This window comes from Schistocerca cancellata, chromosome 2 (genome assembly GCF_023864275.1).
Source record: "Schistocerca cancellata isolate TAMUIC-IGC-003103 chromosome 2, iqSchCanc2.1, whole genome shotgun sequence".
NCBI classification, from domain to species: domain Eukaryota; kingdom Metazoa; phylum Arthropoda; class Insecta; order Orthoptera; family Acrididae; genus Schistocerca; species Schistocerca cancellata.
The window spans coordinates 482,379,457-482,523,635 of record NC_064627.1 but is presented as its reverse complement, the minus strand read 5'-3'; the positions used below and the strand labels follow the sequence as shown (position 1 = coordinate 482,523,635).

Genomic DNA, 144,179 nt, shown 5'->3' with positions numbered 1-144,179 from the left:
CATTCACCGTCCACCCGTTGTTGTAAAGTCGAGCCAATTGCAAACTGGCTGGCGTCAACCACTATCACAGGCTTAATAACAGTATTGTTAAACACATAGCCACTGCAATCTTAATACCACTAACATATCTGACGAATCACATACTTGAAAACGGAGTATTCCCTGAATGTCTGAAAATGACAGTTACGCTCCCAATCTATAAAAAAGGTGAAAGAAAAATGTCAAACAATTTTAGACCTATATCAATAGTTCCCATTATATCAAAAGTAATAGAAAACAGCATACATTTCCAAATTTACAATTATTTTGAAAGTAATAAATTATTGAGTAAGAACCACTTTTGCTTTCGATCTGAACTATCGACAACCAAAGCAGTTGAATGCCTCCTTAGTAATATATATGAAGAATATGAAAACAAGAAATTCGCTTGTGCTACACTGTTAGATTTAACAAAAGCCTTCGACTCAGTCACACATGAAATAATGATTAAAAACTAGAACATTATGGTATTGTAGATAAACCATTACAATTTTTTCAATCATTCTTAAGCAATAGGGTACAATCAGTAAAAACAAACTATCAAAAGTCAACACCCATGAAAGTAAAGAGAGGAATTCCACAAGGCTCAGTGCTTGGCCCTTTCCTGTTCATTGTTTAAATCAATGACTTCTCAAATTATATGGAATGCACCAGTGTACTGCATGCTGATGATATGACACTAATAATAGATGGAGAAAATCTGCATAATGTCATAGAATACAACAAAGTGATAACTGAAATGAGCAGTGACTGGTGCAGAGCCAATCTTTTACCAATAAACAAATTGAAAACTGAAGAAATTTACTTCACCCTGAAACCAATTGAACAGAATACAAAAAATGTCAAGTTACTAGGTTTAAATATACACTCCTGGAAATTGAAATAAGAACACCGTGAATTCATTGTCCCAGGAAGGGGAAACTTTATTGACACATTCCTGGGGTCAGATACATCACATGATCACACTGACAGAACCACAGGCACATAGACACAGGCAAAAGAGCATGCACAATGTCGGCACTAGTACAGTGTATATCCACCTTTCGCAGCAATGCAGGCTGCTATTCTCCCATGGAGACGATCGTAGAGATGCTGGATGTAGTCCTGTGGAATGGCTTGCCATGCCATTTCCACCTGGCGCCTCAGTTGGACCAGCGTTCGTGCTGGACGTGCAGACCGCGTGAGAAGACGCTTCATCCAGTCCCAAACATGCTCAATGGGGGACAGATCCGGAGATCTTGCTGGCCAGGGTAGTTGACTTACACCTTCTAGAGCACGTTGGGTGGCACGGGATACATGCGGACGTGCATTGTCCTGTTGGAACAGCAAGTTCCCTTGCCGGTCTAGGAATGGTAGAACGATGGGTGTTGGCCCTGTGTGCCTCGGTCGTATGCAGTCCTGATTGTGGCGCTCACCTGCACGGCGCCAAACACGCATACGACCATCATTGGCACCAAGGCAGAAGCGACTCTCATCGCTGAAGACGACACGTCTCCATTCGTCCCTCCATTCACGCCTGTCGCGACACCACTGGAGGCGGGCTGCACGATGTTGGGGCGTGAGCGGAAGACGGCCTAACGGTGTGCGGAACCGTAGCCCAGCTTCATGGAGACGGTTGCGAATGGTCCTCGCCGATACCCCAGGAGCAACAGTGTCCCTAATTTGCTGGGAAGTGGCGGTGCGGTCCCCTACGGCACTGCGTAGGATCCTACGGTCTTGGAGTGCATCCGTGCGTCGCTGCGGTCCGGTCCCAGGTCGACGGGCACGTGCACCTTCCGCCGACCACTGGCGACAACATCGATGTACTGTGGAGACCTCACGCCCCACGTGTTGAGCAATTCGGCGGTACGTCCACCCGGCCTCTCGCATGCCCACTATACGCCCTCGCTCAAAGTCCGTCAACTGCACATACGGTTCACGTCCACGCTGTCGTGGCATGCTACCAGTGTTAAAGACTGCGATGGAGCTCCGTATGCCACGGCAAACTGGCTGACACTGACGGCGGCGGTGCACAAATGCTGCGCAGCTAGCGCCATTCGACGGCCAACACCGCGGTTCCTGGTGTGTCCGCTGTGCTGTGCGTGTGATCATTGCTTGTACAGCCCTCTCGCAGTGTCCGGAGCAAGTATGGTGGGTCTGACACACCGGTGTCAATGTGTTATTTTTTCCATTTCCAGGAGTGTAGATCAAAAACTTACATGTGACAGACACACAAATTATCTATGTGGCAAACTTGCTTGAACTCTCTATTACACAAACTGAGACACGTTATAAGTAAAAATTCCTCTAATCTCCAAATATTTTGCTTTTTTCCATTCACAACTGCAATATTGGGTACTTCTTTGGGGTAACTCAGTGGGTTCAAGTACATTCTTCAAGTGGCAGAAGAAAGCAGTTAGGTGCATTTTAGGACTAGCACCAAGACAAAGTGGCAAAAATCATTTTAAAGAACTAAAGATAATGACACTACCTAGTATACACATTTATAATTGTTTAATATATGCTAAAGAGAACGTAAAGAACTTTAATTAAAGATCTGAAGTGCATGTTCATAATACACGAAATAATAGTAACATAGACCTACCATACACAAGGCTGACATATACACAAAAGAGCCATTAACACCTTAGCTTAAAATTTTATAATAAACTCTCAAAGGCTGTGAGCGAAGTACCGATGAATAACTTTAAGCAAACAATAGAAGTGTGGCTCAAATGTACGCCATATTACTCAGTTGATGAGTTTCTAAACAGTGACACAAAAGAGATAAGCTACATGAAAAAAAAACTGCCATATGAATTATACCTATATGTTTGTGACAGTAATGTACCAACATAGACTTTTTACATGGATACATAAGATATACCATAAATATATCTTGATACTATTGTATATTTAACTGTTATGATGTATTATTATTATTATTGTTATTACTATTGTGAATGAATAATTGTTGTATTATTAATATTACTTTAGTATGCGTATCTGCTTGCCCTGCACAGGCACAGTTATGTACATTAATAATTCATCATCATCATCATCATCATTTAAGACTGATTATGCCTTTCAGCGTTCAGTCTGGAGCATTGCCCCCCTTATACAGTTCCTCCATGATCCCCTATTCAGTGCTAACATTGATGCCTCTTCTGCTGTAAACCTATAACTTCAAAATCATTCTTAACTGAATCTAGGTACCTTCTCCTCGGTCTGCCCCGACTCCTCCTACCCTCTACTGCTGAATCCATGAGTCTCTTGGGCAACCTTGCTTCTCCCATGCGTGTAACATGACCCCACCATCTAAGCCTGTTCGCCATGACTGCTACATCTATAAAGTTCATTCCCAGTTTTTCTTTGATTTCCTCATTGTGGACACCCTCCTGCCATTGTTCCCATGTACTAGTACCTGCAATCATCCTAGCTACTTTCATATCCGTAACCTCAACCTTGTTGATAAGGTAACCTGAATCCACCCAGCTTTCGCTCCCATACAACAAAGTTGGTCGAAAGATTGAACGGTGCACAGATAACTTAGTCTTAGTACTGACTTCTTCTTGCAGAAGAGAGTAGATCGTAGCTGAGCGCTCACTACATTAGCTTTGCTACACCTTGCTTCCAGTTCTTTCACTATGTTGCCATCCTGTGAGAATATGCATCCTAAGTACTTGAAACCATCCACCTGTTCTAACTTTGTTCCTCCTATTTGGCACTCAATCCGTGTGGTTCATGGTGTGGGTTCCTGTAGTCATGTCCTAGTTCATGAACCACGGGCAACGTATGAGTGGCCAAGTAAGTGGTCCCGACAGTCGGGATACTAATTACTTTGGAATAAGGCTGGGCATCTCGGACATATTCTGAGTCGTGGTCACTTTTGTGCTCATACGGCAAAGACTACCAAATCCACCGGTTAGTCCCTCAGCCGATAGGGGTAAAACCCAATGGGACTCGGGGCAAGTAAGGCTAGCAACATGCTTCCCTGGTACTTTAAATATGATGCTGGCAACAATCAGAGCAAAATGCCTCGGACCTTTGGAGGTGACGGACCTGTAACTGACAAACCAGGGACTCCTAAGATACGACTTGGCAAACAAATGGTAATGAGATGGGGAGCTATTAATATCAATGGGGGCTACTCTGGGAAGAAGGTAGAGCTGGCAGAGGCTGCAAGTAAGATGGGGCTGGACGTTTTAGCTGTTAGTGACATTCGGGTAAGGGGTGAGAAAGAAGAGGAAGTGGGAGAATACAAGGTCTACCTGTCAGGAGTCAAAGCAGGAATAGCACAATGGGGTGTAGGGCTTTACATCAAGAAAGAAATGGAACCCAGCGTAGTTGCAATAAGGTATGTAAACGAACGACTGATGTGGATAGATTTGACAGTGTCTAGCAAGAAAATTAGGATTGTGTCAGTATACTGCATTGTGAAGGGACAGATCAAGATAAGATGGATAGTTTTTATGAGGCACTCAGTGATGTAGTTGTTAGAGTAAAGGACAAGGACAGTGTTCTGCTCATGGGTGATTTTAACGCCAGGATTGGAAATCGAACAGAAGGGTATGAAAAGGTTATGGGTAAATTTGGAGAGGATATGGAGGCCAACAGGAACGGGAAACAACTCTTGAATTTCTGTGCCAGTATGGGCTTAGTAATCACAAACTCCTTTTTTAAACATAAGAACATTCACCGGTATACTTGGGAAGGCAGGGGAACCAGATCTGTCATTGACTATATAGTAACAGATCAGGAATTCAGGAAGGCTGTGAGGGACATACGTGTATTCAGGGGATTCTTTGATGACACTGGTCATTATTTAATCTGCAGTGAAATTGGGATTGTGAGGCCGAAAGTGCAGGAGGTCAGGTCCATATGTAGGAGGATAAGAGTGGAGAAACTTCAGGATAAGGAAATCAGGCACAAGTACATAACAGCGATCTCAGAAAGGTACCAGTTAGTTGAATGTAGCCAATTACAGTCATTGGAAAAGGAATGGACAAGGTACAGGGACACAGTACTAGAAGTGGCTAAAGAATGTCTTGGAACAGTAGTGTGTAAAAGTAGGAAGAAGCAAACAGCTTGGTGGAATGATACAGTCAAGGCAGCCTGTAAAAGGAAAAAGAAGGCGTATCAAAAATGGCTACATACCAGAACCCAGGTAGACAGAGAAAGTTATGTTGAAGAAAGAAACAAAGCCAAACAGATAATTGCAGCATCCAAGAAGAAATCGTGGGAAGACTTTGGAAACAGGTTGGAGACTATGGGGCAAGCTGCTGGAAAACCATTCTGGAGTGTAATTAGCACTCTTCGAAAGGGAGGTAAGAAGGGAATGACAAGTATTTTGGACAGGTCAGGAAAACTGCTGGTGAATCCTGTGGATGCCTTGGGAAGATGGTGGGAATATTTTGAAGAGTTGCTCAATGTAGGTGAAAATGCGATCAGTAATGTTTCAGATTTCGAGGTAGAATGGGATAGGAATGATGATGGAAATAGGATCACATTTGAGGAAGTGGAAAAAATGGTCAATAGATTGCAGTGCAATAAAGCGGCTGGGGTGGATGAAATTAAGTCGGAACTCATCAAATACAGTGGAATGTCGGGTCTAAATGGCTACACAGGATAATTGAAATGGCCTGGGATTCGGGACAGGTTCCATCAGACTGGACAAAAGCAGTAATCACACCAATCTTTAAACATGGAAACAGAAAAGATTGTAACAACTACAGAGGTATCTCTTTAACCAGCGTTGGGGGTAAAATCTTCTCAGGTATTGTTGAAAGGAAAGTGCGAGTATTAGTTGAGGACCAATTGGATGAAAATCAGTGTGGATTTAGGCCTCTTAGAGGTTGTCAGGACCAGATCTTTAGCTTACGGCAAATAATGGAGAAGTGTTATGAGTGGAACAGGGAATTGTATCTATGCTTTATAGATCTAGAAAAGGCATATGACCGGGTTCCTAGGAGGAAGTTATTGTCTGTTCTACAAGATTATGGAATAGGAGGCAAACTTTTGCAAGCAATTAAAGGTCTTTACATGGATAGTCAGGCAGCAGTTAGAGTTGACGGTAAATTGAGTTCATGGTTCAGAGTAGTTTCAGGGGTAAGACAAGGCTGCAACCTGTCTCCACTGTTGTTCATATTATTCATTAATCATTATTGTAATTTAAAAAAAACTATTGAACACACTGACGATGCCAATCGTATGGAAAACATACTGAAAGGCAAATAAAGGTTCTATTCTATTCTATTCCATTCGAAGGTGAGCAGAGGGTCAAGTTTTGGGTGAGCGAGTAGGGTGGCCTGAGCAAGGGTGTCTTTCGTCCCTTTGAACGCCGCGTCCATACCCTCATTCCATTGCATGAGAGCGTTACCTCATACCTTCGCGACTGATAGTGCTGCATTTAACGGCGCTTGTTGCTCGGCGGTACTTCGTAAATGACGCCGGTAAAAATTCAGCATCCTGAGGTATCTGCGTAGCTCTTATATGGTGATAGGCTTTCACAGTTGTGAGATGGCCTCTACTTTTTCTGGTAGTAGTGCAGAGCCAGAGGACGATATGTGGTGGCCTAGAAATTCAAGTTCAGGTTAGCCAAAAACACATTTCGCATTGTTTAAAACTACGCTGTACTTCTCCAGTCGTTTAAAAACCTCATCTAAGTGACTGTGGTGCTGTTCTCTGGTTTCCGAATAGACCAATACGTTGTTCAAAAAATGGCTCTGAGCACTATGGGACTTAAAATCTGAGGTCATCAGTCCCCTATATCTTAGAACTACTTAAACCTAACTAACCTAAGGACATCACACACATCCACGTCCGAGGCAGGATTCGAACCTGCGACCGTGGCGGTCGCTCAGTTCCAGACTGAAGCACCTAGAACCACTCGGCCGCAACGGCCGGTACCATAAGTAGTCCAGGCATGCAAAGCAGAAATGTAGCCAAAGCAAGATGGAATCTATAACCCGCTGCCATATATGTGCAGTGTTCTCCTACCCGAATGTCATAAACTTCGACTCGAACAATACGAAGGGCGTAATTATAGTCATCTTGGGAATGTCTTCTGGCGCGACCGGGATCTGCGTGTAGGTCTTCGCACAATCAATGACTAAGCATTGTTGAGCCATGAAGAGCATGATTTTAATCATGTAATAATGGTACTGGGTAACGGTCGGGAATAGTCCTGGCATTCAGCGCTCGATAATCGCCGCATGGATGCCAGGTTACACCTCTTTTAGGTACTAGGTGTAATGCTGATGCCCACGGACTGGATGTAGGGCGGGTAATTCCCTCCTTCAAAGTGAGAACAAACTGTGGCTTTGTTACCGTGAGGCAACCGGGTGCTAATCTGCGTGGGCGAGATGACACAGGTGGTCCGTCAGTAGTTTTGATGTGGTGGACAGTGTCGTGCAACACCTGTTGTGGCGCTCCCGGTGGTCTAGTTAAGGCCGGAAAATCTTGCAAAGTTGCGCAGTACTCTTCATCTGCTACTTGCACAAGCTTGATGCTACTGGTTCTAGTATTGCGGTGATATCCGGTGGTTGTCAGTCCAGTAAGGCTGTCCACAAGGCAGGTGTTAGATACATCAGACAAAAGTTTGAAATACGTAAGAAGTCAGCACCTATTATCGTCTCAGCCACATCCGCTACTGTGAAATTCGATGTAAATTGAATACGCGAACCTAGATTCACATCCTCACGCTGTGTACCGTAAGTTGGGATATCTGTATTGTTTGCAGCTGCTAAGTTGACTGTCGTGCATGACCTGCAGCAGCGGAGTGACTTCCTCGGTAAAATATTCAGACCAGGTCCAGTAAAAATAGATATTTCCTTCCTGAGGTCCAGTCCGTTATAAATAGACTCTGAGAGGTGTTGTGGCAGTCGATGGCACCTACTGACGACCGACGTTCCTATTTGGGAATGTGCATGGGCTTGTACACTTTTCCGTCTGCTCGCCGTATCTGTGATGGTACCAGCAAACCGAGGGCCAGACATTGAAGCGGTACGCGAAGTGGAGCAACTCCTTAAAAATCGTCAGCTACATCCACTACGGTGGCTCATATTACTACGAGAAAGCAAAGCTGCCATCTGTGCACTTAAAAGATCCACCTTGGCGGCCAGGGCATGGTAATCGGTACATGACATCGTACGGGTTATGGATGTATCACTGGGATGAACGGTTACTGTAATGGTCTGTAAGCATGACGTGATGGCATCTTGAATGCGGTCAGCAAGTTCAGCGACTGCGTCCAGTGACATGTCCAACTGCGTAACAATGATGGCTTGTACCTGGACCGGCAGACTGGTTGCTCCAAATCGTGTGCAGGAGGTTGTCAGAAACAGTGCCGTTATCCACTTTGTTGCGAAGATGGCGAAGGTACTGTGAGGGCTTCCTGTCGCCCATTTCTTCTTGAGTCAATATCTGACGAATATGATCTTCCTGTGAATCTGCTATACGATGTATAAGCTCTGCTTTTAATCTGTCATAGGCGTTTTCCGTTGGAGGAGCTGTTATTATGCCTTGGACCTCCGTAGCATATCGCTGGTCAAGCTGGCTTATGACGAAAGAAAATTTTGTGTTATCGGTGGTTATTCAGGTGTTGGAAAAGCTTGCCTCCATCTGAGCAGACCACATTACGGGAGGGTCAACTGAGGAACGGGATACAACTCGTCGGCTTTGACCAATGACGTCATAGGTTGCTCATAGATATTAATGTCTTTACTTTCGAGCCATAAATAATTAGTCGGTTGTCTGCTGTGGATAAGCACCGTCATTGTAAATTGAAATAAATGAATGTGTTTTTATAAGGCAGCGCTAGACATTGCGTAATATTTTTTTTTCGTTTGCGTTGATTTAAATGATTGGTTCTTTCCAATTCTTTCGGTATTTAATTTCGGTTTTTAGTGAGTTTGAGATAATTTGGAAGAATAGTTTTTCAATTAGAAGAATGTTTAGTTTTTCATTTTCGTTTTTAGTTACGGATTTATCTATTCCCATGAATATGGAAGACTTAAAGCAAGCTTTGGGAGTAGATATGATGGCAACCATTCGATTTTTGCAAATATCTGGTCTTCTTGCTGATTACATTGTATTCACAGACAAATCACTCAATGGGCTCCTCCTCTCACCATTCTACTAATGTAGTTCCCATGTATATGTTTTCAGCAATTTTCTTCATGTTCAGTAACCTTTTTACTATAGTTAACCATCTTTTCCTTTTACCTTTTACGCTATATGCTCTTTTTCTTCGTTGATTTTTTCTTTACTGAGTACCCTTTTTCCTTAGCTTGATAACTGTTTTTTGTTATAAGGCAACCTTTTTCCTGCATTAGACAATCATTTTCTTTGTTGGGCATCTTTTCTTTCTCTGTTTGGAAATTTTGTTGTTTTTAAGTACCATACTTCTTTTCATTGTTTAGAAGGGTTTCTTTGTTTGGGTATCTTTTCTCAATATTGTGTGTTCATTTTCCATATTAATCAACTACTGTTATTATTTGGCTAGTGTTTTCCAGTTTTTCTCTCCTTTCTGCTATTTCTTCACAATTTTGTCTGCTTTTCAGTAGTCTTTACTATGCTTCTTTCTGTAGATTCTTTCAGCATATCATTTGCCCATATACATAAACTTTTCACCTCGGTTTGAGAGTTTTCTTCTTATTCATATGCATCATTCACAGTCATATCTCATTTCGTCAGTAATCTCATCATGTTTCCTGACGCTATAACTCAATACCTACATTGCATCTGCAAACATAAGCACACTATAGCCAAACAACAATGCCACTTACTTGTACTTTCCCTCCAGCCCTGCTTAACATTTCGTTTTGCTTCCAAAGGCTTTCCATTAGTAGTCCACATCTCTGGCTACAACCCAGCCTTTCACCAGTCCCTCCTTAAATTCCAGACTGACCAAGCCTTAGTCCTTATCTCATTTCTTTTCATTTCATTTTTTATTGATCCTTTTGACCATTTGTTATACAAGATATTACATGAATATTTAAATTGATTTAGGGTTAATATTACCGAAACTGAAAATTCAGTGTTCACACATGATATTTAACACAAATAATTCAATCAGTTTTTTAAATAAAACTTTTGATTAACATTTCAATCATTCTTTTTTTAAATATTTGACAATAAATTTTTATGTATCAAGATATTCATTTCGCAATAAATATTTATGGACAGCAGTTGTAAGTTGTGAAGTGTCTTTTATTTTTAATGCTGCTAGGTAGCTTATTGCATGGTTTGTGTCATGTTTGCAGTGGTCCATTCTGTTTTAGTGTTGTGTATGCATGTTGAAAATGTATATCTTGATTTCTCCTTGTATTATACAGAAGGACACTCTGGTTAGTTAATACTGATTGATGGTTGCCATCTTCTAAGATTTTCCTAAAAACTATTATTACTTGTAAAATAATTAGAGATGGTAGAGATAGGAGTGAAGTTTCTTAATTAAGGGCTTGCATGAGCTTCTTGAGGCAGCATTTTCTACGGCTCTTACAATTCTCTTTTGACACATAAAACGACTTCTGCTAGTGGATGCGTTTCCCCAAAAGATTAAGCCATGTGCAGTAAGGATTCTGGCTGGACAAAGTATACATTTTTTTAGTATCTCTTTCGATATGCACCCATAAAGAATTTTGATAGTATAACAAAAGGTATTCAATTTATTTGTAATCTATTTTGTATGTTGGACCCATCTTCGATCTTCTCGGATCCATATTCCAAGAAATTTTATAGATATTACATTTTCAAGCGTTCAGGTAAACAACTCTGTGTCTGGTGTTGGACATTTATTTGCTCTTTGTGTGCACACATTGTAATTGTTTTTCTGTGTTTATTACTTAATTGTTTTCAGAAAATCTGTCTGTAATGTTGGTGGTAGACCTTTTCATCTCATGCAGTAATTCGTCTCAGGTCTCTACTTCATTATTCAGTTTGTGTCATCTCAGAATTTTATGTAATTATGGCGTAGACTGGTTGGTTCCATGTCATAGGTCCTGGAATGGAGCCTTGTGGTATATGGTACTTAACACTCTGCTCTTCTTAGCAGTAGGACTTCATCTTGTTCCCTTCTTCTTGTTCCCTTCTTGGACAACAAGCACAACGATCTCTGATTTTGTCCATTAATGAGCTGGGTCCCAAAAGCCTACAGATTCAAGTTTCTTAAGAAAGATGTGATTGATGGCATAAAATGCTATGGAGGGGTCTAGAAATATGGCGGACTTTTGCTCTTTGCTGCCTATTGTGTTTAAGGCTTCATTTAGGAATCCAAAAATAGGGAGATTTCATCTCAAATCATAGAGATCAAGAGTGAATGTGTCATGTCACTACTTCAAAGTTCGCTGAAAAAATATATGTAGAAGTTCCACATGATATCTTTAGAAAACTACAATATTTTGAATTTCTAATGATTTATTAGATTGCTATAGACCTCTCTAAATGAGAGTATTTGTGAAAATGTCGTGATGAATGGGAAAACTGAAAAATTGTAATAAAGAAACCAAAAGTGATAGGCATCGGAATTTATTTTCAATAAATACTTTGTTCCCAATACTATGAGACTTCTGAGATTTTTTCATTTTTTCTTTGTTGGAAAAACAAACTATGAAAGTTTGTAACTTATTGTGAATTTCAAATTATGTTTTGAAAATGTAAATAGCCACAGGATGTTAACTGTATTGAGAAATGATATATTGGAAGGACTGATAACTACCAGCTTTGGCATTAATGCATGAAATTCTTGAACTATCAAAACTGTTAATAGGGACAGCAGTTCAGGAAAAAGTTTTATGTGTTACTAACGCAACGAAAAATCGTTTGTCTGTAGTGAGATCTGATGTCTGAATCACCTTATGAGTTTGTTTCTCTAAAATACTTGATTACTATCATCTTCGACTTATTTCAGAAGTTGGCAGCCTTGTTCAAACTCGTCATATCTTTGTGTTGTTTTGGTTTTGGAGCTAAAACTTCAGCTGTACGTGCTACATACTTTTGAGGAATCTTTTCACAAGTTTCCAGGTAAATATTACCGCAATACATAAGATACATGCGCAGAGATTTATGATATAATCATGTTTTTGTAGAAACTGTAATATATTTTCTCTTATGCTGTAACTTTTTTTTAAGTTTCAGGGGTGAATAGGGACAGCATTGTTAGGAAATATCATCGTGATCCTAGAGGTCACATCACAAACATGTTACACAAGAGAACCTGGAAAGGGCTATCGAAGCCATTGGAAAAGCGATGTCACTCCGAAAAGCTTCAGAAAATTTTAAAATTGCGAAATCTGCATTGCAAAGGCACATCAAAATGTCTAAGCACGAAATTGGAAAGAGAAATAAGAAGGGAGGAGAAATAGCTCTTGGTGTGCCAACTGAAGTGAAGGTTGTGGAAAGTATTGTTACTTGTGGAAGATGGGGAATCCACTAAGCATTTTTGATGTACGATGTTTTGTGAAGTACTATTTGGATAGAGAAGGAAGAATAATAAAGCAATTTAAAAACAATCTTCCAGATCCAGATTGGCCACAATCTTTAATCGAGAGACACAAAATTATTTCTCCACTAATATGTCAAACTATATCCTAAAGCAGGGCTAAAGTTACCTCATAGGATATTGTTCGTTATTTTGAAGAGTTGAAAATATCTCTTAATGGTGTTCCCCCAGAGGAAATATTATATTATGATGAGACAAACCTGGCGGACGACCCTGGAAGGAAAAAATTTCTGTACAAAAGAGGCTGCAAATATCCTGACAGGGTTATGAATCAAACAAAATCCAATGTATGCGTGATGTTTGCTGCTACAGGCAATGGCCCATTATTGCAACCTAACGCGATATGTAAAGCTAAACAAACACCTATACGATCTGTGGAGTGAAAGTGGTCCTGATGGGGCAAGGTTTAACAGAAGTAAATGAGGCTGCATGGACGGCAGCTGTTTCTTACATTGGTTTAAGTCTATAGTGTTACCTTATTTTCATTGCTTTGAGGAAAGAAAAGTCATTATTGGTGACAACTTGAGCTCTCATCTGTCTCTAGTTGTCATTGATTTATGCGAAAAACATGACGTTGAGTGTGTTTTCTTACCACCGAACTCAACTCGTCTTACACAACCTCTAGATGTCGCAATGTTTAGGCCATTGAAACAGGCCTGGCGAAAGGTTCTGGAGAATAGGAAAATCAGAACTAACAAAAAGTTTTTAGGAATTCATAAGAAGTACTTTCCTCGACTTTTGAAAGAAATCCTTGACATGTTATCACCAACCATAGAAAGAAACGTTTCAAGAAGACTGGTATTTATCTTTTCAATGAAGACCAAGTTATTGGAATGTTGTCATCTGAAGAAAGTGGAGAAGGCAGCACTGGCACTGTTAATGACAGCCTGGTTGAATTCTTAAACCATCAAAGGTGGCCTGATGATAATTTGCGAAACCCAGGTAGAAAAAGGAAACTGAGCATACCACCTGGCAGAAATGTTCATGCACATGACTTGTCGAATCCAGTGAATGAATCAGAAGAAGGTAGTGATGGTGACAACAGTGATCACAGTTATGAAGAGAGAGAAGACTCCACACCCACTCACAAACCAAAAGAACTGTCTACTGATAGGGCGTTACACGTTGGGGATTGGGTGGAAGTGAAATTTGAGAGCGTAAAGGGGGCTCAAAAATATTTTATTGGTAGAATTACCGAAGTTGTGCTTGAAGGAAAAACATACGTGGCATCATTTTTGAGTCAAAACTCCAAAGACAATAGTGTTTACGTTTTCCCAGTTGTTGAAGAAGTATCTGAATTTGATTCTATTCAAGTGATTGAAGTCATGAAAGAACCGTTAATAAGACATATGTTTGAATGATGTTTTAATATCCTAAAGTATTAAAGGTTAATTTGTATTTTTAAAATCAATTTTTGTCTGCCTTTTGACCCATTTGCCTGTTGAAATAAGGTTTTATGAGTTATATTTAACACTGTCCCTATTGACCCCTACCAAGGGGTAAATAGGGACACTTTATATTTGCTAATTACTACAAATTATATTAAACAATACCAAATATACCTAGTTTCAACGTTGAATGATTATACCATCTCCGTCTTTAATGATTAAAAACTCATGTTCAGATTGTATTTCTGGATTTATTATTTAAAAACCTGAAATTCTGTCCCTAGTCGCCCCAGTCTTTGGTACAAACTTTGCTTTTCGTCAATTAACGATGTATTTGACTTTCATACACAATAAAACTCTCACTTTCAACATAAATATATAACTTCCCTTAAGTCCCTCGTACAGTCGAACTTCAGATATAAATTAAATTACAGTTAAAAGAAAGTTGGCTTCGATACCATAACTTTTCTTAACATAAATCAGAAAATAAGTCTTGCCTATTGCAACGTTATGTGAAGAGTTGTCAAGAGTTCTTTTACAACTGTCTTTGTTTTAATAACAATAGTCAATGGCCCAGTAAGCACAGAGCTGCGTATATACTCCATGGTTCTTCCTTACACACGCACTAAAACATCTATGGATTGCCTGACAGGTACTTATCAGTGCCGTTCGTCTGCCGCGTCTACTTTCTTCCCGTGACTGATTTTAAACCATTGCTGCTGCTCGCTGCTACCCTCGCTCTCCATGCCAACATACCTGGACGCCCAAATGGAAGACGAGGAGAACAAGTTGCCGCAATCGTTAGCCTCCTGGGCCAAGCGCTCGGGCTGGACAGCAAGCAGAAGAGGATGGACAGCAAGCAGAAGAGGAAGAAGCCTGTATAGTGCCTCCGCTGTCAGAAGCTGAGGCACTTCGCCGCGGACGGCACAGGTGTACTCGCATGTTTAAAGTGTGCAAAGTCGCACCTCATACGCGAGTGCACGAAACCTAGGGACACCGCAGCTACATGTTCCAACTGCGGCGGCACACATGCCTCCAACTACCGTGGTCGCATTTATTTCAAGACTGTGGCCGTGGGAAGGGTGGCACACATGCCGACGGCAGATCACCACGCAAGAGGAGTTGGCAATGGATGAAGACGCGGTAAACGGTCTGCCCGCACATCATGCCATTGTCACTTCTGCTGGCGTTGGCGCGAGTGTAGGACTGTGCTGCTGCAGTCCCGAAAGCATTCGCAAGATCGATGATGCTGTCGCTAACGGAGTTTCCGCTCTCAAATCTGCCATGGCAGAGGGTAGGGCTGCACTTCGGGCTGAGATAGTAATACAGGGTGTTGTGGGGGTGCTCACAGAGGTGACGATAGAGATGTCTGTCCCCTCCTCGAAAGGGGAGGGCCTGCAACAAGATTCCGAGCCAGCTCCACTAGCAACATGGGAGGATCTCGCCAAGGACATTGAGCCACCCGCCCACCCTCCCGAGGACAAGGCGGAACAGCCACTGATGGAAGATGAAGACACAACTGCTGTGCCCATCCAAGAACAAGACACAGAAGAGGTAGTCAATATGCCGCCAGCAGGGACGGAAATAACTGACCCAGAACTACTGAAGATGGTCGCAAAATCATTGCGTGACAAGACGTATGCGCATCACAATACCCTGTACCCTTTTACCGACTCCAATGTTCCTAAACCACCTCTACCCCACAAGCCATATGATTTCGGTTGGGCAATTGCAAATCTAACCGCCGTCGTTCCTAAGAGGGACTTGGACCTTATAAACCGCTCCTTATTTTTACCGAGTATGACTGACAATGCATAATCGCTGCTATTCCAAGAGCTAAGCAGAAGAAGAAGAACAAACATTCCTCTTCCTCACACCGCAAGTTTCCTAGCACCCACAATATTTAATCCTGTCAAGCTCAAGTTTTAGCTAACCCTTCTAATCCTAGTCAATTTTATCTTATATTCGTGGAGTAAATGTCAATAGACAAGACTCCAATATTGTAGACCATCTCAGGGGAGGTTGTCCGTACCTGAGAGCAGGTGATTTTAAACCTGCACACACAAACATGTGACGTGCAGTGGGTAGGATTCTAGCATTCCACATTCATATCCAGAACATCGTGTGTTTGAGACAGTAGAAGGCTGAGTGGTTCTAGAATTTACACAGAAATTCTCGAATCTCTACAATGTGTGGCCTTTAGATGCTATATCATCAATTATTATGCTGATTTTACTTCTGCTATGGCCTGTCTCTGAATCCTCCGGATGTGATGGTGAGTTCTTCCTTTCATGACCCAATGCCTAACCTCTGTAACAAACTTCTCTCGCTCTACTCTCTTCTTCACCAACTCTGCTCCCTCCCACAACGCATAGATTATGTCATTGTCAGTGTCCTGAAGGTGTAATGCTTCAACAGTCATCACTTCAGCACCGAGACACATTGCACGCTCCTGCAACCAACATTTATTTTGCAGCTCTTGACATATACACAAAAGCATCAGGTCCATTTCTGTGTACTTCTTTCCTGTGACATTGTTTATGGCTAAAAAAACATGTTTCAAATTAATGCAGTAAAGGCAACCCATTTTGGTCGTAAGGAGTAGAATTTTATGAGACGATTTTTTAAATTTAGGTTCTCCCTTTTCATTAGGAGACATACTTTTCTTATTGATCTTGTCAGATATCTTTTTACCATTTCAACGTTTTCACCATTTTCACTAACAGAGATAACATTACCCTGGTTAGGACTTTGGCTGCTGCAATCTTTGTCATCCCTTAGTTAATATTCCAGAGAAACAGAAAATGTATCATCTTGCAATGGATGTCCACAGTAAGAATATGGGCATGCACAAATACTTTTCACATTCTTTATTTTACAAGTTTTTGAAACCAAATAATGTGAGGAAATGGATATGTAGTATTTCTGTATCTGCTGCTTAGAGTAGCTACCTGGTATCAGCGTCAGTAACTGGGCCTTCTCAGTATAGATGGCTTCTGAGATGGCAGTATTTAGGTTTTGAAACCACACATCATATTCCGTGCATATATCACTATCTTCTGGTTCTGGACCAATAGCATCTGCATTTATACACTTCACAAAGCTTTCAAGACGTTGCTTGTGTAAAACTTTATCAGTTTCTTCCACTTTTCTTTTTACATACTGTTTTCTTCTTGTGCTTCTCACCTTTCCTGGGCATAAAGAGGGATATAGTAGGGGCTACAGCAGAAATGCTTACATTCAATGCACCAACAAATTCGCATCCAGGAATATAAACAACTGCACTGTCTTCTTCAGTTTCACATTCAGGTGATGGCGATTGTTCTGATGGGTTGTCACTAAATTTCTTCTTATAGTGAGGATAGCAATTCCTGCACAATGGATTTTTCACTTTTCCTAAACACCTCTTTCTCGTGTCTTTTTTCATAGTCCACACACTTCACTTTTTCACTACTGTATTTCCTCACTGACATTGTATCTAACAAGAAGTTAAAACCAAACACAATACTCAATGCATAATGGCTTATGTGCAAGTCCTCACTTGTTTGTTATCGATAGAAGAGCACTGGAAACAGTGTTCCCAACATGCATATTTTACACTAGAAATTCAGTGATGCAAAATACGCAGAATGTTGAAAAATTTTTAACACTTGACACAGAAAAATATTTTTCACTGTGTTTGTACTGACTAATAACATATTAACCAAACAATATTTTGTGCAATCTCCAAAAGTTTTCGGATGTGGGTTTTCGAGTAAATAATTCGTAAAAACTCGTAAAAATGTAATTTTTTACATTTTCAGTAATAAATATTTAGAAAATACGGAGAGCTAGAGTAGAGGAGATACTGTTTATAATTACAGCAGTAGTGTCTGGTAATACGACAGAAAAGTAGCGTTTTGTGACTTTCCAATTAGAAAAAAAAGTTAAGTGGAAAAATTAGCTTAAATTTCGTATTTTTGTCTTAAATTTGTAAGTTAAAGGAAGCCCATAAGTGTGTGGCTGTCAATTAAATTTCAACAAACTAAGAGGGAGCTCTAAAACAAAACATCTGCCAGGCCTCTGACACTTTCAGTTTATTAGCTATATTTCTTTTTGTTCTCTAATGTTTTAAGAGTTTAGTATTTACAAAATACGTTTTTCAAAGTGCTGTAACATTTATAAAAATAAAGATGAAACGAAAATACTTCATTTCGTAACACTCACAGTATAGAGGTCTAATATATATTTTTTCCAGAGAAATTCATGACCATGACTTGACATCTGTATGATTTGAGATGGAATCATCGAATTGCAGTCTCAGTAGGTTTAGATTTTCGGAATCCGTGTTGTGTATTTGATAACAGATATTTTTTTTTCAATTCTTTTGGGAAATCCAGATAGTAGTGATAGAGGCCTGCAGTTTTTTACTTCTGTTTTTATCCCTTTCTTGAACGTTTTACTTTTGCTATCTTCATTTTTTCTGGGAACACCCCTTCTGATAGAGAACAATTACCGTTGTTGAAAGTGGTCTGGCTATCAGGGGATCACATTTCTTCAAGATGCAGTCAGGGATATTGTCATGCTAACAGAGAATTGGGGCTTCAGTTCTTTGATTATAGCAAGTATTTCTTTTTCATTCGAGGGGTATAGAAAAATATATTTATTATTTCTAGTACATCTGGATTGATTTCTAGAAGTACACTGTAAATTTTTATTTATATTATGTTCTGCTATCTGCGTAAAGTAGGAATTAAATGTCCTTGCAGTTTTTGTAGGTTCAGTTATCACAGTTGACTTCTCCATTAGGCATTTAATATTATGGAAATCTGTCTGCTCTGCTGCAGTTTGCTTCCTTACAATATTCCACATGGGTTTCATCTTGTTGGTGGAATTTGTTATGTATGTCGTTTCCCATTATTTTTGCTTGTTTGACAGCAATTTTGAAGTCTTTTGATAGGTTTTATAATAAGTATCAAATTCTGGTGAAGTGAATTGTTTGGACAATCTGTGTAGTAATCTTTTTTTGTTTGAGGATATCTGACTCCCAGAAGTGATCAATTTATGTTTTGTTTTCCTTGTGTATATTCAAGCACAATTCAAAACAGTAGGAAAAATTGCTGATAAGATTATTAAATTCACCATCTGTATGTTTGCAGTTAAAAATCTTTTTCCAGTTTTCTTTGCTCAAGTAATGGAGAAAGTGATTTATATTTTCATTACTGTAGTTTCTACTGGTGGTTGTTAGGCAGTGTTTAAATTTTAGCTCAGTTTTGATACTCAGGTACAGTTTTTGAGTTGTGTGATCCTTAAAGCCTATGTTTAGTGTTTTTGTTTTACAGTAATTTCTACATTTACAAATATCTGATCAATGGTGGTAGATGAAATCTTTGCATATGAGTTGTTGTTTCTATGGTAGCTTCCATGTTAAATGTTTGCAAAAGATTCAGTAATTCATTCCTTTCTTTGGTGTCCTGTTAAAATCAATATTAAAATCACCATGTAGAATAACTCTTCTGTTTCTTTGTGTTACTCTGTTAATTGAATATTCCAAACTTATTAGGAAAGTATTTGTGGCAGCAACTGAAACTTTGTATAAACAAGTAACGACTAGTTTAGTGTCCACTATTTCATCTTCTGATAGCTCTACATCTTTTTCCTTCATTATTTCAAGAGGAAATTTTATATGTATTAAGTTTATATTATTTCTTATGAATATGCAACTACCACCATGTTTAAGAATTTTTCTACAGAATAATCACCTACCATAAAGTTGGGTAGAGACACAGTATGTTACTTGTCTTCATCAAGCCAGTGTTCTGTGAGACACAATAATGATGTAGCTTTCAATTCGTTTTCTAAGAGTTTTGACCAATAGATTGTTTCTACCAATCACCAAATCCAGTAGCTGCTATCTCTCTTTTTAAAATTTCCCACCATCAACCTCCTGGGTGTGCTAGCACATTCAGTGCAATTCTCCTGGAAGCCAAATGTAAACCAGAACAAAGTGTCTTGCACCACACAAAGAATGTGTCCACACTTTTTGTCAAATTCTGCAGAGTGGTGTCCCATTACCAAGTCCTCATCCCAGAGCCTCAACTGCCATCCTCAGCCCTACCACTAATAGCTCTCCTCACTTTCTAACCAAAAGCACAAGCTACCCTCCTTGTTTAATGTCTCAATCCCAGCACATATCCCACTAAAACACAACCATAGACCTTGACAAACCCTAACACCTAACAACCCAGGCTCACATTCTATCCTTAACTTCTCATCCAGGTCCCTCTCTGATCCTGGTACGTCAATTATTTCCAAAAGCCTAATATTCAACCCCATACTCAAATTTAACCAGACTGCCGTAGTGAAAAATATCCTGTTATTCATTTGTAACCTCAAATGTAAATATCACTGTTTCCCAACACATAACAAGCACAGGGAACATTTAACCCTATAAAGAACAATTCCAAACTGTATCATAGTGGGATCCTCTTTCTCAAAGCTATCTTTTCCTGGCATTCTAAGGATTCCTCAATTCTTGCATTATCTCTCACTAAAGTTTCAACTCTACTTGAGCTGAGTCCTTAACTATCTGTGACCTGAAGGCATCCCTTTCTGTGATCATTCTCCCTGTGGACAGGGGGCAGCTATTGTGTACTTCACTGTAAGGAGAGGCAGAGGGCCACCACAAGCTCTTGGATGCCTCAACCTACAAAATTGTCCCTAATGACAACATTCATTCTATCTAGACTGAGCTGTAGAAAATTCTGAAAACTCTAGGCCCCTCATAAAGGCTCCCAATTGATGCCATAGAACTTCTAAATCTCCCTAACCCATACACCATCAGTGTCTACCAACTCCACAAAACACAAAAGTACCAATGTCCTGGTTGTACCACAGTAGTTGGCTTGAAATCCATTTTAAAATCCATTTTAAATCCATCCAAGCATTTCAGCCTGGGTTGAAAAACACCTCCAGCCCATCATGCAGAACCTTCCATCCTACATTAAAGACACTAACCACTTTCTGAGATGTTTCAACTCCATTCTCACCTCTCTCCTGTCTGGAAGGCTTGTTGTAATTGATGCATCCTCACCTTATATGAATATCTTACATACAGCCACACTCCTCACCCTGGGATACTACCTCTCTCAATGCCCATCTAAAATCTTCCTAAAATCTCATTTATTATTACACTAGCCTGTTTCATCCTTCCCCCTAACAGCTTCACTTTTAAAGGTCAAAACTACAAACAAACCAAATGGACTGCTATGGGAACCTTGATTGTCCCATCATATGCCAACCATTAAATGGGCCATGTGGAAGAGACACTCCCTAAGACCCAGAAGTTTTTTGCTCAAGTCAGGTGCAGATTTATCAATGACATTGGAACTCATGGTGAAGAAGAATTCCACTTCTTCCTGCAACAGATTTACATATAATTCTATCACTTACTTTCATTTCTATATATAACAAAGTATCCAAATGTTCATTCTTATGCTGTATGAATTATCTCATATTTTATACAATGTTTATACTATACAGGGTGGTCCATTGATCGTGACCATGCCAAATATCTCACGAAATAAGTGTCAAACATAAAACTACAAAGAACAAAACCTGTCTAGCTTGAAGGGGGAAACCAGATGGCGCCATGGTTGGCCCACTAGATGGCACTGCCATAGGTCAAATGAATATCAACTGTGTTTTTTAAAAATAGGAACCCCCATTTTTTATAACATATTCGTGTAGTATGTAAAGAAATATGAATGTTTTAGTTGGATCGCTTCTTTCACTTTGTGACAGATAGCACTGTAATAGCCACAAACATATGGCTGACAAATTTAGATGAACAGCTGGTAACAGGTAGGTTTTTTAAATTAAAATACAGCATGTAGGTACGTTTGAACATTTTATTTTGGTTGTTCCAATGCGATACATGTACCTTTGTGAAATTATCATTTCTGAGAATGCATTTTGTTACAGTGTGATTACCTGTAAATACCACATTAATGCAATAAATGCTCAAAATGATGTCTGTCAACCTCAATGCATTTGACAATACGTGTAACGACATTCCTCTCAACAGCGAGAAGTTCGCCTTACGTAATGTTCGCACTTGCATTGACAATGCGCTGACGCATGTTGTCAGGCATTGTCAGTGGATCACGATAGCAAACATCCTTCAACTTTCCCCACAGAAAGAAATCCGGGGACGTCAGATCCGGTGAACATGTGGGCCATGGTGTGGTGCTTTGGCAACCAATCCACCTGTCATGAAATATGCTATTCAATAACACTTCAACCGCATGTGAGCTATGTGCCAGACATCCATCATGTTGGAAGTACATCGCAATTCTGTCATGCAGTGAAACACCTTGTAGTAACATCAGTAGAACATTATGTAGGAATACATTGCACCATTTAGACTGCCATTGATAGAATGGGGTCCAATTATCCTTCCTCCCAAAATGCCACACCATACATTATCCCACCAAGGTCGCTGATGTTCCACTTGTTGCAGCCATCGTGGATTTTCTGTTGCCCAATAGTGTCATCCAGGATACGGAGCAGCATTCATAGCACACACCCATTGGGCATTTTGATCACAACAGCCATGCACTAACACAATATTGACCTTTTCCACAACTGGTAAACGGTCCATTTTAACATGGGTAATGTATACAAAGCAAATACCGTCTGCACTGGGAGAATGTTACTTGATACCAAATGCTTATACGTTTGTGACCATTACAGCGCCATCTATCACAAAGCTAAAAAAGTGGTCCAACTAAAACATTCATATTTCTTTATGTACTACACGAATATGTAATTAAAAAATGCAGTTGATATCTGTTTGACCTATGGCAGCGCCATCTAGCAGGCCAACCATAGCGCCATCTGGTTTCCCCCTTCAAGCTAGATGAGTTTCGTTCTTTGTAGTTTTTTTGTTTGATGCTTATTTTGTGCGATATTTGCCCAATCACTATCAATGGACCACCTTGTATATAAGAGAAAGTGCATTATATCGCAGACAAATAGTGGGTCTACTTACCTTCTAAAGTTAGTCTCAGCATCAGAGTACTTCCTTCTTTCTTATATAACCTACTGAAAAATGTTTCTCCAGGGATCCCCAATTCGATTACTCCCTATTCCCCGACGTCCGCGATCGAACTGACATCTCTGTCCCTCCCCTCGCACCTGGTTTCAGTACTTGGACAACATTGCACACACGGAACTCAAAGCCCCTATCACTACACAGGATCTCATTGCTACACTCCGCACAAAACGCAACACCGCTCCTGGTCACGATCGTGTCACCTACCGTCACCTTCGCGAAGCTCCAGGCTCTTTCCTCTCCACCCTAGCCAGGCTCTACAATGTAGTCCTGTCCACCAGTTACTACCCCGACCTGTGGAAAACCTCCCGTATCCTGATGTTCCTTAAACCTGGCAAACCGCCATCCGCCGTCTCCTCCTACCGTCCCATTAGCCTTATCTCAGTCTTCAGCCAGGTCCTGGAATCTATCCTCACCCGACGCATCCACCAGCATCTCCGCCAGCACCGCCTCCTTCCCGTTACCCAGCGTGGCTTTCAGCCGCCCTTCTCTTCCGACGACCTTCTCCTTCACCTCACTCATCTCCTTTCCGACCAGCTTAATTCCCGTCGCTACGCAATCTTCCTCTCCCTGGACCTCGAATGAGCTTATGACCATGTATGGCATTCCTGTCTCCTCTTCAAGCTCCAAACCTTCGCCCTTCCCATTAACTACGTCCGTCTGATCGGCTCCTTTCTCTCCCACCATCCTTCCTACATCACCATCCATAACACAGATTCCTACACCTTTTTCGCCGGTGTGCCCCAAGTCTCCGTCCTCTCCCCCCTTCTGTACCTTTTGTATACGGTGGACATGCCGGCGCCGTCACCCCCCCGTCCACCTTCTCCAGTTTGCCGATGACACCGCCTTCCTTGCCCTTGCCCCCACCCTGTAGCGCTCCCAACACCTTCTCCAATCCCATCTTGACCGGTTCACCGCTTGGTGCAACCAGTGGTTGCTCAAGGTCAATCCCTCCAAAACCCAGGCGATCATTGTAGGCAAAACCACCCCTTCCTTCCGCCTCCTTGACTTCTATCTCACCATCTATGGCCGTCCTATCGCTCTCACTCCCACCCTTAAGTACCTTGGCGTCACCCTCGACCGTCGCCTCTCCTGGACTCCCCATCTCCGGACAATCCAAGCCAAGGCACGCTCCCGACTCCATCTCCTCAAGCTGTGGTCTGGACCCCTCCACCATCCTCCACACCTATAAATCCCTCATCTGCCCTATCCTTTGTTACGCCCATCCGGCCTGGATCTCCGCCCCCCCTACCTTTTATAAATCCCTCCAAATCCTTGAATGCCATGCTCTCCGCCTCACCTATCGCATCCGTCTCCCCTCTCCCACGCGGATCCTGTATGATCTCATCCTCTAACCCCACCTCCTCCTTATCCTTGAAAGGATACGGATCCTGTACACCTCCCGCAAACTCGATCCTCCTCATCTGCTTATCTCACCCATCCTCTCCCACCCCCGCCCGCAACCGTGCCTGTATTCCCACCTCCCACCCGGTCTCCATCTCTCCATCTCTCCATCCTCCTTACCCTCTCCCAAGGTGGCTTCCACCATCTCCCCCTCCCTGATGATGTCCTCCTCCCCTCCATCTACCCCTCCTATCAACTTTGATCCTCCCCCCCACTTCATGTGTCCCTCCCTTCTCTTTCCTTTTTCCCCGTTCCCTTCCTCCACCACTCTTTCCCCGGGCATCCCCTCCCCCTTCCTCTCTTCCCCCTATCTCCCCTGCCCGTGGCATCTGCTCTCCCTTCTCCCTCTCCCACCCCTCTTCTCCTCTCTTGACAAGTCCCCGGACTCGTACACGGTTAGTGAACATTCGCGCGCCGGAGATCAACGCCTCGTGTTCTGTGTGTGCCATCGTTTTGTGCTTAAGTGGTTCAGTGTTATTTGTTTTGTGCACCTACGTTCACGTGTGGCAATTTTTGTCTATGTATGTGTCGAAGTGTCTGAACAACTTTTATCTTGGACTCTACGCCTGTGAACGGCTCCATGTATTTTAAGAAGTGTTTGTCTCCGTTTATATGTCCACCGTATTTTTTTCTCTAAATGTCTTCATTTGTATCTCTTGTCTTTCTCTGAGGCCCAAGAGCGGCGTAGTATGCTGCTGCTGGCCTGCCTGTACACAGGTTTCAAAATAACAATAAAGAAAAAAAAGTTTGTCCAGGGTTCATTTAAATGACAAGTCACTGTAACATTATGTTGCAGTTAACCAGTTTTTTTATTTTATTTTCATGTTCTTCTAACACATGTTAGAACCAAATACTTAACGTTTCTCCAAAAGTACACTGTGCAACTTCCTTACATCATGTTTTTGTTGTTTCTGTTGTTGTGGTCTTCAGTCCAAGGACTGGTTTGATGCAGCTCTCCATGCTACTCTATCCTGTACAAGCCTCATCATCTGTGAGTAACTGCTGAATCTGCTTACTGTATTCATCTCTTGGTCTCCCTCTATAATTTTTAACCCCCACAATTCCCTCCAGTACTAAATTGGTGAGCCTTTGATGTCTCAGAATATGTCCTACCAAATAATCCCTTCTTTTAGTCAGGTTGTACCAGAAATTTCTCTTCTCCCCAATTTTATTCAGTACCTCCTCACTAGTTACAAGATCTACCCATCTAACCTTCAGCATTCTTCTGTAGCACCACATTTCACTAGCTTTTATTCTATTCCTGTCAAAACTGTTTATCATCCATATTTCTCTTCCATACATGACTACATTCCATACAAATACTTTCAAGAAACACTACATGACTCTTAAATCCATACCCGATGTTAACAAACTTCTTATCTTCAGAAACGTTTTTATGCCGTTGTCTTTGTACATTTTATATCCTTCCTACTGTGACCATAATCAGATATTCTGCTTCCCAAATGCAAAATTCATTTACTACTTTAAGGGTCCCATTTCCCAATCTAATTCCCTCAGCATTACCTGACTTAATTTGACTACATTCCATTGTCCTCATGTTGCTTTTGTTGATGTTCATCTTACAGCCTTCTTTCAAGTTACTGTCTGCTCTGTTCAATTGCTCTTCCAAGTCCTTTGCTGACTGTGACAGAATTGCAATGACATTGCCACATCTCAAAGTTTTTATTTCTTCTCCCTGGGATTTAATTCCTACTCCGAATTTTTCTTTTGTTTCCTTTACTTCTTATAGGGGACAAGCTGAGCTCACATATCGCTCTTGAAGTACCGTATTTACTCGAATCTAAACCGCACTCGAATCTAAGCCGCACCTGAAAAATGAGTCTCGAAATAAAGGAAAAAAATTTTCCCGAAAAAAGCCGCACCTGAAATTTGAGACTCGAAATTCAAGGGGAGAGAAAAGTTTTAGGCCGCACCTCCAAATCGAAACAAAGTTGGTCCATTGTAATATGAGACACAATTTAGGTCGAATGAATGACGATACAGCTACACTAGTTTGGTTCGAGCCGTAAGCTTAGCAGTTAAGCTTTACCAGGTAGCCATTGCTATGCGTCAGGCGCTCCATCCGTTTTTATACGGGTACCCTTCGTTTTTCACGTGCTTCGTCTGGTTTGAATTGATTACTTATTTTTCTTTGATCTGATAAGTGTTGTTCTCTTTGTTATAGCTGTTTACGTCACTCTAAGATGAAAATGCATTACTGTACTGTGTCATGTATTGTTTGTCGGATTCTGATAATGAGTGTTTACGACCTGTCGCCACTCGCGGCATTGTTTGCTTTTGTGCGTGCTACCGCCGCTTACAATAAAAAAAAAAAAGAGAGGAATTGTCTCAGTAGCGAAACAATGTTATTTACACTGCTGCTTTCTTTGATAATGATCAACAAGAACCAAATAATAAACTGCATATGATAGAAGATGTTCTGAACGAGAGTTGACCGAAAATTTTTCTCCGTTTGAAAATCTTTGCAGACGCCTCTTTAGTACAGTACTTTCTGCACAGAAATTAGAGTCATCTTAGATTTAAAAATCTAGTTAATTGCCGTGCTTCATTTCTGACTGTATCACTATTAGGCATAAGAATAATACGAATATAAACGTGACATGATATGTGTATACTTCCGCGTTTGCTGTTGTCTCACTCTAGTTTCGTAGTTTATTAGGCAGACAGGATTTAAATGAGATAGCAGCAAACACGAAAGAATACATGGCAAAATATTTATATTCGTATTATTCTTATGGTGAAGAGAATACTGCATGTGATTCACAATTCATAAAAGTTCCCATTAGCAACCATCTCTTCTCACAGGTAGGAAAAAATTCAGAACGTAGAATTGGCCATACTGACAAACATCGCAAACAGTCTTGCCAGTCAGATTTTCGTAGTACATTGAAATGCTGCTACATTCGAAGATGAACAATATGGAATTTGTATTTACTATTTACTTCGTTGGATAATGTATGAAAATGCAGTGGTCGAAATTCGGGGCGGAGAAAAAAGCTCGTCTTCCACGTGTTTTTTTTTCTTTTTTCTTTTCTTTTTCGGTTGCAGAAGTTAGTTGTGGTGGCACCTACCAACATATTTCAGAACTTCCTCTTACTTTGCACTCGATCCTAAGCCGCAGGCGGGTTTTTGGATTACAAAAACCGGAAAAAAAGTGCGGCTTAGATTCGAGTAAATACGGTACTCTGGTTGTGTAAAGAGTACAATATAAAATTGTAGCATTGCCACCAAATGCAACACACCTTCTGCAACCCACTGAATTGCCAAATAGTGCTGAAAAGGCTTCCATCATTCAACATGGCTCGGGAAACAAAACTCACTTCAGTCATCAAAGATACCTTTACAGATCACTGTTTGCAGGAGAGAAATGAAGCAACTGAGAAGGAGCAAACAGTGAGGTGTAGAAGGCTTTCCTGCTGGAAAGAGCATTTCTCGAGAAGACATTCTTGTTGCCAGGTTGAACAAGCAATCCACTTAAGAGAAAGAACTAAAACTGCACAGAGTGCTCCTCACCTGACAAAGACAACAATAAACAAAGAGGATACAGACAGTGACACAGATGAGAGTTTATCTTTTGTACTTTATGCAGAATCAAATCACCATGTAACCATGGATGTTCTGGATGAGGAAGATCAATCTAAAGACACAGATTGTGCGAGGGGATGTAAGTAATTGTTACATATGAAAGTAAACTGTATCCAGGATGAGTCACAAAAAGGACAATGACAGGTTACACGTTGTCTGACATGGAAAAATGTGGAAATAAGTGGAAGTGGCCCAAGAAAAAGATGTTCTAGAATATGATGCAGAAGAATTTCTCCAAATCATCAGCCCACCAGAACAAGTTGGTCATCCAGGTATTCATTATGTAAAGAAATTAGGACTGTATGAAATGCACTGAATTTTATTAGATGCCTTTTTCATTTGCAGTTTTTTTCATGATTTTGTGTCTTTTCTACCTGTTCACAGTTGCTCAAACTCATTGATGTGTTCAATCTACTATCTTTATAAAATTTTTATGTTACTAATTACTTTTATGTCATTGTAATGGAGCCAATACTGGTCCAAATAGAGAGCAGAATAGTTATTTTTATTTACTGATTTTAGTCTTAACAATGACTTGTCCCAATGTAACCCCCAACTCATGGGTTAAAATTGGGACAAAATCAGGGGTGCTGACTTGAAAAGGAATGGGTACAGAACAAAATGCCTTTCATGTTCAAAAAGAGGAAGGTTAAATGTGTCAAACTAACTTACATGTAGTCATTTTGCACAAAATCTTTTCAGAAAACGAGGAAAATACTAAAATCCATCGCAAAGTAGCCCAATTTATAATACACTCCTGGAAATTGAAATAAGAACACCGTGAATTCATTGTCCCAGGAAGGGGAAACTTTATTGACACATTCCTGGGGTCAGATACATCACATGATCACACTGACAGAACCACAGGCACATAGACACAGGCAACAGAGCATGCATAATGTCGGCACTAGTACAGTGTATATCCACCTTTCGCAGCAATGCAGGCTGCTATTCTCCCATGGAGACGATCGTAGAGATGCTGGATGTAGTCCTGTGGAACGGCTTGCCATGCCATTTCCACCTGGCGCCTCAGTTGGACCAGCGTTCGTGCTGGACGTGCAGACCGCGTGAGACGACGCTTCATCCAGTCCCAAACATGCTCAATGGGGGACAGATCCGGAGATCTTGCTGGCCAGGGTAGTTGACTTACACCTTCTAGAGCACGTTGGGTGGCACGGGATACATGCGGACGTGCATTGTCCTGTTGGAACAGCAAGTTCCCTTGCCGGTCTAGGAATGGCAGAACGATGGGTTCGATGACGGTTTGGATGTACCGTGCACTATTCAGTGTCCCCTCGACGATCACCAGTGGTGTACGGCCAGTGTAGGAGATCGCTCCCCACACCATGATGCCGGGTGTTGGCCCTGTGTGCCTCGGTTGTATGCAGTCCTGATTGTGGCGCTCACCTGCACGGCGCCAAACACGCATACGACCATCATTGGCACCAAGGCAGAAGCGACTCTCATCGCTGAAGACGACACGTCTCCATTCGTCCCTCCATTCACGCCTGTCGCGACACCACTGGAGGCGGGCTGCACGATGTTGGGGCGTGAGCGGAAGACGGCCTAACGGTGTGCGGGACCGTAGCCCAGCTTCATGGAGACGGTTGCGAATGGTCCTCGCCGATACCCCAGGAGCAACAGTGTCCCTAATTTGCTGGGAAGTGGCGGTGCGGTCCCCTACGGCACTGCATAGGATCCTACGGCCTTGGCGTGCATCCGTGCGTCGCTGCGGTCCGGTCCCAGGTCGACGGGCACGTGCACCTTCCGCCGACCACTGGCGACAACATCGATGTACTGTGGAGACCTCACGCCCCACGTGTTGAGCAATTCGGCGGTACGTCCACCCGGCCTCCCGCATGCCCACTATACACCCTCGCTCAAAGTCTGTCAACTGCACATACGGTTCACGTCCACGCTGTCGCGGCATGCTACCAGTGTTAAAGACTGCGATGGAGCTCCGTATGCCACGGCAAACTGGCTGACACTGACGGCGGCGGTGCACAAATGCTGCGCAGCTAGCGCCATTCGACGGCCAACACCGCGGTTCCTGGTGTGTCCGCTGTGCCGTGCGTGTGATCATTGCTTGTACAGCCCTCTCGCAGTGTCCGGAGCAAGTATGGTGGGTCTGACACACCGGTGCCAATGTGTTCTTTTTTCCATTTCCAGGAGTGTATTTTAGTTTACTACATGCTTTACCACATATGCGTTGAAATGAATACTTCTCATTGATTTAAATTTTGTTTTGAATTAGGCACCGAAATCTTACATAGTACTAATAATTACAATATGTGATGGCAACAACATGGTAAGTACAGGATGGACAAAGGTAGTAAATAACAAGGTTCTGTGAGGGCATACCATCAAACACATTGGAGAACTAATTGAACAGTATGTAAAGACCAAAAAATGATGTAAATTTAGGCTTATGTATCAAGCTTTTATTTCTCTTTACAGACACTGACAAACAGTACAAGTAAAGGAAAATGTATAAGTCAACAGAATGGCACTTAATTTGTGGCATGTTTTTGAATTTCCAAACGGCACAATTCCAAGATATTTAATTATTTAATTGCTTCTGACATTTCCATAAATTCTTTTGTCTTCTGTAATCAGTTTTTGTATATTGTTTTATCCACAGTATTTATAAATTTCGTGAAAGGGTGCATTAATGTTAATCTGAGGTATTAGAAGAAATTAGGAACTTGTTTACCAGACAGTAATATTTCCATATGAACATTCAGCAGTGTTGAATTTATTTTCTAAACATTGGAAACACAATATATAGAAATTAAATAGATTCATAGTTTTATGATATTGGAAAAAGTATTTCGTGTGGATGATTCTCTTCCATCTTTTTGAGGTATATTCTTTAACAGTTTTTGTGATATGATTTTTCGTTGCAAATTAAGGTATACAGGTTGCTTATCAGATTTTGTAATACCTCTAACTAACTTATGGCATCACACTGTGCCAAAAATCCATCCGTTCCTTGTTAAGCCCTGTACCTGCTTCAAGAGTGGAGCCTATTCCTAGATAATTTGTGCTGTCTGCCTCATATTGTTTCCAGTCTTCTGTAAGTAATTCATCAGTGTCATATGGAATTGGATCACTGAAAGGAGAAAGTTCAGAATTACAGTCAAACTCTGTAATACTTTAACACTGTTGTTTATAATAAGAAGTAAGCTTAAGACTTTATGTATCTTTCCCAATTTTATAATAGTTTGTAAAAATTTGTGCAGAAAGCTCTCTTTGTAACACTGACAATACTGAACCAATATTAGATTCTCAGTCTCTGTAAATATTATGTAAATACTTTTATAATTTAGATTTTAGTACATTTGCAATTTCAAATCTGCAACATTGTGAAATAGAGAAGTGTCTTTTAAGAGCCGATGTCATGTAAAAGCTAAGTAGAATTATATATTAGAACAGCAATTCTAAATTTGTACTAGTTTGGTTACTGATGGTTACAAATTCAGCATAATCTGTTGAACTGTTTTTCCTTGCCTATGATGTGAATATAAATGAATCAATGAAAACAACAGTTGCAAATCACTGAAATGTCAAGTTCCAGTGGGTAGTTACAATTTACTCAATTCTTGACACAAAGCAAAAATTGTCAAATCTGAAAAGTATTAAAGTGTAGTCCTGAAACACATTACTTCCCTTGTGATTGTTGGGATACATACTTTTTAAACAGTTTATTTATTAATTTGTACATGACATGTTGTGGGTACGTAGACTGTACAGTAAGATGTCAGACAGTATTTGACAGAGTACTATTTCTATCATTATAAAACATCATTAATTATTTAGAGCTACAATTCATATTATTGGTACATTTTTATTAGAACTGGACCAATGGTTATAATGCTACTATACTTTCAGTTCATAATAATGGTACATTATTATTTGTATTTGTACAGTACATTATTGTTTATCAAAGAATAGTTTCAGACTTGTAAGCAATAGTTAATTAGATAGGCCATCAGTGTAGCTTTGAATCCTGTAATACTCTTTACAGAATGTGTGTTACTTGGTAACTTGTGTGTGTGTGTGTGTTGCAGAACTCCATTTTGGAAGAGCTTAATTTTTGTTCAGTACATATGGAGACCCATTTTTTGCCTCCTATTGTGGACATGTACAACTTTGTTTCTGTGGAAGATTGCAGGATTTTCAGTCACATACTGCTTTACGAATACTATGGTCTTATGTATGTGCAAGTATGGACGTTGAAGGATTTGCAGTTTTTTGGAGAAAGGCTTGTAATATTTTCCTTGTGTGGTCCCTTTTATGATTCTTATGAGTCTTTTTTTGCATTGTGTTTAGCTTAATGCTGTTTGGAGAAGCTCACAATAAAGTAACTCCGTATGTCAGAAGTGACTGAACATTTGCATAGCACGCACTTTTTAGACAGTCTTTGCTGCAGCAGTTGTCAATCATCCTCACCACAGAACATGAAGTGCTCAATTTGTTTTTGTGAGGTTGTTAGTATGAGTTTACAACCTGCAGAACCCAAAAAACTTTGTTAGGTCAACTGTTTTTACAGCTTTGTTAGACAACTGGATATTTACAGTTCATGGAACCTTTTCGTTGACATTACATAAGTTGAGTGCTACAGTTTTTCCTACATTTATGATTAGCTTATTGCATGTGAACCATTCTTCTATGCTATTCATTGGCTTTGTTGTATTTTCTTGTAATAATTTTGTGCATTGATGAGAAAGCTTGCGTCATCAGCAGACCGATAAGCATTTTGACAATAAATGTTTGTTTGTAGGTCATTTGTACAGGAGGAACAGTGCTGGTCCCAGTACTGATTCTTGAGGAACACCATGTTCACCTCTTGGTAACATGAGAAAGTGGGTGATTTTGTTGTATTCATTGTGTTGTATTTCCACTGTTTCTTTATGTCTACAAAGCCATGACTTGACCCTTCACAGCGGTGCTTCTGATGCCCTGTTAATTCAATTTCTGTAGTAGTTTCTCATGATCTATAATACTGAATGTCTTCAACAAGTCAGGGCATAAACCAGCAACATATTTGACACTGTCCACTTTCTGGTAAATTCCACGCAGGAATTCATAGATAGCAGGGTCAGTTGGGCAGTTTTTTTCAAATCCACACTGTGCTGTGGACAGAATTTGCTCTTTTTGCATAAAGCCTGTAGACTTGTGTGCAAGAAATTATCTAAAATTTTTGAAAAGTCAAACAATAAGGCAATTGGTCTGTTATTGCCAACTACTTCTACATTTCCTTTTTTTATATATCAGTTTCAATTTAGCAGTTTTTAGACAGGACAAGAGTGTTGCTGATGCCGGTGAACTATTTTTGCATAAGTATACCAGTGATTTTACAAGAGCTCACTACACATTTTTTTCTTATTTTTCAGGTATGCCAGCTACTACTGAAACCTGTTTCACTTTTAAGGTTTTTATGATGTTCAAATTTTCTTCTTCTTTCATTGGGTGCAGATACAGTGAGGTAGCAGAGCTGTTGATCCTAAATGATGATCCTCTTGCACTTTGATTGCTTGGGGTAATCATAATGATTACCTGTCCGCTTATATCTAAAAAATAGCTGTTGAAGATATTTTGACTTTCCTTGGGTCTGTTATTTTCTTTTCATCTTGTCATAACTTGATGTTGGTAGTGATATTCAGAAATCTGTGGATGTGTTGTACATTTACGGATAAACAAATGATTATAATTTCAGAAAAATTGATGATTTATTCAAGAGAGAGCACTTCCTAAATGGAGCAAGTTAAAATGTGTTGGTCCACCTTTGGCCCTTATGCAAGCTTGGCATTGATTGACAGAGTTATTAGGTGTCCATCTTAGGGATATCATAACAAATTCCATCCAGTTGGTGTATTATATCATCAAAATATTGAGATAGTTGCAGAACCCTGCCCATAATGCTACAGACACTGTAATTGGAGACAGGTCTGGTGACCTTGCTGACCAGTAAGCGTTTGGCAAGCATGAAGACGAGCAATAGAAGATCTCACTGTGTGCAGGTGGACATTATCTTGCTGAAATGTAAGCCCAGAATGACTTTCCATGAAGATCAACAAAATGGGGCGTAGTATATTGTTGATGTATGGCTGTAAAGATGACAACCAAATGGGTCCTGCTATGAAAATAAATGGCGCTCCAGACCATCACTCTCGGTTGTCACACTGTATGGTGGGCAACAGTCAAACTGGTATACCACTGCTGTCTGGCACATCTCCAAACACGTTTTCAGCCTGGAATCACATTGATTGTAATAAAATAGTCTTCAGTGATGAATTTCACTTCAAATTGAGCCCCAATGACCAGAAAAGACATGTCTGGAAATGGCCCATACAGTAGTGGGATGCCACCCTGACTGTTGCCGACCATACGGCACAACAACCATGAAGGACGGTGTGGGGTGACTTTTTTTCATAGGAGAACCCCTTTTTTGTCATCTGTGGCACCCATACAGCACAACAGGATGTTGAAAATATTCTGCACCCAGTTTTGCTTCCCTTCATGGCAAGCTATCCTGGGCTTACATTTCCGCAGATTGAGACCCACCTGAATATTATTAGGGTTTCTACTGCTTCTCGTTATGCTTGCCAAACTCTAACTTGGCCAGAAATTTCACTGGATCTCTCTTTGAGTGAGAATATTTGGTGCATTATGGACAGGGCCCTCCAACCAGCCCTGCATTTTTACTATCTAATATACCAATTGCACAGAAGTTGGCACAATATGCATCAGGAGGACATTCAACAACTTGATCGATCAGTGCCAAGTGAAGTAACTGCTTGTTTGAGGGTTAGAGGTAGACCAATGCATTATTGATCTGATTAATTTGTGAAGTCCTTTCCAATAAATCACCTAATTTTCCTGAAATTATAATAATTGGTTTTGCTGTACATGTACATCACATCTTGTGATTTCCATCCTATTTGGATAATTCCTTTGTGGTTTATCCTTTTTTTGTCTTGGAATGTATTTGTTTTCTTAACAGCTTTTTAAAGTATTGTCTTGGATTTTCTGCAGTAAGCAAGTAATTCATCACACACCCACTGTATCTTTAAAATATCATATACTTTTATTGTTTTTAGCTTGAGATCTTAATTCCAGCTGTTATCCAAAACTTGTTTTTGTTATTAGATCTTAATCTGTGTTTCTTAATTGGGAACACATGTTCAAGTAGTTAGTAAATATTTACACAAATCTGTTGTACTTTTCACATGTGCTGCAATTATAATATACTTCATTCCATGTTTCCTTAGCTAACAGTTGTCTGAAGGTACTTATAATTTTTTCACGTAGGATTCATTCTTCCTTAACTAATTGTGTTTGCATTGTGGTTTTGGGTTTAGTATGGAAAGCAATATACTCCCTGTTATGGTCACTAAATCTCGTATTTATGGATTCAGCTCAATAGTGGTATAAATTGTTTTAGTAATTCTTGTGGGAATGTTTATATTGGTCTATAAATTACAGACTGAAGTTATGGTGATGAGATTTTTGCTTTTCATTTGAGTTTTGCTGGAAATTTATGTTAAAATGACTACATACTATTAAATGTTTCTTATTAGCTTTAAGTTTACTGAGTGCACTGTCTATTTTTGTAAGAGTGTACGTAAGTCCCCATCTGGACTTCTATAGAGGCAAATTATAACTATTTTTATCAAAGCAGTTTCTATAGCTGAAATTTCGAAGTCTTTCTCCTTTCATTATTATTGTTACACAATTCTGAAAAAGACATAGCTACAACTACTGGCTAATTTTATAGAATTGTGTATGTGAAATGCTTTGAGCTACATTTTGTAACATTATCGTCAGGAACTGGACAACAGGTGGAAAAGTATGGAGTTTCAGTTTAATGTTGCACTGACACTGAGGCTATTGGAAGTTGCGAATGACACTATTACAATCAAACGTACTAAGTAAGGCATCAGATCTAACACATTACATTAATTCAACAATATGGAAAAGGTAGGTTGGTACTAATCATGTGAGAAAGGGACTAAATGAGAATATTTGGAGCATTATGGGCATGACTCTCCAACCAGCTCAAGATTTTGACTGTCTAATTGCTTATTTTAGTTGCTTCCATGCACTGTCGTTGCATGGCGTAGTTTCCTGGGGTAATCAGCCACTTTCCAAAAAAAATATTCATTACCCAAAAGAGAATTATTAGGGTAATGAGTGGAGTCTTGCCTAGACATTCTTGTAGAAACCTTATTAGAAAATTGACAACTACATGTCAATATATCTACTCTCTGTTATGTTTCATTGGAAAGTGAGCAACTACACAAAACCAATGATTCATACCATACTCACAATGCCAAGAGGAAGATGGACCTCCATTATGAATTAAAACACCTTAGTATTGTACAAAAAGGAGCCCATTACATGAGCTGCAAGGTGTTCAATGCTCTCCCACCATCACTGAAATCACTTTCCCACAAGCTTCCCAAATGTAAATAACAGCTTGAACACTATCTAATAGACAGTTCCATGTATTGAGTTGAAGCATATATAAATTGTGTTCACTCCAATTGATTTTCTTCTTTTAATTAAATCTGATGTAGACTTATGCATTATGATAGTTAGAATCATTCTTAACATTACTGAGTCTTTTGTGTAGCTATTAGGATCTACCTTTATTTTAACTTTTTAAAGTGTAGTTTTGTCCTTACCTATTAATGTGTATTTTGTCTTATATCTCCTCTTTCGAGAGGGTTTTTTATGTGTTCCTTTTGTATAATTTCTAAAAATCTGACATGTCCTACATCCATGCAAATCTCTTGCTGTATTGGATTGATGGGATCTAAATTAATAAATAAATAAAATTGAATGGAATTTGGCACAATACCTATAATGAGGGCATTCAACAACTTGACCAATCAACGCAAAGCCAAATAACTGCTTGCATAAGGCCAGACAGGTTAAGTCACAGACAGGCACAATGAAAAAGACTTGTAAAATATTAAGCTTTCAGATGAAGTCCTTCTTCCAAAACGGGTACCCCGGTGTGAATCCTAAATATTTCAGCAGTCTTCTCCACTGTGCTTTTCTACAATTCAATGCCTCCTCTCCTCCTCTATGTGGCAAGTAGTAATTAATCCTTCCCATATTGCTGTTATTCCATCCAAGACTTTCCATTATTTGACATTATGTAAGTTCATCAGCTTTGGTGTAATTTCTTCAAGAATTTCAGTATCTTAGAAGCAATGGACAAGAAGACATATTCTTTATAGTGTAACTGGAGGCAATTGAAGGTATAGATTAAGAAGAATAAGAGAACACTATAAATTAGAATGTTAATGATTAGAGAAGAAATTAGGCCAGTTTTTAGATGGTTGGTACTCCTAATTGGAGAGACAGAAATTAAAAATACTGTTCAGTTCCTTAGACAGTGAATACTACAATTAGGCACTTGATAAAACATGGAATCAGACTACACAGATTAGTCTAAGAAAATATACTGCTGTGTTGTTATTACTGTAACACTGTACAAAGAAAGTGGAAATTATCAAATTGTAAAAAGAATTAGGCAAGATTATTACATTTTGCAAGAGTATTTATTGTAATTTTAAAGAACTTTTTTGAAATATTTAACTGGGATGAGAGAGCAATTCATCTTACATGATCTTAACTCATAGAAACTGAATTTCTTGTTGACATTGGTTTGTTTGCTTCAGCTACAGAAGAAATTCAACAAGGAACCAAAGAATTGGTTAGAACTAGTATGGTAACAGATTCAAATTTGTTTTGTCATGTTGCAAGTCCTTCTGAAGATACTCAGCTTCTTCATCAGATTAAAGTTTCAAATTTCATTACTTCCAATAAATAGCTCCTATTTATTTCGTTATTTGTTTGCTGGTGTGTTACTTGATATGAAATTATTTTAAGATCTGCAATCTGAGGTAAAATTTTCTTGTTAACAATAAAACCTCGTTTTCAATATCTTCTTTGTTCTGTACTAAAAGATTCAATGCTGAGCACAGGTCTTTATGGCAATACCAATGACTTTCTAATGACACCACAAAGTGAGGTGATCCAGAGGTTAAGGCACTATAATCACATTTAGTAGGAAAGGTTTTCAAAGCCATCCAATTTCAGATTTAATATGCAAGAAGCGCTAACTTATTATAAGGCCTAAGAAAGATCTGCCAGATCTTAAGAGCAATGTGACATATGTTAAATCTTGACAGAAAAGAGTCACACAAATTTCTGACCATATACTGACCAGTTCACCACAAACATATACCGAGAATAATATGTTATTTTCTTTTCTGTACCAGTACTAGTACAGATGTATTCATTGCCGTTTTAAACATTCTAATAGAAAGTATGTGGAAAAACAGTGAATGAATGAAATGAATTACTTTACCTATATTTCACAAAATTTGTCCACAGCTGTAACAACTGCATTGCGATTCTGTATCCAGCAGAATCTGTTTCTAGTGATGTATAGTAACTCATGTATCTTCTGTCATCACCATGGGAAGCACCTGTGCAACACAAGCCATATTTTAAGTTGTAGCTTTATGGAAGAAGCATTCTCAAGTGAAATACTTAAAATTGAAAGAGAAAAATCAGAGGGTGTAACTGACACTTTGAAGTACGTAATATTGTTTACCTGGGAAATCAGGATATGCATTGAGAGGTCCACTGAAGGAAAACTGATAATAGTAAACAGGTTCTGAAGAATCCCTACTCATGTTTCGTACAGTGGTGTCTACTGCTTCCACAATCATAAGATCTGATATCATCTGCAAAAAAATGAGATTTTCCCATATTATCCATACTTTACAATATGAAAAACAGTGAATATGATAAAACAGTACTGGATGTAGTAAAACTTCTGACCATAATTAAATACAGAAGCAAACTACATGTTATTTATATTTGTCACTATTTTAACAATATTAAGAAAAGGATAGTTGCTACTCACCATACAGCAGAGATGCTGAGTTGCGATAGACACAACAAAAAGATTGTCACAAAATGAGCTGTCAGCCAACAAGGCAACAAGGCCTTTGTCAAAAAAAGACAACAGACACACCCACATCCACCCAAACACACACACACACACACAAACTCTACTCACAAACACATTACCACAGTCTCTGGCAGCTGAAGCCAGACAACGATCAGCAGTGCATGATGGGAGAGGCAACTGTATGGTGGCAAGGAGGAGGCTGGGGTGGGTGAGAATGGGGAGGGATAGCAGGACATGGGTGGGGGACGTGGTATGCTGTTAGTGGGAGCATGCAGGGACAAGGTGGAGAGAGGGTAGTGCATCTAGGTGCTGTCAGGTGGGGGAGAGAGGGGGTAGCGGAAATAGAGAGAAGTAAAAAGACTGGGTGCACTGGTGGAATAGAGGGCTGTGTAGTGTATCAGTGGGAACAGGGAAGGGGTTAGATGGGTAAGGACAATGACTAATGAAGTTTGAGGCCAGGAGGATTACCAGATCATATGATATATTGCAGGAAGAGATACCACATGTATAGTTCAGGAAATCTGGTGTTGGTGGGAAGGATCCAGATGGCATAAGCTGTGAAGCAGTCATCGAAATGAAGAATGTCATGTTGGGCTGCAACATCAGCAACAAGATGGTCCGGTTGTTTCTTGGTCACAGTTAGTCAGTAGCCATTAATGCAGACAGACAGACAGCTTGTTGGTTGTCATGCCCACGTAGCATGCAGCACAGTAGTTGCAGCTTATCTTGTAGATCACATGGTTGTTTTCAGAGGTAACCCTGCCTTTGATGGGATACGTTATGTCTATGACTGGTCCAGAGTAGGTGGTGGTAGGAGGATGCATGGGACAAGTCTTGCATCTAGGTCTATTATGGGGATATGAGCCATGAGGCAAGGGGTTGGGAGCAGGGGTTGTGTAGGGATGGATGAGGATATTTTGTAGGTTTGGTGGATGGTGGAATACCACTGTGGGAGGAGTGATAAGGATAGTGACTTCATGTTGATTTACAGGGTGCAAAAGTAAATGTACCATATGCTATATAGGACGATAAGCATTCAACAGAAATGAGAAGAACATTGGTTGTACCTTGAGGGAACGTAGTAAGACTGTTAGTGTTCTCAACAATCATAAACAGTTATCAGATAGAGACAGCAGAACAATCAGAGTGTTTGCTGACAATGCTGTTGTCTACAGAAAAGTATCATTCCTGGATGCTTTCAAGGAACAGTGTAGACAATACTTCATTTTGGTGTAATGAATAGATGCTCTATTTAAATATGGATAAATGTAAGATAATGCCCATAGAGAAGGAAAAGAAACCAAAGGTGTTCAGTTACAACATTAGTGATGAATTTCTGGATTCTCTCAGTGTTTAAATATGTTGATCTCATTTCATATCATTTTGTAGTAATATTGGGATGTATTACTACAAAATGATATGAAATGAGATCAACATATAAAATCAGATTCAGGGAGGGAATCAGAAGGCTTTGAGTTTTTAAGATAATTCTGGGACTGTGTGATGCAGATGATGATGATTAGTGTTTTAGGGCGCACAACAGCGAGGTTATCAGCGCCCGTGTGTGATGCACCTTTAAAGAAAATGCTCATGTAACACAAGTCCAACCAGTCCTAGATAACACTCAAGTTTTTGGGGTCCTTGGAGTTCTGATCTGTGTAACCAATAAAAAATTAGAACACAGATGCTCAGACAACTTAAATGGGAATCTAGGGAAGGGAGATGATGATGATCCTGTAAAACATTTTAGGTAAATTTAGAGAACTTGTATTAGGTGAAACTGTATATCTTATGGCATCATGTTCTGGGGTAACTAGTGATTGAGAGAGAATGTGTCTGTGCACGGAAGCACATAACAAGGATAACATGGGGTGTCCACTACGTAACCCTTCGAACATACAAGGCGTGATTCAGAAGTTTCAAGACTGATTCATTTCTGAGTAGGGGAGCATGCAAAGATTGGTTCCACTGTGTGGGGGAAGTAGTGGGGGGTCTCACAGAATGAACTGAAGCTGCGGCAGTTGCCTCTGAAATCCTGGAGGCTGCACATCACTTGCAGCATGAGTGCATGTCATTGACCTTGGTCGAAAAGTGGGAGAGGTGGAAATGGAGCAGCCATTGGAGCAGAATTATGCGATTAAGTTTCACGTGTGGCTGAACAAAACTGCCATGGAGACTCTCAGTATGATTCAAAAGGCCTTTAAGGAAGAAGCCATGTCCCATGCAATGGTTTTCATGTGGCACAAACATTTCAAAGATGGCCACGGGAATGGTGAAGATGATGACTGCTCTTGGAGGCCATCATCAAGCTGAACAGATCAAAATGTGGAGAGAGTGTGGGAACTTTTAAATAATGACTGTTGTCTTAATGTCAGTGCTCTGACACTTGAGGGATTGAGTTCACTGCATCCACCTAGTGATCAAGGGCGATTGGATTCTCCTCCACGACAACGCGCCCGCTCACCCGCCTCACACCGCTACTGTGATTTTGGTCAAGTCCAACGTGACAACACTGCTGCAGCCACTCTACAGCCCTGACTTGGATTCAAGTGACTTTTTCCTCTCCCTCTGAATCAAGACAGGCCTAAAAGGGAAGCTATTCAACTTCATCGACGCCATCCAGCAGGCTTTGACGAGAGCCCTTGACAGCATGATGCCCAAGGCCTTCCAGAAGGGCTACAAACAGTGAAAGACATGCTGTCAGTGCTGTGTTGATGCTGAAGGATCATATTTGAAGAATTGCAGTCCGCTGTACTTAAATATCTAATAAATTTCTAGTTCTGAGATAAGTCTTGAAACTTTTGAATCACACCCTGTATATTTTTGAACAGTTTGACATGTAATCATCAGCTTTACAGACATATTGACTCTTTAATGAAGTTTACATTAAGGTGACAAAAGTAATGGGATATTGATACACAAATATACAGCTGGAAGTGGTATTGTGTATGCAGGGTATAAAAGGGCGGTGTATTAGCAGAGCTGTCGCTTGCACTCAGGTGATTCATATTAAAAAGGTTTCTGACATGATGGAAATTGAAATGTCAAGTGAAGGCGTAGAAGGTCAAAAGATCAAAGGAAAGCATCATAAGCGAAAAAAAAGAATGCACAGTGATAGGTGGTAGTGATTGGTCCTTTTGAATCACAAGTAGTGCAGTTTTGTTGTCATGAGTATTATCAAGCTAGAACTAAAGAAAATATAAGCAGCAATCAAAAAGTTTCCATGTGAAGGATTTGCTGCATAGTAAATGCATTGTAATGCATCTATGATGTGTGCATATAGGCACTGATTTATAGGCAAGAGATTAGTGTGGCTTTGTGTCTGTCTGATGTGTGTCTAGTAAATTCAGAAACGTGAGCTATGGTGATATTATTACTAAATGTGTCCAAACAGGACCAACATGCTGTTATTACTTTCCTTGCCTCCAAAGGACAAACAATGGTAGACAGATTTTGGAGAGTGGAAAATGTGTACAAAGCAGCATGCTTGTCGGAAACCACCATTATGGAATGATGTGCGAAATTTTGTGCTGGTTGTGCTTCAGCACAAGGTGGCCATCACTGATGTTGTAACACAGAAGTTGTGTAGACTGAAGTGGGACATGCTTGAACACTGATGCTATAGTCCTGATTTCTCCCAATGTGACTATCACGCCTTTGGTCATTTAAAAGAGGCCTTGAAAGGTTGCGGTCAGACCAGAATATGCAGGAGACAGTTATGGACTTCTTCACACAACAGGACATGGTGTTTTATGAAATGGATGAATGAATTTTCTTATGAACAATACTTTTTTAATTGACTTTTCACTCTGGAACGGTAAAATTCTTACTGATATGTTATTGGGGCTGCTTATACTTAGTATATGTTCTCTCATTCTGCACTGAATCAATACTTGGCTGAAGCTGCAATGATCATATGCAGCCCATCTCATTCTGCACTTAATGGCTGAAGTCATACATAGAAATGCTTCATTAATGACTAGCAAAGAGGAAGCTAATATAAAAATGAAAATAATCAATTATTGATATTATAATGTAAAAGGATAGATCAAAATATCTACTCGGGGGCATACGCACACAAAAGGATTTAACTCTTACAAGCTTTCAGAAACATACTCACCAAGGGGAACACACACACAAAAGATTATACTCCAAAAGCTTGTAAAAGTAAAATCCTTTTTTTGCATATGTTCCCCTGCTGCCACTTGGTGAGTGGGTTTTTTATCTATCCAAAGAGAAAGCTAAGACAGAGGAGAAAAGGAACTGCATCTGAAGAACATTCACTAATGATAATGGCCTTAATTTCTTGCAAAATATGAATTAGCACATTTATGAACTTAAACTGTTCTCGAGAGCCAACATACTTGCTGCAGTGGTAACACAGGTTCCCATCAGATCACTTAAGTTAAGTGCTCTTAGGCTTGGCTAGCCCTTGAATGGAGTTTATCTGACTCTGCCAAGCACTGCCGGCAAGTGTGGTGCACTGATCCCTTGTGATGCCAATTGAGGAGCTACTTCACTGAGAAGTAGCAGCACTGGTCACAAAAACTGACAATGACTGGGAGGGTGAGGTGCTGATCACAAGCCTCTCCATATCTGCATCATGTGATGCCTATTAGTTCAGGATGACATGGCGGACAGTTGACACCCTTGGCCTTTCATGGCCTGTTTGGATGAGGAAAGAGAGAGAGAGAGAGAGAGAGAGGGAGAGAGAGAGAGAGAGAGAGAGAGAGAGAGAGTGAGAGTGTGAGAGAGAGAACTGTTCATGATATTAGGCATCATATGAATGCTAGATTTGCTTGCACCTCTGCTCTTGTCGGGATGATATACCTACTCTCTTTTGAAGTAGAAGTTCTATGAAATGTCTGTGGCAGAGTTTCAGTAACTGTTGCTTTGATGGGCACTTTTTAACTTCATCCTCCATCATCACTGCATCATATACAAGAATTTGTTTCTCACAACCATAGCACGCTCATTTACTCTGGAATCCTTGTTATTTATACTGCCTTCTTGCAGCATATGATGATACTGACTGGCCAGTTTGACAAAACTTTTTCAGATACTTTAATTGTTAACATCAAGTAATTTTCTTTTAGTTTAAAATATTAATTTCTGTAAAATTATAATCCATTGAATAATTTGTGGATATCCTATAAACTGATTATTTCTTTCTGAATCATAATGAAAATTAGTTTAAAAATAAACAACAAAAATAATATTAAGGATTTAAACTTACAGTTGCTGTTGTGTCATTTAATTCTAGTGTTATCTCACTGTCTCCATAGTAAAACTGTCGAATCTGTGCTGATACATTCAATTGCTCTTCTCTGGTTGGAAATCGAAGCTCATGAGCAACATAGCCATCAAAGTTATCATTCAAATTCTGTGTACCTTCTTCGGTTCCAAACATCTCATTTTCTGTTAATCAAAAGTAACATTATTTGTATAAATAAATGAAAATTCAGTGTTCACCAGAATATACATGCAATTTCAGCTTATCTTTTACTTTACTGGCTAATGTAGTACTGAAGAGCAATGATGTAGGTTAAAGTCTTGATGCGTTTGAAAGTGTTACTTCACCAGGAAGTTGCAATACAATTTATAGTCTGCTGAATGCTTCATTGAGGAACCTGCATTTAATTTACAGTTACGCTGTTCTCCACCATATCATTTTTCCTGGAATGTTAGCCTAACAGTGTGTGCTAGAGACCTTCTATTGTGTTTAAATGTTTAGACAAATGTACCAGTAGATAGGAGCTTTGAGTCTGATTATTAGGTACAGTTTGATCATGCAACTGCTACAGCTATTTTTGTGAAAAGCAAAGGCCTGAGTTGAGTTCCAGTCTAGCATGTTATCAAGCAATGTAAGAAAACATATATCAGCAACTTTTTGGATGGTTTTCAAGTTTTATAACAGTAATGTAGGTAATCATTTTTTTAACTATAGTTTATGACAGAACTGATATTAGTTTGTCTGGAAGTTCCTAAACAATCTGACATAAATAGAGAAATACCTGCATGTATTTAAAGTGTTGGATTGGTTCTGGGAAGGGTAAGTAAGTTTGAAAAGTCTCTCCATCAACTGGGTTGTGGGTGAGGTAATGGAATGGAGAGAAGGAGATACTAAGGTTGAACACACAGTTACAAAAATTTGGATCAGCATTTATAATTTGCTATTGGTAGAAAAAAGATTTTGAAGGCTGTATTTTACAAAGAAAAAATTTCAACTGTTGGATGAAGATGCTATTCATAATCAAGAACATCAGCATCAAAAAATGAAACTTCATGGCAGATTAAAACTATGTGGCAAACGGGGATTCAAATCAGGGAGCATTGCCTTTTGTGGGCAAGTGTTGTACTGACTGAGCTATCCAAGTCTGATTCACAATCCATCTTCACAACTTCACTTCCACTGTTACCTCATCTCCTGCCTTCCAAACTTCTCAGGTTTGAGTCCCCACAGTTTTAAAATACCAGTTTTCAATTGGTGCACACTCCACTGTAAAGTGAAACTTTAATCTGGGGATTAACATTAAAACTAGCCACATGAATGTCTACTGAAAGTCACATAGGCTGTACACACTACACAGAATAAAGTATCACATACAGATCAGTGGCCAACTACTACTGTATGTAGAAAACGTGTGTGTCAGGGAGGCCTTGAATGATGCTCCATTATTTGGCATCTGCACACCTTGTTTCTTGGTATAGCTGATTCTCAAAAATGAAGAGATTCTTGTCAAGGTTAAAGATAAAGTGGAACTGGATCACAATTTCACTGAATCATGACTGACAGCAGAAGAAAATATCCACTAGTAGACAGGCCATGTGTATATGTATGTTTATATAGAGATGTTGAAGATGAAATGAAACAGATATGGATTTCAGGTAGTTCAGGATGTCATTAGTATCTCTAACACACAAATGATGCTTATGGATAAAAGATTGCATTGTTATGATTCTTAATCTCCTCTCTGTGTGATTCATGATGAAATAGTTCAGTATTGAATGGTTGGATATCTGGCTATTCACCTGTGAACTACTTTGACTGCATTGTTGATGCTCTAAATTTGCAGTTTTACTGTAGGATTCACATACAGTATTTTAATTTTGCTTTCATACCTTCAAATGTAGCTCAGCCTAAGCAAGAAGTTTATCAAACCACAAACATCAAATTGAAATTATTCTCCTGATGGTGTACTATTTCTCAATCCATTTCCCTGCAGTACTTTTGACCTCTTCTATTGCAAAATATATCTTTTCCTATCTCTACTATGCACTATCTCAGCTTCATGATGGGAAAGATTTGCTGTCCACTTGTCCAGCTCTGCTCCAGTAATTTTCAGTATATTGGTTTTCTTTTTGGAAATCTGTTTACTCTGTTCCTACTATGCTTGTTTTTCAGCCTAACCATTGAGTATTTTGAACTTCCCTATCATTTTTTCTGAACTTCCAAATTCACAGGTTTCCAAACCTGCTCTGTTTTATTTCATTCCTATAAACTGCAAAAGTAACCTTGTCAAAGTTTGAAAGACACAAAATCTATGCAATAGCAAAGAATAAACGTTTTAGTTGCATTTATAGTAAAATAATTGCTGTATGTACATTATTTAACCCCCTAACTGTGCTCAATGAACTCAGTTACAGCTGCCTGGTGGGGCTGTGCAGCATACTTAATGAATGGTGCTCAGGCCTGGTGTTGGCAACATTCAGGAGTCTCTACAAAGTGTATTTAGAGTTTTACATCAGCTGATACTTTCACATTAATTTTAAACACTAGGTTGTTAACAACAATAATTAAAGTTATGAACAAATATGCTGAACATTTTATAAGTTCACATTTGGGTACACTGAAACAAATTCTTGAAACATATATTGTCCAAAAATGTTTGTGTGTACATTCGCTCATCCAGTAAAAACTTCCATGAGACTGTCAAAGCAGATCAACTGTAAATGCTTATTTTCATAGTACACATTCCTACTTCCAAAAGCTTTGAATTGCTGACAACTTACAAGCACAGCTTGGTTTGAGAAAATTGCACCAAAATGTGGCAGATTATGCAAGAAAGTGCTGTGAGGCACAGGAGTAACTAGTCAGGTGAGAACAGATAAAGGCACAAGCAACAGTCTGGTCAAGGGGTTGATAAGCTAACTACTAAAAAAAATGTTCTTTAGTGAGAATATACAGCTTTCTGTTTCACAGCAATGTGGATATGCAGAAATTTTCCATTATTAATTGTTAAATTTAATATTACCCTTAAGTTTCCTTTGAGTGCAGAACAGTAGAAATGGTTCAATTTCATTAACTTTTCATTTTACCCAAAAGAAATGTCAACTGTGTTACTGAATGTCATTTTAAATGTTTATATTTTGTTTTCGTACCTTGTGTCCTTATCAGCAATTCATAGTCTGTGACTCCCGTTAGGTAAGGAACATGAGTGTAGCGGTTTTCTGACATTATGACCCATGGCTCTTCTGTCAAGAAGGCATCTTCATGCTCTGGTTCCACGTGTGGTGCCCATACACAGATAAGAGTACTTAATCTATCCTGAAATGCATATTTATTTTATGAATGATATTTACAGAATTTTAACGTTGTTCTACATTTCTGATCTTGAGTACTTTTTATCAGCTTTCATATATTTTTTATAGAGTGCAATAAATAATAAAACAGTAGAACATTGTATAATTTTTTATGTAGTTTATAAATTTATTTGACAAAGAACTGAAGTGATTGTTGGACATACATAAAATGTACACCACATATCACTGATTGCTATATTAATAAACAAAGTATTACACTAATTGAGCTACATTACTATCAAAAGAAGAGGCATTTTGAGATACTACTACATACTATAATGAAGACTCCAACACATAAAGTTGGAAAGAAATTCTATAATGAAGACTCCAACACATAAAGTTGGAAAGAAATTTTATTTGGTTTAAAGTTATTATGAAAATTTTTGTTTTATTAGTGATATTTTAGGCATACTGGTTAGACCATTGCCAAGTTATCTTGTAGCATACACCTTCAATGGCCACCATATTGTACCAATGAATTAACCCTGACAAGCAACACATTTTAAGAATGCTTTCCAATTGACCTCTTTTACTACTAATTCTATAGTGTTCCCAACCTGTGGCTGAATAGATTGCATTAAGTTTGCAGTAACATTACCACAAATATGAATACAATATTACAGTTTAAACTATGACACTAAAAGGGAACCTGAAAAACAATTAAGAACTAGATCATAATATACTTTACAATTGTTATACAACTATAAGACTAATATAATTTGGTTAAATAACAAAGTTGCTGATGTTGTCATGGCTCTGAGTTGTGCTCAGATGGACACTTTTCTATTACCAGATTTTCAATACTGTACAAAAGTTACTCTTCCAATCTAAACAAAATTTTAGTTAAAATTGCTCCACTGGTAACGACTGAATATTGTTAGGTAGTGTATTAAATAGATTTAGGGCTTCCATAGGGAAGCTGATTTGTGTCTTCATTAATCAATATCTTGGCCAGTCTATGTTGTCTTCATTGTGAGCAGTGTGTTAATAACTTATCTTTGTGTGAATGAGGTAGCTGAAAATATATTGGCTGAAAACACTCAGAACTAATTTGAAAAAAAAAAAAAAAAAAAAATTATTACAATGGTGAGCTTTTTGCTTGAGGTAATGATCCTCACTGCTTTCTTTTGAGATAAAAGCACGTTCTTGCAACCTGCAGAATGACCCCACAGAAACAGCCTGTGTCTGATGTGGCTGTGGAAAACTCCATACTCCATAGTACACTGTTAGTAGGTGCTTTTCTTATATTGTAGTTTTTAGTTACCTCAAGTGGTATAGGACTAATAAAAGTTTGGCACACATATATTTCGTGTGTGGTTGTCGCGTTAACTTCGTATCAATGAAAAATTCCAGAAGTATAATGACTGCAGTATCATACAGAGCTCCACTACCATGACCACTGTATATCTTCCTTTGCTTTTTGTCTTCATTAATTGTCATATTGTTCATGATAAAACAGGGATTCTTCTCAATGTACAGGACTTCTACTTGCTGAACAGCCTATAACATAGCAAGCTGGACTCTCCCCACGTGCAGTTATAACACTCCTGCCAGTAATTAAATTTCTTTTTCTTTCTTGATTATCAAGTAAATGTGACTATTCAAATAATGTATATATAATGCTTACCCAAGCCTGTTCACATACCATTCACATTCTATTTCCTGCTTATTAATTATTCATCTGATGGTGTTCATTCCACTGATTGCAGTAGTATATTTACTTTTACTGGAAACTTTATTAATCACTGGGCATTAATAATGTTGTCTAAGAGTAAATATGGCGGAGATGATGGCTAGTTTTGGAAATATAGACACTACTTATTAGAAAGACTGGTATCAAGAGTTTACAGTAATGTGTTTGAATTTTCTGAACCTCATTATCTTACTAGATAATTAATATTAAACCTTACACACCAAAATTTCTATTACAAATTAAGTCATTGAGCCTTTTAGATTCAAGCTTCCACCACTATACTTTTGTTGGCCTAATTTTCCTGGAAAGGTTCACAACTTTTACTAATTAATTAAATTTGTATAAATTAATGCAAATGATTGTAAGTCTAAATGTTGCTGCCATACTCATAAACAGGTAATCCACAGAGTAGACACACAAAATACATGTGTAACTTTTGGTGCATTACTAGTGCAGTACATACATTGTAAATCAATTTATTGCTGTAGCATACAGTTCACTTAAATTAGCAAAATTTAACCTAGCATTTTTTTCAAACTATGGTTTGTGGTAGTTTTTTAAATACTAAAATATTCATACACCAGTCTTTATAAGTCAAAATCCAGCCCAGAATTGTCAGTCTGGCCCTGGAAATCTTAGAGGTACCATCTGTGCTACAGTTTTGGAACTTGTGGCAGTGAGTATTATGTGAAAGTCCCATGCAAGCTCGCATACAAGCAAGAGCTATGTGATAAGTCTGCCATCAGCATTCATTCATGTGACATCTATGTGATGAAGAAGGAGTAATTTCATGAGCCGTATCTCTGTGAATCTCTTTCATCAAAGTTCAGTTCACCCATATTCATCAGCTGTCTAATACTGGGAGGCTAATGTCTGTTTATATTATGGTGTTAATTGCTCCGTGACAACTATATCCTGGGTGGCTATAATTGAACTGATGATGTTCTGAGTGCTGCAATGCACACTGTATACATTGCAGGTATGATCATTAATTGGTGTGCTTGCAGAATATGCTGAGGAAATAGCAGTTTCACTTTATGGCACTAAGTGAAAGTATGGCACAGTCAGAATTTGGTGCAGGTGCAGGAAAATTGGTGGAATAATCAAACACATGACAATGGTGGTACAGTCACATTTATTAGAATATGGTCACAAATTACAGCATGTACTCAATATGGTCTCACAACTCAGCAAAGTCCTGCATCCATAACACAGCATGGTCAACAGTTACATGCAGCATATCCAGTATAATCAGAGTGCTGTGTCATTATATGCTATCCTTTAGATCAGAAAGAGTCTGCATACATCCCTGACTGACTCATTCTTTTAGATAACCAGAAGTCACACAGAATTAGGTTGTGGGATTTGCAAGGCCACACAACTTGAAATTACCTAGAGATGCTGCAGTCATTACCAAAGGTTTTTGAAGCAAATTTTTCATTTTGTAAGTGATATGTAGTGTCACCCCATATTACATGAAAACAGCTGTGTGGATACAGTCACATTCTTGCAAAGCTGGAATCACGTGTTGCACAAAGGGGTCCTTATAATTTTCAGATGTCACTTACATCTTACAGGCCTATGAGGTGTCATCGCCTTCAAGAAAAATAGACTGAGAATGAAGGAACTTGTGAAACCACACTACACAGTCATATAATCTGAGTGCTGTGGATGCTGCTACACAACATGCAATGGAGGAAAACCCCATATGTGACACTTCTTTGGATTAACAGTAGTGTGCAGAGTAAAACGTGCCTTGTCCATCTAAAGAAATTCTCCAGCCGCATGTCACCTACGTTCATCCATGCCAAAAAGTGAAGGGTAAAGTCACAGCATTGTAGTCTACCTTGGTGGTTATTTGGTGCACATTTTGAATCTTGTAGGGATACAAGGGTAAAATGCACCACAATATCTTTTGAACTATTGACCTGGGTAGAGACAGTTCCTGTGACACAGCTGAAGGACTGGGTGCATAATTTGTCCTGCATGTTTGGCTATAGCTACAGAAATTGCAAGTGTTTCTTCAAATTTCTTGAGTATATTCTTTAGCCCATTTATCGACTTTGGGCTTCTTCACAGCTGGTTCTTTCAATGATATTCCAAAGCAGTGCCGCTATAGCTGCCATTCTGATAAAACAGACTTACCATCAGTGCATAGTCTTTTTTCTCAATAGCTATTGAATATTGCACGGAAAACATCACCCTCCTTAACCCTTTTCACCAACAGTCATATTTCAATAGAAATCAACACAAGTTTCCAGATAACAAATGATATACTGACTTCAAAACAGGAAAAATGTCATATTCTGACTGCTTAAAGCAGCAAATTTTTAACTTGTGGCAGAAAGTGGAACTATTACTTGTTCAGCATACTTTGTGAGTGAAGTGATTAATGAACATAACTATGACGTTTCAGCATCCTGCAATGTATATTGCCCATGCTACAGCACTCAGAACACCATCAGTTTAATTATAACCATTGGTACACCTCTGTGCATTATTTTGAATCATTGTTGTACACACTGTGAAATATTTCCCATAAAGTTAATTTAAATGTAATGTGACCAAATTCTTTGATGAGACACCTAAACCAGAAAAGAATTTGCAGGTAGGTAAACTTTCCAGCCTGAACCACATTCTCCCCTTTCAAGAACAAAGTTGTATCATCCATGAAGTGCGAGTAAGCCTGTTAGAGCCTATGTCATTAACAAAAATTAAGAACAATGGAGGTCCCAGATTGGATCCCTAAGGCATACCATATTGTAACTTCTTTTCACCTGAGTCTGCTCTTTGCACTTAAACTATAAATTCAGGTAGGAATCAGAGCCTGTAGAACAAATCTCCCAATACCACATGATTTTAGCTCGCTGAAGAGGTTCTTATGTGGAATACAATCAGATGCCTTATTGTGGCGACAAAGTACCACTGCTATAAACTTGTTGTCTTCAAAGCCCTGACTTATATTTGTGACTAGGTCAAGTACACTGCTGCCATTTTCCTGTTCTTCTGAAATACATGCTGTGTATCATAAGAGTTGATCTCTTATGGACTACATCACCTTGGGCAACACTGATAGTATAGATATGATACTGTAGCTTGACACTTCATGTGGATTTTGTAAATTGGCACTGTGTGTGTTACTTTTAGGAAGCCTGGAAACTCACCGCTTGGAGACATTTATTTCTACTGTCAGTGGTTGAGCAATTTATATGTTGTTGTTCATTAGTTTATCTTTCAATTTGAAATCAGCTCCAATTCTGTAGCTATTATTTAATCCCTTTGTATCCATTTTTTTCAACTGTAAAACAGTTGTGACTTATGAAAGAGATTTGTAAGAAGTTAGCTGAAGTTCCAGCATTGGTGTTACCTTTTAGTGTGTTAAGGTGAAACCAGGCCCTTTTCTCACCTTACAGCATTCCTTTTTCCTTGCCAGTATCTGTTATGAATTTACTTCTGTTTTTACTACTGTGTTTACAAACGTTTGGATAGTAGGCTTCAGAGTGTATTATTAACCAACTTTTCCATTTGTAGCACAATCTTGTACAACAGTTTATTTCCTTTTGCTGTTTCTGCATTGGTTTTGGTCAGTTCTTTTTTTTATTTTTCTACAGTCATATTTCTTCAACCTTCCCACTTGTTCTTCACTTCCTGCCAGTCTGTATTTATGTCTTCTGGAGAGTTTTCATTCATCAGTTTATTTTCATCTGTATTTTGTTTGTTTTCAGTAATGGATTTTGTTTCATTGATGCACTCATTGTTTACACTTGAACTGGATGCCACTTCAGCAATGTTTAAATCTTCATCAATGTTATTTCTCATTGTAACATTACCACTTAATGATTTCATAGGCTTTTTACTTCTTATGATAAGTGATTGTGGAAGGCACTTCTCTTATGCACTCCAGTATTCCATTTGGATTTTGTCTCTGGTTTGTGATTTTTACATGTTCTGTTTTTCTGTGTTATGCATGTCACTCTATTTTCAACCGCCTCTACACAATGTCTTTCCAAGTTCTTCAAAGGCTGAGCTGCTTCTTCACTTTGTGATAAAAACAGTTCTCACCTATAGTATGTAGCAATCACAGTATCTAGTTTTTCTTGTATTTGTTTGTGATCATTGGTAAGTTTTCTCGCCATTTTAAAAAGCAGCAAATTTTATACTGCAGGCATCCAAAGCTGCAGAGTTGTCCGTTGATGAAAAAGGATGCTTCACAAATATGAAATTATCCTATGCAGTTTTACTGTAATGTCTGCAGGGAAGTTCTCATTGTAGATTTGGTTCACATTGACATCCATGGTACATTGAATGCCATCATGTTACTCATTCTTCTATTAGGTACTTTAAAAAGTGTAAAGAAGACAGATGGCTCATACTGAATTATATGTTGTATCAAATAAACATTATGGTTTGAAAAACCCTCTGCAAGTAAGCCTATTCTATTGGTTCCTGCAAATTAGTACAATAAAATTGTGAGTTTTTTATGATTAAGAATACTGTTTGCATTTTCATGAAAATGGTATTATTTTACTTGAAGGTTGTTTGAAATGTATCTCCCAGTTGAATTTCTTGCAAATATTTGCTGCAAAATTAGTTAATGTAATCACTGGAACTAGTACAACATAAATACTGCTCTAACTACAAAGAAAGCTAGTAGTTATTAACACTACAACAAATATTATGAAATCTCAAAAAACTACAGTTTTCATTCTTTTGTCACATGCATACATGAGCAGTACAGTCCCATCAGCTACTCCTCAAGCTCTGATTTGCACATTTAACAGAATAATATTGGAATTTGTTGTCATTTGCAAAAAGTTAAAAAATATCTACATTAAAAGAGGAAAATTACCATTATGATTTTGTTGACATGTAGGGCAACTGTGGATGCAGGTGCTTAATTTCTGTTATAATCTCATTATTAAAATTTTCCCCAGGTAGCTTACGGACACACACACACACACACACACACACACACACACACACACCACAGTACAAAAATGAATGTATAAATGTTTGAAATTAATTACGTATCCATTTTTAACATGAAAACTATATTTTTGGAAGCCCAAGAAGGTTAGATAGCTCTATTGTGTTTGCAAAAGCTCTGGGACTGAGAAAAATGTGAAATAATTACCTCTTCATTTAGTGCGGGGTATCTTGCTTCCACCAGGGCTGCTGCATCAACTGTCATCAGAAATTCCATCAGATCAGAAGAGTTCTGTGCATCATGTCCCAAGTAAGATGTGTAACGATAGGTTCTGTCTGTAGCATTTTTAGAAAATGACCATGGGCAAAGTGCTGATCCACTTTGTGCTATGGCACGTTTGAAAAGACCTGTGAACAGGGAAAAGTACTCATGCACATCACCAGATGTCAATTTTAAATTTTAGTAGTTCATGTTCTGTACCAACACTGTGAAAAATATGCATTCTCTCTCTTTGTTTGTTTCACAGTTTCCTCACAACAAGGGGTTACTGGAATAATGAAAAGGTACAGCATATGATTAACATTTGGTGAATTACAGAGAGAAGAAAATTTTTAGGCTGCTGTGATAAACAACTTTTAACAAGAATATTGCCAATACTGGTACTTATAAAGAGAAATTTGGCGCTGAGTTTAAGTATACCATTGATAAAAATGAAACAAAAAATTAAACTTTGAAATAAAAGGAAAGTGAATTTCAAAAGATGCTGAAAGAAGTTAATACTGATGGCAACAACTTTATAGAAGCAATTAAACATGCTGCATTTCAAATAAAACCATGGAAAACACAAGGAAAGCACATATGGCAGAATAGTAAAAGTGAAGAAGTACTTAGACAATAAATGAATGCTTAGAATGACTAGTACAGTGGGAAAACAAGCAATAACTGAAAAATATATCAGTCTGAGAAGAAGCTTACTGACTAAATTATTAGGCACAAAAGATAGGCTTTGAAAAGGAAAAACTTAAAATTACAGAAAAACACTTTTAAAAATGAAATACAATGGACTATTACAAAACATTTGAGAAATACATGTATGATTAAATTCTACAATCACTATGCTTCAAGAAAGCAAATGGAAAACTTGTATTTAACAATCAAGAAAATTGAAAGCTAGTGGCATATTTTGAAAGGCTATGTGAAAACTGATATGATTAAAAGTTACATTAAACTATTAAAGCACAACAAACCTCAGCTGAAGGTGACCTCACAGCAAAAATTTTAAAAAGCAATAGAGACCTAGGTGTCACTATTATGGAAGAAAAACTAGATCAGGCCTGGAACACTTAAACAATTCCTGGAAATGGGAAGGCTATTGTAATTCACTCACTTCATAAAAAGGGGCGAAAACAGAATCAGTATTTCATTACTACCCTTGGAATACAAAATCTTATCAAAAGCTATTATGGATGTATTAAACCCACAGTTAGATGAACAAACTGGTAAGTATAAGGCTGGATTTAGGAGTAGCAGATATTATCCATAGCAAATTCTAATGATTAAATGTATAATTAGATATCTGAAAATATCAAGTAAAAGGTATGATTTTAAAAGGGCATATGATTCAATAGACAGAGACTTCCTTCTCAAAATCTTGTAATTTGCTTTATGTAAAAAAACTTTGAAAATATTTAAACAAGCTCTTACAGACACAATACAAAAGTTAAATGTTTTGTAACAACTTTTTATTGCTTCTAAATTATATCAGGGGCCACACAAGGAAGTAGTTTGTCACCACTATTATTCAGTTATACCTGGAACATGTTTCAAGAAAATGAAAAGTCAATAAGTACACAAGGCCAGGTAGACTGAAAGAAGTAGTAATTTGTTTGGCCTTTGTAAATGGACTTATAATAATTGATGGAACCTCAGAGCATGCAAAGTAAAGACTACAAGTTCTGAAGGTATATGGCTATAATTGGAAAAGACAGAATGCATGACCAATGAAAGTAACCTTCTAAGAATAAAAAACGAAAAAGAGAAGTACTGCATCACAACATCAAAACACAGAAAATATAAACATTAAAAGTGAAAAAGAAGTAATTAAAAACGGGAGTGAAAAAACTGAAAACCGCATATGTGAAAGTGACAAGTCTGTACAATAAAATATGTTCTTATGAAGATCTTAAATTAAGGCATTATATCAAGATTGTGAGACAAGAAGCCATCTGTTGGCCAGAAAAATTACTTTTCTCTGGATGCAAAATGGATTTGTAAGATTTGGAAAAGATAAAAAGAATACTATTGCCAAAAAGTATCATGTCCAATTGAGAATAAAGATGGCAACTGGGTTTTGAAGCCAAATAAGGAGATATATTCATTTTGCCCTAAGATAGCAGATAAGACCAAGAAAAGACATATTGTGCTTAGAGCACAATATTTCTTTTCTTGGTCTTATCTGCTATCTTAAGCTATCTTAAGACCAAGAAAAGACATATTGTGCTTAGAGCACAATATTTCTTTTCTTGGTCTTATCTGCTATCTTAGGGCAAAATGAATATATCTCCTTATTTGACAACAAGAGAGAATGAAGGATGACGGACAAAAAATGATGACCCACACATTCTCCCAAAATAGGTAAACAGACAGAAAAACTGGATAATCAGGCGCGACAAAAAATTACTTAGAAGAAAAGCAAATTGAGCAGATGACTTACTCAACAGAGTCAAATTCAGACTAGAAGTCAAGAAACTCAAAGATTTTTAGGAAGGTAAAAGAAAAAGAAAACAGCTGGAATGAAACGGTCAGATGAAGGAAAACGAGGTCATTCTGAGGAAATGAAAGCGATCTAGAGAAGGATGAAGCAAAAGAGAAATAAATAGTTATCTTGATGCGGTTCTTACTTGACCTGGAGCAAGATATGGAAAATAAAAAAAAAGGAAACTCTCTCTCTCTCTCTCTCTCTCTCTCTCTCTCTCTCTCTCTCTCTCTCTCTCTGTGTGTGTGTGTGTGTGTGTGTGCGTGTGTCTGTATGTAAGAAAAAGAGAGAGAGTATTTGAACATGCTACATTAGAAGAAACCTTCTCATCCAGTATGGGAAGTCTCCCCTGAAGTGGGTTGTGGCTGACTTTTTGGAACGCTAACCCTTTTTCTAAATATCTCCAGTCCTTTTCCTTCATGCCTCATCCTTCCCCTTTAGCTGTCCCACCAGAAACCTCTGGCTCCAATAACTTGCATATGTGAAACCTTTTTTATGTGTGTGTTCTCCTTCCACCATTTGGTGAGTAGATATTTTTATCTATCCAATTACATCATATTGTCAAAAATCAATTATTTTCGTTGTTCTGTATGTCAGGTAGGAAAGGTGTTGCTTCTAATCATCACTCTGGATGAAAACGGATTGTTTAAAGATGAATGGCTAAAAAATAAAGTATATTTTGGAGTGTTGAACATCAAATGAAAATGTTAAGTATTTTATTTTTATGTAGGTGATTTGAACATATCTGTGTTATTCTGAGCTGTGAGTTTTAACACCCTATCTTTGGATTTGCTCTTTAAATCCCATTTTCCTATCTTCCATAATATAATGGCTAATTCAAGGAAAAAGAATGTGTCAAGTTTTGTAAGTATACATTTATTGTCCTTGACAATATTTAAAAGTTATGGATATGGTATTATTCATTTGAAACAGTCTCAGTTAATGGAGATCTATAACACTTGTTGGAATAAATTGGTTCTAAATCAGCCTGTTATCTTTCTGGAAAGGGTGAGTGATGTGGAAGATTAATTTAAGAAAGTAAAATTGTGTTCCTGATGGTATAAGGAAGTTCTTACATATATTTAGAAAGTGCATTGTTTTATATGCAGGTGTTCTTACCTTGACCATGAGATTCTCAGTTTTTTAGTTAGTAAGTAAGTGTTATGTTCCATAGACCATTTGTATGGGTAATCATAAGGACTTGGAATGAGTCATTAAAATAATTACACATTCATATTGAAATACGGTTACATGCTGCTAATTTACAAGTATTTTAATAATATTTATTTTTAATTGTTTATCTTATTTTAAATACAGGTATAAGTTAATAATTCCCTACCATCACCTTTTAATTATTACAGTAATAGAAATTCCTCTAAAGAATAGATGAAGTTATCAAATATTCAGTTTGGCTTCAAATTTAACTTTCCCGTCTGTCATACATTTTATGCCATTGAGTAAGTGATCAGAAGTTTTGTTGTCAATGTTGTACAACCCTTTTTTTGCTAAAGACAACCTTAGTGTGAAGTACTGAATGTCATTTTTATTCTGGTATTTTAATTATGTACCTCATTGTTTTGTTTTGAACTTAAGTGGATTATTTATTACAAGCTTCTTGTGGAAATATATTTATGGTGAAGCAGTAATCAAAGTTCCTACCTCCTTAAACGCACGTTTGGAAGGTGATCATGGCTGAGTACCACATATTGTTGTTACTGTATGGTCTTGAGCAATAAAAACTTTTCTTTCTAAATGTGCTAGGTGGTGATTTCTGTAGATAAATTCATAAACATAGTGGCAGTTGTACATTCATAAGAAATAATATAAACTTCATAAATTCCTGTTGAAATAATGAAGGAAGAAGATGTAGACCTAGCAGGAGCTGAAATAGTGGACTCTAAACTTGTCATTATTTATTTATACAGAGCTCCACCTGGTGACATAAACACTTTCAAAAAATTTTGGAATATTCACTTAACAGACTAACACAAAGAAACAGGAGAGTTATTCTATGTGATGATTTTAATATTGATTTTTCCAAGGACACTAAAGAAAACAATGAATTACTGAATCTCTTGCAAACTTTTAACATGAAATCTACCATAATAACAGCAAATTATATAACAAAGACTTCATTTACCACAGTAGTGTTTTGAGAATTTCCGCATAAATTCTAGAACTACTCAGCCTTCTACTGTCTCTAACAGCACCAACAAGTACTTGTCAATCATGCTAAGGAAGTTGTAATATAAGAACATGGCAGTCCCAAGGAACTTCTGTGTTATAACTTTGACTATTGTACTGATTAAAAAAACAGTTGTGTTGAAAAAAGATTTTTAGTAACTTTTAACACAGATGTGCTAGAGGCAAGACTTCTTCATGATTTCCATGGTTGTTGAATCAACTATGTGGTAAATGTATCTTAATTTGTGTCTCATGTGAGACAACATGGCCGGCCGAAGTGGCCGTGCGGTTCTAGGCGCTGCAGTCTGGAACTGCGAGACCGCTACGGTCGCAGGTTCGAATCCTGCTTCGGGCATGGATGTGTGTGATGTCCTTAGGTTAGTTAGGTTTAACTAGTTCTAAGTTCTAGGGGACTAATGACCTAAGAAGTTGAGTCCCATAGTGCTCAGAGCCATTTGAACCATTTTTTTGAGACAACATGGGTGACTTACAAGAAGTCTAATGTTTATGTGAGAAATGATAATTTTGTTCTTTATGGAATTTGAAATACACCAAATGTGAACTAAAAGTGTTCTTTTAGTACCTACTTATTTCATGAGTAGAGAGAGAGAGAGAGAGAGAGTGAGTCATATATATTACTTTAATTAGCATCATTTTTCGGAGAAGAAGTCTTTGGAGACTTACATAGCCAGCTATCCAGAGAATAAGATCAACTATGTATACTAAGTAAGTCTACAGGAGTAAAAGAGGTGATAAGGTTGCAATCCAATTTAACACATTCTTGTTATTAAAAACATTAGACCACCATTGATAAGATATTTGTAAATGTAGAAATGAACTACAAAATATAAACACTAAACAAGGGCTTTGGGTATCACAAAGCTGAAAAACTCTCTCTGAGTGTGGAAAGTGAGCTGCAATTGCAACAGTGCCTAACAGCCACTGGTAGAAACTACAGTGATGAAAATATACATCACTTTCTTCAGTACCTGAGCAAAGATCACTGGAAAGAGAAATATAACTGCAAACACACTTTCTCCATTACATGAGCAAAGAACACTGGAAAGAGATTTACAACTGCAAACACGCAGATGGAAAATTTAATAATTTTATTAGGAATTTTTCCTAGTATTTTGAATTGTGCTTCCCTGCAACACAGAGCAAAATGTACACAAGGAAAACAAAAAATAAAGGGATCACTTCTGGGATTCTGGTATCCTCAAAGAAAAAAATATTGCTACACAGGTTGTCTAAACAATTCATGTCACCATGATTTGAGACTTATTTCAAAACCTATAAAAAGATCTTCAAAAATGTCAAACAAGAAAAAAATAGAGGCAAATGATACTATATAACAAATTTCACCAATAAGATGAAACCCATATGGAATACTGTAAGGAAGCAAACTGCTGCAGAGCAGACAGATTTCCATTATATTAACTGTCTAATGAAGAAGTGAGCTGTGCTAACTGACCCTACAAAAATTTCAAGTAAATTGAGAAACTTCACATCCTTGCACACAGCAAATAGCATTTCTCAGTCATATTTATATCCTCTCCAAAGCATTTGATGTCATCAGTCACAACATCTTGATTAGGAAACGTGAATCTATTGTTATTAGGGGCTCAGCTTATGAATGGATAAAATTATATCCCCAAAATCGAGAGCAGTTAGTTGAGCTTGCAATCCAAGAACAGAACAAGGTAAAGTCCTGTTGCTCAGAAAAGTAGAGAATTAAGTACAGTGCACCAAAAGGCTCCATTCTAGAACCAATTCTATTTTTACTCTTTGCAAATGACTTGGTATCAACCAGTCCAGACCATACTTACATAAAATTTGCAGATGACACAAATGTGATAACAAAATGAAGGACCACAGAAGAATTACTGCATGAGATTAAAAGTGTGCCACCCACATTACAGACTGGTTTTATGGAAACAATTTAGTAACAAAAACAGAAAAAAGCAGTTACAATGTACTTACATAAAGGGCAAAATGTATGTCCACTAACACCAGTCATCAGCTTGTTTACCAGAACCCTTGAAAATGTAAGCTCTAAAAAATTTCTTGAAATACGGATCCAAGAAGATCTAAAATGGGTCTAACATGCAAAATATATTACAAATAAATTGAACACAATTTGTTATTCCATCAAAATTCTTTCTGGTTGCACATCAAAAGAGACACTAAAAATATACATATTGCCCAGGCAGAATCCTTACTGCAATATGGGATAGTCTTTTGGGGAAAGGTATCAGTTAGTATTATTTGTTTAATATGCCAAAGAGTCATAGAAAATGCTGCCTCTAGAAACTCATGCAAGCCCCTATTTTAATAAACTTCACATCCTTGCAGTACCATGTCTAAATACACACATAAAAATAAAGTTTTGCATCACCCCACTTCCCAGAACTCCTGAAGATAGACATTGACAGTGGATATTGTATCACAGACACATCCCATTTGGCTGTTCAGAGATGCCACCAAAGCTGCCCAAAAGTTTAAACAACCATGCATGAGTAGCACCTATTAGATGGAGGGGGTCTCCCAGCCAATCAATTCCAGTCATTCCATCAGGAAGGAGATACACAGCTCGTGTTGTCTGTAGTTCAACCATGCCTAGATGGTCAATACTGTAGTTCAATCATGTTCACATTGTTACTTTGTGTCAGGAAGGGCTCTCAACAAAGGATGTGTCCAGGCGTCTTGGAGTGAACCACAGCGATGTTGTTTGGACATGGAGGAAATACAGAAAGACAGGAACTATCGATGACATGCCTTCAATGCCTTCTCTCAGGCCACTCAAGGGCTGCTACTGCAGTGGATGACCACTACCTAAGGATTATGTCTCAGAAGAACCTTGACAGCAATGCCACAATATTGAAAAATGATTTTCATAGAGCCACAGGATGTTGTGTTATGACTCAAACTGTGCGCAACAGGATGTGTGATGCACAACTCCACTGCTGACGTCCATGGTGAGGTCCATCTTTGCTACAATGACACCATGCAGTGTGGTACAGATGAGCCCAACAACAAGCTGAATGGACTGCTCAGGGCTGGCATCATGTTCTCTTCACCTGTGAGTGTCGCATATGCCTTCAACCAGACAATCGTTGGAGATGTGTTTGGAGGCAACCCAGTCAGGCTGAACACCTTAGACACACTGTGGCACTATGTGAGGACAACATATTGACTGGTAGTCATGGAAGGTGCCATAACAGCTGTACAATATGTGAATGCCATGCTCCGACTGATAGTGCAACCATATTGGCAACTTATTGACAAGGCATTCATCTTCATGGATGACAATTCATGCCCCCATCATGCACATCTTGTGTATGACTTCTTTCAGGATAACGACATTGCTTGACTAGAGTTGACAGCATGTTCTCCAGAAAATGAACCCTATTGAACATGCCTGGGATAGATTGAAAAGGGCTGTTTATGGACAACATGACCTAACCTACCAAGGACCCTGAGGGATCTACGCCAAACTAACCATTGAGGAGTGGTACAATCTGGACCAACAGTGCCTTGATGAACTTGTGGGCAGTATGCCATGATGAATGAAGGCATGCACCAATGCAAGAGGACGTGCTACTGGGTATTAGAGGTACCAGTGTGTACAGCAATCTGGACCACCACCTCTGAAGGTCTCGCTGTATGGTGGTACAACATGCAGTGTGTGGTTTTCATAGGCAATAAAAAGGGCGGAAATGATGTTTAAGCTAATGTCTATTCCAATTTTTTGTACAGATTGCAGAACTCTCGGAACCGGGGTGATGCAAAACGTTTATTGCTGTGTGTTTTTTACAAGTAATAATATTTTTAGGGAAACCTGAGAAAATACGAACAATCATATTCCAAATAACCATAGTATTCATGTTTATAACTGAGGGAGAAAGCAGGGTACACTTGTTAAACATGCATACACAACACTAAAACAGAATGGACCACTGTAAACAGGAAACAGACTATACAACAAGCTACCTAATAACATTAAAACAATAAAAGATGCTTCAACATTTATTGCAGAAGTGTTGTAGTATAGATGAATATCTTGAAACATAAAAATTTATTGCCAAATATTTAAAAAAATAAAATAAAATAAAAAAAGGGGTACAAAGTGTTGATGACCTACAAAACGGTGTACCCTGGGCAATGGTCTGCGACGACGGAACGGCAAACAGTCTACACAGTAGGCGACTGAACTAGAATGAATTTCTCTCACAGTCAAGAAAATCTACAGAGGAAAAAGAAAAAGCAAAACGGTAATGGTTCTTATCAGAACCACCTGACAAGAGATATCAGAACTTGTGTCCCTACTTTACAACTAAATGTTGAAGGCTAAAGCCGAGACAAATGCGAACAATTGAGTAGGACAGCTAAAGATAACCACATAGATATTATAGCACTGCAAGAGACACATGCCGCAGATGAACCTCAATTCACAACTAGAGTGAGAATATATGGCTACAAAATTGTGGGAAATCTTCCATCTGACATTTATGGATCTATGGTATATGTACAGAATGACATCCAAAACTAAAAAGTGCTTGACTGCACGATGCAGGAAGGTGTGGAATCCATTGTAATTGAAGTCTCTGGAATAAAAATAACCACAGTCTACAAACCTCCTAATGTTACATGGCCCAACCCTCCCCTACCAACTATTGGGCATCGTGGAGTCTATGTCGGTGATTGTAATTCGCACCATACGAACTGGGGGTTCTCAACAAACATCGAAATGGAGAGATCTTATCCAAGTAGATTGAATACCTAGGGCTCCACCTGGCCTATGATGCTAAAGACCTGAAAACATTCCAATCTACCAGTTGACAAAGTGAAACTAACCCAGATACATAACAACTGATCAAATGATGAATCCACTACTACTTACTAAAAGGGTATTACCTGGTTTTCCCACACACAACACCATCCAGTATTACTGAGACTTGGAGTGCCACACAGAAACCACAATGGAGTTTCAGAAAAGCTGACTGGACAACTTACGCCAAGGAAGTGGACACACACCTGTGATGGGTCCCACCCTCTGCAGAGAACTATACACGGTTTGTGGGTGTCCTTACTGCAGCAGCAAAACGTAACATCCCTCATGACAATAGGAAAGAATACATCCCTTGTTGGAACCAAGAAGCTGAAATGCTTTATAACAAATTCCAAAGAACTGGAGATCCTGACATAGGAAACCAAATACTAAATGCCATAAATGAAGGTAGAAGGGAAAGATGGAAACATACAAAAAAACCTGGACTTCACCCAATCTAGCTAGAAGGCATGGTCTCTCTTATGCCACTTGGGAACAGCAACACCTCTAATCAATAACAACCCTAAAATATCTCCTTCACAAGTAGCACTGAAGATAAAATGATGGGTGGAAAATGTCCCAGTAGATGATACCTTTGAGAAAGAAATTAAAGCAGAGATTAAAACTATCAACAGCCAACTCGAAGAACATTCCATTCACAGATTTGGAAATGAATAATGTGATAAAATCTCTTAAACCAAGGAAAGCTGCCGGTCTAGTCGGAATATTCCCTGAATACATCAGACACCTGGGGCCCTCCGCCTGTGCATGGCTTAGACAATTTTACTGTGACATCATGAACACCAGCCAGGTTCCCTATCAGTTCATGATAGCCAAAATCCTTGCAATCTTAAAACCAAGAAAGCAACAGGATGACCCAGCTAGCTATCGGCCAATAGCCGTATTGAGCATTTGCTACAAGCTATTAGAAAGACTGCTGTACAACATAATATATGACTCCATAGACAGACTAATTCCCACAGACCAGGCAGGATTTAGGAGCAATGGAGCTGCTGTGAACAAGTCCTTGCCTTAACCTCATACATTGAGTCAGGCTTTCAAAGGGCCCAAAAAACCTGTGTGGCTTTTGTGGACCTCTCGGCCGCCTATGATACCATCTGGCTCGACAGACTCATACTCAAGCTAAAAAATGCGATCCCTAGCCACAAGACAACAAAGCTTCTGGAAGACATGTTGAAAAATCGCTACTTCAGAATGAACGTAGGTCATTAAATCCTATTCAATAAACAATGGGCTTCCACAGGGATCAGTGTTGGCTCTCCTTCTCTTCAACCTATACACGAGTGACATGCCAGCAACTAAATCGCAAAAATTCTGCTAAGCATATGACATTGCTATAGCCACTCAGAGCAAAGCATTTGAAGAGGGGGAAGCTACTCTGTCAATGGACCTTCAACTTCTTAACCAGTATTATAAAAAATGGAGGCTCTGCCCAAATCCAAATAAAACTGAGGTAAGCATATTCCACCTGAACAATTATGAGGCAAGAGGAGAGTTACAAGTAACATTCTGCAATGAGCAATTGACACACAACAGCCATCCAAAATATTTATGAATCACTCTTGACCAGTCACTAACCTATAAAAAAACACCTAGAAATAACCAGTCAAAAGATAAAAAATCGAAATAACATATTAAGAAAGCTGACTGGAAGCTCCTGGGGACCTCAAGCTAACACCCTACACACCACAGCACAATTTCTTGTTTACTTGGTGGCAGAATACTGTGCCCCAGCACACACACAAAGAAAATAGATGTCCAGCTTAACACCACCATGAGGATTGTCTCAGGAACTATGCAATCGACTCCACTTCCCTGGCTTCATGCCCTTTGCAATATAGCTCCTCCCTCCCTCAGAAGGCAACAAGCAGCTACCCGAGAAAGGAAGAAAATTAATGACCCCTCTGTCTCTGAAGATATATCTATTCGAAAAATATTGGTCCATTTACCAACTACCCACCTAAAATCCAGGAAACCTATATGGGAAGACGAAGCCCTCAGATTCCCAGAAAGGTATGACATAGCAAGGGAATGGAGACAATACTGGTCACTGAATAATCACGATCCTCTCATTACTGATTTTGATCCTTTGATACCAATGGAAGGAATGCAAACGCCCAGAAGAACTTGGCGCAGACTTAACCATGTGAGGACTAACCACGGCAGGTGTAAGGCTATTCTCCACAAATGGAAACTCACTGATGACCCACAATGTGACTGTAGTGCAGAAGAACAAACAATCCCTCACCTGATCTTCAAATGTCCTGCAAGGAGGTTTGAAGGAGAATGGAGGGATATCATGAATGCTACTCCATGTGCTGTTCAGCGTGTGACCTGCTTAGATGTGGCTGTCTCTCTAATCTTCCACATTGTTGCTTGCAATCCATCATTATTATTTTAACTAATAGTATGTGTGCAATTTTAGTCTGTAGATGCAATATACAAAATAAATTAAAAAAAAAAGAATGGATGAAAAGTTAACCAAAAGTTTCATGTAAAAAAACTTGATTGAATTACTTGTGTTAAATATCATGTATGAAAGCTGAATTTCAGTTGTGATAATATTAAACATAAATCAACGGAAATATTCTTGAATGATTAAAAAAGGTGTATGTATTGTAAATGACAATCACATGTCCAATATCATATTGTATTCCTTGTACAATAAATGATTAAATGAAATGAAAATAAAACTACAATTTTTGAAGTTTCCATCATAGTTTTCATTTTCTCCTTGGGTATTACACTTATCATTGCTGTAGTACCTCCATATATACAGAGCTGAATACATGACATCTCTTTGAAATTGAGAGTGAGACTGTTTGCAAAAAATCACTCAATAATACTTTAAAAACATTATTTACCATTTCCTTTGGTGATTTGTGTATGTTTGGACTGATTACAATGCTAATGTCATCTGCTAAAAGAAGTAATTCTGTTTGTTGTATATCAGAAGAAAAGTCATTTACATACATGAAAAACAACAGCAGATCTAAAATTGAGCCTTGTGGACCCCCATATATGTTTTCTCCCCATTTAGAAGAATCTCTCTTACTTACATACATTGAATGATTGAGTAAAACTTTCTCCAGTCTTTTGTTTAATGTAACATTATACATTTGTTGTTTATACTGTCAACTCCATTAAAAATCAGTTTATGTAGGAGGGTACTGTGATTCACACAGTCAAATGGCTTAGATAGATAATACCAGCCAGTGCTGTTTTGTGTCAAATGGCTTAGATAGATAATACCAGCCAGTGCTGTTTTGTTATTGAATGCTTGTAAAATTTGTGAGTGAATGTGTAAATAGTATTTTCAGCTGAGCAACTCTTCTGAAATCCAAACTGTGATTTACTGAGAATAATATTGTTCCTGAAGTGGCATACTATTCTAGAATACATCACCTTCTCAAAAAGTTTGCAAAATGATATCAGTAGTGAAATGGGCCAGAGTTAGTAATTACTGACACCTGCCCTATCACTTTTCTCACAGAGGGATTTAAAAATGGCATATTTAAATGTCTCTGGAAAAATGACCTATTTTAGTGATGTGTTATGTATTTCAGACAAGATAAAGCTTATTATGTGGGGCCAAGTCTTTAGTGCTCTGTTGGAAACACCACCAAACCCAGATGACCTTATATTTTTGACAGAATGTATAATTTTCTTAATTTCAGAAGGAAGATTGGCTGAGACATCAGTTTGTCTGAATTTTGTATGGGTTGCCTTTTCAACATACTACTTTGATTTTTTCCTTGAAATGTTTGTTCATATATTTTCTGCTATACTTGGGAAATGTCTATTAAACATACTTGCTACCTGCAACTGATCGTTTATAGCCTTTCCCTTTAAAAAAGTAGTGAGGTTATTCTGTTCTGTGGCCTGTTGTCCTGTCTTTCATTTCACTACATTCCATGTAGATTATAACATGCTTGATATTTTAAACATGTTTTCGTAGCAATTAAGAGTAGTTTTTGTAGTATCCAACTGCAGCAGAACCTCTAGTTGCTTTTTGCCAATGTAATGTACTTTATGATTAGCTTATGTGGAACTTTTCAACTAATGATATGAATCTACCATCGAAAAGGTTAAATTTTATGTCAGCATTTGGTTGTTTAGAAATTTCAACCCAGATCATCTCTTGCAAGATATTCTTAAAAACAATTGTCCTGGAGTCATTAATTATTATAGATGATTCAATGGGGAGTATATGTACTGTAAGGTTCTATCCTTTTTGTTCTAATGAATTCCGCATCACAATCAAAGAGAGCATTTGTTACTGGTTATACACTTATTTTCTTGTTTTTTTATCAAAGAAAACATAGTCAATTAGTACTTACTGCCTTTAGTGCATGTATTTTAAATGTAGTTACTAAGGTCAAACTGTAAGATCCAGATAATGTCTCCAGATAATTTTTGTTATTCCTTAGAAAATCTACGTTGTAGTAACCACAGTCTATTAATTGCTTCCTTCTGTCTAACAGATATCTATATGCATCAGAAACAGTTCATAGTTTCCCAGTTACAATTTAAAAAGTGAACTGTTCTTCAGTATTAACTCACAAGCATCCACTTCTATCAGTTGATCACTACAAAATCTACTTATTTCTGTGTTTTAAAGACATCCTTTTCCAATATCAATTTTACATCAGTAAGGAGCTAGAGTGTAATCTTTTACATTTAACTTCTATAGCCCTGTTGTTATGTGCAGCTCATATAGGCACAGGATGTTTATCTCTACAGATGTCTCTAAATTTTCCAAAGAGACAAGAAGCTCTTCTACCTTATTACTCAGACTTACAATGTACTTATGAAATAAGCTAACCTTAATTCTCTGCACATTCTGAAGCATTTTGTGGGGCTCTTCTGCTGTTTTAATTTATCTCACAACAAGGTGCCTGAATCCTGTTTCTAACCTAAAAGAAGATACCCCTTTGGCACCAGTAACTACAGGAATCTTGCAGTACGTGATGCATTTTCTGCAAGAAGCTCAGGTAACCTACTTTCCCTTTCTAATTCAGATGTAGGGCATGTCTAGTGTATCCACATCTCACAACTGTAGCAACAAATGTCAAGTTCAGATGAGATTTTGTTTCATTAAGCACTGGGCTGCTCATATCCATGTTCACATGGTACACAGCAGTATTAATGTACGGCTTGTCATGGTGTGAAAACACTGGTTACTTTCTGATGATCAAACCAGCTATGTATTCACTGAGGTCATGTCAATGGCAACCTGTAGTGACTGGACAAGCACACAAAATATAATAATTATAGCTCAACTATGTCTAAGGGTTGGCTGTGTACTGCTGCATTTTGATCAAAATAATTAAGCATTGATGTGTCTTAGCTTAGTGGTCACTAACATTTTATAGAATTAAGCATATATTTCCCAGAATTTAAACAAGAATTATTAACAAATGATTGAGGTATAGTATCCCAAAGGAAAATGAGGTAGCCTAATGTGTTGGTTTAAATACTGCTTGTAAATCTACTTGCAAGCAAAGATACATGGAAAACGTGCAAAAAATGGCCAAACGTTTCTATGTAGACTTGAAGCAGATACTTGTATATATCAATCTATAGAGTGGAGCAAAGTGTGCAGGGCATCAGACAAAACGTTCTGAACACTAACAAATCTTCCAGTTTGTAGTGCATGTAACACAATTTCAATGCTTTACAATATTTTCAAAGTTTCACTAAAACTCATTGATGATTAAATTAATTGCAACACTAATGTCAGTCCTACTCTTCACTTGTTTAATTCTTAAATATCCCTATGTGGTAAACCATAATTGCACCAAGTTCATACTACAACCATCCTGAACCATATTACCACAAGCAGCTTGTTGATCATGCAGTCTTATTGACAGAGACCATAGTTCTTCCAGCAACAAGAATGAGAAGACCATCTTCACTTCACAAATAACAGTGAAAAAAAAACCACAAGTCTCCTCTACTTGCAAACTCCAGTGCTTGGACACATGACCAAATACTGCAGTCAAGTCTGTTACTTTCCCTGCCACACCTTATCAAAAATATTGTTCATGCTGTATTGTATACATTATGTAAATTCAATAAACATATTCTTAAATGTACAAATATTTACAACTTATCCCCTAACTAAACATCTATGCTTTATCCTTTTTATTTATTATTTTACTTTTGTTCAGAAACGAAATCTCAGAACTTAGACAAATATAAGTCTGTATTCTATTTCTCATTGCACCACTATAAAACTGAAAGTGCATTTCTTAATTTTTTATGAACATAACAAATAATTTTTACATAAATTATTGAATTATAGTTCCTACTGCACTGTCAACATATTGAAGCTAAATAATAGTGTTCATGTGCAGCATTCTATGTTTTATCACATATTAATTAAATATTATAAATAATCTGTTTAAGTACTTTCCATCATGTAACTGAAGTCACAACCTATTTGTTGGTATGTAGTACATGTTAATAACATGACTGCTAATGGCTATTACTTGTTATAAATTAATAAATATTTAAATTTTAATAACTTTCAACTCAAATGTTGTATAAATATGATAGTAATTTTGTTGTGCTGAAGTGCTTCTTTTGATTCCACAAAGTCATTATGTTTTTGTAGCTGAACTGCAGGCAGTTTTGGCTTTTTTAGCAAATATACAATACTTTTAATATAACACATTCAGTTGCCATGCTATCTGGAAATTCACCTTCTTTTGTTATCAGGTGCATTAGTGTTGGACTTTCCCAGGGCTCTACTCTTTTCATAGAGATCTACATTTATGAGTATACTCTGCAAATCCAAGTGCTCCACAGAAGGTTCATTGACTCACCTTCACAATAACTCTCCATTATTCCCATTTTGTACAGCATATAGTAAAAACTTAACAACCGTATCCTTCTGTGCGGGCTCTGGTTTCCCTTATTTTATTATGATCATCATTTCTCCTAGTCTAGGTCAGTGTTACAATACAACCCAGTGGTCATTAATCCTTGTATCCATTTTGATACTTGTCATCAACTCAGGATTATTTGCTGCTAAGAGGTCAGGCGTGTTTTCACAACAGTTTACTATTTGTGTGGGCTCATGAACTAACTGCTTGAGATAATTTTCAGAGAATGCATTTAGCAGATTTTCTGACAATGTTTTATGTGTACCTCCAGATTTAAACATGTATGTTAAAGTCACCACCAACTATAATTCTATGAGTTGGGTAGATGTTTGATATTATACTCAGTTTTCTTTGAACCTTTCAGCAATTGTATCATCTGAATTGGGAGGTCAGTAAAAGGATCCAATTATTGTCTTACTCCAGTTACCAACAATGACCTCTGCCCACAGTAACTCAAAGGAACTATCTACCTCAATTTTGTGACAAGATAAACTGTTTGTAACAGAAACAAACATGCCACTGCCAACTGTGTTTGGCCTATCCTTTCGAAACACTATTGATTTCAGCTGAACTTATCTCCAGTTTTAGCCAGTTTTCAGTGCCTATAATAAAAATTTGAGTATCAGTGCTGTTGATAAGAGCTTGGAGCTCTGTTACTTTCCAAAGACAGCTATGTAAATTTACAACTGTTATTCTGATGGTTCCTGTATCTACATTCTTCCTGTGTTCAGCCTGTACCATTTGTGGCTGAAGCCTCTTCATGTTTTCCCAAGACCTTCTAACCTAAGAAACCACCCAGTCCACACCACACAGCCCCTGCTACCCATATAGCCAAGTCCTGCATGTAGTGGACTCCTGACCTATTCAGCAGAACCTGAAACCCAACTACCCTATGGCGCAAGTCAAGAATTCTGTAGCATACATAGTTGCACAATTGTCTGAGGCTCTGATTCAGGTCCCCTCCACTTGGCTCTGTATCAGAGGTCCACAAACAGTCCTCTTGACTATGCTGCAAATTGTGAGCTCTGCTTTCATCTTGCAAGCTAGACTGACAGCCTTTACCACTGCTGTTAGCTGCTTGAAACCAGAAAGAATCTCTTCCAATCCAAAGGGACGCACATCATTGGTATTGTCTTGAGCCACCACCTGCAGTTGGCTGCAACCTGTGCTCTTCATGTCATCCAGAATGACCTGTTCCATGTCTGGAATGACTCTATCCAGTATGCAGAGTGCACACTGGCTTTCTTCCCCTCCGGGCAGCCATGTCCCTAAGGGGCCTCATAATGTGCCTAACATTGGAGCTCCCAACTACCAATAATCACACCTTCTGTGATTGTCCAGGTCTTGCAGGCTGAGAGGTTCCCTCTGAAACAGGACAGCGACTGCATCTGACTGAGTGACAGTGTCAGTCACAGACAGCACCTGGAATCTGTATGTCAGTATGACTGGGGAGACCTTACGTACAGCTGCTGGGAAGTCTTTTGCCACCTACCATGCCCAGAGGTGACATCCCCTCAATTACAGGTGAGGGGTCAACCTCAGCATGAACAGTAACTGGGCTGGCCACCAGTGAGGACCAATTGGAGGACTCGGTCGTGCTGGATGTCTGTTGGATCCCCACAGCAGGCCCACAACAGTAATGTCCATCCACTGAAGCGTCAGGCTTTGTAACTGAAGCCATCGCAGTCTGGGCCTGAGAGCAGAGTGTCACCAACTCAGCTTACATCTGCACACAACAGTCACCGCCTCTGTCCATACTAAAGACCATAGAAAACTACACTATTAAGACAAATGAACTATTGACACATGCTGCAGAACTCTATTGTAGCCCTGACAAAAATGCAAGAACTGTGCCTAATAAATTAGATTAACATGCAGAAATTAAAAAATGAAACTACCAAAGCAGTCAGGTGAGACCAGATAATTTTCCCCTGATTAGTAACTTGTAATATGTCACAAATTCAGTTTAATTTCCAACGCAAATGAAAACTCAGGAACTATGTCTGTTAAACATTAAATTAATGTGCAGAACTCAAGAAACTAAACTATCAAAGCACACAGATGAAATTATACAATTCGCTCCTAGTTAGGCAATTGTAAAAGTCACAAAATCGGTTACTTTCCTGTTGCCTCTTCTGTTTTGGCTGGCTGCTGCTGCCTGACTGGCTACCTAATGCCAACAAGCAATCACTAGCTTTCAAAACCAGTAAAGAAACAACTATTGACCCACACATGGATCTCTACATTAGAGTCCTCAGTCACTTTGCTCAAGCTGTGACACTGTCCAAATTTCTTGTTTCAGCTAGGTCAGTCAAACACAACAACAAACTGGCTCTCCACTGCTCACTTCTGTACACCACTCAACAGATTGGCCAATCTGTTTTGTCAGGATGGTGCTGCTCACTTCTGTATAGAGCTCAACAGTTTTGCCAAGTTTCCCATGTTGAGTGCTGTAGGACTGCCACAAAACTTACATATGTGTAAAGCTGCTAGCTCTATTCCTTCCATATCACCCCTAATGCCGTAATTTTTATCATTAGACAGGCTTTACCTTGCTCCTCCTTCTATGAACACCTGGACCTTCTGTCAAAATCTTTGCACAGCTTCCCAATGTTGTCTGCCACCTGGCTAAGTCTGGCACTTTGCTTCCCCTCCAACTTCAGGCAAAGGATCGTTCTTATTAGAAACTGTAAGTTCAAATATATTTGAAGAAACTGAAGAGCTATTCCCCAGTTCCTCACTGTTGGTTAATTCCTGTCTAGTTCAAATTTCATTCAATGTATTTCAACTTGAATGCCACAAATCTTTGCTCCCCATTCAGTGTTACTTTTTTCTTTTCCTTTCTTTTTTCTTTTTCTTTTTGCATATCTTTCCACAGGAGAGTCTCATTGAATTCCCAATTCAGTTGCCCATTACACTCATCACCACAATAGAACTCCAACCCCCAACCTTCATATACCACTCCCTGTGTGACTACCCTACAGTGACATCCAAACTTGTCATACGTTGCAACACATATTAAATACTTAAAAATATAACTACATCATTTAAGACTCCTTAGTTTACTTGAATTTTCATTATTTATGGGCTGCAAAATTTAAGTCTAGTGGTTAGTGCTTCAGGTTTATGATGTAGTATACAAAGTTATTTACTCATGTTTCCACTTAAAACAAAAACTCAGTACTCAGTTAACTGCATTATGTGTTAGCTAACTTACTCACAATAAAATGTAACTTTGAATCACTATTTACCATGAGTATTACATGATATTAGACAGCATTTGCTACTGGAAAAATATGGCCTACTACACATAATCTAACAAATTTTTAGTTTAGTTCTCAGAATTATGTATTTAAAATAAGAATCATCACTGATACTTCAAGAAGTTTGCAAGTTTAGAAGAGAGAAAGTAAAATGAAAATCGAGTTGTTTTTAATATCAAAATGGTAATAAATTTCAGACCAGATTCCAAAAAGTAACAAATATTGTGTCCAAATTTATTATATTCTATGTAAATATTACATTTGTTTAAAGTTAGGCCTAAAATTGAAATATTTTCAAGTATTCATAGTGAATCCATGATTTTATCAATCAGATGTTATTATTCATAATTTATATCCTAGAGCTACAACATACCTTTTGACTTGGGTGACATCATGTGGTATTGAACTGCAGCTCCTCCTGAACTTTGGCCCTCAATGGTAACTTCATCCGGATTACCACCAAATGCAAGAATGTTTTGTTTTATCCACTGCAGTGCAAGGACTTGATCTTTCATTCCAAGATTTCCAGGCAGTAAAGAATCACCTGTACTCATGAATCCTGCAGACAACAAAAGCCAAATTTGAAGGCTTCAATTTTTAATGTTTGACATATTTATTTTATAAGATATTACAAATTCTAGCATAAAACTACCCTCATCAGTCACAAGAAGATAGACACCATGTGACAAATTGTTTGAACTGTCTGAATGAATTATTTCTGTTTTGAAATTCAGATAAGTTTTTCTGAAAAAAAAAAAAAACATTAGGCTAGAGGAACAGTGGATTGATTGCAGCTCTGTGTTAAGGAAATTAATAATGTCCTGTAAGGAAATATGCTATAATTACCTAAATTGTTCATAATGGTAGTAGCTACTAAAAGACTGATTCATAAAAGTACAATAGCTAGATAATTTATGGAGGAACATTTCTTTTCAAAAACTGGTTTATTTTGAAGCATAATCACTTATAATTTCAATAATTAATTATTGGTAACAGTCAAGATGTGTGACATTATTACAGGTGAGGTGAGGACTGCTGGAGATGTGTTTTGGTACTAACGTGCTGTTATGGAATGCAGATATTTGAATTACTGATGGAAGAAGTATGTTCTCTCCATGCATAGCCCTCTGAGCTCCTTTACTGGCTTCTGCAGTATGTATTTTATTCTCTAATCTGTAGACAATGGGATAGGATCAACTGTGTACAAAATACTACACAGAATTGTAGCAAACACTGATCCTGTATTGCATTTGTGTGCATTCTCAAAAAAATAATGTGCAGCACAATTATAAAGTGCAAGCAGGCATGTAGTTGTCACTCGATACTTCGTATTTGCAAGTACAGAGTAATTACACTGAATCACAAAAAAAAAATAAAAAAAAAAAAAAAAAAAAAAAAAAAAAAAAAAAATTATATTGGTATGGACACTTAAATACAGATATGTAAACAGGCAGAATACAGTGCTGCAGCTAGCAGTGCCTGTATTAGACAACAAGTGTCTGGCACAGTTGCTGGGTCAGTTACTGCTGCTACAATGGCAGATTATCAAGATTTAAGTGAGTTTGCATGTGGTGTTATAGTCAGCACGTCTGAGGTAGCAAAGAAGTGGGGATTTTCCCATATGACCATTCCATGAGTATACCATGAATATCAGGAATCCAGTAAAACATCAAATCTCCATCATCACTGTGGCTGGAAAAAGATCCTGCTAAAATGGGACCAACAAAGACTGAAGAGAATCATAAAATGTGACAAAAGTGCAACCCTTTGGCAAATTGCTGCATATTTCAGTGCTGTGCCATCAACAAGTGCCAGTGTGCAAACCATTCAATGAAACATCATTGATATAGGCTTTCAGAGCTGAAGAACCACTTGTGTACCATTGATGAATGCATAACACAAAGCTTTACACTTTGTTAGGGTCCATCAACACTGACATTGGCATGTTGATGACTGGAAACATGTTGCCTTGTTGGATGAGTCTCATTTCAAATTTTAGTGAGCAGATGGACGTGTACAAGTATGGAGACAATCTCATGAATCCTTGGAACCTGCATGTCTGCAGGGTACTGTTCAAGCTGGTGGAGGCTCTGTATTGGTGTGGGGTGTGTGCAGTTGGAGTGATATGAGACCCCTGGTATGTCTTGATATGACATTGACAGTGAAACATATGTAAGCATCCTGTCTGATCACTTGGATCCATTTATGTCCATTGTGCATTCTGATAGACTTGGTCAATTCTAGCAGGACAATGTGACATGACACACAAAAATTGCTACAGAGTGGCCCTAGGAACACTCTTCTGACCTTAAGCACTTTGACTGGCCACCAGACTCCTCAGACATGAACATTACTCAGCATATCTTGCAGTGTGCTCTTTTGGAAGAGATCTCCACCCCATTGTACTCTTACGGATTTATGGACAGCCCTGTAGGAGTCATGGTGTCAGTTCTCTCTAGCACTACTTCAGACATTATCTGAGTCTATGCCACGTCATGTTGTAGCATTTCTGTGTGTTCGTGGAGGCCCTACACAATATTAAATAGGTGTACGAGTTTATTTGGCTCTTCATTATGAATTCCATGAAACATTTCAAAAAGCTGGTACACATAAATGACCAAGAACAATGTAATAAATAGTACCATATGAGAAAGACTAATTCTCAAAGTTTTTATAATGTTTGTAAATGTTCTGTGTCCACCCTTCATCACATGGACACTTCTATCCAGGCCTAGTATATGAGGAATGAAAATAAGAATAGCTGCTGTTATGTGGTATTGTAGATCTTGGAGGTTCAGTGGTAGAAATGGGACATAAATACTATTCTTGACGTTATCCCACAAGAAAAAATTGCAAAGTGTCAAGTCTGTGACTAGTGGACACACAAGCAGCACAAAATGAACAGCCACAACATGACATATCCAGTGACATGGTGGCATCTCATACAGGTAATCTCATACACAACTGTGGAAATGTGGAGGAATATCACTTTGTTGAGAGATGAAATTACTGCTATCAGTTTCAAGTTGTGGCATGAGTCACAATTGCAGAACATCAAAATAGGTGACGTCATAGAAATTTCTCTCACTGAAGAAGAAGGGTTCAGAGACAATCTTGTTGGACAAAGCACAGAACATATCAACATTGTTGGAGTCATGGGCATGTTTGAAGTTGCATGTGGATTCTCTTTTCCCCATATGCGTGTATTGTGTTGGTGGCCTTTTCTAAAAGATAAAAACTGGCTTTGTTACTCCAAACAATTTGCTTGTGAAGTTTACACTTTCAAGATAGTTCTTCACATCAGTGCACAACTACAGACAGAACAATTCATTGTACATGGCATATGGTTTGGAGAAGCTGCATTTTGTATGGCTTCACTCTTAATTGCTCATGAAGGATTTTCCACACTGTTGACTGAGTTATGTTGATTTCTGCATGAGCTCAGTAGGTAGACTCTATGAGATTTTGCAGCATGTTTCTCATATGGCCTGCTGTCTGCTTGGACATGCCTGGTCAGCCCAAAAGCTTTGGATCACATGAAGAACCATCCTCCTCAAATTTATTGTACCACTTTACTATGTTGTTGTAAACTAGCGGTGTCTTGTGATACTTGCCATGGGAAACTCTTTCCCTAGTCACTACCAATTACAAATGGACAAATAGAAGCACGCAAAATGCTTTCTCTGCCAGGATAGCTGTAATTTTCAACAACTTTGGTCAGTAGTGCCGCTGTTGTCAGTTTCCCAAAAGAACTTGCTGGCACCTCATCCAAAAAAGCACTTTGGTGTTTGTCTCTCACATACTGCATTGTTTGTGTTATGTTTACCATTTAAGTTCAAAGAAGGGAAACTCATTTCTTATTGTTGTGAAATAGAAGAGATAGAGTCATGGATATTATGCACAATTTGAGGCGGAAATCATTAAAACAAAAATGTTTTTCTTTGTGGGTGAGATCTTTTCATGAAATTTCAACCACCAACTATCTCCTCTGAACGTGAAAATATTTTTTTGAGTGAAGTTAGAAAAATTTAAGTGCTTGTTTTTCCTGTGTGCTGTTGAAGAGCAGAATGGTAGAGAAATTATCTGAAGATGCTTTGATGAACCCTTTGCTAAGCACTTAGCACTGGTATCAAGTGTGAATCATAGAGTAGTCATGTAAATGTAGATGTAATAATTTTTTTTAATGTTTCATGCACTTTATAGTTACTCTGCATAGTTTGAAGACAGAATCTTTGCTTGTGTAACAGTTAACCAGCATTATTTGATATGTATTGACACTTGACAAAGACAACTGTGAATTAAGACATAATGAGTAATTCTCATTCTTCTCTGAAAGGCTATATTCTATTCAGTTTCAGTTCACATAAGGTAGGAGAAAAATACATATACACTACTTTGTACTTGGCATTAGTGAAAATATCTGATCTGAGGGTGCCAAGTAATTTATGGAGAGGGGCCTCCCATGGAACTTAAATGTTCTTCCATGTGGGATATGGACTGACTAAGAATTTAAAAGAGCATGTTTAATTGTCACATAGGAATGTTTGCAAAGGAACATGAAGGGATAATACATGACTGGATTGAAGTTATCTTGGCAGGGAGGTTGCAGCATGTTATCTTTGATAAAGTGCCATGGAAGAAGTGAAAATAACTTCAGGTATGACCCAAATAAGTATATTTGGTCCTTTACTGTACTAAAAGACAATGTTAATACCAATCTCAGACGTTTTTCAGATTGTACAGTAATCAATGATGAAGTAACATAAAAGAAACACTATTAAAATATCGAGGCAGATATATGATAAAACTTCAAACTGTGCAAAAATTTTCTTATTGCTTGAAACATACAGTAATATAAAACTGTGCCCTTAACTAAGTGCAGGAAAGTAGTACTGGTATCGTACAAGTACAATATCATTTAGTCACAATTGGAATTGGTCAAGTCATACAAATACCCAGGTTTGACAATTTCTATGAATATGAAATGGAATAATCACATAGGCTCATCCATAGATAAGACAGGTGGGAAACATTGTTTCATGTGCTGGACAACAATCATTCTACAAAAGGGACTGCTTACAAATCACTTGTGCATGTGTGTCCCATCTTGCCCAACTGCATGAGGCCCACAGCAGATAGGACTAACATGTTGAACATACTCAAGTACAGACAGCACAGTCACAGAGTTTTTTGATTCACTACAAAATGTCACAAAAATACTGAAAAATCTTGAATCAGCAGATGCTTGAAGATGTAGACAAATCTATATAAATAAAATTCAGTTGCTGCGCATGTGAAAGAAAATCACTTGAAAAGAAGGTCAACTGATTTGGCTCACTTTTTTTGTTCTGTTCATAATTGTCAGTACAAAGTTTGTAAGAAAGAAAATTTTGGGAAATCCACTGTAAAAGTTGAAAATATGGATGTTAATTTTGTATGAAAATGCCATTGAAAGAAATGTGATGGTTGGTTTGACAGTTCTTCTTAATTTTGACATTCAGTTTGTCAATAATGATATCACATGTTTTTATAACAACAACAAATTCCAGATTGAATATTGCTGTTTTGCAAAAAAAGATTACAATTGAAAACTATTTTCAGTGTGCTATTGGTGGTTATCATATCTTCAGTGTGTTGCAAGGATTGAAGTGATGTCACTTTGTGGTAATTTGGCATGTTGCAAAACTTCATTTTATTTCAGTTCATGGTTTATTTTCTTGGAAAGAATGCCACCAGTAAAGTGTGGAAATATTCATCAGTGGACACACAGTGCAGGGCAACCACATGAACACTGAGTCAGTGACACTGATAAAGAGCATAGGCAGTCTTTGACGGCAAATAGAATAAGAAATTCTCAAGTTCAATCCATTACGACTGTGGAACGACAGATACTGTCAAGTTCATCTTGCTCAGTTGGAGCTTTGCACAAAATAATTTGGAACATCAACAAAACAAACATGGCAATTTGAAATTAACATTTGGCTTTCAGATCTAACAGTAAATTAAACCACAGATATATTTGTTGACTTCAGAACAATGGACAATGTTTGTCATCACCTCAATACTTTGAGGTTTCAACAGAAACCACCAAGATTATATTTTGTGAGCAGGAAGATCAAATTACACAACTGATACCTCCACCCACCAGAGCCACTTTCTGGGCAAGAACCTACATCAAATCATTTCTTGCAGAATATACAAAAATACAATAATCCCTTCCAAATGACATAATTTGGGGTGAATATTATCAAGGAAAAAGGTTTTAACCCAACTTTTGAGGTAAATTCATTTGAATGAACCAACTGACTGACTGACTGACTGACACACAATGCACAGCCTAAAGCATTGGAGATATAGACATGTTATACAGTAAGCAGTGTCTGTTAAACTAGCTGCAACAAACAACATTCTAAGCTGCACTGTGAAAATGAGTGGTTTTGTTTTCCTTTTCACAGTCATTTTTAACAGGAAACAGGAAAGTTGTGTTTACTGCTAACTTTATAATTCTACCTACTTATACATTAAAACCATATGCATTACTGTCATTAAAGCTACTATCCTCACAGATCCAGCAACTGGAAACGTTTCTCATATCCCGTGTACTGATGGTTCCAACCAATTTACCCATTGATTCTGACTTCTGTTCACAATCGATGTTTCATTTGTAATAAAAGGAGGAGTTGGACTGAGAAAGGAGGAGTAAAAGTACACATACAAGGGGGATAAAGATATGGACAGAGAGATGAGGGGGGAGGAGATGGATAGAGAGAGTGTGGGATAAAAGATGTACGGGAAGGAGGGGGAGTTGATGGACAGAGTTAGGGGGGAGGAGGAGGAGGAGGAGGAGGTGGACAAAGGGAGATGGGGATGGATGAGAGGAATAGAGAGAGGGGAGAGAAGGAGATTAGGAGGTATATCTGATTTCCATATGTATTTAGTAACAGAACATTAATGGGCTCTCTACTTATTTTATGAAAGTATTTTACAAAGTTTCAAGAACCAGTCTTAAGAGAAAAATCTAGAAACACAGTTCATGCCAAAGCATATTGCTACCATAAGGACTGAAAAAACAAGATTGGCTAATTACAGTGTGCACAGGAGCATTTAAGCAGTCTTTCTTCCTGTGCTCCATAAGTGATTGGAACAGGAAGAAACCATAAAACGTGATACAGTCATATGAACCTTCTACCAAACACTTCTCAGTGGATTTCAAAGTATGCATATGGAAGTAGATATAGAGGCAATCACTATCCATAACAGTGACATCTGTCTACACTTATCAGTTGTATGAATTCTTAGAGAAGTACAGTATATGAGGAATGGAATGATCAAATAGGTCCTACAACTGTTACCCTGGTGAGGATATGTAACTTGGCCTCAGTTAAAAACTGTGCCCACTCTCCCCCTCCCCTGACATACACCATCATTTTGTGGCTTTTTTGGGTTGGCAAAAATTCCTTGTCTCTTGTCAGAACTTACTTATGCAATTCTAATCATATCGTTGTAATTATGCCTGTTGCTCAACACACTGCATATCAATAGTATTAACTTAGATGTGTGAATAAGCCATAAGCAAACAATAATATGTTGTTTTCCATTCAATATGCAAGTACTAATTCCTCCAAATTTTTTGTAGATATTATGGTTTGTTGCTTGGCTCTTAAACAGATTTGAAATATAACTGTTGGTGATAAATTTTTTCATTAAAGTTTGTTTTCAATGAAAATTCAGTATGTCATACTTTAAGATTTTTTAAGTTATTTCAGTGTGTTTAGTAAATAAAGATTTCTTAGGTACAAATGCTTAGTGTTATGAATCATAGTTTAGCATAATCTTCATATTCTTCTTACCCAGAGCTCCAAGACGATACTGTATGGTAACTACAACAATCCCATGATCTATGTAGAAATCCAGTGGACGTTCTTCAGCATAACCTGTCATAAAGCAGCCACCATGTATCATCACTAGTACGGGCCTTGGGACACTAATATTTGATGGTAGCTGCAAATAATTTGAGAATAAGTACTATGAAAACACATAAGCAATCTACTGTCATCACTACTGAGTGTCAAATAAGAACATAAGCTAATAAATGTAATAACAAATTCTTTCATTGTTTTGTATATTTTGTAAATAAATTCAGCTGATTTTTTTTTTTTACTTTATCATGTGGTAGCGGATATTACCATGAAAGTATAGCAATTCAGTCTTTTAAACACTTTATTCTTTTTGTTTCATACCTTTTGAGTGTATATATTTTCTAATTATATGTAAGTGTCTACTTAGTATACATAGTATACCTAATTATGGGTGAGAGTAATATAGCAGTTTAATCATTATTAATTGTTGACATGAACTACAGAATTAATTTTTAGTGTGTGGTTACTTGTTCCACATCCATGGAGTTTATCATTTTTAATGTTATTAAAACATGATGATACTCTCCCATGAGGCACCACCGCCTTATCGTAGCACTGTCCGTGTGGGCGGGAGAGTTGTGTGCTCCAAGGAAGCTGAGAGCTATATCGGCGGTAGTGTAGCTACTGGCAGTTCCGACCTAGCTGGGCAGGTCTCAGCGGAGGAGCCAGACAAAGTGTGCCTCACAATGACCCGTCTTATATCCTATGTCCTATATATCCTATTCCCTACCCTCTCCTCGGTTACCATTCCTTTTCTTTCTCTAATTACCTTTACACACCACTGCCTTGTGGTTGGTCTTGGGAGGGATGAAGGCTAAGGGAGAAAACCCTAAAAGAAAAGCTGTAGTGGGGCTCCAAAGGTGGTTGGAAGGCGTACTACGTCCCCTTTTGGCAGCTCCTGCAACCAAAGTGATACCAGACGTATTGGCTTGCCTTTCCTCTGGATATTATAATTTAGGTTGAGAGGTAGACCGTGATGATTGGGCAACTCACGTGTCTACATATTTATTGCTCAGAATTGTAGCATCCTGGAGAGGACACTTCAGTGACGTCCAAGGACTTCGGCACAACACGGGAAGAGGCAGTTACTGGTTATGAGCTCTGTCTGATTGGCGTAAGACCTGAGTGCCAGGGGCCACTTCCGACAGTGGGAGAGATCATTGCATATCATTGGACAGTTACTGCCCACCTCAAGCTGGGCAGCCCCCAGCCAATAAGGTGCTGTCCCGCCACTATCTGCCTGCTTCACGGGGTGTGTGGAGCTTAGAAGTAATCTTTGACAAGCGGGTTGATATAGTACATCTACTAAAACCAAAATTAAATAATAAAGAAATCACTATTTCGTATTGCCACCTGGAATGTTAGGACCATGTGTCCAAGGTACATTGACGATGCCCAAGAGGTTTATTTCATCCATAAGACTGCTGTAATTGACAGAGAGCTCCATCATTTGAATGTTGACATCGGGGGCCTGAAGGAGACGCGGGCTCTATCAGGGAGGATAATTAGGGCAAAGTGGGGCACTCTGAACCACGGGGCACAATGAATCAGGTAGCATAATTTCAGTATAACATGGTAAATTATTTTTTTCTCTGGGCATATGTTGTCAGTACTGCTCTACCGACTGCCATATGTTAGTTTTGCGACAGTGAAGTAATTTTTGGAGACATAGATAGACTGAATTTTGTTCAATCCTTTGTCACCAAATTTTAGAGAAAGTAAGTCATTGTAACAATATCAATACTGTATTTTAATTATATAAATTTTCAAATATTAACAATGTTCATACATAACCTCACATGAGATTTGTTTGAAATATGTACTGTTGGGGCACATTGAACCAAGCTCTCCCAGGGCACAATGAGCCATGGTTCATTGTGCCCCAGGACTCTTTTAACTGTCAAATACAAGCACTCTGTACTTTATTTCCTTAGCAAGGGTAAAAATATATGTGTAGGTATTTAAGGCTTGTGGATGTGTCTGGTGAATCTGAGTACAACTTTGAAGACTTGGACAAATTACTAGAAACAGATGATTTTGTTTTTACCAAATTTGAACTGGAAAACAAAACACTGGTTTACTATGTGGGGAAGATTTTGAAACCAAAGGATAATGCAGGAGAATATCAGGTATCATTTTTGAGAAAAAGTGAAAAAATGGGAGGGAAGTTTATTTACCTCAGGTAAAGGATGAAGCTTTTGTTCCAGCTAGCAACATACTTTATATGCTCCTATGACGTGCTACTGATGGTGTGAGAACAAGACAAAAATCATATTTAAAATCTGGAATGAACTTCGAGTCCATTGATGTTTGGTAATTCCAAAAATGTCTGCTTGTGTCTGTATATATGCAGATGGATATGTGTGTGTGTGGGCGAGTGTATACCTGTCCTTTTTTCCCCCTAAGGTAAGTCTTTCTGCTCCCGGGATTGGAATGACTCCTTACCCTCTCCCTTAAAACCCACATCCTTACGTCTTTCCCCCTCCTTCCCTCTTTCCTGATGAAGCGACTGTGGGTTGCGAAAGCTTGAATTTTGTGTGTGTGTTTGTGTTTGTTTGTGTGTGTATCAACATACCAACACTTTCGTTTGGTAAGTTACATCATCTTTGTTTTTAGATATATTTTTCCCATGTGGAATGGTTCCCTCTATTATATTCAAAATATTACATGGTATAAATATAGCAGTGTTGTACCCTATTAGCTTATAACTGCCTCTACACCCATATCTATACACAACAGTAAGCCTAAATTTATCAGCATTATTTGGTAGTACCCAGTTATAAGGTAAATAATTAATGTTCTCATGAATACCACAGGGTACATACTATTTGATTTAACATTAAATCACTACCCCTACTTCCCCCTCCTCACAGCCCTCCATCAACCCCCCCCCCTCCCTCACCTCTCCCCCCCTTGACTGCACCTAGCTACCCTACCATCTTTCCCCCTCACCCCTGTACTCTCCAACAAGCAACACTTTAGCATCCCGCAGCCCTACCCAGTTTTCCTTCCCTACCCCACCCCACCCTCTTCCTTACCCCCCCACTGATGACCTCGCTGTTTAGTGCCCTCCACCATAAATCCTCATCATCATCCTTACCCCCATCATGGCTGGCTCTCCCATCATGTGCTGCATGTGCTGCTACTCTGCTACTCACAGTCTGGCTTCAACAGCCAGAGACTGTGGTCTTGTGTGTGTGTGTGTGTGTGTGTGTGTGTGTGAGAGAGAGAGAGAGAGAGAGAGAGAGAGAGAGAGAGTTGCATTTGCTTGAGTGTGTGTGTATTTAACAAAGGTCTTGTTGGCCAAAAGCTCACTTTCTGACAGTTTTTTGTTATGCCTCTCTGCAACTCAGCATATCCGCTATATGGTGAGTATCAACTATCTTTTTCATAATATTGTTAGTTTATGAACTACTACCTTTAATCTGTATATTGTTTATGACTGTCAACACTTCTACTTCAGGCAATGCCTATGGTTTTACATGTAAGCATTTGAAATCACTCACTATCATATACACTCTGTTATTGAGTTTTAGGATAACTGAAAAATAAAGAAAATTAAGTTAGTTGTGTAATTACCTCTGGGGTAAAGACATTTAGGTAGAGACAGTCCTCAACTCCTTCTATGGTTCCATCGCCAAGCCTCTGTATGCACCTCTCAGGATATGATAAAGCATCCTTTGTGTCATTCCAAGGAGACAGGGGCACTGGAGGCTGGAAATTGCAATAAAATGACAAACATGAGAATAAAGTTTCATCACTAATTTTATAAAAACACTTATTTTTCATTGCTTTTAAAGATAAATAATTAATTAGGCACAGCAGCAAAGACTTCTGTCACTTTGTAACTGACCAATGTGGCACTATACTACTTGTTTTTAGGTCACTCCTAATGCTAATATTATTTTATCCTTTTCTGATCTGTTTTTGTTAATAATAAATATACAACAGTTGCACAGAATAACCAGTTTCTTATACAAGCAGTACTTCATTAAAATTTATTATTCATTGTATAATGTTCAGTCTGTTTAAGACAATAATATAGTCTGTTGACATAGAAGTATTTTTTTAAGGACATTTTCATGATTTACTGTGTCATGGCTTTCCAGTATGATTAACTTTGCTAAATGTCTTGGCCATTCAGTTTCATTAGTGTGATTGAACACTTGAGACTGGGCAGAGCCAGAGAATATGGAAGCAGACTTGGAAGAGTAAATACACCCAGGAGAAAGTGATTCATCACTTATGGGTATGGTTCTGGCAATGAAACCATACATACATCACGCTTGTACATCTGGCCACTAAAGCACAGAAGTTGTACCATATTTTACAGACTATAAGATGCTAAAGACTATAAGATGAATCTTAATTTTAAGCAGTTTTTATATAGTGTTTTTACCATTTTTATTATTAGATTGCAAAACCAGACTAAAAAAAATTCTTAATTTATAAAACTGAACTGATATTTAAAATAACTGAAAATCATCATCTGAAATTTCTTCTTCTTAGTCTTTGTCATCGTCATTGTCCTCTTCATATATAAGATGGTCTTCACTGCCATCAAAAGTGTTACTTATGTCGCACTTCTTGAAAGATTTAAAAATAATGACTTCTCTGTCTCTAGTCCATGACTGTTTTATCCACTGACACACTTGTCTGGTTGTAGGTCATTTTATAACTCCCTTTGGCATGAATTCATGTTGGGGTTCATCCATCATTCATTTGTTCCAGTCTTCTCATACATACATTTTAAATGATTTATTTGTAGAGACATTGCCGCACGGGGTAGCCGCGTGGTCTGAGGCATCTTGTCACGGTCCTTGCTGCTGCCCCCATGAGACGTTCAAGTCCTCCCTCGGGCATGGGTGTTTGTGTCGTCCTTAGTGTAAGTTAGTTTAAGTTAGATTAAGGTGTGGGACCAATGACCTCAGCAGTTTGGTCCCATAAGACCTTACCACAAATTTTCAATTATCACGACATCAAGAGGTTGCAAATGCAAAATAAGCCCTCCCAGAATAACAGCAAGTTCTGTATTTCCTTGTCTCAACTTCTCTTTCATATGATTTTCCAAATGACTACTAAACTGATTTAACACAAGAAGAGAATTGTTTTTCAGTAAAACACCTCTCCTTCTCTCCCACACTCTATTAATCCATAATTTCATACCAGACTTGCCCATTGCCCCATAGTCATGTAAGCGAATAACAATACCTGGTGTTTTTTCAGAATATTTTGGCCTTATTTTGTGCTTGGCAATGGTCATTGGATTAAGTTTAGTACCATCAGCACAACTGAAAGGACAACAGTGAAGTGCATTTTTGCTTGTCAACTTGTTTTCTTAGTTATAGTTTTAGCATCTTTCATGGCAACAGTTCTGTTACCCGGCACATCAAATGTCAGAGGAGTTTCATCTGTATGCATTATTTAGCTTAGTTCCATACTGGTTTTCTTTCAGTGTTGAACAATAAAGTGATGGAAAGATAGTATTTTCTCTTTGTACTCTTGAAACATTTTCTGAGATATTTTAATTTTGGTTCACTTCAAAGTCCATGATGCTTCATAAACCTGCACCATCAACAAACTCCATCTTAAGTTAACTCCAAGTTAAGTTCCACTTTAGGACTAGCCTGTGAGCATGTATTCGAATCATTTCTGTATTGATTCCAGTACCATTTTGAGTGTTCTTGAATCCACTTCAATATGTCATATTCTAGTTTTGGCCATTTTGCATTCAGTCCTCTACTTGCACACTTAGTATTTCTCATTTTTTTCGGTTCTTCTTTACTAGCCTGGCAGTTGGGAATGGTTTCTTTGGTTGGTGGAGGGCTGAAATGCCACTTACTTGTTAAAGTAATTGGCTGAAATGCCACTTTCCATGTTCTTCTGCATATCCTATTACTTTCAATTTATAACCCACATCATACAAATACCTTTCTTTTTTTCCATTACAAAACTAGCTATTAACGAAAATATTATACTATTACTGATAACACAAATCACTTTCAATTCCAGTTCAGTGTCAACATAGACTGCATCATAGGCTAGACAGTGTTCTGGGTTCATGATGGCGAGGAGCGATGGAGGCAGTGCAAGTGTGCTGATGAATCCCTGCAACTCATACTCATCGCATCAGTGCACTGCTGCTGCCAGTTGAATTTAATGTTGCCAGAAAGCAATAGATTTCATGTGGCATAAAATACATGGCCATTTTTAAGACTGGTGGGAATATTAAATCAAACACAGGACATTTTTATATTAATTTTGAGTATAAGACACGCCTGAATTTTAGAGGCAATTTTTCACAGAAAAAAGTGTCTTATAGTCTGTACAATATGGTAGTAAGCCACCTGGGTTTGGATACTTCTGTAACTACTGTGAAAGGTTTCCAGAATTTGGAAAACCAATCAGAGAAAGAAGCAAGTAAGTGACAAGATACCTGGACACAAAACTAGTAGTCAATGGCAGGCTATAAATAGGTATCATAGAGAATAAGTGGCAGTAATTCACAATATGTAGCTGTCACTGTGAGAGTTAGTTAACCAAGAGGAGCCACTGGAGTACAGTTGGAGATGGGAGGTGTACCAAGATGCCTGAAGAACAACAGTATAGACTTGATGCCCCAGAACTGAGAGTCACAGAGAACTAAGCATCCTACAAAGAAATCTGCATCCCATTTCAGTGTGCAGCTGACTTATGAAGAAGATTACTGGATGCACTGGGTGGGTGTCTTCATCTGTGTGTCACATAACAGTAAGCAGATCAAGAGCATTCTGCACTTGTCTCTATTAGTGATCTAATACAAGTGGTTGTGTAAAGAATTAAAATGAGTCGTGGAATACTATACATCTCTGGCAAAGCTGAATAGTTAAGCAAACAGAGTGAGGTATATATATTCCCTATAGATAAGCAGAATGAGTCATGGGAAGCACTTGTGTCTGCTAGCTAGGAACCAATGTTGTTAAAATAATTTGAACAATTTGCTATGACAAAATTACTCCTGAGGGAGCTAGGCAAATGAGCCATAAAGGTAAAGACACAGAAGACATCCCTCCCAGAAGCCAAATATCTTGATTCAAAGATAATTGTTTAAATATATCCTACTCTGGTAATACCCCTTCCATACTCTTCAGCTTCATTAAGTAACTGAGGAAGGCATTTCTTCCTTTTCACTTCCTATGATGTTACAAAGGAGCCAGCACACCACGAATTCTTACTCAACTCCTGTCAGAGACTAACAGGGATGCAACAGCTATACTTGTTAACAGTGTTAAAGTTGCTAAAATTGATTTGTTTCAAAAATGTTGCTGATCATTTAAAAGCCCTCATGCTAGTATTTTTAAGAAATATTTTACTTTTTCCCAAAACTTCATTGTTTCAAAGGTTACTTAGACACAAAATTGTCATGTTCTAGAATGTTAAAATCTTAAAATATGATTAGTCCCCAAATTCAGTACCATAGTTCTGTAGTCCTTATTTTCCTGTTTTCAGTAATGTATACTTTTATTAAAAACTTGTTAGTCTGTTAATTATTCCAATTAGAAAATTTCACTTTCTGAAAACTTTTTAGTGAACTTTGGGACTTCCCTATCACAATTAATTCCTCTCCCATCAAACAGTACTTACAATTTTGCTATTTTCTAGTTATGCTGCTATTATACAAACACACTGAACTGCCTATCTATCTTTGTCTCTCTTAATTTTCATTTTTTTCTTTTTGTGTATGGTGATCCACAAAACTACCATCCAGTAACATTATAATCCATTTTTTGCAGAATCTTATGACATAGCCTTAGCTCAAATGTAATGAGTTGTCTTGTACACAACGACTTTCCTTTATAACAATCGACACGGATTCACTGATCATGTGAAAGCCAATCACACTTTCCTCAAATACTCACAAAAAAATCCACATAGTTGCAGTAATTCTTGTTCCAAAAAGAATTTGATTCAGTACAATATCAATATCTGTTATAGAAAATATGATTCTATTGGTTGCCAAGAAAAAATTATGAAAGAAAATTTATGACTGTATTCATAATTCTTTAATATGGAGAACTCAGCATTTCATTTTGTATAGAGTGTCATTGATAGATGGAGAAGTAACTTCAGGTGTGCCCCAGGAAAACATGTTAGGACGCTTGCTCATCATGTTATATGGGATGATTATAATTTAAGTTAAACTTTCAAAATGCTGTAGAAATACCACCACTGGTCAGAATATATAGTACATGGAGAATTGCTCAAACATTGGACATACATGTGAGCATGGTGCATAAAATCCTATGAAACATCCATCTTTGCTATCCATTAAAAACTAACGATGTGCATAAGTTGCTTCCCATTGACCTGCCAGCAAGAGAGACCTTTGCTTTAGAATTTCTTGCTTGCTTGGAAGTGGACAATGATTGGCTGTGGATGATTTTGTGGACAGATGAAGCCAACTTCCACCTGACAGGCTATGTCAATACACAGAATTGTCAAATTGTAAAATGGAAAATCCAAAAGCAATTCAGCCAGTGCCACTTCTTTCTGAAAAGGTCACTGTGTGGTGCAGGTCTACAGCATCATTTATCATAGGGCCATATTTTTTCGAAGAGACAGGTGCTTTCAATCATGTTACCTGTACCATCACTGGTAAGCACTATGGGTGTCTTTTGCACACCCACATCATTCCATCTGTCCAACAGCATGGACGGGATCATTTTTATGCAAGATGGTGCACCTCTGCAGATTGCAAATCTAGTTAAGCAGGTGCTGAAGTGCCATTTCAGAAATGGTAGAATTATCAGCCGCCAATTCCATACAGCCTGAGCATCCTGATCAGCTGATCTTCATCCATGTGACTTCTGGCCATGGGGCTATCTGAAATATTTTGTGTTCAGTGTAATGACTCCAAACTAAGCTGCATTGAATGCATGCATTGTGCAACACATTCTGAATGTGACCCTGGAAACACTTCGATCTGTTGTAGAACATGCTGCTTCTCGATTTCAACTTGTTGCAGAAAACAGTGGAATAAGTTTTGCACCAGCCTCATAGAAATTAATAATCCAGTTTGATTCTGATTGATGCTTTTTATGCAGCTTTTGGACTCAGGCAATTAAAACCCAATGTGATTGATGATTTTTATGTGGTTTTTGGCCTCACAACAATTAAAAACTAGTGTGAGTGATGATTTTTATTGGTTTTTGGCCTCAAGACAGTTAGAAACCTATTTTTCCTATCCAATGTGATTTGACATTACCATGGTGGATGGACTTACATAACTAACAGTATCACACCTGTAAACCCATGCACACTGAGTAGTACAGTTTGTTTGACATCAAATACACAACTTAGGCATTGTTGTATGATTTATTTTTCATTTGTATCCAACCACTATTAAATTATGATGCTTACAAGTACAATCTGTTGCTACATTTTGTAACTATTTATTTTTCTTCTGCCACATTTTCCCCCTTCTCTGATATTCTTTGATATGGGAGACACAGCATTTCATCTTGTATAGAGAGTCATTGACAGATGTAGAAGTAACTTCAGGTGTTCCCCAGGAAAACATGTTAGGCACTTGCTCATCGTGTTATATGGGATGATTATAATTAAAGTTAAACTTTCAAAACACTGTAGAAATATCACCACCAATTTGATGTCACTCTGACCAGTGGTGTTATCTCTACAGTGTATGAATGTGTATGAATGACCATGCAGAAAATGTTAATAGTAACCTCAGATGTTTCACACTGACATGAACTGAGCATATGACAATATCATCTGGGAGACTAAATATGGGTTTTTTCAGTCACTTGGTGCAGGTCTGTCAATTTGACACTATTTTAGTGACTTTCACATTCAGCGTTTTTTTTTTTTTTTTTTGTTTTTTTTTTTTTACAGGTGATGCAATAATGTGTAATGAGACAATGTCTGGAAAAAGCTGCACAAATAGTCAGTCAGCTCTTGATGAGTTTTCAAAATTATATGAAAATTAGCAGCTTGTTTTAAATATTTAGATTGTAAAATTGTACACCTCACGAAAAGAAAAGAAAAAAGAAAATATCCTAAAACTACAATATAAATGAGCCATAGCTGAAATTGGTCAACTCATACAAATATTTAGGTGTAACAATAGGTAGGAATATGAAATGAAATGATTAATAAGGCTTAGTTATATATAAAGCAAGTGGCAGCCATTGGTTCATTGGTAGAATACTAGGGAAATGCATTTAGTCTGCAAAGGATTCTTCTCTTGCTCTCAGAATACTAGATAACAGAATAGTCTATAGGTGTTTACTTCTAGTTTATAGTGTTCAGCAGGCACAACACTGTGGTGACCAGAAGTGTAGCCTTCATCATGTGTTCTGATGAACTGATCTCCTGGAGTGTTTGGCTAATTTATGGCTTCTCACTAGGATGCTCCAGGTGTGTTTGGTACATGAGGATGCATACTAATGGGTGAAGAGGTGACTGCATTGGTGTTTGTGAAGGGCGACACCCAGCAGAGTGCCCAAGCTGAGGCAGTACTCCACACAACCTGCTCACCAAACCTTTCCAAGACCATAGTCATTATCTCTGGTATGTATTTCAATCATTTCTCTAGCAACGCTTTCCCTGTATTTCAACATTCTGTGCTGAAATATGGGCCCATTTGCATTCCATCGCATGAGTGTTCTCTGAGTTGTTAGGATACATTTGTCAAGTGTGTTCCTGGTGTTCTCAGTGACAATCTTTGATGGTGTTCACTGTTTGTCCAATATGTGTCTTGCCATACTGACATGCAATCTGGTATATCATGGACTTCTGTAAACTGAGGTCATCCTTGACACTCCCCAAAAATGATGCTTTGTTGGATGGGTGGATGACAGTTTGTACCTGGTGATTTTTCAGTATGTACTGGATTTTTCCTGACTGCCTGCTGGTGTATGGTATAAAGGCTGCAGCTGCCTCTTTCTCCATGACCAAGTCCACCTCTATAGATTGTGCTGTTGTAGTGGGGTGTAGTGCACACCTAATTCACCATTCTGAGGCACCATTTTTCTGGAACATAGTTCTGAGATATTTCAGTTTTCATGGGAGACTCTGCATATGAGACAGTGCACACCCTGAGTACCAGTATTTGATGCACCCCAGTCCTCTGCATAGGATGGTGGCAGCTGTCTGGGTACAAATACAGGTCAGTGTGTGTTTTCTTCCTGAGTGCCATCTGCTCTTCTCTTGACCATGACATCCAGGAGTAGTAGTTTTCCCTCTGCCTCAGTCTCCACAGTGGATCTGAAATTGTGATGTATGGAGTTTTGGTATATGTGGAAGTAAAGGAGTTGTTTTTCCATGGGACCAAATGATGGATTTTGGGACATAGCAAGTTAGAATTATTCCATCTGTTATGTCTTCAACTCCTGACAATAACAAGATTTCTTTTCTTTCTGATCTTTCTCCTATTTGGAAATAGTTACTTACATAATTTACATGTGATATGTGCATAAATATTACAAAATCTTATCTATGCTGAGTTTCATTTGTAGTCATTGTTTAGGTTATTAATTTTAATGCATTTGATTTTTTAATGTATGTAGTTTCCATGAACATTTTATTTCAATAGATATAAATAATTATACTTTTAACTGCAGTATGACTTAGCAAATATCATGTGAGCTAATACATATTTATGGGCTTAAGGGGACCACTCATTATAAAAATTGGATTTCCAGCTTTTCAGTAACATAGTTGAAATTCTGTGAAACCAATTAACTTACCAGATAGTTAACAGCAATGTTCAGAAGCAGTTACATTTTCAGTTGTGTATGCAGATTTTTGCCTCTGTGCTTGTTAGATATCAATCTTTTCTGTTATACTTTCATTGATATAATTTTTATGCAGAAGGAGACATACTTCATCAGTTGATTAAGTCATTAATTAGGGTTTCTGCATAATTGCTTGTCTTTCTAAATATGGTATTCTCAAAGTGGATGCATAAAATAGTTTTATAAAATTTTCTAAATTCCTAGACCACAACATATTTCATAAACAAATTTATGGTGAATAGTTGTAGTCCATAATGAGCAATAAAATATAACCTAGCAGGTTTGCAAATGGCTGTGAAGTTTCCAAAATAGCAGTTTGTTCATGCGCCATTCTTAAAACAGCCAGGCATCACCCAGAATAGCCAGTTCTGGTTGAGTGAATAAACAAACATCATCTGTGTTGAATTTGTCCATGGTAATCGCTCATGTAACAGCTATGTTCAATCTGTCCATGAAAATACATGTATCAGCAGCCACAAAAACTTCGTAATGTCAGTGCATAAGAACTTACAAGCAGAATGAGATTTTCACTCTGCAGCGGAGTGTGCGCTGATATGAAACTTCCTGGCAGATTAAAACTGTGTGTCCGACCGAGACTCGAACTCGGGACCTTTGCCTTTCGCGGGCAAGTGCTCTACCAACTGAGCTACCGAAGCACGATTCACGCCCGGTACTCACAGCTTTACTTCTGCCAGTACCTCGCTTCCTACCTTCCAAACTTTACAGAAGCTCTCCTGCGAACCTTGCAGAACTAGCACTCCTGAAAGAAAGGATATAGCGGAGAAATGGCTTAGCCACAGCCTGGGGGATGTTTCCAGAATGAGATTTTCACTCTGCAGCGGAGTGTGCACTGATATGAAACTTCCTGGCAGATTAAAATTGTGTGTGCGACCGAGACTCGAACTCGGGACCTTTGCCTTTCGCGGGCAAGTGCTCTACCAACTGAACTACCGAAGCACGATTCACGCCTGGTACTCACAGCTTTACTTCTGCCAGTACCTCGCCTCCTACCTTCCAAACTTTACAGAAGCTCTCCTGCGAACCTTGCAGAACTAGCACTCCTGAAAGAAAGAATATAGCGGAGACATGGCTTAGCCACAGCCTGGGGGATGTTTCCAGAATGAGATTTTCACTCTGCAGCGGAGTGTGCGCTGATATGAAACTTCCTGGCAGATTAAAATTGTGTGTCCGACCGAGACTCGAACTCGGGACCTTTGCCTTTCGCGGGCAAGTGCTCTACCAACTGAGCTACCGAAGCACGATTCAAGCCCGGTACTCACAGCTTTACTTCTGCCAGTACCTCGCCTCCTACCTTCCAAACTTTACAGAAGCTCTCCTGCGAACCTTGCAGAACTAGCACTCCTGAAAGAAAGGATATAGCGGAGACATGGCTTAGCCACAGCCTGGGGGATGTTTCCAGAATGAGATTTTCACTCTGCAGCGGAGTGTGCGCTGATATGAAACTTCCTGGCAGATTAAAACTGTGTGTCCGACCGAGACTCGAACTCGGGACCTTTGCCTTTCGCGGGCAAGTGCTCTACCAACTGAGCTACCGAAGCACGATTCGTGCCCGGTACTCACAGCTTTACTTCTGCCAGTACCTCGCCTCCTACCTTCCAAACTTTACAGAAGCTCTCCTGCGAACCTTGCAGAACTAGCACTCCTGAAAGAAAGGATATAGCGGAGACATGGCTTAGCCACAGCCTGGGGGATGTTTCCAGAATGAGATTTTCACTCTGCGGCGGAGTGTGCGCTGATATGAAACTTCCTGGCAGATTAAAACTGTGTGTCCGACCGAGACTCGAACTCGGGACCTTTGCCTTTCGCGGGCAAGTGCTCTACCAACTGAGCTACCGAAGAACGATTCACGCCCGGTACTCACAGCTTTACTTCTGCCAGTACCTCGCCTCCTACCTTCCAAACTTTACAGAAGCTCTCCTGCGAACCTTGCAGAACTAGCACTCCTGAAAGAAAGGATATAGCGGAGACATGGCTTAGCCACAGCCTGGGGGATGTTTCCAGAATGAGATTTTCACTCTGCAGCAGAGTGTGCGCTGATATGAAACTTCCTGGCAGATTAAAACTGTGTGTCCGACCGAGACTCGAACTCGGGACCTTTGCCTTTCGCGGGCAAGTGCTCTAGTTCTGCAAGGTTCGCAGGAGAGCTTCTGTAAAGTTTGGAAGGTAGGAGGCGAGGTACTGGCAGAAGTAAAGCTGTGAGTACCGGGCATGAATCGTGCTTCGGTAGCTCAGTTGGTAGAGCACTTGCCCGCGAAAGGCAAAGGTCCCGAGTTCGAGTCTCGGTCGGACACACAGTTTTAATCTGCCAGGAAGTTTCATATCAGCGCACACTCCGCTGCAGAGTGAAAATCTCATTCTGGAAACATCCCCCAGGCTGTGGCTAAGCCATGTCTCCGCTATATCTTTTCTTTCAGGAGTGCTAGTTCTGCAAGGTTCGCAGGAGAGCTTCTGTAAAGTTTGGAAGGTAGGAGGCGAGGTACTGGCAGAAGTAAAGCTGTGAGTACCGGGCGTGAATCGTGCTTCGGTAGCTCAGTTGGTAGAGCACTTGCCCGCGAAAGGCAAAGGTCCCGAGTTCGAGTCTCGGTCGGACACACAGTTTTAATCTGCCAGGAAGTTTAACTTACAAGCAATCTCGTTAATTCAAGTTTTTGACTATTTTGACTAAACTGTGTTGAGGTTGGTAGGAGGGCCAGACCATTGTTGTTGTTGGAATGACTGATTGCTGAGTTTTAATTTTTGTTAAGGATGGGACTAAGTGAAATATTGCAGTGAACTTTTCTCTGATGAATTCCTGCATGACAGTATGTGTACTGTGAATAAAATATAAATATAAATATGAAATCTATTCTGTGACAAAATTAATCTTCCAGTTTAGTGACTTGTTAGAGCTACTAAAACACTGTGCTTCAATGACACTGTAATTTGTACGTTGAATTCTTCCACAGGACTGTTCATTCTTTGTGAGAGCCAACCTGGTTGGAGTGCTATTAACCTTATGAAGTTCAAAAACTGGTTATTGTCTCAACCATAGGACACAGAGGAATGTGTGGAAAAGTGAAATGAAAATAAAGGTGTTGTGTAAACTTTTGGGCAAGTACCATCCAGCACTCACTAAAATTTTCAGTTTGATGACAACAAACTGATGTGCTGCTGAGGAGGCAGAGAGAAAAAGACAATGGAAAATCAGGTTAGTTCATTTACAAAGTGTCATCCAATAGCAGAAGAAGCATTAGATTTCCATTTGGATCACTTCAGTGCTTCTTCCTCAAAGTGCTGCATGTGTAGTTTGGAAACAAGAAGATGAAAATGGGCTGCCCATTGTGACACCTTCCATCTGCTCTTAGTATTCTCCATTAAACTGATAACACAGACCAATGATGGAAAAACTTTTTTGCTGAAAATACCTTGTTCTTATGTTTTTTAGGATGGAAAATCCAAATATGATACTTAAAAAACTGTATCACTCACCATTTCTTCACATTTTACACTTAAATTTATTAAATTAATATGTATTCTTTAATAAAAAGAAATTAATTTGTTAGCACTCTGTACATACAGTTAAAATTACTCTTCTTTTAAAAATATTTTGAAATTACTTAAAATCTGGTACACTTAAAATTCCTGTTATTAATTGCACAATCTAACAATAATTCTTAAATTTATTTCTGGACTCATTTATAAAATAATGATATAATTTGGAAATGATTCTTCCTCTGTCGAGAAAGTTCGTAAACTCTTTTGCTTTGTAAACTCTATGGAATATTGTGAATACTGCAGAATGTTACGTAGTAGCGGAAATGCCTCTGATGGAAGTAGACAAATTTCTCATCATGTCAACAACAATGTGAATTCATCTTCTGAAGTGGAATTGTAAAGTCAATGTGATATAAAAAAAATGGGACAAAATAAAAAGCTTTTCATAGGAACAGGCGAATCTCCATCAGTTATTCAGTTCAACAAAAACCCGCAGTGTTTTAAAAATTATAGCCTCAAGAATGCACCACAGACATAAGATTTAGATCCAACAACAATGAGATAATGAAGATAAGTAAGAAGATTTTGTGATGTATATCTTATGACTCTCAAAGCTTTGAAGATGGTGAAGTGTGGGAGAGTAAGATTTCATTATTCATGTTGCTTCTGCATAATGTTTCATTGTTTGTATCAATACACATTTGTATTGCTATATCTTTTGAAATTCTGAACATTTGCAAGTGCAGTGGTAAACTCATACTGTAGGCTTAATAGAAATGTTGTTTTGTGTAGTTGCTTCAGTTCTTATACAGAATTAATAATTTTTTAACTTAACTGATTGAAAGATGATCGTCAGCCTTATTTATTCACTGTCCTGTAAAACATCACACCAACGACAATGCAGCCCCACTGTGAATGCTATTCTTGAAGACAGGATGAGTTAGTTGATGTTTGTAAGCAGCTGTAAATCACCTTGATTACTGTCAAAGGATTGGTAGCTACTGTGAATCAGAATGTTGGAAGAGCTTCTGAGAGTCATGCACTGGCACCTGAGATACCAAAGGTACTTCAGCACTTACCCTCTCCTATCGATCTTGTCTCCTCTGCAAGATGTGTCACGACTCATTCCCTTAACCATAAGTGGCATGTTGGTGGTACATCTAGATGTGCTGCACAGGGTAGATAGAGACCAGAGGACCCAGGGTGTTATACCAATCCCCTTAACCAACAAGTTTTGAGGCGCTGTGTTCCATTAAAACTGAGACAGAGTCAGAGGAATTAACTTCATTTTTTGGGAAACCTGCCTTGTCCTGTGTTAAGAGGAGGCAAATGCAAAAGGGCATGTGTTTATTCATTTTCAACAGTTCACACATATGGTGAATAAGGGTACTCCTTAGGGAAAAGGCAGAAAACGGCAGGAAAGAACATAAGATGCACTCGAGGTGTATGTCTGGGGTTTCATTCAACATGTTGAAGAGTCTGCACCAAGAGCCTTTGAAGGACCAGAGTGCAGACAACTGCAGATAGTGGCACATGTTGTAACAAACTATTCTTGTCATCTGGGATCTGGGATCACACATGGATCATTCCAATGATTGGCAGAGAAGGCTGAGAAGATAAGCCTTGTGCACAGGTTTTCAACAAAGCTTGCAATTTGCAGCATTGTCCTTGGAAATGATTGTTGCCGCCCTAGTTCTAAATTGAGTGGGAGAACTGAACCAGGGACTTTGAAGGTTCTGTGACAATTTAAGCTGTGACTTCCTGGACTTGTGCCATGGGGTTAAGAACCATAAGATCCCATAAATGGGTCAGGTGTGCACTACATGTTAGAAAATGGCACCCAGGTAGCTGACTGCGTGTGGTGTGCACACAAGGGTTTTTTAAATTATGTGACTCTCCATCCAGTCCAGGTAACATCAGCTGTAGGAGACCCAGAAGTATAAGTTTAAGATTCCAAAGAATGCCCCCCACCCCCGGGCAAGAGCATTAAAATCATAGTAGTAACTGTTACTGTTGACCACCAGACTTAACTCCGGATTTAACCAAGGACTCCACAGAAAAACTTTCAGTTTGTTTGTACATAATTTTCTCAGTCCTACTGTAATCACTGGTGGAGACTTTCATCATCCAACAATCAATTGGAAAAATTAAAGTTTTGTTAGTGCTGGTTATGACAAGACATCCTGTGAAGCATTACTAAATGGCTTCTCTGAATACTACATAGAACAGTTCAGAACCCCACCCATGATGGAAATATATTATATCTAATGGCAGCAAATAGACCTGACTTCTCTGAGGATGTTCATGTCAAAACTAGCATCAGTGATGATGAGGCATACCTATTTACAGGAAGGATGGATAAGTGAGCCACAAAACTATCATCCAATATTCTTGACACTGATTTGTTACAGAATCTTACAACATTTCCTAAGCTCAATCACAATGAGCTATCTTGAACAAATTTACTTCCTCAATGCCAATAAGCAAGGATTTTTTAAAAACTGACCATACAAAACCCAATTAACACTTTTCTCACATGGCATACTGAAATATTGTGTGAAAGCAGTCAGGCAGATGCAGCATTTCTTGATTTCTAAAAACCATTTAACTCAATACCACATCCATGCTTCTTATAAAAAATATGATTGTATGGAGTAGCAAGTGAAATTTATAACTGGAATGCAGATTTTTTGATAGTGAGGATGCTTCAAATTTTCTGGGATGGAGAGTCATCATCAGGTGCAGAAGTAACTTTGAGCCCTCAGGGAAGTGTGTTAGGATCCTTGCTGTTCATGTTGTGTGTTAATGAGCTTTCAGGCAACACAAAAAGCAACCTTAGCTGCTTTGCAGAAAATACAGTTATCAGTAATGAAGTATTGTCACAGAGAAGCTGCATAAATTTTCTCTCAGATCCTGATATGATTTCAAAATGGTGCAAAGATTGGCAACTTGCTTTAAATATTCAGAAATGTAAAACTGTGTATTCCACAAAAAGAGAAAAATTTCGTATTCTATGACTAAAATAACTCAGAACCACTGTTGGAATTGACCAACTCATACAAATACCTCGATAAAACAGTTTGTAGGGATATGAAATGGAATGATCACATAGGCCCCGTCATGGGTTAAGCAGTTGGTAGATTTCAATTTATTGGTGGAACACTAAAGAAATGAAGTCAGTTTATAAAAGATATTGCTTACAAATGACTGTTGTACCCATTCTAGAATATTGCTCATGTGTGTGGGACCCATAGAAAATAGGTTAATGGAGGATATTGAATGTACGCAGAGAACGGCAGCACAAATGTCACAGGCTTGTTTGACCTATTGGAGAGTCTCTCAGAGATGCTGAAGAAACTGAACTGGTAGACTCTTGAAGATAGACATAAACCATCCTGAGTAAGCCTACTTACAAAGCTTCAATAACCTTCTTTAAAGATACAGGGTACTTATAAATGGTGGAAAAATCGAAATTTTTTTTGACTTTATTAAATTCTATAGTCTTTCCTGATTACATTGATTTATACATAATACATTAAATGAAAAAGACCTATATACACCGAATTTTAAAGTTACAGTCATGTATGCTGCCACACCCCCTTTATTTCTGTTATGGAAACCAGTATGATTTAAAAAAGAACTGTGAACTTTCTGTTCCCAGCAATTATACATATGGTACATTGTATATGTTGGTAACAGTGCAGGTTTCTAGTGTCTGTAAATGATTATCTTTGCCAGTATTTACTTTTGTTTCACTGAAGCAGTTTGTTCATGTGTTACTGAATGTATGTTGCCCAAGTGCTAGATATATTTGAGGAAGTACATATCCTTCAGTGTCCAATAAATATGAACCATGCCATGCATCAAGAAATTCAATGAAAGGAAATTCTGTGGTAAACAGGACACAAAAAAAGCAAGCCACACTGTTGAAAGTAACCAATGTATCAGTTCTTCAGGGAAGAAACACCCACATGGCACACCTCCTGGTGATTAAAATTTTTGTGTTGACAATGACACTGTTTGTAGTGGATTTGTTGTTGATGTGAGCATCTTATCTTCTTTGATAAAGGAAGTGGCAAAATGTAAATAATGTGATGGTGTAGACAGTATGGAAACAACAAATAACTGAACAACAGAATAACAGGAAGGGTTTAGCTTCAAAATTAGTTGTTCTATGCAGATCCTGCAATAAATCTACCTCAAAAATGACTTCAAACATTGTGCATAATTCATATGAAGTGAATTCGAAGTTAGTGTAGCAATGCATGCAATAGGAAAAGGAAAAAAGGCTGCTCAAACGTTTTGTGGTTTGATCGACCTTCCTCTTCCTCCCAGTAGGTTCAGCAAGTACATAAAAATACTTTTAGGCGCCTTGATGGTTGTGTCTAAAACATTTATGAAATGTGCAGTAGAAGAAGTAGTATTTATGGTGATACCTTGATAACAAAACTGGAGTGTTGTAGACATGTGCAAGAGAGAATGGGTGCTAGATTGAGGAAGCTATGTAGAGAAATGAAACGAAAGTTGCTATCTGATGGAATATCTCTGTCTGGCTGAGGAAGATTGACAGAAACTTAAATAGAACATCTTCAGAGCTATTATGGACTGGCCATTATACGAACTGCACCTCTGAATGATGTTACAGCAATGAGAAAAGCTGTATGGGCCACCTACTTCCATAAGTTGTGCACAGATGACCACCCTGTTCACGGACTTAGCCCTAAAGGCACAGATTCTTGGTGTGGCTACCAAAAAGCAAAAGAAAGTGGTCAAATATACCATCATAAGCATTCTCAACCTGATCCTGTTATGAATGAAATAAAACCAATTTTTAGAGACCTGAGTTACCCTGTTTTGCTTAGTAAATGTCTTCATGGGGGCACTCATAATACAAATGAAAGTTTCAACAATTGCATTTGGGAAAGATTGCCCAAGAATGTTTTTGCGGGACTAAAAACATTAAAAGTTGGTGTACTAGATGCTGTGATATGTTTCAGTGATGGAGTAATCACAAGGTTGGAAGTCCTGAGAAATTTAAGTATAAAATGTGGCTCTAATATGGAAGATCTATTGCCTGCATGGACAGACAATGGGTTCATGAACCTGTGAAGCTGAAAGACTCACGCTTCACACTACCAAAGAAACAAGTAGTGCTAAAAGGAATGCCAAGAGCAAGCTTGAAGATGAAGCTTCACTGTGAGATATAAGGAACCTGAAGTTAACTTTTGTAATTGTAAATTTGTTAAAATTGTAATTTCAACAATATACTGCCAGTCCAATAGTTGCCTTTATCCATAGGAGATGGGTTTGAACATTACAGTTACAAGAAAAACATAAAAGAATTTTTAAAAACTATTTTATTTTTTCTTACCTTAAAACGCAGTTGTCCTACTGGTGGTTCAGCATATGGGATTCCTCTGAAGATATAAACTGGATTACCTGATGTAGTGTTAAATAATCGTCCTCTAATATGACCCAGAGGTGTGTTAACTGTTTTGAATATTCTTTCTGCACCCTGAGAATGAGGTCAAAATAAAGTAAACTGTAAATTACTAAAAGGAAGACCAGATCTGATGGGAAGTACAAGTAGAAACAAATGCTTGGTAGGCATTAATAAAATTAACAGAAGACTTTTTTTTAGATGTTACACTACAGTGTAAAATAAATGAAATTGAGATTCAAATAATGAAATTTTTCAAATTAATGTTTTTCACATAAGTAGGAATTAGTCATTAGAAGATTATAACAAATGATTTCTTACCTGAACATGCTTCACTGTAGAGTAAATAATAAATATCAATGTCAGGTAAGCAATTTTTAAGTGAAACATTGTTGCAGCTTAAAGATGCTAATGGCACAGACTGCTAGGCAGAGAGGAGTACATGTTGGAAAGAGATGCAGTTTCTATATATACCTATCTCTATCTATAATTATAATTTTACTCTCAGATAAAATAAACATTAGGAAAAAGAGCCATGTGTGAATCTGTTATTTAGTGATAACATGGGTTACTTATTGTGAAATCTCAAGAGTATACTTCAGAAAACTGTGGGAAAATATTGGTGATTATATAGTGTTGAAGTGCTTCAAGTAATTATCTCACACGCTTTAAAGTAATTTACCTTGTCCATATCTGTGACATCAGGTTTTTTCTGACGTACTGATTACATGATAAACCTCTCTTAACCTGGCACATATGAAGACACATAATTTTTGTTGGCAGGCAATAAAACTCTAATCAGTGATTTGATTTGATCTTTTATTTGCTCCTGTTGATTACATACTGTACAGAGGGTGTACTAGTAATACAGGACAAGTCAAATGAAATAATATAAAACTATGTGATGTGAGCATTTTATATATTGTGCAAACACTTATATGATAATAACTGAACACTGGCTGAAAGGAAATGAGTAGACAACAGTGAAAATAATGGATCATGTATTAGTTGCAGAAACATGTAGAAATCAGTTTTCATATGGAGGGAACTGCATACACATGAAGAAAGATAACAAACTCAATAACTTAGATATTATTGAATCCTTAAACACTGAAAAAGGTTTTGAAATATTGGGCATAGAAACTCTAGCATTCAAGTTAATTGTAATATGTTTATACAGATCTAAAGATAGTCACTTTAAAAAATTCAACACTCATCCTGATACTTTGCAAAATAAAGTACTAACAAAGCAAAAAAGAGTTCTTATATGTGGAGATCTAAATGTAGTCTAAATGTAGTCTCCACCATCTACTCAATCTTCCACTTCCAGCTCCACTGCCCCCAAAACCTCAAAATTCTGATCAACACCATCTTTTTATAACAGTTTTAAATTTCTCCTCATTTTCCAGCTCTTTGATATGTTTTGGTAGTGCATTTAAAAGTTTGATGCCTTGCTTACATACATGTTTCTGACTTTGGGTCCTTGTTACAGCTTGTAAGTGGAGATCTTTACATTGCCGTGTATCCTAATTATGGTAGTCTGTATTGGTTTTCATTTTGTCCTGATTTCTTTTGATCACCAACAGACATTTCAGAATGTATAATGATGGGATTGTTAAAATTTTCAATGCTTTAAACAGGGGCCTACAATGTGTTTGAGGTGGGCTCTGGGTCATTATCTGAATAGCGCATTTTTGTAATTTGAAAATCTCATTCAGACAACAATTTGTCTTTCCCCAGGATACTATCTCATAGGATGCAATGGACTGAAAATAGCCAAAATATGCTAATCTGGTACAGTCATTACTACAAACTCTTGAAATTATTCTAAGTACAAAACATGCTGAATTTAGTTTTAGTGCTAAGCTCACCACATGGTCCTTCCAGTTTATCTTCTTGTCAATGTGCATACCCAGGAATCTTGCACACTGTACCCTTTCAAGTTGTTTGCCCTCCATGGTGGAATTTAGGTCATCATGTTCACTTATTTTTCCATATTGCACATAATTAGTTTTATATTTTTTTTATTATTATTTTTTTTTTATTTTAGTGTTAGCTTGTTTGCACTAAACCATTTTTGTATAACTTGTAGGACATGGTTCACAGTATTGTGCAATGACTGCTTCATATCACTAACTATTAAACTAGTATCACCAGCAACTAACATGATTCTAGTTTTTCTCTCTGACACCTGAATATCATTAATGTAAATGATTAACAGCAAGGGGCCTAATACATTTCCTTGGGGTACTCCTACTGTGACCTCCCTTGGATCTGATCTTAATTTAATTTTTTGGTTAATTATTTGGTGCTGTAATTTCAACCACCTGCATCTTCTTTTCCAGATATGACTCTAACCACTTTTTTATTGGTCCTCTGATACTTATAGCTTCCAGTTTCTCCAAAAGTATGCAGTGGTCAACAGTGTCAAAGGCTTTTGATGGATCTTGATTTATCCTGACTACAATTTTTCCCTCTTCCAATTTACTGATTATTTCTTTTGTGTATTCCAGTACAGTTGTTTCGGTACTTCTCCCAGCTTGAAATCCATGCTGATTACCATTTATCAGATTGTGGATATTAAGATAATGTGTGGCTCTATATTTCATTAGTATCTCTAAAACCTTAGAGAAAGTAAGGAGAAGTGAGACAGATCTGTAGTTTTCTATTTTAAGCCTATCACCCTTCTTCAACAGGGGAACGACTCTAGAAATTTTCAGTTTCTGTGGAAAAATGCCCTCAGCCATTGACAAGTTTGCTATGTGCGCCAATGGTTCCACTATTTGATTAACTGTTTTCTTTACCTGTATTATTGACACCTCATCTACTCCAACTGACATCTTGGACTTCAGACTTTTAATCACTTTTAAAACTTCCTTTTCGTTTGTTGGGACTGTCATCATACTGCTGGCTGCGTTTGGGTGCTGCTCTCTTAATCTGCTCCCCAAAATTCCTGCTTAATGTCTGGGGTATATTTAAAAAGTAATTATTTATATAATTAGGCATGACATATTTATCTACCATTTTATTCTCCTCATCTCTTGGAATAATTTCCTTATCTTTGTTAAGTACCCTGGTTTCTTTTTTCACAATTTTCCATGCTATTTTAGTTTTATTTCTGGACTGTCTTATTTCCATGTCATTAATTAGTAACTTTGCATTTGCAATTGCTCTGTGGTATATTTCCCTATACCTTTTTACATATTCTATAAAATCAGTATCTGCACACTCCCTCAACTCTAATTTGAGTTTTTTCATGTTTTCGGATGATTTCTTAATGCCAAGAGTCGTCCAAGAACTTGACTTTATGTGTCCAGTAGATTTGATTCTGGTCAGTTTCTTTGGAAAACACATTTCAAAGTTCATCATATAATTCAGTGAAAATACTCTATATGCCTCATCGGTATCTGTTTGTTTCGTAACATCTAACCAATTTTCTGTTTCTAAGATACTCATGAACCGATGACAGCCGTCCACAGAAAAGTTTCTTTTGTAAATATTATTTACACCTTTATCTTCCTTTGACCTTAAAGGGATTTCAATGGTGAAAGCATTGTGGTCAGACAATCTTAAATATATGTTTGTTACCTCTATGTCAGTTGTTGACGTATTTGAGAAAATGTTATCTATGAAGCTATTGGAGGTGTTTGTTATTCTAGTTGAATTGTATATGTGTGATGACATGTTGAAACTCTTTAATATGTCCAAAAATTACCTTTATTGTTTACTTTCAACTAGACGATTAATATCGAAATCACCGCAAAGAATAATCACAGGTGTTTTTTTTTTTTTTTTTTTTTTTTTTTTTGTGTAGAAAGTATTTAGCAACAATTCTAATTTATCAAAAATGACTTCTATATTTCCATATGGTGACCTATACACTGTTATGACTATGACTTTTTTCATCAGGCCATATAGCTGGACAGCACCTGCTTCAAAGAAATTTTCAATACTTAAGTTCTCTGCTTCACATCTCTTTTTAAATTCTAACTCTTGTCTGAGGTTAATACCAACTCCACCACCTTTTGCAGTTTTCCTACTATAATGATTTGGCAGTTTAAATGGATTAACATGAATACTACTAATTTCAAGGTCTTTACACCAGTGTTCAGTAATACACAAGACATCAGGTTGGGTGTTACTTACTGGTATTTCAAGTTCATAATATTTGTTCTTGAGGCACTGCATGTTTAGAATCATAATCTTTAGAACAGGGGAGTGAGCACAGATGGTATTTCTCCTTTCATTTAACACTGTTAACTTGGAGTTTTCATTAAGGCCTGATACCAAAAATCCTGTTGTACCACAGGTTTCTTGTTTCTGTTGCTTTTCCTACTTGAAATGGATAATGCTGATTGATTGTTTATACTAGCTGTGGAAGGTGAAGACATTTTAATATTAACTGTAGCAGATGTTGATGTTTTTAGTGCTTCAGTAAATGTTACTCTAGTTAAGGTTTTCATTTCTTCTGCTTCTGCCCTCATTTGGAGTGGGATTTTAGGGTAATTTTCTGTTGATATACTCTAGTATCTTTTCACCCATCATCTTTTTTCCATAATAGTTCCTGTGCTGTCCATGCCATGAAATGATTCCTCTCTGCTGTCTGCATCTACAAAAGTTGCACATTTAAAAGCACAGCAGATCTTCCTAAATTTATTTTTTGTTGCCCTTATTTCTTTGTTTACACATGATTCCTTGATTAGATCATGTCTATGTGGTACACTTACAATGAGAACCTTTAAACTTAGATCTGACAGCTTTTTTAGAGTTCTATGAAGTGCCCTTGTCGCTAGTTGGCTTTCATTTTTGTATATGTCATTTGCTCCACCAATTTGCACACAGCATGTTCCAGTCTTAACTAAGTTTTCACAATTATTTACTATTTCATTAAGGGGAGCACCAGGTTTGACAATGGCTGTTACTGTAAATTACAATGTCTCACAACCATCTCAACCACTGCTTCCCTTTCCTGCCCCTCCACTCTTATAACTGCCATCTGGTTTAGTATGAATTGTAAATAGCCATCCACTCCTTGTAATTTAGCCCTGCCAGCTCTAGAATTTGAAAGGGAGTATTCCAGTCAACACTGTTAAAAGCTTTCTCTAAGTCTACAAGTGCTATATAAATGTAGGTTTGCCTTTACTTAAACTATTTTCTATGAGAAGTTATAGGGATAATATTACCTTGTGTCTTCCCACATTTCTCCAGAATCAAACTGATCTTCCCCAAGGTTGGCTTCTATGTTTTCCATTCATCTGTAAAGAATTTGTGTTAGTATTTTTCAACTCTCACTTTTTAAACTTATAGTTCAGCAATTTTCACTTCTGTCGGCATCTGCTTTCCTTGAAATTGGAATTATTATATTCTTCTTGAAGACTGAGGGTATTTGACCTGTCTCTTACATCTTGCTCACCATATGGAGGAGTTTTGTCATTGCTGGCTATCACAAGGCTATCAGTAGTTCTAGCAGAATATTGTCTGTTCCTGGAGCCTTGTTTCAACTTTCAGTACTCTGTCAAATTGTTTACATAGTATCATATCTCCCATCTCAACTTCATCTTCGTCCTCTTGCATTTCCTTAATATTACCTTCAATTTCATCTGCCTTCTATAGACCCTCAATATACCCGTTCCATCTCTCTGGTTTCCCTTCTTCACTTAGGACAGGTTTTACATCTGAGCTCTTCGTTTCAAACAGGTGGTTTTCTTTTCTCCAAAGGTCACTTTAATTTTTCCCATGAGTGGCACCTATCTTACCTGTACTGATATATGCTTCTACATCCTTACATTTGTCCTCTAGCCATTCTTTTTTAGCCATTTTACATTTCCTGTCCATCTCATTTTATAGATATTTGTATTCCCTTTCTCCTGCTTCATTTACTGCATTTTCTCCTTTCATCAGTTAAATTCAATATCTCTTGCATTACCCATGGATTTCTACTAGCCCTCACATTTTACCTACTTCGTGCTATGCTGCCTTCAGTAATTTAACTCTCAAAGCTAACCTTTCATCTTTTACTGTATTCCTTTCCCCTGTTGTAGTCAGTCGTTCCCTAATGCTCCCACTGAAATTTCTACAACTGCTAGTTCTTTCATTTTATCCAGGTCTCATCTCCTTAAATTCCCACCTGTTTGCAGGTTTTTCAGTTTGAATCTACAGCTCATAACCAATAAATTGTGGTCAGAGTCTACATCAACCCCTGGAAATCTCTTACAATTTAAAACATTGTTCCTAAATCTCTGTCTAATCATTACGTAATCAATTTGAAACCTTCTTGTGTCTTCAGGTCTCCTCTACATATGCAACTTTCTTTCATGATTCTTAAACCAAGTGTTAGCTGCGATTAAATAATGCTCTGTGCAAAATTCTGCTAGGCAGCTTCCTCTTTCATTCCTTTCCCCCACTCCATATTCACCTACTACTTCTCCTTCTCATACTTTTCCTACTATCAAAATCCAGTCCCCCATGATTATTCAATTCTCATCTTCCTTAACTATCTGAATAATTTCTTTCATCTAATCATACATTTCTTCAATCTCTTCATCAGCTGCAGTGTTAGTTGGCATATCAACTTGTACTACTGTGGTGGGTTTGGGATTTATCTCTATTTTGACTACGGCAATGCATTCACTATGCTGTTCATAGAAGCCTATCCATGTTCCTATTTTTTAATTCGCTATTAAACCTACTCCTCCATTACCCCTATTTGTATTTAGAACCCTGTATTCACATGACCAGAACTCCTATTCCTCCTACTGCTGAGCTTCAATAATTCCCACTATATGTAACTTTAATCTATCCATTTCCCTTTTTAAATTTTCTAACCTACCTGCCTGATTAAGGGATCTGAGATTCCACACTTCGATCTGTAGAATTTCAGTTTTGTTTCTCATGATGATGACATCCTCCTGTGCAGTCCCCACCCAGAGATCCAAATGAGGAACTATTTTACCTCTAAAATATTTTACCCAAGGAATGCCATCATCATTTAACCATACAGTAGAGCTGCATGTCCTCAGGAAAAATTATGGCTGTAGATTCCTTTGCATTCAGCCATTTACAGGACCAGCCCATTTGCAGTACCAGCACAGTAGAGCTGTTTTGGATGATGTTACAAAGCCTGTTCAGTCCATCATCCAGACTGTTGCCCCTGCAACTACAGAAAAGGCTGCTGCCCCTCTTCAGGATCCACGTGTTTGTCTGGCCTCTCGACAGATACCCCTCTGTCGTGGTTGCAGCTTGTGTCTGTGTATGTGTGGTTGGATATGGGTGTGTGTGCGAGTGTATACCTGTCCTTTTTTCCCCCTAAGGTAAGTCTTTCCGCTCCCGGGATTGGAATGACTCCTTACCCTCTCCCTTAAAACCCACATCCTTTCGTCTTTCCCTCTCCTTCCCTCTTTCCTGATGAAGCAACCATTGGTTGCGAAAGCTTGAATTTTGTGTGTATGTTTGTGTTTTTTTGTGTGTGTGTATTGACCTGCCAGCGCTTTCGTTTGGTAAGTTACAGAATCTTTGTTTTTAGATAAATTTGTAAATATTTTGACATGTCCTATATCCTTGTAAAAAGATAGCTATAGATGAATAAAGTTACTATTACTACTTGGAAATGGTGCTGTTGAGTTAAAAAGGAAAAGAGAGAGAGATGGTAGGGAGGAGGAGAGAGACAGACAGACACACAGACAGAAAGAAAGACAGAAAGAAAGAGAATGAGGAGGGGGAGAGAGGGGGGAAACAGACAGACAGAGAGAAAAACAGAAAGAAAGAGAAGGAGGAGAGAGAGAGAGAGAGAGAGAGAGAGAGAGAGAGAGAGAGTAGATGGGGGGCTTTGGATATGTGCAGTACAGTGAGGCAAGGCAAGGACAGATTACGCATCAGTGAAATCCAGTCATTTTGATTATTCCCATGTCTGGAGTCCAGATGACTGGCATGGAGTGAGTAGATGACCAAGCAGAGTCATGTGGGAGTCATATGGCTCAGCAGGTGAGTTGTGACAGATCAAACATAGAGCTGTGCAGCAATCTATTAAAAATGTTTTCATAATTTCACCAGGAAATATGTATGCATCCTATCATATTATGGGTAACTTGACTAGCCCTATTACTTTTTGTACCTATGCATAGAAAGAGATAGAAAAGGAACAATAAAGTGCTATATGATACCAATAAAAATTAGATTTACAGGAGTGAAGGAACTCTGACAAACAGTGGCTGTGGGAACATGTGAACAGCATCAAACAATTAATAAAAGAACAAAAAGCTATTTCAATAAACAGATCCATTGCAAATTCATATCTTGAAAGTAATACTGCATGGAACATAATCAACACTAAAAGAAATAGTCAAAAGAAATTGTGTAAATAACAGATTCTATATGAAGCAAATGAGAAAAGCATAATTATAGATGTAATGGAAATTGCTAATGTACTCAACAACAATTTCATAGATGCTGTAGAAAATTTAAAGCAGAAAAGAAATCATCAGGGATCAAAGCTATCTGGAACCTTTGCTCAACCATCCCACTCAATGTTCCTGAAATCAGAGACAAAATGGAGCTCACAAAAATAATTCAGAAATTAAAATCCGAGAAGTCTGCAAGATATAATGAAGTATCAATTATTTCATAATGTGTGTAAATGAAGAAATAATTAAAACCTTCTGGATATAGCAAACTACTTATTTGTACCAGCAGTATTTATATGAAAAGTGATACCAGTACCTAAGAAAGGTGAGAAAGATAACATGAATAACTGTAGACAAGTGTCTTTAACCAATGGTTACTCATAAATACAAGAAATGGTCATGTACAGCAGGATGGTTACATTCTTAGAGAAACATAGTATTCTTATTCCAGCACAAAATGATTCCCAAAAAGGGAAAAATACAAGAAATGGTCATGTACAGCAGGATGGTTACATTCTTAGAGAAACATAGTATTCTTATTCCAGCACAACATGATTCCCAAAAAGGGAAATAGGCAGCAGGATTTGTTATAAACACATTAGACAAAACAAACTCTGTATCTGCAATGTTTCTGGATTGGTCTGACACTCTAGACACAATCACTCATGCAACACTAACTAAAAAACCTAAAATAGAGTGTGGTGTGTGAAAAAGAGACTCTGGATGCAGATCTGAAACTGACATACTGTGTACAATGTTCAATGTTCTTATAAAAATATTGATGTAAAAGAGAAGGATAAAAATTATTGTATGCTGAGTTATGACATTACTGAATGTAGAAGAAAATCTTGAAACACTGGAAAGAAGCATATTTATGTCAACAAATAACAAAGTACATTGGCTCATACAGAATGACCTTACCATAAATCTAAAAGACAACAGTGTTCAGGGTCATATACATTCTCGTAAATAACTAGAAGAAGCAATACATCATCATTTGAAAAAAATGTTCTTGGTGTTCACAAGTAGAGAAAGGGAGGCTCACATAGATATATTCATAGATGATACAAGACTGGAAGAAGTTATCTCAATCAAATTTTAAGGGATTACAGTTGACAATAAACACCAATGGGGACAACACATAGAATATATCTGCTGTAAATAAAATATTGTGGTATTTATTATGAAATAACTTGCACATTATTCTGATAAAAAACTTATATGTGCAGTGTACTATGCTCTATTTGTACCATACTTACAGAATGGAGTTACTGTTTGGTGAAACCCCAGTAGGAATAATACAAAAGCAATTTTTATTTTGCAAGAGACCATTAAGACAATTTTGAATAAAAAGCAGCAGATTCTTTCAGATCTGATTTGCCTAATCTAAATATATTGACATTTCCATCAATGTGCGTATAAAGAACAATAATTTCATTAATCAAAGGAATTACATTATTAGTTGAAGATGCAGATTGTCATTCATATGACAAGAAATAAGGAACAGTAGTGAAGCACACCATGCAGACTGATAGCTGCTGAAAGATATCCTTGGTACCCAGGTGTGAAACTGTTAAAACATCTTCCCAAGAGTCTACAGGGCAGTGTAAATGAAAAAATGTTCCATAAACTTCTAAAGAAATGTTTAATGGAAAAGATTTTTGCAGTCTAAGAGGAATATATTTGTAAAGAATGGGGACTGCTACTTTTATTTGTATGTGGATATTGTAATCACTTCCATATGTTGTAGTATGTAAACTGAATACTCTAATATTAACCAAGAGAAAAAAATCCAAATTATGATCATTGTTACCAATTTGCTGTTTTTTACTGCAATATGTAGGCTAAATATTTTAAAATATTAGGGTAAAATGGCTTGCCCTGTGTCAAGTAGACACTCTTTACATAACGTAAAGAAAAAGAATAATCAATCAATCTTATAGTACTATTATATTTAATAACAGAATTGTAATTTTGAAATAATTACTTTAAACATTCAAGATTTCATGTTATATTGTCAATGTTCTTACCTAAGGCTCCAAGACGGTACTGTATGGATACAACCACTATTCCATGATCAATATAATAATCTAAGTAACGTTACTAAGCATAACCAGTTCTGAAGCAGCCAACATGTATCAGGACCAATACTGGTCTTAGGACACTTGTATCAGATGGTAACTACAACACAATAACAATCATACATTATGAAATGCTTAGGCTCTGTACTTCAGTCTTTAATATTCATGTACACCAGTATTATAAACAGACAACTATCAGAAAAATGAAAATGAAAATCCAATACATAATTGCAAGGTTAGTGCTTATGTTCAGTATGCTAATTGTAACTGATACGAGCTTTACTTTGTCAAATAATGCAAATCATTGACTTTAATACGATTCTAGTACTTTTCCTTTAGCTTCCCTGCATTTTATCATTTTTTCTGTATATATCCTATAATTTCACAGGTTTTGTAGTCACATATGGAATATATGTGTGAAATGATTTACAAATTACAGTCATACTTGTTGAAATGAATATATTTTAGTGGTAGCATTATAATAGAAGGAAACATTCCACGAAGGAAAAATATATCTAAAAACAAAGATGATGTGACTTACCAAATGAAAGTGCTGGCAGGTCGACAGACACACAAACGAACACAAACATACACACAAAATTCAAGCTTTCGCAACAAACTGTTGCCTCATCAGGAAAGAGGGAAGGAGAGGGAAAGACGAAAGGATGTGGGTTTTAAGGGAGAGGGTAAGGAGTCATTCCAGTCCCGGGAGCGGAAAGACTTACCTTAGGGGGAAAAAAGGACGGGTATACACTCGCACACACACACATATCCATCCACACATATACAGACACAAGCAGACATATTTAAAGACAAAGAGTTTGGGCAAGGCAGTTGGCTGCTTTGTCTTTAAATATGTCTGCTTGTGTCTGTATATGTGTGGATGGATATGTGTGTGTGTGCGAGTGTATACCCGTCCTTTTTTCCCCCTAAGGTAAGTCTTTCCGCTCCCGGGACTGGAATGACTCCTTACCCTCTCCCTTAAAACCCACATCCTTTCGTCTTTCCCTCTCCTTCCCTCTTTCCTGATGAGGCAACAGTTTGTTGCGAAAGCTTGAATTTTGTGTGTATGTTTGTGTTCGTTTGTGTGTCTGTCGACCTGCCAGCACTTTCATTTGGTAAGTCACATCATCTTTGTTTTTAGATATATTTTAGTGGTAGGCAGCATAACATGAGACATAGGCAGTTTCGGTTTCTTTGTGGTAGATGGAATGCCACTGCCTTGAACAAGAATCTACCAATCAGTAATTACTGACAATCAAGCAACATTTAGATATGAGATACAATTAATGTGGAGGCAGTTTCGGTTTCTTTGTGGTAGATGGAATGCCACTGCCTTGAACAAGAATCTACCAATCAGTAATTACTGACAATCAAGTAACATTTAGATATGAAATAGTATTGTATTGTATTGTATTTTTATTGATCCAGGCAATCATAGTATCGTACAGCTGTACATATGATATTGGATAGGTCAAGAGAGCTATTTACAAGTAATTTTTACAAATTGATTTTTACATTATTTTGTAGCAAGGAAATTATCTATCTTAAACAAAACAGTTAACACAAATTTTTACAAATTGATGTTTACATTATTTTGTAGCAAGGAAATGATCTATCTTAAACAAAGCAGTTAATACAAATCATAGAACTGAACACGTCAAGGGAACATATTTACAAGTAATATTTAATAAATTGATTTTACATTATTTTGGAATGAGGAAGTTAGCTATCTTTAACAAAACAGTAAATACAAATGTTGTATGGTAAAATACAAACAGCCAATACAAATGTAATAGTAAAGTAGTCCAGTGTATTTCATAGACATGCACAGTATATAGTAATCCAGTATATTTTATAGACATGCACAGTATATAATTTTCAGACCTAATTGAATATTTCTCATATTGTTTACATTTTTAACCCCTTTCAAAAAAAATGATCAACTGCATAAAAACAATGGTCCAAGAGATATTTTTTTAACTTATGTGAGAAGGCTCTTGGGTTCTTTGTTGCTTTGATTTCATTGGGTAAATTATTATACATTTGTATCCCAACATTTAAAACACTTTTTTGGTAGCAGGTAGTTCTGGACTGAATCATGTGTAGGTCATATTGCTGCCTTGTTGCATAGTTATGAATATCTCCATTGAATTTTAGTGTGCAGTCATTGTTTAACAGGTATGACTTGACAAATGAGACGATATTATAAATGTAAGCAGAGGGCAGTGTCATAATGCCATTTGTTTTGAAATGTTGTCTGCATGATTCGTTATGTCTTAGATTACATATTATGCGTGTTGCCTGTTTTTGCATTTTGAAAATATATCTACCTCCAGGTGAGTTCCCCCAAAATATGATTCCATACTGTAATGTAGAATGGAAGTAAGCATAATATACATGTATGAGAACAGATTTTGTGACTGATTTTTTGAGTATTCTTAAAATGTAACACACAGTTGAGAGCTTTTTTGAGATATAATTTGTGTGAGTCTCCCACTTAAGATTTCCTTCAAGCCATATGCCAACAAACTTGACAGAGTCCACACACATAAGCTCTTGGTTATTTAGAATCACATCAGGCATTTCTTGTTTTTGGAATGAGAGTCTGAAGTTGATGTACGTTGTTTTCTGTATGTTTATAATCAGTTTGTTCTCGTTGAACCATTTGCTGAGTGACGACATAAGCGGTTTAATTTTTAGGTTGAGGTCCTCTGTATCAGTACCTGTTATTAGTATACTTGTGTCATCGGCAAATAGTGTGGTATGTCCTGTAGCAAGCTTCGTGCTTATATCATCAATGTATAGCAGAAACAGTATGGGTCCCAGGATTGAGCCTTGTGGCACACCATATCTAATGGGCATTGTGTCAGAGGAGTGGACAGTAGATCGATGGGTGGTTGTATTCTTTTTTTCAAAATTAATTTCAACTTTTTGAAATCTGTTTGACAGGTAAGATTCTAACCATTTGTTTGTAATTCCTCTTATACCTTTATCTGCTAACTTCTTAAGGAGTATGGTATGGTCAATTACATCAAAGGCTTTGGATAAATCTAAAAAGATACCAGTAGTGATTTCCTTATTATCCAGTGCTTTTAAGGTTTTGTTGAGATACTCATAAATAGCTGTGGTAGTTGTCTTTTGCTTTCTAAAACCATGCTGGTGTTTTGTCAATAAGGATAGTTTATTAGTAAAGTCTTCCAATCTGGTGTAAAATAATTTTTCAAATATTTTTGAGAATGAGCTGAGTTGTGCTATGGGCCTGTAATTGGCTACATCATTTTTAGAGCCCTTTTTGTGAAGTGGGGTAATTTTAGAAGTCTTTAGTAGGTCAGGGAAAACTCCATTTGTAAAGAATGCATTTATTATGTGGGTTAGGGGTTCTACAATGGATTCTCCACATTTCTTTACAATTAAATCAGGAATGTTGTCACTACCACTGGAGTACTTATTCTTTAGTCCTTTTATAGCTGTAAGTACTTCAGTATTGGAGACTTTGTGAAGAAACATTGATGCCTGTACTGGTATGGTTTCTATTAGTGTTTGGTGTTGAGTATTTGGTCGGTAGCAGTTGTTCTTTATCAGGTTTTCTGCTATTTTGCTAAAATCCTGTGTAATTTAAATTCGCTGTTAGTATTTGGGATTCATGGTCACTGTAACCTGTGCTGATGACTTCGATTGAGTGGTGTAGTTTGTCTGTGTTTATGAAAATCTGATCTAGAGCTGTTTTTGAATTTTTTGTGATCCTGGTTGGTGTGTTTACAGTTGGGGATAGGTTGAATGAATTTGTAATATTCAACAATTCATCTTTGTTTTTTCCAGGTGTGAGGAAGTCAATATTAAAGTCTCCACTTATTAATAGATTTTTGTTTAGTGAGTGAATATTTGTGAGTAGTGCTTCGAGGGAGTGTTTGAAGGTTTGGATGTTCCCATCAGGGGCTCTATATACATTCAGTATCAATAGGTTATAGTCCATTAAGATAATTAAGGAGAATTCAAAGTCTGTTTCTATTTGCATATTATTGTACTTTGTGAGGCTTTTGTATCTTAAATATTTTTTGACATAGATTGCTGTACCACCTCCCTTACTTTTGTTCCGACAAGAATAACCAGCTAGAGTATATTCACTAAGTGGCGTTTTTTTAATTTTGTCTTCTGTTAACCAGTGTTCAGTAATACAGAGAACATCTAAGTGTGGCTTTGTTTTTAGGAAGAGATCTATTTCTAGTAACTTATTAAACATTGACTGCACATTATGGTGTAATATTTTAAAGGATAATAGTGACTGTTTCCCAATGGAATGATTTTTGACACCACTCACCGGGTTTTCTTGTAGTTTTGGTTCATGAAGATTTTGCTCTGCACCTGTTTTCCTTTGGTTTGCTGCTAGCAGGGAGCTACTGGTGTTCTTGCCCATAAAAATCCTGGCTGTAGGCTGGAGGTCAGCGTTTTCGTGTTGAAGATCTTGTCACAGTTTCCAGTGGTACTGATTTGGAGTGTGGCTGCACATTTTTTGCTGTTTCCACTTGGATGTCGTGGGCTAACTGATTTGTGGCACTTGACGAGATATTTGCATAGGATGTTGGTGGTGACTTAGTGCTGACTGTGGATACCTTCTTTCTTTTCTAAAACTGTTTCTGGTGTTTTCCTTGATGACCCTGACCGCATATTCACTTTTGTTGTTGTTACTGATGGCTCTTCAGCTCCTGGTGTTGCTGTTGGTTCAGCTGCAGTATTGCTCATTCTTCTGAGATTGTCCACCAAATTAGCTTCATTTGTCCGCCCCAGTAGCTGCGTGGTCAGCGTGACGGATTGCCGTCCTCCGGGCCCGGGTTCGATTCCCGTCTGGGTCGGAGATTTTCTCCGCTCAGGGACTGGGTGTTGTGTTGTGTTCATCATCATTTCATCCCCATCCGGCGTGCAGGTCGCCCAATGTGGCGCCGAATGTAATAAGACCTGCGCCAAGGCGGCCGGACCTGCCCCGCGAGGGGCCTCCCGGCCAATGACGCCAAACGCTCATCATCATCATCAGCTTCATTTGACCACAAATATGTTTGATGTCCTGGTGTAACACGTTTTATGGCACTTCTTGTTACCAGTGGGCTTTTGATAGCATTCAGCAGATTAAGACACAGTTTCTTTTTCCCATTTTTATGTAAGTGAAACCCATGCCTGGTGAAGTCTTTCCGTTGGAGGAAGCTATTTACATCTAAAACTCTGATGTGTTCACTGTAAGATGCCTTCTGCATCAAGTAACTGTTCATTTGGTAGATCTTGCAGTTTTCATTTGGCATGTCATATCTATACGGTATTGTACATAGAATTAGTTGTGTGTGACTAGTTTTTGCGATCGTTTCATCTAGTGATGTCATAAAACCACGTTTTGATCCATTAATATCGTTTGCACCAGCTAAGACGACAACATAATCATTTTGTCCTAGACTAGACGTTTTGTTTTGTATATTGCATGTTGTTTCTTTGAATATAGCATTTGGCTTTATCGAAGACGTACATTTATAGCTGGTTGTTGAAATTTCGTTCAGTACCTTTGCACACAATTAATGTGGTAATTAAACTAGGAACTTTATGAAACTTTAGGGAAAGAAAGGTCAACAGAAGTAAACTGGATGTAGCTTTCTTTCTCGGCACTCTCTTTTGTACCATACCACTGAGTACATAAATATTGTGTTTCCACATCTATTTTATACATTAGTTCATTTTTATTTGTACAAGTTTCTGATGTTTGCAACAGTCAATTAGACAAAAAATTTGCTCTATTTTTGAGTTAACACAAACTACAATTATTAGATAATCTCTCTGGGCTGAAGACATTCAGGTAGAGGCAGTTTTCATCTCCCTTTATGTTTCCAAAACCATCCATCTGTATGCATCAATTTGGTGTTTGCAAAGCATCTTTTTGTTCTGTCCAAGAGGACACAGGTACTGGTGGATGCAAATCATGATAAAGTTACAATCACAGTAATGTACTGCATTATCAGTACATGCAACTGCTAAATGTAAAGTTCTTCTAAAAACTTATAGTTACTTAGTAACTGCACTTGAGACACAAGTGTTTCATTCACAGAAAATGGTATATAAATTAACTTTTAATCAATAAAAATTGTTTTCTTATCATATGAAGGTGGACACATGTCAACACAAGGATATACAAAATTATATAAAGATGAAACTTCACTTCAGAGAACTGTAAAATTATGAAGACAGAGGTAAATCTTCAAGAGGTAAAATTCTAGTACTGCCAATAGGCACACTTAGAAGAAGAATATCTGTTCATATCTTTTGGAACTATCACTTCCTTTCTAAAGGAAGAAAGAGGGACAGGTTGTGGAAGGTTAGAAGTGTTAAGAGAACTCACACTCCAATATAAGATGAAGCCATGTGAGGAACTTGAGGGGAAACTAGAACGTTTCTCATTTCAATTAACACCAAATAAGCTAAGTGCTTCAATAGGTATGCAGAGAAGTAAACTTATCAATAATAGTCTCACTGTCTACCATTTATTAATGAAGAGAATACTATATTATTGTTTTCAAAAGTTTAATATTTTCAAAAGTGTTAGCATAGACCGTGGTGAACACATCAAGGCCTACACGTTGAAATCACATGCAGAATATACCCTTCCACCTATAATTGTTGGTAATGGTTATTCTGTGTTAGATAAACATTTATTAATATCTTTTAGGTCAACACACTTAGACAACAACTGCAATAATATACAGAATTGGGGACAGGTGTGTTGTGTGTGCATTTGGTGTATTAAACAAGTGTTACAAAATTTTTTGTAGTTATTTTGAACGGAAGTGGAAAGCATTAATAAAATACTAAGTATTACATTTATTTGAGTGTACTGAGGCTTTTATTCAATTTCACACATCTGTAACCCTCCTCTTCCACCAATTCAAACAACTCAGTTAATTTAATTTATCATATATCCAAGAATTGAGCACTTCATCTAGTAATATGTACTATCCCTCTATTCTATCCATTCCTAGATAATCCTCACAATAATAATGTAGTGTATAGAAGATGTGTGTAGAAGATAAGCAAAACCTTAGCAAATTAGTTTCTTCAAAAGAAAAGTTCACAATCTATGACTACTAGATGAGAAGAATAATTAGATTAATGGATTACACTTTCATCTCTATTAACACTGGTACCATTTAAATTGAAAATTAGGTCTCTGAATGCATATAAGTATGATTTGGTTGATACATAAACAAACTTAGAGAAACTTTCACATTATAAAGATCAAAATAAAAGGTCCTAATTGATGATGTAAACACTCTCATAATGCTATTTTTCCTTTCTGATAATTGGACTTCATAGCTCTCATGGGAAAAGTCTTACTTTCCACTCTAAATACCATTATACTATTGGAGTATTAAATATAGAAACAACCTAGTTGTCATTTCTAAAGATGAAAATTTCTCAGTTTCAGCGTATGCAAAGTAGTGTTTCAGTTATCAAGATGATAGCAGCCACCAGCAGCAATATTAGCTAGTTCATACACAGCATTTCCATTATTATTTTTCTTAGATGCTTCTGTGAAGTTGCAATTAATACATGGCTATTTGTCTGTTGGGTATTTTTATTAATTTCTTTCTGTTTGCCTATTTTATGATCATTTGTATTGAATGAGGGGCTTCATTGTGTAATTTCAAATCACTTAAGCATGCTACTATCATCTGATTCACTTTGAATTTTGTGACCATTGCAGATAGTGTCATAAATAGTAAATAGTTCTCCAATTGCAGAGGCATGCATAACCACTAGCATTGGCAATACATAATTCGTATACAGTGTTTGCTGTTGGCTTTATCTTTCATGCTTGTGTGAGAACGTTAATGTGTGTGTTTATTATTGTAAGGTAGTTTTGACAGCCAAAAACACCATAGCAGGAGTATGTAGGGTGTGTCTAGCTATTGCTTCAGTTATTGTTGTATTTTTCATTAAGATGCATGTGTACCCAGTTTTTATACGGTGTTTAATTTAGACTTTATCTTTGATGATTTTGTGAAAAATTGAATATTAGGTATTTATTTATTATTGCAAGATAGCTTCCTTCCTTAAGACATTTTAGTGTTGGTTTCAGGAGTAGTGAAATTGTTGTGTAATGATAATCAGAAGCAGCATAGCAGGAGTACCTACTTAGGTTGTATCTAGTGATTGCTTGGGTTACTTTATATTACTCATTAAGATGGGTATCCTTTGTACTTGTCATTTACAGAGGCAGGTAGAGGCTGATCACGTACAATGAAAACTTGAAAGCACTGTTAGGACTAGTGTTGGCTGGGATCCACGGTTTCACTGTGATTTACGACACATTCAATATGGCCAGTTCTCATTGAGCTGTGAAAGAAGAGCAAAGAGTGATGGGCTCATAAATCTGCGAACAGGAGATAAAAGCAGATACTGGCTGCAATCCTGCTCTTTATGCCTTAAAATTAGTTTTAGAGGCCTTGGCCATTGCTGTGCATAATGTGAGCCAGTAAAGATTGCCTTATCTGTTGGGACATGGCCAGTCTCACTGAAAATTCTGGACAAGTGAAGAGAGTGCATTTTCTGATGAGTGAGAGCTCCAGTCTTAGGCAGGTGATGGAATCCCTTGAATAAATTGCAGGGAGGTTGGCTAGGAAGGCCAGTGTCTGCTCAGGATGATAGCTGAATGGTCCATGTGAGGTATGGCAGAGGAGTGGCTATTGATTCCACTTGTCTTAGACAGCTGCAAATAATTACCCATGAGAGGGTAAAGACATCTAGTTTTGCAAATAGGATGGAATCTGCAACATTATTCCCAGAAACAATTACTTTTCTTTGGGCTAGCGTGAATTCAAGGTTTCAAACTAGATACTCAAACAATTCTGTGATGATTTTGGATGCCAATCATTTATGTCATTTATAAAGCGAATAACTGTTGGTCCCTCCTTAAGAAGTCGGCCATGTGCAGAAACAATCTACTAGGTAAGCAGGGTAAGTGAGTCATGCATAAGTGGGTAGTTTAGAGTACAGAAGCTCCTTTTAAGGACTGAGAAAGTATGTCAGAGTAGCATCTCGTCTTGGAGAACAGTAAAAGAAAATGTTAATATGATATCAAATTACTGCATGAGCACTTATGGAAAGATTCCAGAACTTGTCTTGCTTACAAAGGGTAAGAACATCCACATATTGCTAATAAAAGTAAGCAAGCTGAAGTCACAAACCAATAGCAAGTCAGATTTTAATTCTGAGGGTCTATACATTGTGAAGATATGCTGTGTGATGGTGACTCTGGTCTCATTACAATTGTGAAATAATCTGGGTGAATACAAGGTTAATGATGGACCACGTACTGTAATAAGTTGCTGCTATGCCCCCTCTGCCTTAAGAACTGTAATGGTAATTTCCCAAACATTTTGTCGGATTAGGAGAAAATATCAACATACCAGCAGTAGACTGTGAGAATCAAGAGATTAAGGCAGTTGTGGTGATTCAGTGACATTGCTCTATATGCCTTCTCTGTAAATTAATCAGAGAACTTGTAAGGGGAACATCTTAGATGTTTTGGTTATAAACAGGCTGAACCTTCTTGTTTCAGTTAATTTACAGCAGAAAAACATGAATGTAAGACCCTTACACTGTCACATACTATGGGTGTCACTAGAAATGACGAAAAAGCTAGGAATGGATTTTGCTTAATAATTGTAAAAATAAAGATATTTCAGATCAAGTGAGCAGTGTGATGTAATCAGGCCAAGCACTTCATATGTACCTGTTAATACCACTGAATAATGATAAATATAGTGAAGAAGTAAAATTTTGGGTTATATAATTTTGATAACTTGTTAACGGAAATAAAAATGGATAAAAACACTACAACTTGTAATAACATTTTGTTTTAAGTTTTAAATCTTTTATACAAAATTAACACAAAAGTAGACCAAGTAATTTGTTTCCTAAGATTATGAACATAATTACTATCATTTTTGCTTATAATGATTAATTTTACAGTGAAATATAGTGTAACAATTATTGTGAAAGAGTGTATTGTTTTGACAATAATTATTTTCATGTCATTCTTGGCATAAGAGGAGCTAAAGTTGATATTAAACACTTGAGTATTTATTTTTCTGTAACAAAAAGTATAAAGTTATTGTTGTGAAAACTAAATCTAGTGTCATACAGAACATAATTTTGCAGGTGAAATACAGAACACAGAACCCAAAAGAAAATTATGTTCAGGTTATGCTACCTGAATGTTCCACTTATGTTTATTAAGATAATTATACCTTCCTAATAATTAAGAACCTTAACTGAAAATCACCACTCCTAACTAAAACAATGAAGCTATCATGTAATGAGATAGATACTAAGTAAGGAAATTATTAAAGTGATCATGTTCTGTATATCGAAGGTACATAATAGAAATCTGAACACTGCTTGTGTGTTACACCATAGTACAAAGAGTGTCAGAACAGCCAACATCAAATACTCATACCACACCTGACAATGGAAATGTTGAATGTAAATGGAAAAGACTCAAAAGCATTGTAAAACTCGTCTTAGACAGGTATGTGAACAGTTGGAAAGCCTGCCGTGGTTTAGTGGCTATTTTAAAAAAGTAGTTGTGTAACCAAAGAAAGCTTTACCATATATTTGAATGCAGCCAATTGACATAGACAAAAAGAAAAAAAACTAAATGAAGGCAAAATGAGCAATAAGGAGAGATATGCTAGAAGTACTAAACAAATTAAAAAATAAAATTTTATCTACTCATCTGTCAAAAAATTCTAGGAGATTTTGGTCTTAGGTTATGTTATGATAAAAGGAAAAACGTTTTAACATTCACTGTCAAGTGTTTTCCTTGATATTTTCTGAAATACTCTTGTTTAACTTGTGAAGTAAAGCTGTATCCTAAGAAATGTACTGCTCATAAATAAAACTCTGTTGTTCAGACTTTGTGATTTACAACATGTTATGGGCCCAGACCACACCTAAAGAAAAAAATACAGTTTTTTTCTGAAAAAGAAGAATTCAATCGAGTGTGTGGTGTCAGAAGAATTTTTTGTTACAATGAGTTGTACAGTAAAACTATGGCTACAAGTGGAGATTATAAAGTGAATACTAATAAACTTGAAGGACTGATGACTGGGCAAAAGGGAACTAGCACATAGTGCTACAACTTGCGCCGCCAAAGCCAAGTGATAAGAGTGTTTACATAACAAAACTGTTGCATCCTTGAGCCTCCGGTTCTAGATGTACACTCGATGGTTCGTGGCTGACACTACAGATCTTTATTTATGGAAATATACAGTACAATCAGCTACAAATTTTACATATTCTCATTCACCTTTACCTTTAACCCAAATAAATACAGACTCATTTTGATTAATTTTTCATTTGCTTCGAGTACACAAAACAAGTGGAGAGGTTGAGTCATAAGCTGATTTACCAAAATCTTTATTAGCAATTTCCCTTTATTTTCGTCTGACAAACATATATCAACAATTTCGGGGTCTCCCAATACCAGATATCTTGAACAATAGTGATGACATACATACATGATGAACATCGTCAATTACGATTTTGACAGGGTACATCTGGTAATTGGGGGGCTCAAGGATGCAACAACATTATTTGCATCACAGAACAACATACATATATTATACTGAACACATACATATAAGGGGGTGGTTGAAAGGGTGGGGGTCAATAAACCCCCACCCAATGTAAACAAAGCATTTGATGTTCAAGGTCACCGGACTTAAACTCTGAGCGCTATATCTCCGTACCGGACACGCGTGCTACTAGAGATGCTACAGCACGCGTCCGGGATATCCATTTTAATTCAAAAATTTATTTTACAATTTTGCAAAACTGACAGCGGCGTGTCCCATTATTTTCGTCTGACAAACATATATCCACAATATGGGGTCCCCCAATACCAGATGTCTTGAATAATAGTGATGACATACATACATGATGAACACCGTCAATTACGATTTTGACAGGGTACATCTGGTAATTGGGGGGCTCAAGGATGCAACAACATTATTTGCATCACGAAACAAGTTGTAGCAACTGAAATTAAGAGAACATCCAAGAAATATACAAGGTCCATCGATGAGGGCATGGGCTGCAACACTCATCACTGGAATGCGATTTTTCTTGTCTCCTGAAAACATTGAACTTACAACAACATCAGGAGACAAGAAAAATTGCATTCCAGTGAAGAGTGTTGCAGCCCACGCCCTCATCGATGGACCTTGTGTATTTTTTGGATGTTCGCTTAATTTCAGTTTGGATAGAAATGACACTTTTTCACATGGAAATGGATGGCTCACCATTGCCATAGTAAGAGGTGGTAGTGGAGTGTCTAGTGTACCTGGTCTTGAAAGCTTTAATGATAGAGATGTAATTGCCTATCGTACCTATCATATGTTTTAAATTGCTGGCCTCTGCTAAAATGCTAAGTCCCTTATCTAAGGTCAAAGTCCTCGTACAGTATATAAGCGAGTGCGCTCTTGTGCTACGCTTAGTCTGCATCTTGCTGCTGCACAGGCAACTGCATTGAACACCGCCAACATGCCCTACAGGAGGTATCGTCGTACCCGCAAAACAGTCTACAAAACCATAGAAAACATCAAACTTACAACAACATCAGGAGACAAGAAAAATCGCATTCCAGTGAAGAGTGTTGCATCCCATGCCCTCGTCAATGGACCTTGTGTATTTTTTGGATGTTCGCTTAATTTCAGTTTGGATATAAACGACACTATGTACAGCTCTGTACATATGAACGTGAAGACATCTGAATGTAGCTGCACACAACATTCCAACATGTTAACTAAAAACTTTTTCCGGATCAAACATGACGAAACAGAAGATATTAGTACACATGTGGGTGGCTAAGCAGCAGAAGTTATTTGTAGATCTAAATGATGAATTAATGAAACATGAAGAGAACATGTTGTCTGAAAGAATATTAAGTGGTTGAATCTTATCTATGTTAGGAAAGGAATATTAGATTTTCAAAGCTCTGTAGGAGACAATACCAGTGGAAAATCAGTGTTTGAACCTACTTATTGAAAAACTTTGTACCATTGAATTACGTGAACAAAATGTAAGAGACGTAACTTCATTTGTCGATTCTAACACATAGAAGAAGATGTCAAAAGAGCGAGTAAAAAAAATTTCCGTGCACTAAATGTAAACAACTAGGTCACTTGGGTAGCAGAGTGGCCACTGAACACTCCTGACTACAATAGTGTGCAGCAAGAAGGTAACACAGGTGGTAATACTGTATTTACTTCATGCACCATGGGTTTGTCTAGTAGAAATTGTATTAACATAAATAAATGGTATTGTGATACAGATATTACAAAGCATATCACTAAGAAAAAACACTACTTTGATCTTTACAGGGAATTTGATGCTTCCGACGTGGTTTCATTAGGAAAGCAAGGTACTAATACACATACATTTGGCAAGAAACAGTCTGTATCAAAATAATATGAAACAATAAATGGTAGTGCTAGAATGGGAAATGTTTTATATGTCCCCATCCAAGTCCTCATTTGTTCTCAGCCAGAGCAGCTGCATGTAATAGCTATGATATAACGTTTGACAGAAAAAATGCTAGGATTCAGGAAAAAGCCAGTGACAACATTGTCATGAGAGGCTATGTGAAAAATGAGCTGTTTGATTTGAATGCCCTTGTTGTTAGGACAGAAGAAGGCAATCAAGTAAACTTAGTGACATCTTTTGAAACATTACACATGTACGGCAAAAGATTCAATCACCAGAATAAACAACACTTCAATAACATCTTCAAAAAACATAGCATCAATGTAGAATGTTGTATGGGCGAATTTTGTAAGTTTTGTGCATTAGGAAATATGTCTAGACTACCATTCAGACAATGAGAAAATCACTCCACAGTAACTGGCAAATTAATTCACGCAAATGTCAATGGGACAATGAGTACAGAGTTGTTTGGAGGTGCTCGATATTTTGTATGTTTTACAGACAGTTTCAATCAATTCTGTCGAATTTTCTTTTTGAGGTACAAAAATGAGTGTATGACATGCTTAAACAATTGTTCAATGAAGCTCAAATGCAAGGTCATGCTATTAAACAGTTCAGATGTGATGGAGGTAAATAATTTAATAACAACAGAGTTGAGGAATTGCTCATAGATAAGGGAACAGAGTTACTGAGTCCTGAACATAATACATCTGAACAAAAGAGCTTGGCTGAACATGGAAACAGAACAATTGTTGAAGCTGTATGTTTGATGCTGAATGCAAGCAGACTACGAAGGGGATTGTGGTCAGAAGCTTGCAATACAGCAGTCTATATTTTAAATTGTACTGGAAGGTGTTTTGTTGCAGACAATTTTCCTTGTGAGCTGTGGTACTATCGACCAGTTGGAAAACTTGATCACCTTATAATTTTTGGGATGGGTCGCTATGTTCACTTAAACAAATATTTTTGTTCAAATTTTGATGAGAAGGCTCTGTTTGGTCAACCTACTGGGTATGTCAGTGACAAAGTAGAGTTAAAGCCTGGATTCCTTTAAAAAAGAAAGTGGTCTTGAGTCATGATGTGTAAAATTCAAGATAGAAATAGTCTGTAATTTATGTAGTGATCGCACCAGATATGACATTCTACTTCCAGAGGATCAAAGTGAAGAAACATTTAACACAATTCATTCTAGTGGAAGTCAGAAATAATCAGTAGTATAGAATCAACAGGATTCGGGAATGCTGAAACACATGAATTATTTGATGAAGATAAATTGGAGAGTAGAAGACAAAAGAAGAAAACCAGCCTGGATACAAAGTGGCGACTTCTTGAAACTGAGAAAATTTAGTGTTGGCGAACGTAAGGATACAAACTGTTTTACTGATGTATTGCAGTCAAATGAAAAGGAAAAATGGATGCAAGCTATTAAATAAATAGAAATAGAAACACCAAAGGGAAACAATACATGAGTGTTGGTTGGATGTCCCACGAATGTCAAAATATTGTAAAATCACTGGGTTCTTCATTGAAAAGTAGCAGCTCATGTAAACACTCTCTAAAAAGCCAATTAGCTGCTAAAGAGTATATTTAGTAATCAGGAATTGATTATGAGGAAGCACATAGTCATGCTGCACATTATGATGCAGTTCAAGTTTTGCTAGCAGTAGCTCCTTCAAAGAAGATGGTGTTGAAACAATTTGATGTGAGGATGGCCTTTTTGAATGGAATATTCAAGATGAAGAAGTCTTCAAAGATGGTACATGTTGAGCATGTCTCTTGAAATGGAGTCTCTATGGACTCTGAGAAGCACTGCATTACTGGAACAAACTTATATGGGAGTCATGAATGAAGCAGGTTTTCAAAACAGTGCTGCAAATCCTTGTTTGCTTTATCATACATACAATGTTAATAGACTTTATGTAATAATTTACAGTGATGATGGTGTAATTGTTGACAATGACAAAGAAGAAATTATAGCTTTCTTGGCACTTTGCAATGTGAAAGTGACATAAGACTGGGGACCCTTGACAATTTCCGTAGTGTAAAAATAATGCAAAATGAAGATGAACCGATTATGATAAGTCAAGAAAAATACATGTAACAAATATTGGAAAGATTTCGAATGGCAGAATTGAATATGATTTCAACCCTCATTTGTTATGAAGAAAATGATCAAAATGAAGCAGTTTTGTTCTCTGTCCCCTATCGTGCAGCAACTGGATGCCTCATTTATCTCTCAGTAGCAATGGATCCACTTTAGCAGTGAATAAAGCTGCTGGAGCTATGGAAAAACCAACCACTGAGGACTGGAATTGAATGAAATTTGTATTCCAGTATCTGAAAGGTACATTTAATAATGGCATTATCTATGTAAGGGGAGGAAATCTGAGAATTATAGTGAGGTTGATTTCACTGGGGACAAGTGAACAAGACGTGCAACAACTGACATTATGTCAGTTTAATCAGGAGGGGCGATGTCATGGACAAGTCAGCTGCAGAAGGTTGAGGTCTACATTTACAACTGCAGCAGAAATTATTTCAACAAGTGAAGAAACTAAAGAATTAATTTGGTTATGTTGTTTATTAAGCAAATTGGTTGAAATGCTGGGACAACTCCCAACACTTTGTATTGACAATGCCAGTGCATTAAAATTAGTAAGAAACCCTGAATATCATTGTCAACATGTTGCCTTGGTCTGCTCTATCACCAGATCTGTCTCCAATCAAACACATACAGGACGTCATCGGGTAACTCCAGTGTCATCCACATTCCACATTAATTGTCCCCGTATTGACTGACCAAGTGCAACAGTCATAGAACTCCGTCCCACATACTGGCACAAGACACCTTTAAAACACAATGCATCTACATTCATATGCTTGCATTTGATATTCTGGCAGTTACACTGGTTATTAAATAATGGACCAGCTTTTCACATTTGTAATGTCTTATCCATGCATCTTAAAGTGTTCTTACTGTGTTAATAATTTTAGTATAATTTTAGTCCCAAAATTTCATTACTATGAATTAATTTTGTTTTGGTGTTCCAATGTTTCTCCCATCAGTATATTTCTAGTATTCTTTTTTATTGTGCCTATCTGTGGCTCGAAACCTCCTGTATATGATGATTAGCAGTCTGTCCTTTCCGTATTGTTGTCATTCCATCCTGGACGTTTCATTATTTGATTTAGATGCTAAAAGTATTAGAAGAGTTTGTTCTTCAGGCAGCAAAATAACAAATGTTGGCCAAAATAGAGGAGATGTAAAATGCAGACTGACTATAGCATGAAAATCATTTTTCAAAGGGAGGAATTTGTTGACATCTAAAATCAATTTAAGTATTAGAAAGTCCTTTCTGAAGGTATTTGTTAGGAGTGTAGCCTTCTTCGGAAGTGAAATATTTATGATAAGCAGTTCAGACAAGAAGTGAATAGACGCTTTTGAAATCTGATGCTACAGAGGAATTCTGAAGATTAAATGAGCAGATTGAGTAAGTAGTGGAGTACTAAACCAACAATAGGAAAAGAAATTTATGGCAGAACTTTACTAACAGAAGGGTTCAGTCGATAGGACGTGTCATGAGGCATGAAGAGAAGAGTTGATTGTTTCAGGGCCATGCACTCGAATGGACATATGTCCGATGGACCATAAAGCATTATTCATCTGAAAAAGGCCACCTGTCCCTACTCTGTGGACATCCAGTTAATGTCTGACACATTTGTGTTTGTGAAAGATTTTTGAATGGTGAAATTATGTTGGGACATATAAATGGAAAGAACCAGTTGGCTGATCTTCTGACAAAGCCACCTTAATTTGCTGCATGCAGATCGGAGTGCAGGAAGTCAAGCAATAACTTGTTATTTGTTTATTTGGCCGATTTTTTATTTATTTTTCTTTTTGGAGGAAGTGTTGTGATAAAAGGAAAAATGTTTTAGCACACACTGTAAAGTGTTATTACTTGCCATTTTCTGAAATATTCTTATTTTTATATATAATCTCTTTGAAGTTCTTTTAAGCTATGAAGTAAAGCTGTATTCTGAGAAAATATACAGTTCACAAACAGAATTGTGCTGTTCAGATTTTATAATTTACAACAGATTAATCAGCAAACAGATCAAAGGCATTGTCCTGTGTTTACTCTAGCACTCTAGCAGAGAGAAGGCCTAAATTCTAAATTCTGCTTTCCGAAGTTTTGTTTTCATTAAGGAACGTTACACTATGGTACTTCATTTTAAAGATGATAAATACTGAAATAAGTGATCACAGCAAGGAAAATCATTTACAGTTGTTCAACAGCAAAAGGGTTACTGAACTTAATGGGATGGCTACAAAAATCTGAAAGTACTTTCTGCCCTTCTAGTGTCATTCTAATAGGTTACTAGCAGAACCACGTGTTCCATGAGATTAGAAAGATTGTAGATCATTCACATGCTCAAAAAGGATCAGAAAATGGATGCACACAATTACAGTCCTACATAATTGACTTCTGTAGGATTTTTGAACATGTTTTATAACCACATGTTACAATGATTCTGCAGCCCTGTGGAATACTTGGTAGAAATCAATGTACTGATACAAGCAAACATTACATAAAACACAGTTCAGCCTGTTAGTACGTAACACATAGAAGGTAGTACATATCAGTGCCCAAGTTGATGCTTTGTTCATTGATTTCTGGAAAAATGTGTTAACCTACAGATATTCATGATGAAATACAAGAATATGGAACATCAGATCAGGTTTGTAAAAGGATTGAGTACTTCAAAGAATGTGATTTGTACTGTTATACTCTTAATGAACATAAATCAACTGAGTCAAAAGTAGCTTAGAACAGACCACAGGAGATTGTTATAGCCACTACTGATTACAAAATACATACAAGGTGGTTATAAAACAGTATTCAAAGCTTGTAAGGGAGTTGCCGGATAGAATGTGCTGAGAAATGATTGTCAGTAAAATAATTTGATATGTTACACCACTGAATTAATTAGTCTTTAAGTTAGCCAATAAGGCCCCTGTATGAACAAATTCAAGTGGACCACCAGAGATGGTGTCACGAAATGTGTTCTATGTTTGTTTTCCTAAAACTGAAGACGAGAGAAAGATACAAAAATTGGACATGGAAGGGTAGTAAGGACTTAACCTGAGCCAAAGGCTGAGCAGTCTTGTGGACTATCATATATGAACAAATTCAAGTGGACCACCAGAGATGTTGTCATGAAATGTGTTCTATGTTTGTTTTCCTAAAACTGAAGAAGAGAGATACGAAAATGGACACAGAGAGGTAGTAAGGACTTAACCTGCGCCAAAGGCTGAGCAGGCTTGTGGGCTATCATTGATACTACTTGTAAATGGCATACCACTCGAAATTGTATACACAATGGCCTGATTGCCTAAGTTCAATGCTAATTAGCTCAAGATTTTTTTCTTTACAGTTATTTCCCAACACAACCTACTCTCCAACACACTTACATGCTTCTCTGACTGTTCTGTATATGGGGAACATGAATTGATAGAAAACTGTAGTGGCATGCAGGAAGACCTGCAGAGGACAGACACCTGCTCCAAAGATTCACCATCAGCTAATTTAATATATTCTACATAATAGAAAGAAGAAACATTTACTGTTCAATGACACTATGAACAGTCACATCTATTAAATATATGGGAGTGCATGTACAGGGAAATTTATAGTTGAATCACCAACTAAGTCTAATTACAGGAAATAGAAAAGGTGTCAGTTTGCTTTACTAAACCAAAAATGAAAAGAGCAAAAGCTAGATACACAATTTTTACATGAGACATTTCTGTCTGTGAAAAAATTTTAAGCACAGACCTAGGTAGAGAGGTGTACCACTCAACTTCTATATATACAGATGGATATCAGTAGTTAAAATTTTACTCTAAGATAAAATGCACATCAAAAACCCACGTGTGAATCAGCTCTGCTCAATCAAGTGCTAAATTACTCAAATGCTTTTTTGTAAGATAAGACTTGTGATAAAACAATGCTTGAGTTCTGCAGAAATTATCTGTTACAACTGAGATAATTTTCCACTTCAGAAACAGATGAATTAATAATAAGTGCCTGGGTATTTGCTGATTTAAAAGAATCAGTTCTTAAGATTAAGGTAATGACATTCCTTTATTCTTAATGCACAAGCAATTATCTCTCAAAATAGATCAACTGATGATGAATTGTTCACTTGACTTAAGAAGATACATATTAGCCTAATGATAAATCCGAAGTAGGTAGATAAGTATCTGAAAAGTTGATGATGATGATTAGTGTTTTAGGGCGCACAACAGCGAGGTTATCAGCACCCGAAGTATCTGAAAAGATCTTGATTCCAGAAAGTGTCATCACCTCATATTATTCTTGTTGTAGAGACAATTAATCCTCATCAGAAACTGGTTTATGAAAAAAAAAGAAGAAGAAGCTTAACCAAACTGATGAAATTATTGCTGTGGTTGTCATTCACAATAACTTGCAATTTTATTTCAGAAGGCCTTTCATAAGAACAGAAAGACAGAATATAACTGTGCAAGAATGTGGACACTCATAATACTATGAAGAGCATACAAAAATAATGTATAGGTACAGTGTCATGTGGTTACACTGGTGAGTCTGTATATTATGACCAGCTACACAGCAGTGATTCTACATGACATGATATCAACAAATCCTTGGTAAGTTCCCAGTAGCAGGTAGCACCGTATGTCTACACATATGTTATGCAATTCATGTAAGTTTGTCTCTGGTCTCTGGTCCTCTTGTATACTCTCATTATTATGCCACATGCCTGTAACATCACCAGATAGTTTTTAGTCTAATGTTGGACAGTGGCCATTGTGTCTTAGCACTGGCCCAGATATTGTGTAGTCTTCGGTTAACTATGTGCTGGTCATCTAGGTTTTTATTTGATTTCTTCATCTTTCACGTTAAGTGAAACTGATTATAAAGGGCATTGATGTGCAGATACCATCAGTCACACCTGGCCACCAGGAAGTTTCAACCTCCTGAGGATGTCAGACAGTTGCTCCAAGGAAATATTATGGAATTTTCAGAACGTCATCTGGTGGCAAACCCATGAAGGATAATTACAAAACTGAATGAAGCATGTTTTACAGAAAGGCCATTTGTCTATTCCACTTCACAATATCTCCAAATTCATTACTTAGTGACACCACAAGTTTGGCTAAAGAAATATCAATGAAAATCGTAGTGTCATAAGCAAAGATGGTAAATTTGCAATAATCCATACAAAGAGTTTGATTGTTAATATGATTGATAAAAACAAGTCATGCATAAATAAGCCATGAGGCTGACCATTTGCAGTGATACCATACTGCGATGCTGCTGGACACCTTCTCAGCTACCCCATGCAACTTTCAGCTGTCTGTTAAAAGGGTACCATAGAAGCCATTTCCTTGCTGCACCACTTGTACCTAGGTATGTAGCTTTGTGTAAAATAATTGAAGACTGACACATATGAAGACCTCTGTTATGTTGCTAAATTTTTAAAGTATATTCACTTTGTATTGATGGACAACAAATTTTATATGTTAGTATACCCTGTTTTTTATTATTTGTGGATTTTCAGTTTTGTGTCTGATGACTACTGGCAGTCTGTTATCAAACTTTTACATCAGATTATGAGACTCCTTTCTGAACCATACAAAGTGATGCCTCATCTGTATATAAATTATATGTACTTATGGTACTGTGGTTGTGAACTGTTGAGTTCATCCTAAATCCAGTCTCGTTATTAAACATTAATACTATTGGGGAGTAAATGTATTGACATATAAGTGTAATAATCCCTAAGTCCCTAGAGAGACAGGATGTTCTGTCAGTAACTTTAGACAATATTCTCTTTGTACAGTCTGTGGAATATATGCATTTTCGTTTTAATTACAAATCCCCAGAATATTATGCTGTAGGAAAGAACTGAATCAAGGTATGGTAGCAATCCTCTGTGCAGGTCAACACAATGAGACCAATTTCTGAGTGTAAGCAGGCAGAATTGAGCTTTTTAGTTATTCACATGCTGTAGCGCCCTCAGTTTGTCATCCATCTAGGCACTCAGCAATGTAACACATCTAGCCTCATCCAGTGTAGGCCCTTTGTTTCTTACCTCTGGTGTCTGTGAGGCAATTTCATTTGTTTGAAATTGAATTATATGTATTTTTGTATGACTAGGGGCTAAGCTTTTGGTTTTTAGTTAGCTGTAGGATCAAACTGTTACTTCCCAGCAATGTCTGGTATGGATATTTTTCAGTGCTTTATTGATTGATTGATTTATCAATAGACTTGGGTCACCAGCAAACATTCTACAGGGTACAGAAATTACAAAGCTTTATTTTGAGAGACATGAATATCTTTACTCATTTAATATTTCTGAACTATTGGCATTACTTATGAATGAGCAACTATACTACATTGTGGCACTGTGTGAATATTGTAGTGTTAAGTGCAACATGCATAAGATGTGCATTGTTGGTGTAGCACATTTTAGCGATATTGCCTGAGATAAACTCACTCTGCAGTGTTCTTCTTCGGCACGCCAGTGTAGAAGTGCTTCCAGAATCAGCGAAGCGAAAAACCCGTGCAATACGCACGTTTATTTATACATCAAAGCGTTCTTAAGAATTTTCCTTTGTTTGAGGCAGCGTCTACAAAATCTGTGTGGCGATTTGAAGTTCTGGATGCACTATTTTACAGTTTGCGTCGCTTCAGCACAAACTTCCATCGATTGTATCAAGCGTTTGTATTGTGATATATTGTGACATTTCTAACGTTCGTGAATGCCGCGATAAACTCGTATCGTTATTGTCAGTTACAGACATGAATCTAAATGTGGTTGTTTAAAATTTTAGAAAAAACAGTATGCCCATCATCGTTCTAGAAAATCATTCCATAGTTTCATTGGACAATTACATGAGGAACAGGTTATTTTTGAGAATTTTCGCAAGCTTACAAAACTATATTTTCGGAAGTTACCAGTCGAGTGTTTTGCATACGTAATTTATTTGGTAGAAAATCAGCGTTCCTGTTTTACAGTTCTGCCACAGAACACATCACTCACTGAATTTCATTGTACATTAACGCAAATAATCATGCGTTTTTGAGAATTTTCAGAAGCTTCCGTCATCCTTTGCATAATCTGGTTAATCAACGTTTGTGATTTAGTTACTACAGCAGATTTTCTAGCTAACATGTTGTGTTACATCTAGTTTTACCTTCAAGAGGAGTACCCGTATATTAACTCAAGTAAATTAACTCTGTTGTTGATTATAATTAACCTCAAAACGTTTTAGAAAACTAGTAATTTTTACCACAGGTTTTTGTGTTGATTTAATAGAAACCTTGGTTTTCGTACTTGCTTCAATTCTCATAGGAAAATTATCAACTTTTTAGCTCAACAGATCAAAAGATAACTAGCAGGCTTAATCTGAACTTATCTGCTTTGTAATACCGGTACACCGCACCAGCCAAAATGCAACCCCTCCGAAAATGCTGCTCTCAAACAAGCGATGAGTTGGTTGTAGTTCATAAGCAGGTAGAAATCTCCCTGACTACTGTCGAACAATTGGCAGCTGCTGCAAATCGGTCTGCTGGAAGGGTTCCTGAGAGTCATGCGTTGTGATTCAGCTACCTCAAGTACGGTCCTCTCCTGTGGATCCTTTCTCCTCTGCAGGAAGTACAAAATCTGTCATTGTTCATTCACTTGATGTCGAGTGGCATGTCAGTGAGAGGCCTAGACATCGTGTACAGAGTGAATGGGGACCATGGAGGTGTGTACCAATCCACCTAACCAAAGAGTATGAGGTGCTGTGTTTCACTAAATCTGAGCCAGTGGGACTCACCTCACCTGTTTTGGGGAAACCTGTTTTTTCTGGCGTCAAGAGGGGGCAAACGCAGAGGAGTACGGGTTTATTAATCATTGGCAGTTCAGATGTATGGCAAATGATGGTAGTCATTAAGGAAATGGTAGCAAGGGATAGTAAAGGACACCAGGTGTATTCAGGGTGTATGCCTGAGGGCCTTATTCAACATGTTGAAGATGCTATTCCAGCAGCCACTGAGGGAACAGGGTGCAACCAATTGTTCATTGTGGCACATGTTAGAACAAATGATGCCCGTCATCTGGGCATCGAGGTCGTACTTAGGTCATTACAGTGTCAGGCACAGTAGGTTTAGAAAACCAGCCTTGTGTATGGAATTTCAACAAAGCTCACAATTTGAGCATTGTGTTCAGAATTGATTATGGCTCTTTGGTTCTGAATTGAGGAGAAGGACTGAACCAGAGACTTTGCATGTTCTGTAACATGCTGTACTGTGGCATTGTGCACTTATGCATAGAGTTGAGAACCTTAGTGTCCTCCTAAATAGATCAGGTGTGCTACACATCTGAGACTGCTACTCAAGTAGCTGACTGTGTGTAGGGTATGCACAAGAATTTTTTAGATCAGTCACTCTCTGTCGAATCCAGATAATGACAGCTGTAAGAAACCCAGAAGTATAAGAGTGAGATCAAAAGAAATGGCTCCAATGGATGAGAGAATTAAAATATAATGTTAAACTGCTGAGGCAGTTGCAAGAAGGTGCCAAAGTGTTCCCATATTTCTATGGAATCCAAACTGATCTTCCCCGAGGTCGGCTTCTACTAGTTTTTTCATTCGTCTGTAAAGAATTCACATTATATTTTGCAGCCATGACTTATTAAACTGATAGTTTGGTAGTTTTCACATCTGTCAACACCTGCTTTCTTTGGGATTGGAATTATTATATTCTTCTTTTAAGTCTGAGGGTATTTCGCCTGTCTCATACGTTTTGCTCACCAGATGGTAGAGTTTTGTCAGGATTGGCTCTCCCAAGGCTGTCAGTAGTTCTAATGGAATGTTGTCTACTCCCAGGGCCTTGTTTCGACTCAGGTCTTTCAGTGCTCTTAATCAAACTCTTCATGCAGTATCATATCATTTCATCTTCATCTACATCCTCTTCCATTTCTATAACATTGCCCTCAAGTACATCGCCCTTGTATAGACCCTCTATATACTCCTTCCACCTTTCTGCTTTCCTTTCTTTGCTTAGAACTGGGTTTCCATCTGAGCTCTTGATATTCATACAAGTGGCTCTCTTTTCTCCAAAGGTCTCTTTAATTTTCCTGTAGGCAGTACCTATCTTACCCCTAGTGAGATAAGCCTCTACATCCTTACATTTGTCCTCTAGCCATCCCTGATTAGCCATTTTGCACTTCCTGTCGATCTCATTTTTGAGACGTTTGTATTCCTTCTTGCCTGCTTCATTTGCTGCATTTTTATGTTTTCTCCTTGCATCAATTAAATTCAATATTTCTTCTGTCACCCAAGGATTTCTACTAGCCCACGTCTTTTTACCTACTTGATCCTCTGCTGCCTTCACGACTTCATCCCTCAAAGCTACCAATTCTCCTTCTACTGTATTTCTTTCCCCTATTCTTGTCAATTGTTCCCTTATGCTCTCCCTGAAACTCTGTACAACTTCTGGTTTAGTCAGTTTATCCAGGTCCCATCTTCTTAAATTTCCACCTTTTTGCAGTTTCTTCAGTTTCAATCTACAGGTCATAACCAATAGATTGTGATCAGAGTCCACATCTGCCCCTGGGTATTAGCAGGTATGAGCACAAAATTATAACTGGATTGTTCTGTTGCCTGCCAGACCCCTGTCCTGCTGTAACTGAATACTTTAGAGAAAACCTCAGTTCATGTAAACAAAACAGAATTTGGCACAATCAAACTGTGCATTTCTAATAAAGAGGGACTACGGCTTAGACAAACTTTTAACAGTAAAATGATTGAAACTTCCAGTGAACATAGAAAATTATAAGAAGTTAATGAATTAAAGCTAAACAAGATTTAATAGAGTAGGATAATATAATAATCACTGCAGATCCAAATGAATCTACCAATATTTTTTTAGAACTGTTAACTGAACAATTTGAAGTATGTTGGCCTAAATGTTATGAGAAAATTTTGAAGTAGAATTGCTGCACCAAGCTGTAAAATCTTAAAAAGTGGTACACCCTACCCTACATCTATGTAGAATAAGAATCACAATGCTACTCTATCATGATAAGTCTAAGCATAATATTGCTGACAAGGAAATGGATGTGAAAGTGGGAAGAAGCTGCAGGTCTGAAATCAAGGCAGCAAAGTACAAAGCAAATGATACATATATACTGAGTTCAGTGAATAAATGCAAAGCTGCATGGGAAATTATTACAACAGAAATAAACTGTGATGATTAAGTACACCAGACAACAATTCCACCTGATTTTCTAAGTGTACATTTTGTCAGTCCTCAGTCATAAAGGATGTGAGTAAAGCAGGGACACTGCTTCCAGAAATGAACAGCAAGTGGACAGACAGCTTTTACTGGATTTGTGTAACTGGGAAGATGACCAATGAATTACTAATTAAGCCCAGTAATTCTACAGCAGAGGATTAGTACAGCCTCTCAAGTTATGTTATTATATATATCAGAAATCAGATTGCAATGTCATTGATTAGAATAATCAATAAAATTTTAAATGGAGGTATTTATCTGCAATGTTTAAACATATCTGTAGTTAAAGCAGTATATAATAAAATAGATACAGCGTCTCTAGATAGCTATTGACCTATGCCCCTTGTACCCGTAATATAAAAAATAGTATAATACTGCATGCAGAAAGAGATGAGTCAATATTCTGAACATAATGATGTACATACCTCCTCACAGCATGGTTCCAGACCCATCCTTTCTACAGTCAAACCAGCTGAGAGCATGGAAACAAAAATATACAACTGTTTCGAAAATAAAGATCTTATCTGCAACAATTTTTGACCTCAGGAAAGCTTTGGATATTGGTTTACACAGTATGTTCTTTAAAAAATTCTTCCACCACAGGGTGAGAGAGAAAATGGTCTGTGCCTAATGCAGTCTTACTTGGACAGTAAAAAACAGTTAGATAAGGTAAATAATCAAATGTCAGAACGTCTTCCATTTGTAAAGGGTGTGTCGCAAGGATCTGTCCTTGAATGTTTCCTTTTTAGTATTTACATAAATGATTCGTCCACAGTTGTGCCATGTGATGCACTGCTATAAACAGATGACAGAACACTCAGCACATGTGGTACCATCCTTGAAAATATGCAACACAGCGTGGCAGGGCAATGGAAAGGTGTACAACTTGGTTTGAGTAGTCGGTTGTTTGATTTGGGGGAAGGGGGCTAAACAACGAGGTCATCAATCTCATCAGATCAGGGAACAATGGGATGGAAGTTGGCCATGCTCTTTCAAAGGAACCATCCCGGCATTTGCCTGAAGTGGTTTAGGGAAAACATGGAAAACCTGAATCAGAATGGCCAGACATGGATTTGAACTGTCGTCCTCCTGAATGTGAGTCCAGTGTGCTAACCACTGCACCACCTCACTCAGTGCCTGGTTTGATGCCAATTTACTGCAGAAGAATGATAGTAAAACTAAAGACATTGTATTCAGTGTGACTGCTTCCAGTCATGATGCCGTAATAGTCAAGTTATTAGAATTTCAGGTAGATCGAAGCTCAGTGGGATACTCACACAGGAAAATTAAGTGGCAGATCAGCATGTTGTCTATCTGCTGTAAAAGCTGAGGATCAGTGTCAGGAAAGAACTTCTATTAAAAACATATTTTGTGTTCTTTCATTCCCAACTGAGTTATCAGATACTAGCATTTCTGTAAGCTCAAAATTAGTGTTTAAACAACAAAAGAAACCTGTAAGGTTCATTGCAGGACTCAGCCCATATGAATCACGTTGAGATTATTTTAAGAAACTAAATATAATGATAGTGCCTAGCCTGTATATTTACAATTGCTTTGCCTTTGTTAAAAATAATCTAAGTAAATTTGACCTAAGAAGACAGTTCATGATCATAACACAAGAAGTGGAAATACAATTAATGTGTCATTTGCAAGTCTTGCAACAACTCATAACAGTTACAAATATATTGATTTTGTCTACTTCAACAAATTACCTACAAATGCCTAAACAGTGGCAGTAAATAAATTTAAAAGTAGTCTTTTGAGATAGATGAAAAGTAACGTAATTTACTCTGCTCGTGAGTTCATACAGTGTGTGTGACCCACATTTCTTACGAGAATGAATAATAAATTAAGTACTAACTTTACATATGCCATACTGTGTAACTATTTTATTACTATTTCACATATTTATTGTTAATTATCTGTTTAATTGCTCAGTATCCTTGTCATTCATTTAAATGCGTAGTACATTTATCTTGTAATTGCTCTGTTTAGAAACTTTTTATTCTTATTGGCATTTTTTAATATGTGGTGTATGTCTTGGATTATTTTCTTATAGTTAGTGACATTTGCCCAAGTTTATATTATTGTTATTGTTATTATTAGTGTTTTAACTTTGATGACACCAATTGTGTGTAAATATGCTCAAATGTGAAATAAAGCATTTGTATAAACCAGTTGTCACATTAAAATACATGAGTACACAACAAAGGTACAGCAAGGGCAATTGTGTACAGCAGATGAACAATAGCAAACTGAAAAGTGTATATGACAGCCAATACATTGCTGTGACCTGCATTCATCATGTCCACAGCACTGAGAATGTGAGGCCTGCCAACAACTTTGTGATGCCATGCTTAGTGACCCTCATAAAGTGCTACATTGCTAGTCCTGTTGCTGCTCTTTACTCACTCATAAAATACTGCAAAGAAATTGTGAGTGCGGTGCCTAATTGCTGCACTTTTTGCCTTCATCTAGCAGTGAAAAACTGTGCTTAGTGACCCACCTTCTCTTTGAACTTAGTTGTTTATAGGAAAAAAATTCAGATCACTAACAAATTTTTTCACAGAGATGCAGTTTTTTGTTAATATGAGAGAAACTAATTATATCCCACAGAGTTTAGATAGTAGCCACTAAATCGAAAGGGTAATGAAAGGTGAACACTGAAAAATTTTCTGTTTTCTTACATGGCTAATCAGCATGTATTACTTATTTAAAATTGGTGCAATAAGTGTTTATGTTGTTATTCACCACAAACAATGGTGAGGCAATCTTGGATAATGCCAGCCACTCAGCTGGCGAAACATCAGAAAAGTCACCAAACGAACATCAGCTGAAGAACCCAAGGCAGATGTCAACAGGCAGTATGTCAACCTGTGAAAACTTCAACAATTTCATATTAAAAAAACTGACAACAATTTAGCTTGGACTTCGCAGCTTGAAATTCAAGAGAAATTGTAATTGCTGTTGAGTATATCTGGAAGTGTGACTATATGGTATGTAATAAGCAATGTTTATTAACCACCCAGAGGGAATTTTATCTTAGACTGTGCATGGAACTTTTTCTTTCGTTGCATTTTCAAGAGCCTGCGCAACACTTACATTTCATTTTACACTTATTACTGTGAACATTAAGTGCTGCAATATGCATTTAAAGAATAAAAGCACTTTATTATAGGTTCATCTTAAGGTCAATAGCAGGTAACTGGCAATGCATATGTACTGATAAAAGATAATGTTGTCAAACTGTGTCCTAAAAATTCTACATTTTGTTTCTAAGTATTTTCAAGACAATATCCTGCACTTAATTTTGATTTTAGAGTAATCACCAAGCACTGAATGAAAGAGTAAAAAAAAATTGCATTGGTGATATGAGGAAGGCAGTAATAAGCAATACACATTAAACAGACAAAAATTTTTAAAATATTATTTCAAATTGCAGCATACTGGTTGAAGTTTCCTCTTCTTAAAGCCTTGAAGAGACTGCATAGAAGTTTTATTATTTTTTCGTTTTATGATAATTATTCATTACAATATTTACAGTGATCCATATAATTTTCTTACAAATTTATTGTACCTTGAGTTGAGGATATCAATTGTCACACATCACACCATTAACTATAAAATGAGTTCAGCTGCTACTGTTCTTTATTTGGCAGCTTCGTGAAGGAAAGAGGTGCCGACAACTTTTTCTGAGTCAAATAAATATATGTTACTACTGTCACAGTAAATTCACATGAGAATTTCAAACTGCCTCTGTCCAGTTGTCTAATTAAATTAAAATGCTTGTCAGTTCTCGTAGGCCTGTCAGTTGTTAAAAACCTGTGGACTCTGTGCACCTAAGTTTTCTTATCAATGCGTGCCAAAAGAAAGCAGCAATGCATGTTAAGACTGGGATATTAGGTTCAACATGTTTGAATTCATCATTACTGATATGTTGTTGATGTGGTCTTCAGTCCTGAGACTGGTTTGATGCAGCTCTCCATGCTACTCTATCCTGTGCAAGCTTCTTCATCTCCCAGTACCCACTGCAACATACATCCTTTTGAATCTGCTTGGTGTATTCATCTCTTGGTCTCCCTCTACGATTTTTACCCTCCATGCTGCCCTCCAATACAAAATTGGCGATCCCTTGATGCCTCAGAACATGTCCTACCAACCGATCCCTTCTTCTAGTCAAGTTGTGCCACAAATTTGTCTTCTTCCCAATCCTATTCAACACCTCCTCATTAATTATGTGATTTACCCATCTAATCTTCAGCATTCTTCTGTAGCACCACATTTTGAAAGCTTCTATTCTCTTCTTGCCTCAACTATTTATCGTCCATGTTTCACTTCCATACATGGCTACACTCCATACTTTCAGAAACGACTTCCTGACACTTAAATCTATACTCGATGTTAACAAATTTCTCTTCTTCAGAAACACTTTCCTTCCCATTGCCAGTCTACATTTTATATCCTCTCTACTTCGACCATCATCAGTTATTTTGCTCCCCAAATAGCAAAACGCCTTTACTACTTTAAGTGTCTCATTTCCTAATCTAATACCCTCAACATCACCCAACTTAATTCGACTACATTCCATTATCCTCATTTTGCTTTTGTTGATGTTCATCTTATATCCTCCCTTCAAGACACTATCCATTCCATTCAACTGCTCTTCCAAATCCTTTGCTGTCTCTGACAGAATTACAATGTCATCGGCGAACCTCAAAGTTTTTATTTCTTCTCCATGGATTTTAATACCTACTCCGAATTTTCCTTTTGTTTCCTTCACTGCTTGCTCAATATACAGATTGAATAACATCGAGGAGAGGCTACAACCCTGTCTCACTACCTTCCCAACCACTGCTTCCCTTTCATGCCCCTTAACTCTTATAACTGCCATTTGGTTTCTATACAAATTGTAAATAGCCTTTCACTCCCTATATTTTACCCCTGCCACCTTCAGAATTTGAAAGAGAGTATTCCAGTCAACATTGTCAAAAGCTTTCTCTAAGTCTACAAATGCTAGAAACGTAGGTTTGCCTTTC

The 144,179-nt window shown here is 37.7% G+C and overlaps 1 protein-coding gene across 1 annotated transcript; it reads right to left on the bottom strand.

Annotated features, from left to right (window-relative positions):
• Positions 1-30,790: 30,790 nt before the first annotated feature.
• Positions 30,791-103,236, bottom strand: LOC126146318 (esterase FE4-like). Its single transcript, XM_049915612.1, has 11 exons — positions 103,129-103,236; positions 102,739-102,882; positions 85,657-85,791; positions 82,009-82,159; positions 74,532-74,717; positions 54,422-54,621; positions 47,394-47,559; positions 44,248-44,429; positions 38,649-38,781; positions 38,400-38,520; positions 30,791-31,124 (listed from the first exon to the last, which is right to left on the bottom strand). Exons 1-11 carry the CDS (start codon positions 103,195-103,197, stop codon positions 30,968-30,970), a joined length of 1,644 nt encoding a protein of 547 aa, XP_049771569.1. The 5' UTR covers positions 103,198-103,236; the 3' UTR covers positions 30,791-30,967.
• Positions 103,237-144,179: the final 40,943 nt, after the last annotated feature.

Excerpts from the sequence above, each read along its gene's own strand:
- LOC126146318 (XM_049915612.1), bottom strand. The coding sequence starts at position 103,197 with ATGTTTCACTTAAAAATTGCTTACCTGACATTGATATTTATTATTTAC. Across the intron at positions 74,718-82,008 it reads GTATCGTCTTGGAGCTCTGG|GATTCATGAGTACAGGTGAT; the intron begins GTAAGAAGAATA and ends TGTTGTCTGCAG. Across the intron at positions 38,521-38,648 it reads TGCATATCCTGATTTCCCAG|GTGCTTCCCATGGTGATGAC; the intron begins GTAAACAATATT and ends TGTGTTGCACAG.